The 144,179-nt window shown below is 38.5% G+C and overlaps 2 protein-coding genes and 1 long non-coding RNA gene across 5 annotated transcripts; 2 read left to right on the forward strand and 1 right to left on the reverse strand.

Moving 5' to 3' along the window:
- The first annotated feature begins 14,632 nt into the window (after positions 1 to 14,632).
- Positions 14,633 to 32,197, forward strand: GLDN (gliomedin). 3 transcript variants are annotated; one of them, XM_040077017.2, is made up of 10 exons: positions 14,633 to 14,722; positions 18,483 to 18,534; positions 20,650 to 20,667; positions 21,299 to 21,406; positions 21,585 to 21,731; positions 22,372 to 22,497; positions 25,187 to 25,267; positions 25,353 to 25,478; positions 26,194 to 26,344; positions 29,630 to 32,197. In XM_040077017.2, the coding sequence occupies exons 1-10, from the start codon at positions 14,690 to 14,692 to the stop codon at positions 30,087 to 30,089; spliced, it is 1,302 nt and encodes a 433-aa protein (XP_039932951.1). In that variant the 5' UTR covers positions 14,633 to 14,689; the 3' UTR covers positions 30,090 to 32,197. The 3 variants fall into 3 exon arrangements, with proteins under 3 accessions (XP_039932951.1, XP_039932952.1, XP_058278316.1); XM_058422333.1 differs by lacking the exon at positions 14,633 to 14,722 and adding an exon at positions 18,842 to 18,999 and having other exon boundaries at positions 18,501 to 18,534; XM_040077018.2 differs by lacking the exon at positions 20,650 to 20,667.
- Positions 32,198 to 32,222: 25 nt separating this feature from the next.
- DMXL2 (Dmx like 2) lies at positions 32,223 to 78,907 on the reverse strand. Its single transcript, XM_040077016.2, is given in 45 exon segments — positions 32,223 to 33,580; positions 34,658 to 34,875; positions 35,384 to 35,436; positions 36,005 to 36,096; positions 36,691 to 36,768; positions 38,365 to 38,492; positions 38,569 to 38,629; positions 39,018 to 39,156; positions 39,811 to 39,932; positions 40,012 to 40,098; positions 40,493 to 40,555; positions 41,337 to 41,454; positions 42,571 to 42,772; positions 43,014 to 43,099; positions 43,565 to 43,695; positions 43,989 to 44,170; positions 45,758 to 45,812; positions 45,814 to 46,007; positions 46,652 to 46,782; positions 47,062 to 47,138; positions 47,867 to 48,058; positions 49,122 to 50,209; positions 50,838 to 51,102; positions 52,062 to 52,227; positions 52,389 to 52,486; positions 53,038 to 53,207; positions 53,965 to 54,075; positions 54,365 to 56,044; positions 56,770 to 56,997; positions 57,458 to 57,577; positions 58,330 to 58,447; positions 59,802 to 59,891; positions 60,957 to 61,078; positions 62,624 to 63,320; positions 63,494 to 63,771; positions 63,889 to 64,122; positions 64,305 to 64,479; positions 65,375 to 65,558; positions 65,878 to 66,056; positions 66,790 to 66,856; positions 67,234 to 67,387; positions 68,015 to 68,093; positions 68,779 to 68,850; positions 70,598 to 70,723; positions 78,771 to 78,907. Coding segments are annotated over 45 exon segments (9,207 nt in total). The 5' UTR covers positions 78,858 to 78,907; the 3' UTR covers positions 32,223 to 33,370.
- Positions 65,407 to 68,697, forward strand: LOC120758593 (uncharacterized). Its single transcript, XR_005702946.1, has 4 exons — positions 65,407 to 65,531; positions 66,798 to 66,885; positions 67,326 to 67,431; positions 68,498 to 68,697. It is a non-coding gene; the product is annotated as an uncharacterized LOC120758593 (long non-coding RNA).
- Positions 78,908 to 144,179: the final 65,272 nt, after the last annotated feature.

The following is a 144,179-nucleotide window of genomic DNA, read 5'->3' on the forward strand; positions in this document are numbered from 1 at the left end:
GCTAACATCAGTGATCAGTTCTGAAGCAGAGGGATAATTGTTTCAGAGACACCAAATGAAGAAAGCTTTGTATAGAACGCTGTAGTAGGAAGTTTCCAGCTCTTTCCCATCACTTGGAACTGGTTTATGGCATTTAGTGCTGTTGTGGTTTCAGCTGCTGAGAAGAACAACAGCTTGTGTTGAAGTTTCTGTGCTGGTTTTCTGCTTGTGTTTTTCCTTTGTGTTCCCCAGGTGGTTTTTTCAGAAGCCAAACCTGGTCCCTGTTGCCCCTGCAAACACATCATTGCTTTTGTGTCGTGTTGAGGAAGGAGGCAGAGGGAAGTTCTGACACCACCAGTGGCTGTGTGGTTGCAGCCACCCCTCACTGATGGAGTCTTGTTTATTGGTGATGGGTCAGCTTCAGCGTGAGAGAACCTTGGCTGTTGGTGAAAGAACTCTTGGAGGCATTGCTTTCATTAGTGATAAACTGAAATTAAAACAAATATTAGATTTCTTGGAAGAACCTAAATCCTTAGATGTTCTTTATTATATATGCACGAAATGAACAACTTAGGTACTCATTTTTGAAAGCTCATCAGAAGGATGAGTTTAGTGAACTAAGAAGTCAATATAAGGAATGTGAAACAAATTCAGTGTTTTTCTTTGTCAGCAAGCGTTGCTAGAAGTTTAGGGAAGAACAAGAATGGCCAGTTTCTCACACAAGAACATTTTTATTCCTTGCTTCATGATAATTTATTTAACCAAAAGTACATGTCTAAAATGGAAAAAAAAGTTAAAGTTTTTGTTGGAGCCCCTTCTGCTGACAGTGCTAGGTATCTATTACTGATACAAGGAATTTGTGTATGAATTCAAGGGTATTCAAGAGCTGATTAAGATGGTCATGAATTAGTCCCAAAATAGGTAAAATAGCATGAAAATGATTGTTTATATTTCAACTAGGTTTTGTCAAGACAGACTTCTGTGGGATACAACTTTAAATCAAATAATATTTCCATATACCAGAGAAAATGTATCTTTCTCTCATGCCAAAGAATTCCTGGAACTTTGCATAATGCAACCAGAATGATTGGACTTCTTGTTCACTACAAAGGTCTATGTTGAATACTGCAAATTCTTCAGAGCCTGAGTAGGCATTCACTGAATTAACAAAGTCGGGTTTTATACCATTAACCAAAACTAAAGCAGGATTTTTGTTGTTCTAAATATTTCACAATAGGCTGTTGAGGGAAAAGGATGCTAAACGCTCCTCATAGTAGGGCAGAAGGGTATGTAACCTTCCAGGGACCCTGTGGCTCATATGATAACGCTGACTGGAGTTGGGTTTTAGTAAGAAGGGCTTGAGTCTCCCCTAGTAACTATGTAGGAAGAAAATTGCTCACCTTTGTTGAAATCACTGGTATAAGAATTAGTATTATGAAACTGGTAAGGTGGCATCAGGCTCAGGTCTTAGTTCTTTTTATGTCCTGGTGGCTTCAGTGCAGTCCCGAGGGCAAATGCTGGCTTTACCTCGGGGTGGATAGCCACTGGTGAATCTGCCCCTGCTGTACTCCATCCTGTGTGAGCAAACAAAGGGAAGCAGAGACACCTGTGTGAACACAGGCTGTCAGCACAAGGTCCTGCTGGAGATCCATGGAGATTGTTGCTCCATCCTGGATGTTGGACAAAATCAGATGCCAGGTGGGGATTCTAAACATGGAACAAATATGTTTACTCTCCTCTCTGTGCCTTTTCTTCCCTATTTAAAAGTGAAGGAATCTGAAGTGTCACTCTTGGGCATCCCTGCTTGCAATAATGGCTGCCTGTCTTTCCTAGAAACTTGAAGAAAGATGTTATAACTTAACCTGCCGTTTTATTCCTTCCTTTTCTTTTACCTTCCCATATGTACTATTTTTCTGTTACCCTCAACAAGTCACTTATCAAGTTCTGGGGGAGCTGAGACTGCTGCAGGTGCCTGTCTTCAAATGCTTCCAGCACTACTATAAAATGTAGGCGTGTATCAGCCAGGGGAACAGGTGATGTTCAGCCTGGCAGGTTCTCTCACTGGTGAACAAAGTTGTCCGACAAAACCTACGCTGTGTGCATAAAAACTTACCAATTCCTTAAAACTGTGTCAGTGAACTGCTTGCAGATTTTGAGTCTGTTTCCATCCACTGTTATTAAAGACCTAGTAAAGCAAAAAATGCTGCAGGATGTTTGCAGGCAATCAGCTTTTGGCCATTGCCTTCGTTTCCAGCCCCACTTCCAGTGCTGCCTCGGGGGTGCCTGGTTGCTGCTTCTAAACAGCTCCTTCATTTGGCAGCACCCTCTGCACCCTGAAACCCGTTCATATCCCCTCCAAGGCTGTTTCTATTTGTTGTTGTAAATGCACCCTTTCAAGGAGCAGTGTGTACATAGGCAGGGGCATTTTGAGGGAGTTAGTGACACACAATATTGGAAATCACTCATTTCACATTTTGTATGTGAATTTTTCTTGCACAGTGTCTTGTAATGAGCTGTCTTGTTTGGCCTTTCTAACATCGTATTCAGTGCAGAGATGAACTTTTTTGGCCTCCCCAGCAGAATTTTCTTCATGCAGACTGGAGTTTGGCTTCCCTAGCTAAAGCCATTTTAAAAAGATCACCTAAGTACTCTCATATCAATGTAGTTGGTTGAACCCATTTATACTGCCTACATTTTTCCTTTCATGCCCAGACTCAGAGGATCTGTGCTGCTTGCAGTTCAAACACCAGGCAGATTTGGCAATTCTATTTCACAAATATTCACAATTCTCTTTCTGGCTTACTGCCCAAACCCCCAAACTTTAGAGTGTGTTGGGGACTGTGGGTGCTCAACATCTAGAGTGTCAGGGTCATCAAAGTTACGATAAAGAATGTTAGCTCTTACTCTGGAAGGGAAGAAAAGCTTTAGGAGAAGCTAATTATATTGTCAGGTACAAAACAATCCCTAGGGGCATGTTGAAATCTTTCTGCCTATACTGCCTGGAGACAGACAGGTACACGTCTTCAGACACCACCTTTGGGTACTTGGGGCTTGGTGTTTATGTTTTTGGTGACTTTCTTTTTTGGTTGTAAATGTTGATGTAAGGAGCTTTATAAAAGGTGTTCCATGTGGGCTTGAACACTTGAAAAGATCTCTTCAGTGATTTCTTTTATCTGGAACAAATGCAGGCAAAACTGTCAGTTTTTGGTGTGACTGCATGCAGCTCCCTAATTTGTGTATGTGTTTTAATTTTCTTAGAAACAGGTCTGATGTGATGTTTGTGTGCTCTGGGCTGTATTACGACCATCCTTCCCCTGCACAATCCATGTGTGAGGGGGTGCACAGGAGCCAGGGGCTGGCTCAGCTGGATTTTGAGGGTCATCTTCACAACAGATCTGTAAGGAAGGATCTCCTAGTCTTAGGTCAGGAACCTCAAAGCTTGAGAGGTGTCCCTGCTCAAGGGGGGAGTCACCTGGAGTGCGGTCCAGAGGCGATTGACAGGAAGATTGAGTTGGACTCACCCAAAGATCTGTCGTTAGCAGAAGGTTTCTCTGTCCTGAGGAGCCACCTTGGGAAGCTCAAGGGGAGATCTGTGCCCTGCAGCCCAGCAGGAAGGGCTCAAAGGCAGCTCACTCGGGCTCCCATATCTATGGAATGAAGTTTGGCTCACAAATTACAATCATTCAAAAGGAATGCGGGGGACTCCCATGCATTGCTGCTCACTGGGTCACCCTCCTCCTCTGGGGGTGTCCTGAAGGAGTTTCTGGCCCAGCTGTGGGTCAGGCCTTTGCCTCCTTTGGGGCCAAACACCTCAATTTTCCAAAGCAGTCAAGCACATCTCTTGCATTTCCCCTCAAAAAATTGCTTTTCTCATTTTGTCCATATCAGATTGATAGAGCAGCAGTAAAAACTCCTAATGAAAGCCAAAGTGCAAAGAGTTAACAGTATAGATATTCTTCTCCTATTAGTCTGCCTACAGAAGTTGAAATCTTCAGGCTATTGCAGACCATGCTTGTTAATTCAAGAAGTGCTACCTATTTTGAAGAAGGGGACAGCGTGTTCTTGTCACAGGCAGAAGAGCTGTAATGGTGTGTTATGGGAACAGGTCATGGAGCCACCGCCGAAAACTAACTCTCTATTTATTAAGTGCCTGAGCATCTACACTTTCAGCTTGTTAGCTGGTCAACTTGTTTTCATTTTATTCCTTCTCCTGAACTGGCATTTCAGCTGGTGAGAAAAAGAAAGAGGTGTGTGATTTTTTTCCTTGATGTGCGAGAACAAGTGAGGACTATCTTAGATTTTCTGTCTTTGTCCGTGGGCATAAGACTTATTTGACAGCAACGCTTTGGGAGTGGAGAAAGGTGCTTTGATAGACAATCTGTTCTCTTGTCACGGAAAAACGTGCAAGATGTTCAGAGCAGTTTAGGATGAGTCTCCATCCTAACTAACTTCATCCTTCATAGTTTCAGGATTTTTTCAGTTAAATACTCTTTTTTTCCGCTTGTTTTTTTTTTAAAGCTCTGCTGTCACAGGGATGTCTTTGCAAGTCTCATGCACGTTCTTTTATGTGATGTCTGCAATAAAGGTGACAGAAATTTGTAAACTTTCAAACTACTTCCCCTGTTTTTCCTCCACTTGCTGTCTACTGTTGCCACATTTAGAAAAATTTTCCCGTATCTGCTTGCTTTTTCTGAGCAAATTCCTGTTATTTGGCAGTTATAGTGGGGACATGAATCCACTGCTCTTTCGTTGTCTCACATAGAATTCTTTTTTGTGGGATGATTCAGGCAACATTTCTTTAACAAGTGGGGATACTTTTTATGGAAAACTCAAAACAAAGGTGCCAAACTTTTGCTGAAATGGAAGTACAGCCAAACCTCACAGCCAGTCAAAGCAGCCCTGCTAAGGGTGTTTGGAGAGTGAGAGCATTTGCAGAGCTGAAGGTGCTGAAGACATTTTCTCAGTAGAATTAAAGCATTGAACGCAATACTAAAATTTAGCTTGGAGAGAAGGTACGTGGCTATCAGGTGAAAATTCTGCTAACCACTTCTAGTTGTTCTGAATCCTCCAATCTGCTTCTTCAAGTGCTGTTAGCGATATCAATTTCTCTGGTAAGACAGCTTTGGCTGCACAATCTCTGAAGTGCTCTGCACCTGCTTTGAACCACGCAGAGAGTATTGCTTGTAGCACAGCAGGTCTGCAAGAGCGTTTTCTGTGCACTGGGCTTGTGGTTTGTACAAAACAGGCTTTCAGTGGTTTAGGACTATGTCATTTTGCCTGTATATCAGCAGGTTATGAAGTATTTTAGGGCTCATCAGATTCTCATAAAGTGCTGTGTTTTTAAAATCTATGCTATTTTGGCAAATGCAAGTAACAAAAGTTTTGAAATGGTCTACGTAGGAAAAATATACTGTAACCATTAATGAATCCAACTTCAAGCTGTGTAGAATTTCAGGTTGAAAATGCTCCTTTAAGATAATTCCCGCTGTGTTGAAAAATATTCTTTTACCCTCCCGCATTATTATGGCTCCACTTTATAAAAGCTGCGAGTCAGCGTTGTAGAAACATGTGTTTTATGTTTAGGCCCTTTCGTGTAAGAGTTTGATGGAATATTATATTTGATGCTACACAACTCGTGGTGATAATTGTAACCATCTGCAGAGGAAGCTGTGGGCAAAACCACGATAGTTACCTGTGGCTGTGTAGCAAACAACCAAAATTGCTCTTTGGTTGTGAGCTCAGAATTCATGACCTAGAATGCATGGCAAATGCTGTGATCTGTAAAAACCAGATCTTTAAAGCTGTATGTAAGTATGCTTAGTCCAGGTCATTTCTGATAAGCTCTGAAATGCAAACAAAGCTGAATGTATCATTACCTGCACAGCTAAGAATTATCTGTAATTATGTTTCTCAGTCATACTGTGAAACGTTTACTTGCCCGTTGCAAAATTGCTCACAGTTACTGGTGTGTGTACACAAGTAAAATGCAGTGTATTTTCTCAAAACCTACTTCTAACAAGATAAACTCAATTTGAAGAGACAGACTGAAATTTATTCACCTGAAGACACCTGTTTGCTGAAGATTATATCTAAGACAGCAGCATAATGGAAATGGTACAAAATCTTCTCTTCCGTCTTCAGTGGAATCCAGTCAATTTCAATACCTGAAATGTTCAGAATTACTAGCAATTCTGAATTAAGCTTTTGTCAGTAGTCTCAAAGCAGCACTGCACAGGGCAGTACCCCAGAGTAAGGGCCAGGCTAACTGTGCCAGAAATACCTTGGCAGCAGAATTGTTGTGTTTCTTCTGTCCCTGCCTGTGACAGTTCCCTCTGCTTCTTAGTAAATGTTCTCAGCTGGAAGTTTCTCTGCTGTGCTTGGGTGACTGAAAGCACTGGCTGGTGAGTGTAATCGAGAGGAAATCTCCTGGTCTGTATTTGCCTGAAGACTTAGATTGTATCTCTAGGCTCAGGAGAGGCCAGGTCAGTAGATCTTCCATAAAACTAAATAAATAATTGATCCAAGGCTTGAGTGATAAGCAGTAAAAATTAGGTTAGAGTGTTCTAGATTATGACTATTCTTTTTTAATGAGTAACCAAAACTTGTGGCTTTGCTTCACACAAATATTTATGCATTAAATAATCCTTACCTCTACTTGCCAGACCCCGTACATACCTGTAATAAATCCCAATTTAATTCAGTAACACATAAATGGCAATCCCCCGTGCATATGAGCATGAATTTTAAAGTTAGTATCTAAAGACACAAATTAGGTGGCTTTGTGTCATCACTTAGCTCTGCAAGGACACTTATCAGCATCCAAATTTCATCAACATTAGAATATTAAAATAAACAATTCTAGGATTAGCCCACATTCAGGCTGCATCTCATCTCTACTGAAGAGTAATATATTGTGGTGAATCACTCTAGAATGGTCAGTCTTTCTGTCTGGTGTTTTCTTTTTCCTTAGTAGCTGATCTGGCTGGGGAGATGCTGCAGTTCTCCCTCACTGCTGTACTTCCCCCACCTAGTAGTTTAAGCACTAATTTCCAGCTTTCCCACCTGAAGCATCTGTAATTATCATGTTTCATTGCATTGATATTAAACCTATCCTAACATTAGTTACAAACTCTACATACAGAGCACAAATACATTGCATACACTAAATGTTGTGCTCATCTATGTTGTTATTACATCCAACCTACTCCTTACTGGAGGACCTCTGCACCCACAGAAAGTGGGTTGAGAATGCAGTGCTCTCGCATCCAGTCACTCATGTTCAAAAACCTCACAAAATGACTCTTTTCTCAAAAGTCTTTCTGACTGGATCTACTTGTTTAGAAAATGTCTATTTTTTTTTTTTTTTTGAGTTATGAATTGAATTTCTAGTCCTTTCGTGGTACCTTCAGATCTTTCAGTGTGGAGACAAGAAACACAGATTCAGGCAGCACAATCTGAGAGGCTTCTTCCCAGACGTGGAATGTGCCAGAGTGCTGGTTGACGTGGGCTGCAGCTACAATGCCTGCAAAGGAACTGAGTATTCTGCCAGAGTGCCCCCTCCATCCTGTACTCCCAGAACAATCTGAATGTTGTGTCTCAGCCATGTGCCATTTCGAGATCTGCACAGACTCGCACATTTTCTGCTCTGCGAATCAAGGCATACACAGCTCTGGAACAAGGGTGCTTGGGGGAAGGGAATGTACCCCTTCCTTCACCTGGAAAAAACCCAAGTGCCTTCCACGCTTTCTCCCTGAATAGGGGCAAAACCCCTCAAAATACAATTTTACGTCTGTACATTCTATTATTGTATGTGCAGCTTTTCTGAAAATTGTGCTTCCAGATAATTTATATTTAGAAAACCACATTTAAAATCCAATCTAATAATAAAAATGTATATTTTATCTCCTGTGTCTTGCCTTGTTTCCCTTTTCTGTTTTGTTGTGACTTGAGATTATGGAATCACTGGAATAGAGTCTTTTAGGAAATGTGTGTGAATAAGGTTTGTTTTAGTGTCAGATTTTCCCTGAGTGGTAATACTTCTGTGAATATGATTCATTTTCCTGAACTCTTGACATGTTGGTCTAAACCTTTCTCCTGGCCCTGCTTTGTTAGTGGTGGAGAAAAAGCAGTCATTTCTAGGGGTGACTCCTCTTGTTCTCAGGTCTGTGTCTGCTCCCCAAGTTCCCAGGTCTGTCTGCAAGAGGCACAGAGGTGTCAGGGATAAGCTCCTTAAAGGTTCCTCTTCAGTTAATCCAGTGTATGTGATTTTTATCCTGATTCTGGGTGGATAGATAGTTGGCAATTATTTGGTTACTGATGGAAACTTTAACTCTTCTAACTGACGAAGATGCAATTCTATATTTTAGATAGATTCTAAAGATGAAAATGGCAGATTGATTCAAATTGCTTTAATATAGCTGGTTTTCATGTCATTCTTTTATGACATAAAAAAATGAAGACAAATAAACAGTAATACCATAGCACATGGTTTTACAGTTTGTCTTTGTTACCTCTCGGTGTCTTTAAAATTGCAATGGGTTTCCTATCAGGACCTCAAAGAATATGTCCCGTGGTTTTAATATGAATTGGTATATAGTGCCTATAATATTCTCCCTAATACAGCCAGCAGTTTTCTTGTGAGTTCTCCATTTATAAATTATCCCAGTGCAGTTGTTTTTTGTTTGTTTGTTTTTTGGCTGTGTTTGTAGCTATGACTGTTCCGTTTTCTGAAAGTGAAAGATTGAAAGATACCGGTTGTAATTTCATTATCTGACATTTCTTCTGTATGACCTATTAAACATGCAATTGTATAGTGCTATTCCTTTCTCTCAGCTTTATAGTCCTACAGTGTGTATTTATGGTGTGTATAGTTATATATCAAAGTCATGTGTTCAAAGTGCTCAAATAGGCAAAATTATATTTAATCCTCTGTGAATAACAATGGTAAGTATGTATGACAAAAAGCTGAGGGGGAAAAAGTTGGAATATTGCTTGTATTCAATGCTTTCTGATTGAAAATCACCAAGAGCTACAGAGAGTGGATTCTGGATGCCATGTGCGGTGATAGGATGTGGAGAGAGAGGCAATCTTAATTCTGCTGTGTTTTATATCCAGCTGTTCTGTTTCTCTCAGTCTGTTATACCTGAGCCACAGGGACATCCACTCTTGCTCCTTGGACAGACTTCTTAATGGAGTAAAAGAATTTCCATAGTATGCGAACTCCAGTTTTTTTCTGTGTTGTTGGAATACATTTACCAAAAAATGTCATTTGTTGTTTTGTATTTCAGCATGGAGATAACATAAGTTTGATTTTTTGATACTGAATATTTAATATTTAATTCCTGACTGTGTTTCAGGGTAGTTGAGGAGTGTCCTTGTCCTTTGGTTCCCTACTGAACTGCAGGATCCTCTGCAGAAAGCAGGGACTGTTTTCAAGGATAGCTATCTGTATTTCTACAGTTCTTCTCATCGTTTTCAGATTTTAATGGTGGAACAAAGATGTGATAGATCTTTTAAGTCACTTACTATTTGTCATGTCATTTGATCAGTTGCTTTTACTCCCATAATTTGGGTTATGAATGAGTGGTTTTAGCCACGGTGTCTGAATTGTTCTTTCTTTGCTCCTTAAGTCATCTTTGTCTATGGTGCAGCTTTGATTTTTTTCTAAGATGTGTTGGAGGAATTCTGAGCAGTTTTCTGGGAAAACAGTCTTTAGCTGCCAGTGCCCTGATGATGCATTTCTAAGGCATCTTCCTCCAATTTATTGAATGTTCATTGAAAGACAATGAGGCATTCTGCTGATGCCATTGAATAGTACTCCTTGTGCTGCAGCACTTGCAGATATTTATGGGTTTTATTTTGAACCTCTAACATCAAGTTGGCCTACCTAGTAAGAAACACATTTTCACTGGGTCCTAATTTATGATTTATAGTAAGGCTGGATATTACAAAGTAACAGCTGGCATATCCTTTCCTCTGCATAAATTTGCTTTCTCTTGCAGCTCTGTAGTAAGTAGGAATTTCCTGAAATCAGTAATAATTTTTAAAGTATTTGTGTCTGATTCCTTGAGGAGCATTATATATTTGTGCTACCGAAAAGCACAATACAAGCTTTAAGGGGTTGGGTATTACTCCATCTTTTCCACACCTCTTCTTATACAAAATCCTGAGAATTATAGTATTTTTTTCTTATTTTTATCTTCTTCCAATATATATATTTTTTTTTATTTCCTTGAAAAGCAAGCCTGTATCCAATATGCCATAATCTGTGTGGAATGTATGTGCAGAAATGGTGTAGGAGGCATTCTGGTGTGTGTCACTGATAGAAGCCTGAATTAATTCTGTGGGGTGAGGTTGATCACACAACTTAGTGTGGTCTGAATCACTAAATCTGCTATTGTGGCTGACCTACAACTGCTGCAAAGACATTTCAAACCTACATGTTCCAGTTTTTCTGAACATGAATATACCAGGACCTAATATGAATTTCAAAATCAAGCCTCTTTTTGTATGGACCCTTTTAATATTTTAAAGCTAATTCTTTGCTGTAGAAACAAAGTTGATTTCGGTGCCAATATTAAAGTGCAACTGTGATTTGGGTGGAGCAACTCTGCAGGTGCTCAGCTGCAGGTGCATCACAGGGTTCGAGCAGGGGTTTGAGGAGGAAGGGCATTTACAGCTCTGACTGGGGCTCCCTTCCTGAGTATCCATGCTGAACATACGGCTGCAGCAGTTACCAGCGTCAGCCGTGGCAATGGAAAACACAAGACATTTACTGAAAAGCCTTAACTGTTCATCAGTTTGACAGTCCAAAGAATGTTCTTCTACTTTTGCAGGTTTGAAATGTGTAGTAGCTGTGGAATTGTAAAATGAATATATCAAACCTCTGGTATATTTCTCAAGAAGAAGGGAGATCCAATAAAATCTGTCACTTATCGTGGCAGGTTATGAAAGCTTTAAAAGATCTTTTTTTCACTTTAACTAGTTCAGGAGAAGAGATTATCTTCTTCTTGATAGCATTTATTCACAGTCTAATCTTTTCATGGCATGATCAGAGGCAGTTTGGTTAGCTGTCTCATAAGAGCATCATCTCAGCAACTTGGTCCTTCTTCCAGAATTATCTACCCAAGTGAAAATAATGTTCCAATCTCCAATGTGCTTTATCACCGGGACAGCTGCCAAAGTAGATGAGATTTTTAGTAATAACAACTTCTACAAAGTAAAACATTGGTGGGAACATTAGTTAAGTGTGACACCATCTGAATACATTGTCAGCTTGAGAATAATCAAGGAATATTTTTATTATACACATAGTGAGTAAGTCGGATACAAAAATACCTCCTGTGGTAAAACTGTGTTTTATTTACTGAAAATTTATTTCAGCTCTGCAAAGATGGAATTCTAAGAAGCACAAAGATGGTGTTGCCTCTGCAGTTTGCATAGCTTCTTTCTGGTTCCAGTGTTACTCGGACAGGTGTACGTGACCTTGGCATGCCCTGTCAGTTATGATGCACAGTCGTGTTAGGATGTGTTTTAGAGACACAGGCTTTGAAATTCCAGGAAATAATTGAACTGCTGCTTGCTGGAATTCTACCTGACTGAGAAAATGATGGATCTAGGGGATAACACTTTTCTCACATGAGTTTAAATTGCTTCTGAGCAAGTCTTTCTGGTTTTTTGGGAAGAAAATAGCAGTAAGGTTTCTAGAACTTACCAACAGCACTCCCAAGCCTCCATTCTTCTTTGCTGATCATCACTGGGACCACTGGATTATATCATGGAGAAGGAACAGAGGCATTTAGCATGAAGTCATTGCAGCTGGTAACAAGTGCTGTGTGGATGAACCAAAATCTCAGCTGTGTTGCACAGGGACAGGAAATCCAGAAGGAGACACAGGCAGTAGCAGAGGGTGACACAGAGACATTTGACCAAACTGCTGTTCATATGGGATGGGGGAACACTCGGTAGAAAGCAGGGACAGGAATGTCCACAGCCCCGTCAGTCAGCTGCTCCTGCCACTAGAGTAGCTAAAAGGACTTTCCGTGCAGTCTTGGGAACCTCTTTGCCACAAAAGCGTGCTTTCAACTGATTCCTGACTTTCAAAAATTGGACAGTTTCTCACCAGAGGTGTAACTGTGTGTCCTAGCAAGCCAAGAGCAGGTCTGCACACACTGCCATAAACCTCTGGTATAGGTGAGGGAAAGAACTCTGCCACTCTGCCATCCAAGCAGGTTCTAGACTGCAGCCTTGGACAGATGTCTGTAGTGATCCAATGGCCCATTTTTTAAAAGAACAATGTTCAATTGCTTTTTGATTGTAATACAGAGAAAACCTTGCAAGATTAGGCAGATGGGAAAACAAGAGTGCTAAGAGTGCTGTATTGCTTTTGTTATTCTCCAAATTGTGGCTCATAATTATTATATTCTCTTTTTACCCAATCATTACACTTTGAAATGGACAATAAAAATGAAGAATTGCTGTTTGCTGTGCTGTGTGGTCTCTGGGACGCAGGTCTATTTGTTCCTGCCCAGAAAGTTTTAGTTTGCTGGTGTGATAGATTCTTACTCATTTTGTTATGTCTGTGAATTATAAACTAAGCCTGCTTAAGATATTCTGTCTCCTGGGAATTTCTGTGGAAGGTCTAATTTCTTACTCTTCTTTCTCCTTTGCAAGAGTAATACTATAAGCAAAACTCAAATATGCACTTCTGTGCTAAGCTGGGACATCAACTGCAGAGTCTCCTGGTTTTGGCTGGGATAAAGTTATTTGTTTTCCTAGCAGCTGGTGCAGTGCTGCATTTTGGAGTTATGAGAATAACGTTGACAGCACAGTGACACCTTGGCTGGTGCTGAGCAGTGCTCACCTGCAGGCAGGGACCCAGCAGATTCTCCTGCTCTGGCAGTGAGCAGGTGCACAGGGAGCTGAGGGAGCACAGCCAGGACAGCTGACCCCAGCTGGCCAGGGGATTTTCCACACCAGGCAATGTCCTGCTTGGTGTAGATATATTGGGGGAGCAATTATTCTTGAAACCCTCACTGACATCAGAATATGTCATTCACATATATGGAGGACTTTGTGATAACTTCAGAATAGTTTGCCAAGGCCAAAAGGCTCAAATGATTTTTAAGCAAGTTTTTGCATGTTTGGTTTTGTAATTATTCCTTAGAGTAGCAACTAGAGATAAGGAAGAAATATTTTACAGAAAGTGTGGTGAAACACTGACACTGTCCAGGGAGCTGATAGGTGCTCCATCCCTGGAGACATTCAAGGCCACCTTGGACAGGGCTCTCAGCAAGCTGGTCTGTTTGAAAGCATGCCTGCTCACTGCAGAGGGCATGCGTTAGGTGACTTTTAAAGGTGCCTTTCAGACCAAGATATTCTTTGTTTCTGTGCTGATAAACCTTATGCCCTTGGGTGTACGGTGATTTTCTTCTGTCTCATCTGCCATCGTGGGATGAGATGGAATGACTGTTCCCTCGTCTTTCATCTTGTTCTGCCTATACCTGTCATGGCAGTTTCATAAGGAAAGAGTCTCCAATGCAATTCCTGAGGACACCAGCACTTTTTGAAGTAATTTTTTATTTCAGAGAGATGAGAGATTTAATATGATGGAGTTGTTTTCCTGTCTCTGCTTCTCTACTGTGCTTAGGTAGCCGCAGCAGTATTAAGTTCTGATTTGGTTTGACCTAATAGATGATCTGTCGATGTACTGTGGGATTAGCATGAATTACAGGTCAATGGCATAATTAGAATGGAGACAAAATGTATGTGATCAGTTACGGCAGAGAATTGTCACTTTGACAAAGGATCAGAGCCCTCTCTTGTAGGAAACTTGGCGTTCAAAAGCTGGGAATTTCTTGAGGTCGATTTGAAGTGGTATCAGAGTAAGAAAGTGCATGGCTTTGATTTGAAATGTCAGCTTTAAAAAGAACTTTTTTGAGAAGTGTTTTGAGTTCAAGAGCTTCTGTATTCTTCAAGAAGTCTTGGTATTTAGTCAGGTTCTGCTATATGCTGAAATTAATTTTCTTGTCTTGTCTATGAATTAACTGATAACAAAATTTGTTATATAAAAGATATCCCACATCACAGAAGGTTTGACAGTAGTAATTTGGGAAAGTTTTGTGCTTGAACATCTAAAGCAACAGATCAATGTTTATAAGTGAATGATACGATATTCATAAGAGAGCGAAGCGATGATATGAGCTTCAGGCCCTGTGTCACGGATCTGTGCGCTGACAGGATCTGTCTTTATTACGCACTCTCGCGGCTTGACACCTGGAAGAAGCCAAGTACAGCGCCAGTGGTTTGAGCGCACGCCTGGTCACAGGCCGTCCCCCTCTGGAAGTGACCGAGAGCAGCTCCCCGGCGCTGCCCGGCCGTGCGGGAGGGGTGTGCGCTGCCCCGCTGCCCTGCCCTGCCCTGCAGTGCCCCGCCGATAAAAGCGCGGCGCTGCGGGCGCGGCGGGGCGATGGAGGCGGGGGCCGGGCGGGCGCTGCTGGCCGCCGCGGGGCTGCTGTCGGCGCTCAGCGCCGCGGGCACGCTGTTCCTGCTGGCGCAGTGGCGGGAGCTCGGCGCGGCGCTGCGGGAGCTGGAGGCGGCCGGGAACGGCTCCGTGCGGGGGCCGCCGCCCGTGCCCGCGCCCGCCGCCCGCACCAAGCGCAGCCGCTGCGGGGAGCGCGCCCGCGGCCACGCGAGAGCCGACGGCGACGAGATGCTGCTGATGCTCACCTACTCCATGGTGCCGGTACGGGGGGTCGGGACGGCCGCGGCTCGTCCCGCCGGCAGCGCCGGGAGCGCAGCCAACGCGCCGGGCGGACGCTCCCGTTTGCTCCCGCTCCCGCCGCGGCCGCTTCCCCTGGAGCGAACGCACGCCCCCGATGCTCTGTGAACGCCGGAGCTGCCGGGCCACGGAGCTTGCAGGGTGCCATCCGCATTCATAAACGAGGGTTCCACAAAGGGAGGGAAGTTGGGGTTTAGTGAAATTCCCAGCGTTCGCGGTTTTTTAAAACTAACGCCACTAACAGAACCCCCGCGTGTTCTGCGCTGTTCGGCATCTCAACACGAGGCGCTGGACATCACCTGACATCGCCTTGAAACTGATAATGCCCTTCCAGCAAGTGTTACATGTGAGGTGGTGTTTGATGGATCAGGAGAACTCTATGTCCTTTCTCTGGCAGAACAGCACTTTTTTTTGCACATCAGTTAAAAAATGATCTTGCTCAGTAGGAACTAATGTCATGTATTTGAAAAATTACACAGGTTGTATAGCTGAAAAATCTTGAATAGATTGAAAAGCTTTTGAGTTTTGAGCTAGAAGAAATGCAAGAAAAATATTACTGTTGAGGGAACCTTAGTGGAAACTGTCACAGTGAGGATTGTAGGTCTAGGCGCACAGAAGTGTAACTCAGGCTCTTACTCATGTATTAATATTTCTGGTTTAAAAATTATATACAGCAAATACATCTTCAGTCATGTTGTAATGGCATTTTTGTTAATACTTTTGCAATCCCCATTTTACACTGATAACTCCATTAATACTAGGGATAGTGACAGTGTCAAGCACAGGTGTTCAGAGCATGGAGTCTTGATAATGACATTGTTTAGGGTTTAGAATAATTTTTTTTTAAAGCCCTTTAAGTCATTGTGCTTTGAATTTGGAATTTGCAGTACGAGACTTCTGCAAAAACTAAAAATCTGTAAAATTACATGGTTTTGTACTCAAAACTGTCTTTTAAATAACTTCTCTTAGGAACTCATCCCTGACTTTGGCAGCTGCAGCTTGTTTTGCTGTGATATAAATTGCTTCTTTGAGTCCAAAAGATCCACAAATAAAGTTTTTGGGGAAAGGCTTCTGATTCTGACAGGGCTTGAAGACAGTTAGTGCCATTTACTGCTAGGTGCTCAGACGGGATCGTTAGTTGCAGGTGAGTGTCTGGATAATTTGGACAGTGGCCATTAAATGTGCTACTCTGCTGTCAATAGGTACCATGTATGGATTGCATGAATTTTATTGCTCTCTCCAAATAGCACTGAGCACAGTTTGTGTATTTGAACAGCACATGGCCAGACTGAGCACCTGTGCCTCTAAATGTCCACTGTGACCACTGCTGTGTGTGATGTGCTTCATTTAAATCTGAGTATCCTGCAGGGAGCTGCTTGGGAGGGTTTGATGCCTTTTTATTCTAACTCCCATCAAACATTTTTTCATTCTGGCCACTGCTCAGGAGAGTGTGTAACTGTGTGCAGAATCACTTGCTCAAGGGGATAAAAGTCCTTAGAAAAATATTCAAGCACCCCTCCTCCCACTCCTGCTTTTCTGCACTTTGAATCTAACTCCTACTACTGTAATTTGAAGACTCAGCTACTTTTGTAGTGTGAGACAAAGTTCCTCAGAGTTGGTGGGATGGCCCCTGCTACACTGGTGCCCCTGTTGAATTGTGGCCTGGGCAGGTTCTCTCTGGCAGGGGAGGCATTTCTGCAGGGCCACTGCAGGTTTCAGTGTCCCACTGCCCTGCACAACCCCTGCTTTCTGTTGTGCCCACTGTTCATGAATCTTGGAAGTAACGACAGGCATCAAAAATCATGTTAGCTTTAATAATATTTTTAAATGCTTGAAAACGTTTAAACATTAACAGCTTTGAAAAATGTATTTTTTGTCCAGGGCCTCTTATTTAAGTATATGTATATTTATTTTGTAAGAGAGTAAAAATAAGAAATTGGCAAATCTGCTGCTGCAGAAAGGCTGATGGGAGGGTAACAGGCCAGTAAGATTCAAAGTGTGATTTAAGACAGTGCAAAAGATGGTGGCTACCAATTTGAATAATATCTAATAGTTTAGGCTTTTTTGTTTTGTTTTTGTATTTATATTTTTATTTTCCCACCATTTCTCCATGAGAAAAGTAAGATTTTAGCGTTTAAATACGATATTTTTATCTGCAGCTGTTCTTTGTGATGACGCTGGCTGTGAATGCTCTGCTCATCTTTCATAGCTGGAGGTTCTGTCACGGGCTATTTGCACTTCTTGAGGGCCATGTTTTTTAACTGCCACCTGAGTTGCACTGACTGGTAAAAGCAATGCTGCTGAGATAATTGGAAGACTCCAAAGCAGGCTGTAATCACTTCAACAACCTCAACAGAACTATTTAAATTACGATGCAGTTAGAATTGGAGTGCACATGGACAATGTGCATTTTACAAAATACAGGGTAGGAGCCAAGTGTTTTTGAGGACTGTGAGGGGAAAGAAAACAAGCATACCCTGATATTCAAAACCAGTTAGCACTTCTCAGCTAATTTAAATTGAGTCTAAAATTTTAAATTTACTTTTCCAGTACAGTCTGGAATCAGCACAATCTCAGTATCAGAACTGGAACTCATTGTCAAATATGGTTTGGTTTTGCAGCAAAAGGATACTTTCCATCAAACTAATTGTACTATATTTGAGTCTGTTAGATTTGGCAGCTGAAACTAATGATGCATTAGTTTTAAAGATAATGATTGACAGTGGCAAAAAACCTTGCTAGGATTAAACTTCATTCTGCCTTTCAGGTTGCCTTGCACTTGTTCCTTCTGTCTGTTGGGACTAGTGCATTCCATTAATTATAAATAGAGTAATTGTACATAGATCAGCAAATTTGCGGCTCTGGGTAAATGGTTCATGCATTATCACACTATGCACAGCCCTGAAATACTGACCCTTTATTTTCTGGCTATAAACATTGTAGACTTTCCCACAGAGAGCTGAGGGACTTCCAGCTTTCATGGTCATATTTTTATTTCTGCTCTTTGTTTTGATGAGTCACAAAATGTTTTAGTGTTGACTCTCATTATGCAGGATATGTAATGTGAATGTTTGCCCAGACAAGGACTGTGTATTTTGTAAAGATGACTCCTCTATCGATAAATTTTAGTCTACTCTAGATTAAAAGCATCTTTATGAATGTGTCTTCCGGCTTGGTTTAATAAAGCCTTGTCCTTTTGTTTGAATTATTTTGAGTGGATGAAGGTCCATTTCAAAATTTCACATCTTGGTTATTCAAAGAAATTGCCAGTTTGGAACACAAGTCATCTTTCTCCTTGGATATGCTACATTAGAAAAGTTTCCATCAGTTAATACAAACATAAAAATAAAATTGAATGTAGTTTTTATTGGCTGATACTAGATTTTAATACCTTCTACTGATAGAGTCCATGCATGGACAAACACACGTGTTCCAGTAATGTGTGAAATTTAATGGCTAAGTGATACATGGAGTTGTCTGCCCAATATTTTATTCACATTTTCAGTAAGGATTCAATGGAGGTCTATTGAAGAGAGTCCTATGAGAGAAACACTGCCCAAAAAGATGGATGGTGTCACAGTGTTAAAGTATTCTGAATAGCTTATTCTAATAAACACAGAGGGCCACTTGTATCTTTGGGTTTGGGATTATGTCTGTAGGTAAAGTGAACCAGATACTTTTATGAAGTACATTGTTTTCAACTTTAATTTCTTTGCAATATTAGGTCCAAGTGATGGTGGATTTGTGTAACAGCACTAAAGGGATATGCTTAACAGGTATGTTTGCTGCCTTAAGCATTACAGCTGTGGTACCTCCAGGAACACAGAAATATCTGTCTTCAAAGAACCTGAGTCAAGAACTGTGCCAAAAACCTGCTATTTATCAGAATTTTAAAGAAGATTAGTATGTACCACTTTGGAACTTCTCTGTACTCTCTTAATACAAATGCTGGAATTTAAGGAGCTCAGTTGATGCTACTTGGAGCCATTTCTCTTTCATGTAATTTTCATAAGCAGATCTTTTAGACTTGGATGTTTAAAATACCGGTTTAGTCATAATATTTTTGTGTATGTCACACTTCAGGCCTAACACAGGAGGAACATGCAGGGGGTAGAAAATTGCTCCCATTGTTACAGCTGCAGTGGAGCAGTGGCACTTAGTGACCTCGTGTTCCTCAGCTGCAGGATGTCTCACATGTCACCAGAGAGACCTGGAGCTGCTGATGGCTCAGTCACGAGAAGGTGTGGAAAGTTTTGTGGGGTTTTGGTGAAGAGTCTCCGGGAGTAGCCAATTTAACAGCTATGGTCCAGCTTTGAGGTCTGTCACAGAATGAGTTGTCTTCCGTTTGGAAATGAGAAGGTTAGAAAGAAGACAGTTTTTATGAGTTAAAGAAAATGCTTCACTTGCTGTCTGGTTTGAATTTTCAAATGGCAATAAGGTCCATTTGACTCAACTGATTAAACATAAATGAGAATTACCACTGTACACACAGATGTTAAATAATATTTCTGAAGTTGTACATCACTTCTGATTTCAACAGCGGCTGAACCACAGCCAGCCTAAGTTTTGGATTTTTTGGGCTTCAGACTTGTGAAGTCATGTTACTTGGTGCCTTTTGCACCTTTTTCTCTCTTAACACCATTAAATGAGTGGCTTTCTCTGCTGTAGGCCTCAATGACATCTGTTGCTTTTCAAGCACCTTTGTTACGTATGTTACACTTGTACAAGGAGCCTCAGCTTTAGGGATGAGGAAGTAATTCAATGCACTAATGGATGTAACAGTGTGGGAGAAATGGCCATTTACTGGAAAACTGGCAGAAAGATGTTACTGCCTGTACTGATTAAAAGGGATGATTCCTATAATGGCACGGTAAAATGGTTTTCACTTTACCTATAATGCTTTGTAATTAATGCTGAAAATTGCTATCTTTAGGGAAATCTAGTAATTACTGTCATTTTCTGTTATTAAAAAAGTTTGGTTGAAAACAGAGGGTACTTTGGCTGGATAAAAATGTTCACAGAGTTAATTTGGTTCTTTAATTGCAACTGTCCCCTTTGTATTCTCCAAGTGGTTTTCCGATTTTAAATTATTTTTTTAATGTGTATTGGGCATCACAGATGATAAATCAAAAACATGTTCTGGTTAATCTTTCTCTACTCTTGCCTGCCATGCTTCCTTCTCTTTAGGGCCCTACATCTGAGCTATGTAAGAGAGTGAGACAGATTACAAGTTGCTGAATGACTGAAGCAAGTCCAATTTCTAAACGTACCAACCAGTTTCTGTGGGAAGCTCAATCCAGACTAGAGAACTAACCCATGTGAAAAGCCTGACTGATGATAGGATGAGAAGACTTTTTTTTTTTTTTTCCTATTTCAATAGTCTGAGTCCTGAACTGCAGTATCTGTAAAACATAGAGAAGTGCGGCATGTGTATTATGTGTATTTCCAACAGGATTTTAAATTGTGACATTCATCAGCATTGTAAAGCCAATATTCTTCCACTGGAACAGGTTTTTGGAGAACACTTACATAAAGGAAATAAGACTGTCTTGCATCCATGGCTTTGTGAAGGCACCAAAGCCCCTGAGAGTGAGGTTACATTGCAGAGGTTGTTGCCAAACCTTTATCAATTGAAATTTGAAAAAGAAAAACATGTATACGTAAATGTATTACTCTTTTGCTAAGTCTGAGTTACTGTTAATGTTCAGATAGTTATTTATAATACAAAACAGTTAGATAGATGTTAATTTTGAAATATAAGGAATTTTCTTACACTTCTACTTTTCTGATCTAGTGCTAATCAGTTCTGTTTGGAAGTGCTTTGTTTTCTTGCTAGGTTTAACTCACCATTTCTTCTTTCTTGTGGCTTTGTTTCCTCCCTCTTTTCATAGGCCCCCCAGGACCCCCAGGTAAGATACTTGGACAATTGCAGTAACATTTGGGGGTAATTGAACCAGTTGCTGGTACAAAATATTGAAATACAGAAATGTATCTTTCACAAAATTGTCTTCCTTTGCTAATTAGATTAAGGGAGGGTTGAATGACTACCTGCCTTTATAGTGCTTGTATTTAAATCAGTTCATGCCTCTTCTGAGAGAGGGGAGGTTTTAGATATTTTAATTTTCTAGCGGAGGATGTGGAACGTTTGATCAAAACCAAATTAAGATGTTTAAGTAGCATCTAGGTGAAGAGATGGATTTATATATTAACCTTCCAAGGAAATGGATATTATAATTTCACACTAAAACCATTTAAATAAAATATTGGATACTGATCACACCCTCCCACCTCCCCCATAACTTCCCCTCCTTTCTTATTTCGCTCAGCAGTTGCAAGGCTGTCTTATGCATGGTTACTTGTTTTCTTTCTGTGCTGCTTAACCTGTGGGTCTGCTTGGAGTAATCCTCTGTATCAGAAAAGTATGAGCTATGTTTTGCTAGGGTTTAAATACATATAAACGTGCTGCATGTAAATATAGTAGATTTCAGGGTAACTTGCATCCAACAGTGAAAATTCAGTTATGCTCCTTGGTTTGACCAGGACCTCCTGGGCTTGATGGACTGCCTGGCTACAATGGATCAGATGGAATCCCAGGAACTCCAGGACAAAAGGGAGAACCGGGAATAAATGGAAAAAGAGGAAAAACAGGTACAGTTTCCCTTCATATTAGGTTATAATGCTGCATTGAAATCCAAAGAAATTACAGCTATCAAGTTAAATATTGGTGAAAAATATAACTGCAGTGAGTATGGTTTGTAGTAAAAATATTAATTGGTGCTTAATACTGGAGCAGTGCACTTGATACCGAAATGGTTTTTATTTCTAGGTTTGCCAGGACCAAAAGGGGATCAAGGACAGAAAGGAGAACCGGGAGAAAGGGGTTTACCTGGCAAGGATGGTATGCCAGGAGGAAAAGGTACAAGAGGAGCCAAGGGAGAAAAGGGGGATGCAAACAATGTTGTGATACTAGAAGGTATGGAAAAGTGCTCTTGGGAGTTCTCTTGTAACAGTGTGCTTGACAGAAAAAGATATGCTCTGCTTCTGAAGCATGAATGTGATCTGCAAGGGCAGGACCAACCTGTGTAAATATGGTTTATATACACAGGGAAGTCTGAGTATTGCTATACCCAGGAGATTGTTCTCTTTGCAAGGCAAGTCTTCACAAAAACCTTTCTGCTTGGCCTTTGGGTTGAGGTGTAAATGAATTTCACCCTTTCCAGAATGCTTTCATACAGTTGACTTCCTGCTGCTCTTTATTTCGGTGTAGCTTTATTTTTCTGTTAGAAAATGAGGGGCAGATTTCCACTCAGGAATATGTGAAGCAGCCAAATACAAGCTGTGTAAAATTAGGAGCGTAGCATCTGAAGCTGTAACTGTCTAATGGGCCTGTAATCCAGACAGATAAAATGCATTGCTGTCCTACTCCTTGTGAAGCTCTCTCTGGCTCACCTTCTAACAAATAGCATTTCAGAGAGTTCATTGCACCATGTTCTGTGGTCGAACCTCTTAAGAAAGAGAGATGTTCTGAGGATGTCCTGTGGACACATACAGTTCTCTGCAGGTTTCCTGCTGCCTGGGGAAGGGCTGTGTCTGACCCTGTGTTTTGTACACAGGTACAAAAGGTGAGCCTGGACCACCTGGGCCCCCTGGACCTCCTGGACCGCCAGGGCCTCCAGGTAAACGTAAAGGTAAAGCCAAAGCAGAGCTCCAGGAGAACATCTACAGCAGCAAATGCACAGGTTAGTGCTTTCCAGTGTTCTCTTCCACGTTATGAACAGGTTCAAAATTAAATCATTGCTTCAAGGTTCACAAAACAGTAAGCATGAGTTTAGTTTTGCTGGCATCACTAGAACTGCAAAAGCTTAAAGCTGAACATGTGCTGAGGTGCTTTGCTGAAGTATGGTTTGAATAAGGCAGCATGTTACCTTCACGTCAGTCTTTTAATTTTGTTTTGCTAATGCTCAGGCAAAGTATTTACAAGTGGTGTTTTCTATTAGATGGGATACATTTGGAAAGTAAAACAAATGCAGTTGAAATTTTTGGCTTTTAAATAATGAATTTTTAATTTTAGATGTAAAAATAAACCCCTGATTTGGGACATTGAAGTGTCAGAACAGAGCCCAGAGAGCCTCCTTACAATGGACAGGAGAGCTGGAGCAGAAATCTCATCCTGTTTGAAATTCAGAAACGCATGAACTGCTGTACGAGATAATTGGGCCATTTGCTCAGGTGGCCTCTTTTCAAGTGTTGAGACAAACTGAAATGCTTTGGAGGATAAGCTCTCTGATGGATTTCTGATGGATTTTAAATCGCAGCGTGAAAATGGGAATTACACTCAAATAACTCTGCAAAGATGACATCTTTCCCAATGAGCTTTTATGTTTTATGACTCAGCGAGCCGTGAGATATTATTAACAAAATTCAATGAATAATCCAGATTTTGTAATTAAATATTCATCTCTCTTTAAAGGAAAGAGAATACATATGCTGAATTACAACTGTAATTAACTTATTGCATAAGAATACAAGCTTGGCTTTTTCAAAATAAATTTTGAATCTGGTAAAACTTAATTTCTTCAAGAGAAGAGAATAATTAGTTGGAAGTGCAGATATATCTTTTCTTTGTGGTACTGTTAGTGAATTCTGAAAGAAACAAAATATCTCTGCTCCATCCTTCCCACCTTCCCCCAACAGACCAAATGAATAGTTTTAATGACTTTTAAACTCCATTAACTCTCAACCAGAATGTTTTATGAGAGGAATCAAAAGGATATTAATCTTGGTTTTTGATGGAAAGAAACTAGTGAAAATTTCCCATAAGAATCTCTGATTGAAAAATGTCTCTTTAATTTTAGTTGATTTCTAACCCATGCAGCTGGAGATATTGCAAATATTCTCAAAGGCAAATAGTGCACTCAGCTCTGGTACAAACACTGACCTGGCCCTTGGCTATCCTATAGTTTTAGATAAACTGCTGTACAGGGAACTGCTCCTTCAGTCAAATGCAACTGAAGCCCAAGAAAAATCAACGTGTGCATTGCAATTTATAATTTCTGCTGAGTGATTTTGTTTTTTGAAATATTCTGGAAGTATTTTGGGATCAGAAGCTGGAAGGGGATCTCGAGGGATTGGTAAATTCTAGCTGTAGGCATTCAGCTTACCATGGCTGGGGGGACTGTTTGTGCCTTAATTGGAGACACACTGTGATCACTTGCAAACTTTCAGTATCATCTCACCAAATGCCCTAGATAATGGATGGGAGAAATACATGTTGTTCTTGCTCCATCTTGGAGTAGTTTTCTTCTGCATGAACAAAAGGAGGATATGACCTAAAGGAGAAAACAACAATGCACTATTATCTGTCCTTTCTTTCCTGAATGTCATGGTACCCTTTCAGCATTACTTTATATTTTTTCCTATTTTTAACTACCTTTGTCACTTAAACTTCATCACAGACATGTAAATCCTAGAAATATACTAGAAGGCAACAATGAAAATGCAAGTCTAAAAAATTTGCAGTGCCAAGCAGTGCGAAATGCTGGAGATAAAAGTTAAGAATGGAATTAGAAAACAAGGCTACAATGAAACCAGCAAAAAGCTGAGAACTGTCTCTGTGGTTTTTCATTCCAAGCAAACTGAAATGTGTCACATTGTTTTAAGGGCAGAGGAGATACCTGGCTTTATAGAAAGGGTCCATAAATAATTTAATTCAGGCATTGTTTTAGCAGTGAATGCTAAGAGAAAATCCAGCCAGTTACACCTTAAATTGTTGCGGGGTGGGGAAAAATATTTCCAGGTGTTTGATTCTAATGCGAACCATTTCTACATGTGTAAATAATGTAATGTGTCATTTCCCTTAGTATCTCATCCTGCTTCTTTAGTGGCATGGATGCCAGCCTTTCGTGGCGTTATGTACTCAGCGCATGTGTTAGTGTTTTACTGCTCTCGGGCATTAACTGCATGAGCACAACTTTCTGTGCTGCCTACAGGATCCACCCTCTCTGCTGCTCTGTGGAGATTTGTGCGTGAAGGTTTTGAGTTTAACAACTCCTTCCCAAGAAAATGCTTTTGGTCTTACTACTAAATCAGCCATTTTCCAGCTATCTCAGCTGTCTGAAGTTATCTCATGAAAAGGACAACTCTCTCTTCCTAAGTGGCTACTAAGAAATTCACAGCTAAGGAACTAAATGTTGATTTAATTAGTTACTCCTCGAAGTTGACTGTCTGCCTGAACACTTTATTTCCCTGGCAGAAGTGAGAGCAAGTCTTTTCTTATCTCATTTTTTGACCACACAAAGCTAAGCATTTTATTCTTCCAGATAAAGCAAAATCCCAGTTGTCATTCATTTAGTGAAGTCACTGATGTGCCCATCTCTCATGTCAAATAAGGTAAAATGTGTCATTTTTCTCTTTTTCCCTCCACCCTAGGTGAGACATGTGCTGTACCAAATGATGATACCATCGCTGGAAAGGCTGAAGACAGAATCCCAGGCCCTTCAAAAAAAGCTGGTAACCTGCTACAAAGTGTGGCTCAAGTGCTACCTTCTCTCTTAGTGTCACAGATCATGGACATGTGGTTTTTTTCCTCCACTAGAATGTGTCATAACGTCTGTAGGAAGTCCTGTTCACTTTGTCAGTGTACAGCAAACGTTTGGAACTTGGATGAGGGAACCTGCAAACATAAGTGATGAAAGGATTTGGCTCACCATGCATTTTTCAGGTATTTTTAGTAGCAGTCACTGACCAAAAATCTGTTATCTTGACATTGCTTCCTTAATCCCTTCAACCTAAACTCATGAGTTTTCACCCACATCTTTTTCAGAATATTTTCCATATTACCTTTTTAATACTTGACTATATCTATGGTTGTAGGCATTTGTAGTATCTTTAGACATTTTCAGAGTCAACATTAGATTTTGAAAATAGTTTGCTGTTTTTTTTTTTTTTTTTTTTTTTTTTTTTCCCCACCAAATCCAAGTTTAAATGTCTACTGTTTGTGGCTTTTTATCCTTTTCTTTCAAGAGTTTCTGCTTCCTATGGCTTTACTTCCCTAAATTATAGCTTGGAGTTTTGCCTTTTCGTTTAGCTAGGCATGAAAATGAGTCAAATGCTGTATAAGCTACATTTAGAGCAGGAAAATGTCCAGGACCTAAGTGGGAAAAGGAAATATTTCTGCACACGCAGCTGTTCAGAATGAGGGCACATTAGGTCTGTGGGAAGCAGGCTCTTGATCATCTTCTCTAGAGATTATTTTATGTCTCTGGATTCTTTTTTTCACATTCCAGTAAGTTGAAAATACAAATAAAATTGTTTGTCAGGTAATTGATTGAGATGCACTTTCAGTAAAGACTGAACTTTAGGGCAGAGATGTCAAAATCAGATGAACCAAATGGTAGTCTTTCTTTCTTTTTTCAATGTTTTTCCCCTTTGTTTAGGAAACTACATAAAAGAATATGAAAATTCCAATGCCTTGCTGAATGACAGCTACAGGATCATTAACATCACAGGATTCTTTCATGGATGTGGTCATGCAGTACAAAACAACTATCTGTACTATCAGAAGGGAGGAACCAATGTCATTCTGAAGTAAGTCAAAGCTGGTTGGCCTGAGACAAATGAAGTTGTGAAAGGAGTGATGGGTTAGAGTGCCAGAGCTGAACCTCAGAAAAGAGGAGAAATCTTCTTGTAGCATTTTGTTTCTTTTTGGTCCTACCTAAACAGGAAGAATGGAGGAATGGTTCAGAGCTCTTTCCAGAACAGAGTAACTCTTTATTTCCAATCTGTAACTAGAATATGGGCCACCAGCCTCCCAATTTGTGTGTGCAGATGTGGGAAGAGGAAAACTGGGGGAGTAGCTCAGCACCACTACTCTGCTGTGACAATTCTTTAGGCATTGTTCAGCCTATGCCTCAGGGGTTCACCTCTGCATTTACCATGTTACAGAGCAATAGGTCCCAGGATGAATAAGATCCTGTGTGCAGAGAGGACAACAGATTCTCCCCTTGGCTATCCTGGGATCTGACAGTTCTATTGAACATTACATTGCTGTGGGTGTTCTTCAACTTGGATTCTTTGCTGTGCTCATAATCACAGGAAAGAAATGAGAACTGACTCAGGAATTTGCTACCAGAAGAAAGGATTAGATTTAGAAGAGTAAGCTGTGCATCTACCTGCAACTGAGTCAGAAGTGGTTCAGCTGCAGTGTGGGAGGTGTAGGTGGGCGGTTTTGTGACCATGGCCCACTCATGAAACTTGGCTTTACAGAGCCCTTGCTGTGCTCTGCTCTGGTTGGCAGCAGCAGGGAATGCTGCTGGCACAGAGGGATGCACTGAGGCACCTGCTGAGGACAGGGCGACCTGGAGAATTGCACATTCCACTGGGGAGGAGTGGCTCCAGTGTTTGATTTCCTCATAATAAGAACTATCTACTACTTTCCTGATATATCTCCCTGAACTGGAACTGGGAATTACATCTCTCGTTTCAGTTTCTAGTGAGGACAGAGACAAACAATACAAATCAACCTCAAAATCTCACCTTGTGGGAACAGCCAAAGACAGTCCAAGGGCAAGTGAAAGATTGCTTGTGCTTTCAAGTTCTTACAAAACTCTGATGTCTGAGCCAAGAACATTTACTATACTTTGATGTCTGTTCCCAAGCAGGTGTGAGTGCCGCCTTCCTATATTCATGTGGATGCCAAGGAATGTGAGCAAGCTGCAAGGATTCTATAATATTTATTCTGCCAAGCACAGGCTCACTTTTTGGCAGCCTCCTTCAAACATCTTTCAGCTTTTTCCCTGGTGGGCTGCAAAAACCATCACTGTTTAAGCAATGCAATGATAGGGCAGAGATTGCTCACCTTTTTGCTTGCATACCATTAATCGGGAAATGCCTTTGTGTACAGATGAAGACAAACTATTTGTAGAATTTTCAAATCCTCTCAAGGATCTGCTGAGAAGTGGCCTTTCTGTTCTGTTCTTCACTCTTCAGCACAGAATGAGGCACTACAGATTCTGTGACAGTGAAGTCCGTGAATCTGGCCTTCATAAAAGCTTCTGGGAGTTGTATTTTTTTTTAATGAAAGTATAGGTGAGGATCTGCTTAGTCCATTTTGCAAACGTTGAAAAAAACATTCGAAAGAAATTTCTCATCATATTTAAAAGGTGGTAAAACTAGGTTTGTCTGACCCTCGGCAGGTTTTCTCATGATGGTCCAACTACCAACATTGTGATAATTTCATTCTTTTTACTTTGTTTCATAACATGCTTTACTATTCCTGTCATTTTTGATTGACTTCCTCGATATTAGTGATCAGAAAAGTGTTTGTAGCTTGAGTTCTGGTGGTTGATGAAACTATTAGATTATATCTTGTTATTTACCCCAAGATGTGAGAAGATTAAAGAATTTCAGAACCATTTGGAATTCCAGGCTGGATTGTCCTGTCTGGGGGAGCCCAAGAGAACCTAGGAATGAAACCTCACTTTTTTGCTCCCTTCAGGATTTTCACATACAACAGGAAAAGATGGGGTGTGGTGTGCTGCAGAATTTGTGTATTTCTAATGAATCTTGAGATGCTTTCTATCTTGTTGGCTTTTTATAGAAAAGAATCCTGAAAAGGATCTGCATTTCTGAGCAACTAATCCTGTTAAGGGCTGTCCTTCTAGCCCTTGCAAGAGGTTGTTTATTTACAGATGTGAAGCAATTAACAAGATTAAAAGCGTTGACACGTATTTCCCAAATCTCCTCCGGCCTTTAACTGTTTTTAATATTGCACATGCATGCTGCTGGAATATGGAGTTGCTGCAGATGTGAGTTTTACAAAACCTGAGGGGAATGATCTAAGTTGGTTATTCCTGACTTTCTTAGGATGATTCTTCCTACATATGCTATCAATGCTGTTTAAACACAAAAAATTACTCTTCCAGTATTGTATGTTCCTGGATCTGAAGTGTTCCTGTGATTAAGCCTCTCTTTTCAGAAAAAATACTTGCAAGTGTAGCAGATTCCTTTATTGAGTAGTATTTTTCCGTCCTCTATTTGAAGCATGGAGCTATACAGTGAGAGTGAAGTCAGACACTGAAACGTGCTTCTTCGCAGAGGGCGTTATTTAAAAAGATAAAGCCGCACTCTCCCTGCCCTTGCTGAATCCCAGTGTTATTGGGTGATTAAATGCTGACAGCAGATGTGTCTTAGGAGATGATTACCCTCCTAGACCAGCAGAGGAACATGATTTAGCTGCTCAATGCTCCTGCCCTCAGATTATCCACCTATTAAGGAATTTCAAGGAATAAAAACAATTTTATACATCAGAGACGGAAGTATTCAGGCTGTCTCATTGAGGTGAGCATAAGGTCGCAATCCTGGCTCTGCAAAAGTAGATTTTTTTATTCCTTTGATGTCTACTTGAGTAAATCACCACATTATCTGAGCTGTTTTCATCAGAGGAACTCTAAGACTAGGTGAAGCTGCCCAGAATTCCTGCTGCTTTGGTCAATCACATTTTCTCCCTTTAGCTCCCACCTAGTCCAAAGCAGATTTTGAATAGATTCCATTTCCCAATTTTGGGCCTTCACCCGGTATCCAGTTCTTTTTCATATGATTCCTTTATTATCATCCTAGAGATAATAAAGCTCATAGACTAAATTAAAGTGAAACCTACCAAAGCAAATCCAGGCTCTTGTGCACCTTTCAGATTGGTTATTACTCTGTAATTTTCTCCTGGTGTTTTGGACTGTTCTTTGAGAACTTAATCTTAAAAGACATCAGAATGGTCCTTGAAGAAGTATTTTCAACACCTCTATCAGTGACTCACCAGCCCGTGTGTGTGATGAGCTCTGATTACCTGTACTCAACCCTTGCTGTATCTCGTTTCAGATTCGGGCTCGATAATGCCTCGCTGGGCGCCCTGCTCATCAAAAATGCCTTACACCACGGCCGGAACTACCTCTTCTCTAACTCCAAGACCTATTTCAACATAGCAGTGGATGAGAAGGGACTTTGGATTATATACGCCTCCAGCACTGACGAAAATATAATGGTAGCACACGTTGATGAAGAAAAGTTCTCAGTCATTCGACACATCAATACCACCTATCCTAAGTCCAAGGCTGGTAATGCATTCATAGCATGTGGCATTCTGTACGTTACTGACACTAAGGACATGACAGTAAGTTTTGCTTTTGATTTACTGAAAGGGACGCAGATTGATGCAAGGTTTGAGTTACGGTCTTCACAGTCTGTTCTTGCAATGCTTTCGTACAGCCTGCGAGACAAGAATTTGTACACGTGGGAGAACGGGAGCTTAATGGTGTACCCAGTCCATTTTGGCAGGTGAATGTATTTCTACATGCCACCTTTGGCTAGAAGATCTATTTAAAACTCTATGACATACATAGGGGTCTCTTTACTTGAGATAATTTTCTGTTTGCTGATGGTGGTTTGAGTATAAAGGGAGAATTTGGTATGAAAGGGAGGTCAGGTGCCTTTGTATAAACACACATCAATTACATAGGCCATCCTTTTTTAAAGAAAAAAAAAAATCTTGTTCACTATTACAGCTGGCACACAGCATAGACATACTTTTGTTTTCCCCATTATTCAGCTGATAATTGTGTCTAATGTACATTGATTATTCCACGGTCATGCGCTCAGCAGAGACTATTTGTAACTTTTATTTACAATCACCTTCTCTGCAATCATTTTCTAGTCAGTCATAATGGTCTAATATAAACATCTAAATAATGAACTTTTGTGTACAAATACCTTTGTCACTTTCCTTTAATTTCCAGGGATTCTCTGTCACCATTTTTTTCTGGAAAAATGTTTAAAGCTGTTAAAAATAATGGGAATGGAAATACTTGTTTAAATAAGAAAAAAAAGCAGAAAGCTTAAAATTTGACAAGTCAAATCAAGTGTTAATAATCAAAAGCACAATCCAGCTAAAGTAAAGGAAAATGGGAGTAGTGACATTAAATACTGAATACACATGAATTGTATTTCTTAAGTGGAGAGCTGAATGAAAAGTATCAAGGTTTTAATTTTAAAGACGTAACCTTTATGATTAAAATTTCATTTTTAACAGTATTTGAGCTTCCTGTGTTGCTGCAGACTCTTCCTTGGCTCTCATCGCCACATATGCTACACCAGTATAACTTGCCCGTAACTTTTTAATTACAGTAAGGTATATTTCTAAAATAAAATGTCCCCCCATTCATCCATACAAATGAAGTCATAAATGAAGGGTATACTTTTTTGTCGCTATTTTTAGAACATTATACTACTTAGTGACTTAATCTGTTGTTAACCATAAGTCAGAGACTGCCAATTCACATTCAAATTTTTGAGAGTTAGAGGTGAGAAATAATAGGAACTTTTTGATTTTAATTTTGTTCTGGTATTCCAGATTTATAAAATTAACATTGGAACAAAAATCTCTACTGTTGTTTTATGTATCTAGACTCAAAATCACCTTCTTGGAAAACCCCTGCATGAACTTCTAAGCTGCCTCTGCATATTGCTAAAGTTCATGGAATGCACCCAAATACTTAGAAGCAAAGCATTATTTAAATCCTGAACTGCACTGAGCTGTTTAATACCTGTGTGATCCAGGCCCTGCCAAAGGGATTAATGAATTTAGGAAAGTCTGTGCCTGCAGAACCTTGTCTAGCATATGTGCTGGAAGGATTCCTCTGCTGCAGCTAAGCTCCAGTGTGTGACACAGGGATGGCTGGGCTCTTCTCAGGATACTTGCTAAGGCCCTGCATGCTAAGGAGAGAGATGCAGAAGGGAACAAAAAATCCTAATTAATACTTTGAACTAGTATATACATCAAAACTCACAGACTAACAGTTCTATCTATACCTGTATAAAGAGTGTGACACTCTTGTGGGCTGCTTGTGACTTTTGTGGGTGGTGTGGGGGTTTTGGTTGGTAGGTTTTTTTCATGTTTGTTTGATTGTGGTGTTTCAAAAATTGAACTGTGGTACTAATAAAGTAAACATTTTCAGCTAAAATACCCCCAAAGTTAGCAATATATTCAGGCAAACACAGTTCAAGTCAGATGTGATATTTTTTAGGTAATGTACTTATCTCAAAGCATCTGTGTAACACGGTTGAGACACTTGGATCAACCTCTTGGAGAAGGAAGGCCAGGAAATTCTACCTCTTTTCCTCTTCTTGCAGCTGTGGAACTTAATTCTGTTAACCTTGTACCTCTCAAGAATAGCTGAAAATAAAATGTAAACAGCTAATTTTTTTATTTCGGTACGGTGAGGTCTGAGGTCAAGTTAAAGCTAACTCAGGAAGTATCCAGTCAATGAATTGGAGATTTAGATAAATCTGTTTAAATATAAGGAAGAGTTCTAGAATTATCTGTTCCATGAAATAAAAGTAATTTATTTAACTTACAAAGGGAAAACTAAGCAGTGACATTTACCCTTCCTTCTCTTCATACTTCTACTTCAGAGGCTCCAATTTAAAATCACCTTTGGAGAAAGGTGCTTTTTATTCTAGTATATCTTACAATACAGCACAGACATCAAAATTTCATTGGAGGAATAAAGACGATTTGTTAACATTTAAATACACAGACATCCATTCCAGTCCTTGAAGAACATATTTTTTGTTTACAACAGAAAAATACATCTGACAACAGTAGCTAGTTATATTACAAGCAAACAATATTGAACTCTGCATAGTTTATACAATATACTCTGGTAATAATTTAATTACCAGTTTTATCCACTATTTACTAGCTGGCCACATAAAGCCTGACATTCATCTGAAATGTGGCATTATATGTTCCATTGGTATTTTCTTAACAGCTTCATTTAATGAAGTATTTTCTGGACAAATGATTTTCAAAACTAAAAGCTGACTAGAATGCTGGATGTCTTCACTACAAACATTTAGTGCTTACAATACATTCCTAAAGTAAAGGCAGGTGTCCAATAGAAAACATAGCTCAGAAAGAAAGGAAAATACTGTGCAAATTAAACCCCATCGCAGTTAAAAATGTGTTGATGTGCAAGTTACAGTATCAACTGTGCAATAATACTAACTCAGCATAAAGTGATACATCTCTCACAGTACGTCCTTGATTGCACATGTTCCACAGCGTTTGCATCCATTACACTTTCTGCAGAAATCAAATACACTGAGTACCCTTAATTAAAACTAAACTATTTTACAATGAGAAGTTGTATACATGCTTCATTTAGTGGGAAAAACTGGAATAAAAGTAATCAGAATCACGTCAGAAACGCTTACTGACTTGTAAAGCCACAGTGCTTGTGAAGTGACTGACAGCTGTCAGGATCTTTACTACACTCACACAATGCAGCTTGTGGGTTACTGAGCAATAACCCTCCCACGACCAACAATACTGGGTTGAATTCCTTGCTTTTACAATCCAGTACATGCATTTCCACCCCAGTGATCCTTATGGGCATATTCAAAATATGCCTGTTGTGAAAGTGTTCCTTTTCTCCTCATAATACTTAATGCTGCAGTAACTGCTTTGAAAGGAAACACAATGTTTTCTTTCCACAGTGCACATCACTGTGTTTTTAGCTACTTATAGGGACATTATAGAAACCAGGATTAGCTCACAGAATGCTACAGAATGTCAAAAATGCCTGAAGGTACATTGAAAGCATTGGGAAGAACCCTCATTTTCAGCGTGCCATCTGCTCCACAGGAGAAGATACGATTGCCCTGCACAGTTTCAATCTGGGTGACACCAGCACCAATATTTCTGAAAAGGGATTGCTTAGCATGTTCATTTTTAAATGAATGAATTAAATTGTAGCCAGTCAGTCTCCACACCTGTATCAAAAGAATGACAAAAGGAGATGAATGTTAAAGGATGTTTGCATTTTCCCCCCTAATGTTTTAGATTCCTGGCTGTTCTAAACTCTGTTCAGCAAAGATAAAAGATTTTTTTTTTGCTGCCTCATTGCAACAATTACTACAAGTCTAAGAGTCTTGAGAGGCTCCTGATGCAGTGTAAGGCTGCCTTACTGTGGACCAGCTGGGTATTGGACAGGGTGAAGCCTCCCTGTGTTACCTGAACAGAGTCCTCCTCCCAGCTTCCCCCCATGAAAGCTGCAGAAATGGACAGGTTACATTTTCAAGATGACTACTGTCAGCTTTCCAGCAGCTGGAAATGCTTTCCTGCTAAGGAATGCTGCAGACAGTAAGCTGCACAATTAATAAGCATGCAGAGGGGTAGGAAGCACAGCTGCCTGTTGTGTCCTAAGTAGCAGGAGCCCCACTGAGGCCACAAAAGCCCCTCTTACACAGTCGTCGGGCTAAAGGAAATTCACCTTCTCTTTACCATGCTGTATTTCCTTCCTTTAGTATTCAGGTAAAATACCCCTTAAAACAGGGACTGTATTTCTGGTTTGTTTTTTGGTTTTTTATTTTGTTTGCTTGTTTTCATGTTGGTGTTTGTTTCTTGCTACTCTGACCTCTCAGTAGCTGTCTGGGGCTACAGCATCAGGTGAAAAAATAGAACTCAGTGATACAGAAACTTTACACAATGGAGCTGAGCGCCTCCTGTGTTACAAAGAAATGTCCAAGGCAAAGCCAGAACATTTTTAAGTGAGAGAAAAGCAAAGGTAAGATTTCAGAACCATGCAGTTTGCCTCATCCACTTAAAAACAGTCGCACTACCTTAAAAAGACTATTCTTTAGTGCAGGACAAAACCTACTTACTTTATAAATCTGCCAGTATATTTCAGTTTACATTGTAAATGTAAAGCAAGCAGGCTGTACATCAAGTGTAGGTTTGGGGGTTTGTTTCTGTTTTGTTACTGCATTTATCTGGCTGTTTAACTATGACAATACACTACTTCAGCCAAACACCCTCCTCCAGAACCCAGCTCCTTCATCTGGCCTTACCTTCATGTTGCCTTCGGCTGAGCCCGTAACAAAATAGTCCTCGGAAGGATCCAGTGCAAGGGCCTTAACAGCTGACTCGTGTGCTTGGAAGGTGAAAAGGATTTGCCTCTGTCTGATGTCAAAGATGCAGATGTATCCCTTCCTACCTCCAGAAATGAGCAGTTGATGCTTGGGTGCATACTGAAGAACTGTGGCACCGTGGTCATGACAAGTGAAGGCTGAAGAAGAAGGATGTCAGAATTGAATACATTTGAAACTGTAAGTAGCTCTCAATCTTAAAATGCATTTCTTCTATAAATTGCTATCTGAATGTTTTATAACTTTGCAGACACATTCCTTCAAACGGGTAATGTCTTACCAGCTGACAGCTTATTGCTCTCATAAGAGATACCTACATCTAATGCACAAGAAAGCATGATGTACAGTCTAAGTTATTTTAGAACACAGGGTCATATCTGGATTTAAAATTTGAGAAAATATATTCTATTCTAAATATTCTATATTCTAAACTATTCTATTATGTTCTTTCTTCATACTTTTCCATATAGAGCAGATTGACATCATGCTAGAGAACATACAGAACCAGTCTGCTGCATTTCTTAGTGTGCAACACAAACTTAGACCTGCTCCCCAGCCTAAGGTTCTCCCCTGGCCCCAAATACACACACAATCTGTATTTCCTTAGTCAGTGGGAAGCAGAGGTTTAATTTTCACCGCAGTACTTACCATGTATAAGACTGTTACCAGATGAAACCAAGGTGTCCCAGAGGCACACATTTCTGAGGGAGAAAAACCCAAAATCATTATGGCCTATTGCCAGGTGATTCATGGGGTAACATGATGCCAGAAGTGTTCACATTTTATGTCAGTCTAGAAGGCAGATTTGAATCCTCTGTAGTCATTGGAGAGCACTTGCAAAGAACTAAGTTTTAATTCTTTTCTTCATTCTTTCATGCTTCTTAGTGAAACTACACCTTCTACTGTTAAAATGTGTACCTATCAAAGGCTGTGTCAAATAATTACAGATGTTTTTCATTTCAGAGAAAAAGAATTATCCTTCTTTCCTGAACAGACTTCTACCCCCAGCAACAGCATCATGGCAAAGTAGCTGTGTTTGTTTACAACTTGAGAAAACTGGTTAACTATTGACCACTCCTCACACAAACTAAACTTGGAAGCAAGCAACTGTAGAAATGATATTCAAAGAAATTATCTGGCCAAGTTCAAGCTGTAACAAAATTTAGAATAATGAGCCTTAAAATGTCACCAACACATTAATGCCCAAGAGCTTAGCAAGTTAAGGGAGATAAGTAGTTTTGAAATTCTTCACTGTCTCTTTAAACACACCTGTTATCATTGGATTGTCCCGATGTAGCAACTAGACTTGAAGAGGTTATAAATGCAAAGTCACTTGTGGTTTTACTGTGGCACTGCCAACTCTATTAAAAACAAGACAAACAGAAAAGTGCAATCTTACCAATTGTTATTTGCATCAGAAGTAACTACAGTCAGTCTGATGTCAGTGATAACAGAACACAAAGAGTCTTTGAAACAAAGCTTAAAAACTGACAGTTTGAAAGTGAGAATGGAATGATGGATAAAATCCAGTATAAAATGAAAAGATTCTACAGTAAGTGACAAAGAACAAATCCACAGGATAGTGTATGACAACAGCCTGAGCTTTAAATTAAGCATGGTCTTCATGTTAAGAACCAGTAAAATGTATTGAAGAACGTATTTTTACTAAGTTTTGGGGTTAAAAAGTCATTAGTTATGGCTCTGATTTTTAATTTAAACAAGGATAAGGTTGAATAAGTATTTGTAATTACACTGTAGCTTAAGGTATTGTGCAATTGGTTTTCCAAAGATGTATCATTGAAACTCTGCAGTTGTTTTGATGAAGCGTACCAATTAAAAAGCAGCAAAATCAAATGTATCACATTAAATTTGTATGCTTTGGGCCCGTCTCAAGTTTCAAAGACTTTGCTTTCCTCTACAATAATAATAACAACAAAAAAAATCTGTTTACTCACCAGGTAGGGCTTAGGATTTGAGGTGGTTTGGTTTACTTGCCAAATACTTAGAAAGCCTTCACCATCAGCAACACCACACTGCAAGGAACAAACTGCATTTATTAGCATGACATGGTGGTTACTGGATGCTTCATGATAGTAAACTCCTGAATTCAGGGAAAAACCCACCTGAACCACCAAACCTTGGCCTGCAAATTGAGTACCAGTAACGACGATCATCCAGTCAAAAAAAACTAGTTTAGAAGCCAAGTGAGTTCAGTGCTAATTGTTAATGATTATTTAATGATGGATGCTCTCCTGCATACTCAGTTCTTTTCTGGAAATGGAGAAAGCGTGGCAGCTTATCTTTCAAATCCTAATGTTAGATGCTAAAGCTAACAAAGGCATCGTTACTCCATGACTCTACTTGAAAATGCTTAAAAAACATAAGATGCATGACAGCATGCCATAAAAGCATGGTAAGAACAATTTTGGAAAGATTGTAGTCGTGAATGGTAAAATGACTCAGCTATATTTATCAACCAAAATGAAAAACATTTAATATTGTATAATCTATGCAGCATGCTTTGTATTTTACAAAATAATTTTAGAAATATTTTTTATATCTTCTCTTTTCAGTTGAGTTTCACAAGTTCTGCCTGAATGATCTTCACGTGAAGCACAGCAACAAGACGTACATCTTAATTTCTGACTTAAGATTGATGCCCACATAATGGTAAGATTGAAATATCTTAAAGCACAATCAAAACACATTTTTAGAATAAGTTTAAATCACATTCTATGCCACCTGAAAATAGATATACTGAGAGATACTTTATATTTCCAGCTCTTTCACCTTTACTATTTTATGGCTATGTACAGTCATGTCCAGACACCTTTAATTCTCTTTTTATAGCTTTTAACTATAATGAAGTTAAATATTTTGTCAGTAAAAATGCAGATGAGGCTTGTTGAAATAATAGAATGGGCAACATGAAAAACTGAAGAGGTAGGTATTCCTTCCAATTTTTTTCTTTCTCCACTCTTCTTTCTGCATCTCATATCCCTCATAGAGTCACTTCTGGCCAAAGCGTGTCTTTTTGTACTCTTTCTACTCTCCACTCCAGTGGAGTACACTCACAGACTTCAACTCATGGGCTGAATTATCCCTGCCTTCCAGGTTCTTCTAGGTAATGCATTCTGTGAAAACTTTATCTTGGCCAGAATGCAAAGTGGGAGGCACTTCTTGAAGATCCGTGCCTACACTGACTAACAGCTGGACTTGATGATCTTGGGGGTCTTTTCTAGCCTTAATGATTCTATTATTGATACAAGTGTGCATCTATAAAATAAGGAATGTCTGTAGGTTTGGGGTTTTTTTTAATATTTAATGTTAAAAGGTCACCTCATGAGAACACAGATTTCTGAAGAGGGAGAACAAATAGTGTGAAAATGTGGCAAATAGGATATGGGACAGCAGTGTGGAGAAGAGAAAGCAGAATAAGGGTTAGGGTTTATTATAAAGCTCCCACATGCAGCCAAAATGCAAGACACATTATCATTGTTCTAGGGCATCTTAACAGTTGTGCATGGCAGCAGATAAAATTGCTTCAGAGGTCACAGCACAACCAAACATTTCCTTTTGAATAAGAACTCCAAGCACCCCCACCCCAATACCCTGCATGTTGCACTTACCTTATTTCCCTGGGCATTGAAATACATCCTGGTCACCCTGGCATTCCCAGCCTGCTGGAAGCACACCAGCTGCTGTGGCCTGGTCCACTCAAACATTCGGACACTTCCATCTTGTGCTCCTGTAAGATCTAAGATTAAAAGATGATCATTAATAGTACAGTATTTTTTAGAAAATTACCAATTCCATATTAGTGGTTCACTTACAATACTGATGGACTGGATGTGAAGCCATTCTCTTGACGTTATTCAGATTTCTTTTAATCAGCTTTATATGAAACAAAGAAAAAAAATAATTTTGAAAAACACATAAACACACTACTCAATTTTGTTTATACTATTACTTGGTGAGTGTCCCTTAGTTAAAAAAAAAATCTATTAAGCTAACATTATTTGAATGGTCCTACATCAAAGTTCCCATAAAGAGGAAAAACACCCAGATTGTCCCATTATTTTCTATATCACAATAATTCTGTGCCACAGTATTTGAGAAAATGCTTAGCTGGCCTATCTTTTTGGCCAGATCTTGGTCACTGTTGGCCTTTTATGTCAATACTGGATTGACAGTATGATGGCTAATGCACACTAGGTGTCTCTACTAAATAACAGATGATAAACAGCCTGCTCTCCTGAGCTGCACACACAGAAGTACTCACCACACCAGCTCCAGTGCTGGTTTGCCCAGTGCCTAGCCAGGGCATGGATGGAGATGGCTGGATCTGGCTCACTCCAAATGATGGTGCAGTTGAAGGAGCCAGTGTTGTGGTAGAACCACGGAAGTCAACATCATCAGAACTGTAAAAGAACAGTGCTGCTTTAAACAAATGCTTCTTTGCTCCTAATGATATTTACTTATTTCTCAAGAGCTTAATGGCAGTGGGTAGAGGAAGTGACAATAATGAGACTATAAATTGGTAATTCCTGCACTTATGCAGTACAAATTCTTTCCAAGTGCCCCAAATCTTTGCATGTTTAATCTCAAGAGATGATCCCAATATAAGAATGTAAGCTCCCTTGAGAAGAATATTGTTGGGCTGTTCCTGTCCTGTGTGTGCAGTGTGCAGGGAGCTGGAGTACAGAGCTGCTAGCTGCAGCTGATGCATTCCCAGTTCTCAGCACAGGAATGGAGGGGACAGGAACAACCAGCATCAGCTACCACAGCTGCCCTCCACACTGCACTGATGCAAGGGAACTGCAGGCTGTCCAAGGTAGCACTTCCTTTATTATCTTATGCACCACATGGGATTTTACTTCGCTGTGCAGTGCAGGCATGCCTAAAGACAGCAATTATTATCTTGCTTTCCCTCACTTGCAAAGCAACCTGTAACCCACTGAAGAAGAGTAATTAACATTTTTGTATGCTCTATTCGTGCTTACACACGTAATATAGACGCAGCCTCACAGAAAATCAATACTCTTATTAATATAACCACAAAGAAACAATCCTACCTTTTAGACTCTCTGTCATATTCTTCCCCAATCCATATAAATGACTGAGCAGCCAGTAGAGCTGAAATATCAAGTTCTTGAACATCATGTGTAGATGCCAAAACAATTTCATTGCTGTTTGCCTATGCAGCACAAATACAAAATTTATACTAACTATAATTAAGATATTTTATTACATTTCTTGTATTATTTGAGACTTACCTGGTTAACTGCAAATGCCATTATCATATCTGATTCTTTGTGAATGATTTTTGCTTTTCCTCCAGGGTAGCCAAGATCTGCTTCAACCTACAAAACATTTAGAAAAAACTTCAATTAGCGCGAAAATCCATTTTTTAGTGGTACATTCAGAGTGCAAAAATCTACACAAAATTCATGCAAGAAAAGTTCAGTGGCCTTAGCATTGCTTCAGTAGCTAAACTTCAGACTTCTCATACTCTTTGGTGTTCTAGAAGCCAAAAGTGATATTTGAGTGTAAGAAACACAAAGTTGTGTGTGCAACACTATTTACAAGGTGTTCACTCATCCCAATTATCAGGACATCTGAAGTTAGTTCATGGATTAAAAGCCTGTCACACAGACTACACAGAACACACAGCTTCTGTTAGTCACATTAGAAAAGAAAAGCCAGTTCCACAGAACTTTTAAGAATGTGCTAGAGGTTTGGGAGAAGGGATACTACCTTGTTTTTGTGATCTTCTGCTACGCAGTTTTGTTTGACCTGCTCCACACGATCTTCTACAGACTACATAACATCACACAGTCACAAACACAAAACACATGCACAAACAAATATAAAAAAAGAATGAAACATTCCAAACTAGATTTTAAAGGCCACTCTGTCAGTAAATGATGACAAATGTATTTTTAACTTTTTATAAAAGGCACAGAAACTAAGACAGGAATCTAAACAAACTCACTTAAAATGCAATGCCTCCTAGATGAACACAAAATGTATGATATAGTAAATAAATGGAGGAGTAATACACACACAAACTCCATACTTACAGGAATTCTAAAGGATATTAGATCATATACTTATTTCCCATGATATTTATGTGTTGGCTTAAATTTTCAGTTAGAATATAACAGTTGTAACCGGTACAACTTGTAAAGCCCCATATTATATATTACTATATAATATTACTTTTATATGTATATATTACTCATGCATATATACATATACACAAACGAATAGCACATTTAAATTTCTTTTTCAGTATGACACACCAAAAAAAAAGAATATTAATATTTCTTTGCTTATTACTGTTATTGCAAATGTTCTGTTTATCAGGATAGTATTCAAATACATAAAGGTGAGATATGTCTTGCTCAAAAATATTTGGTTCAGCTGATATCCCAATCAACAACATGACAGTCATGTTGATTTGAAAAAAATCCAAACATTGTTAAATGAGAGAAACTGAAATGTCAATGAAAAATGGGAAGAAAAATTAAATATTGAGGAGACTGAGGAAGTTATAATTGAGCTTTGTTTATTAAAAAAAGTTACATCCTTTGTTTACCTCACTCTGCTTTCTTTTCTTTGTGAATATATATCTTATGAAAGTCTCCTGAAGAAGTTCTTGCTTCACAAGAAAATGCCAGAGCCTTTTTGCTGGAAGAGCTGAGTAATCCTTCGATCTGGATAAAACAGAAGAAGGAAAGAAACACAGAGTATCTCGAGTTGGAAGGGACCCACAAGGATCACTGAAGTCTAACTCAAGTCTAAGAATTCCACGTGTCTGAGGATGTTGACCTAACACTTCTGGAAGTTTGTTGGTGATGCTGTGCCAACTACCCCAGGGAGCCTATTCCAGTGCTCTACCACCTTGTGAGTGAAGAACCTTTTTCTAATTACACACCTAAACCACCCCCTGACACAGCTTCAGGCCATTCCCCCGTGTCCTGTCACTGTCACCAGAGAGCAGAGATCAGTGCCTGCAGCTCCTCTTCCCCTCACGAGGAACCTGCAGTGAGGTCTCCCCTCAGTCTCCTCCAGGCTGAACAGACCAAGTGCCATCAGCTGCTCATCACACGGCTTCACCTCCAGACCCTTCACCATCTTCACTGCTGTCCTTTAGATGCTCTCTAATAGCTTTATATCCTTATTATATTGTGGCACCCAAAACCGCCCCAGAGCAGAGCAGGACAATCCCCTCCCTTGCCCGGCTGGCCAGGACACACTTGGACCTCCTGGCTGCCAGGGCACTGCTGAGTCATTTTGCACTGTTGACTCAGTTGTAGTTTAATATATTGAGAAAAACAAGCTATTTTTGAGTCGAAAACACAGTTCAGCATCTGCATTTACAGACACCTCCAGGCATGACGCTGTGTAAACACAGGAGGATTAGCCTTAAAAGGACCTTAGTACAACTGTCTTTCTCCTCCCCCAGACATCTCATGTATTACATAACTCTTCTGTTGCTGGGATAGGGTGAGAGACAACTGCTACTGAAGGAATAATAAAACAGGTTGAATAGGGTGTTCCCAGCAGCAGCCACTGCCCTCGATGCCTACAACCTCTGCTCTTGCCTCGTTTTCCTTTCCTGGTGCAGCAGAGTAAGTAAAGGCTGCTGCAGCAGACAGGCAGCTGCATAACAATGAACAAAGGGATGTGGGAAAATCACTTCTGTAGAACACTGGCTATCACACCTAAGAGACAGACAACCTTCGTTTGGCTGTTTAACATGTGGAGAAAACACTCTTTAGAACTTCAGTAATCAAAGAATGTGTTTTTGCTAGGAAAGAAACACTTACTTGAATGGTGTGTTTTCAGGTTCAATCATGGCTTTATTGCGGAGAATAGCTGGTCCTGCCCCTACACCAAGGTCACTGGGGTAAGTATTGATGTAGTTTGGAGGCGGGCCTTCAAACTGGTCCATTCTATCTTGAAGAATCTGTTCCCAGTGTTCTAAATTTTTTATTACAGCAATGCCCAATGGAGATGTTACAGGCAGATCTAAACAGAAATATGAATAAAGTAAGGCTTAGAGAAAAAAAAAAAAACAAGTTACAGTGAGTATAAAACCCCCATAATAACATAATCATCCAAAAAAAATTTTGAAAGGAAATGTGCATATTGATAATTGTAATAAATAAAATATTTAATTATTTGAATTTTAAAGTTAGAATTAAAACACGAAGTCTGACAGAAACCCACATATACAGCAAAATAAAATGTAAAGTCGAATTTAGCGTACCAGTGAATTCCAGACCAGCAATGGGAAAGAAGTTCTTAATGTTGTGCAGAACTAATTTTACCATTGTCAGATGTAGAAGAGCCCAGCTGTATAAAAATAATAGATTTAGTCATGTTAAAAAAAAAAAAAAGAGAGTTATCTACAGAGTATTTTTCTTTTTCAAGCAAACACACAGGTTAGAAAGGTTCTATTTAACCTGCAGCTCATTCAAAAACTACATGCTTGAACAATTATTCTAGAGCTGGTACTTGTGGTACCTTATGTTGAGTCTTAAAAATGAAAATGGGTGTTTCTCAGTTGTTTTCTCCTCCCAAAAGTCTGCAAACCACACAACTTTACTTCCTAATCCCTTTTTCTGGCAAATAAATGCAGATCTGTTATTGTGACGAGAATTTCTAATTTCCGTAATCCTATTGCCATAGTCAAGTCTGCCCACAGTACTAAAATTGCTTGACTTACGTTGGATGGTGCAAAAGACCCTTTTTTTGAATTTGGAAGCAAAAGTAAGCGTATGACACAATTATTCTAAAGCAGTGATAATTTCAGCTGACCTGTAAGAATTGGCATCTGTGTGTTCCTGGATCTGCACGTCGGAGAGGAAAGCGTCGTCCTCCTCCTCATCACTGTGAATGCTTTCATCGGAATCGTATATAACACCACTGTCTGACAAAGGCAGAAAGGGCTGCAATGCAAAGTAAAAGTCTGTATAAAAACAATATTCTTGTCTCTTCTCTGACTTCACTTACGATTCTCATAGAGTTTAAATGACAGCAATTTAACCTATACGTCAATGTCCCTAAAAATATAAGTAATTAGTGAGGGGGAAAAGTGTTTAATCACTATTATTGTGAAGTAATAGACTTGTAGGCTCTTTATCTTTTATTATGAGGATAATATTCTGCACCTTACTGCTAAAAGTGCTCAGAATTTTCACTTTATTTTTGTCCTTTAAAACTTACTGGAATTTTCAATTACCTTTGCCATAAAATAGTCCCACATGCTGAGTTCTGGAGGAATGAACTTTTCTTTGTAAGAGGGTCTTTCTGCAGGTACAGGTGGTGGTACATTGCTGTCTTTTACTGGTCTTCCTGGCACCAGCATTCTCATGTTAAACCGACGGCGGTGTTTATCCATTTCTTCTGATGGAAGAGGAGGTGCTAAATTCAGGTAATTAAAAAAGCTGATATTAGTACTGCATCTTTAAAATGTCTGTATTTTATAACTGAAGCAACTAACACCACTGTTATTGGTACTAAATTCTACTGATTTGGAATCAAAGCCAGCCTAAATAAAGTAAGTGTCATCATAAAAAAGTTTCATTATGATAAATTCAATAACTGTGTCATTTAGACATTGGCTATATTATGAAACATTCATTTTACTTCACATTTACATACTGGATCAAGTTCTTAGGAGATGTTGCTTTTTAAAAGTCTTTTAGCTGAAAAATTTCTCAGGAAAGAAAGAAATAAACTCAGAAACTTTGCTGAGAAACAAAGTAATACGTAAAATATCACTAAACAGTTACTCAAATATAAACCAAGGAATTCTTAGGGTAGCAAAGGCAATTTGAAAGACAGGCTTTTTGACAACGGAAGTCTACTTTAAAGTGTTATGATTTAAAATGCCTTAATAGTAACCTAAATATTAATTTAGAATTTATTTTTCAAAGTGTTATTGGCCAGGCAACACTGAAGATCACACTTACTTTATTACAAGGGAGCCAGATATTTAAAAACAATTCTTTTTTTCCAAAAAAGCCACTACCAACACTCATCTACACTGCAAGTCTTTACAAACCTTCGTTACCATCCTCTGAAACATCAGAAGCTGTAGCAGCTTGAAGGTTAAAGGAAAACAGAATACATCTCAAATGAACACAACTAACAAAATTTATTCATCACGTTATGAAAATAACTGCCCTAAATAAATGCCCCAAATTGCCCATTCAACGAGTTTAACTTACTCCTTGAATGACAAACACCTGTTGTGCGTACTTGTAATGGTGCAATGCCTTATTACTGTTTGGTTTTATATTCTGGAGAGGGAATGTCTAATTTCTGCCTAAGTTTCAAGCCTATTGGTGATTTAAAAGTCTGTGTGATTTCAGTATTGCTGAAGTTTATCACAAATGGTTGTATCTGTCCTTGTCTTCAGAGTCTGAATTCAATCTCCACTTTTGCTTTTCCTTATGCAGCATATTAACACTCACTCATCTGTCTTTGTAAAAATCCTGGATTTAGTTGGAGCTTACAAATGCATGAGCTGTTTTTCTGCCAGATGAAGTTGGTATTTCTCTTCTGTGGTTTGTGCTAGGTGAAATCCTAGCTTGCAATAGAAACTGATTTCAGAAATACTGTTTCCCAATTACTGCAGTCATCAAATAACAACACTCATCTCCCAAACAAAACCCCATAGGTATTAACACTGATTTATATCCCCTGAGTTTTTTTCCCTAAAAAGAATGGCTGAAAGTCCTGAAAAACATAAGTAAGCAGCTAATATTACTATTATTACTGTAATAATATACAGTTTCTATGGCAAATTCAAAACGTGCTGGATGCCATTACAAAGGACAACCGCAAGGCTATTATTTGTTTCAGCTTTTTAGTTAATATAACTGCTTTCTTGCCAGTAGGTTCTTAACTTCTGCTTTGGTCTTTAAAAGGAAGGAAGGCTCTCCTGCTAGGTTAGCAAGAGGTATAACACGCAGGCCATCAGCACGGCCTTTGGCAGCAGTGTACCTGGGATGTTCTCGGACTGCCGGCGGGGTTTCACGAGCAGCTTCACGCCCCCCCCCAAAGACAGCAGCCCACATGCGGCTGTTGAGCGGGTGCGCCGCCAGCCGGAACAGCTCGTTGCACGAGTTGGTGGCCAGCGCGTGGATCAGGAGACTCAGGTACACGGCTACAACGGCTTCGCACAGCAGGATGTTCAGCTTCGGCTGGTCTTCGTCCTGAGCTGAACTTAACAGGTTGATAAGCGAACTCACACCTGCAAAGAGGAAAAGAATTCTGGGATTAAATGAGTAGGCGAACAAATGGAGAAAAAGAAAACATTTTACCTCTACGCTTTATGGTAAACACTAGTAGCCACGTGATGCTTTTATTCAGATGAAACGTACCATTAACAGTTTTCTTAAAATCATAAAGATCAAAATTATAAAAAGCCCTCTTGGGTCTGGGACTTTTGCATTGCATTTCTCAGCAAATACTGTGGGCGGTTCTGTGTGGCTATGAAATTCCTGCACCATTTCCACAGTTGATGCTTGTACATCAGAATTAGCTGCTTTGATGGCTATACCAAGTAGAGCATACACGTACTGTGGAGACAATAATAGGTAGCATTGCTAGGGGGTTAGGCAGACTGGAGGCAAACGTTTTAAGGTGACAAATTGTCATTAAGTTTATCCTAAAGATCACGGTCTCTTCTTCAAGCAAGATGTTTGCCATATACAAAGTTTATTTTTATTCATTTTGATACAAGAAGAAGTGAAAGGCTGTTACTATTTTGAGAACTAAGTTAGAAACATCAGTCACTGATTATCCACTATTTCATCCCTCATGCAGGACAGTGAAATAATTCTGGAACATGGAACAGTTCCAGTGGAGATAAAAGTAACCTTATTTTAATCTCACCGGGCCACTGAGCAGGAGATGAATTTGGAGTTGCATGCTCTTCAATGCTTTCTGTCCTCAGTCTGCGTCGATCGCTCAAAAGCAGTCCTTGATAAACCATCCCAGTAAACTGATTTGCTTCTGTTTGACTGCTACGTACAAAAAAAGCTTTTTCTGATGAGAGAGTGTCCCAAGTGAGACTGCTATCATATTTTCTTACTGTTTATTGAAAAACTTTGAATGGTTGGTATTATTTTATCTGTGTAAAATTGATTTGGCATATCAAAGTTAGCAATGTTTCATGTGGACAAGTATCTTTACCGATACACAAACATTTAATCCCTTTTTATCTGACATGCAGGAAGAATTTCCATTTAGGATGCACAAAGTATACTGCAAAAGTAGGACTGTATGAAAACTTCCCTCTTTACCTGTAGCTGTGGCTGTCACATAGTGCTTGATAAATGGATGCAGAAAGTGAAGCTGCTAAAGAATGAAGTGTGTACACCTACAATAAAGAGAACCAATAAGCTGTATGTTTTATATAAAAGGTGAGTAAAATACATTTCTTTCTAAAGGCTACTGGAAGTGTGTTCTGCAGGATTGTCCTAGTTTTAAAGCAAGTGCAAAAAATAGTAACTGAATGTTACTTGAAGTTTACAGTACAGTGCTTAGAAAATCACAGCTCTTTGTTCAAGATAATTTGATAGCAGTCAACACCTTCTAATATTATGTCAAGATAATTAACTTGATTCTAATACAGAACAGCCACAGTAAATGAGCATATTGAAGCAGTGATTAAGCATGTCCTGTTATGACAATGAATTTTATGGACTGGTTCCTGGAAGCTGTACTATATAACACTGCAATTCAAAGTAGTAATAGCTACTCAATATACATAAAGTACAAAAAGTTTGTGTAGTCATGATATAATAGTTTTATCTAAAATCTCTTTTTTTTACCTCACTTATGTGCTTATAAATTCCATTAGTCTCCAGGAGTAACAAAATAACTGGTTCTGCCTCACAATGAAACAAAAACAGTCCAGTTCTTAAAATAAGGAAATGAAAGGATTTCTTGGAAAGTTCAATGAAATCCGCAGTGTGAAGAAAATGGTAATGTCTAACTGTTAAAAAAACCAAACTTTCCTAAACTCAGCCTATGCTCATTCCTGTCTTTTCCTACTACCTTTCCATTTCACCAAACATTAGGCCTTAGATTAAAGCTATGAATTACCTTGACATCTTCAATATTAGGATGTGGTGGCGATTTCATCTGCACAATAGTGTAAAGTATATCATGGATGTGGTTGTTTAAGTACAGCACAGGATTAGCTATCACAGTTTTTGTGGATGCTATGCTTGCAGAAAGCAGTGGTAGTGTTGTGGGTAGTGGAAGTGGAGACTGAAGTTGCTTTACAGTAGTTTCCTGTTTAAAAGAAAAGATTGCATTTAAAATCATTGCTTTGAAAAAAAATTAAAAATAGAGAAAATTTTACATCTTAAAGATATTTCCCAGGTTTTTTATCCTCTTCCACTGCTGTCTACTCAGTACAGACAAGATTTTACTGTCAAAAGCAAGTTACTATTTACTATAATAACAAGGTTCAGACCTGACAGCCAGGTTTGCTGGAGCACATTTTGATGTATGCAGGAAGAGTATTTTCATGTAGCTCATCAGGAAGTGTGGAGATTGTCTGTTAAGAACCACTAACTAAAAATGTACTTGCAGTAGCACAAGTTGATACAACAGTCGTTGCTCTGAGTTTAGTAATAAAGTCAAACTTGCACTTATCTGAGTTTCTCAAGGGGAAGCAAACAGAACTTTTAAAACTTCTTTAACGCACATTCTAAGCCAACTACCACCAAAACAACTGTCTGTTGCCCCTATTCGAAACAGGAGAAATATAGGACCTAGAGCATGTTAAAAGACTTGCCCAGTATCAAATTATCTGCTGTAGCTCAGTGTAGTTATTACCATTTACTGTAAAACATCTCTTTTGTATGAAATGGAGAAAATGCCATAACAGAGTAATGAGACTAGTACCTTGTCTGACTTTACATTATTTGTTGAGCCTCGAAGCTAAGACCCCATTCCTTTTAGCTCCTTTGCATGATTTGCAAAGGTCTAGGAATGAGATTTTGTTTTCTTTCAGTAACTGAATTTATTAATAGGTACCTAGAAATTGTGACCAAAATTATGTCATGGTAACACATACAATGCTGCAGCCACAATATAAGCCAGCAGCATTTATAATCATAAGTAGCCTCATTCTCAGTGTCACCTAGCAGATTCTACAGAACCAAATAATCCATACTGGGGAAAGCAGCACACTTAAATAGCAAGCCCTTTCTCCAAGAACATTAAAATCATGACCATTAGACTTGCACAACATTAGCAGCATCTGTCTAGGCACAAACTTATGCATATGTCATAACTGACAGTCTAGAACTGTTCATTCATCAGCAGAAATGAGTTGAATTTGCTTTACCTGCTGTGACTCCTGCAGCAAGAACTTCAGCTCCATCCTTACAGATGCTAAACCTCCACCTTGTGCCCCATGAAGACTACAGTAACTGAGAAAAACCCTGAGAAGAGCTTGGTTCTTCTGCAGCCACCACTTCCGTCTCTCAGCATGTTCTCGCTTTGCCTGTAACCTCCGTCTTTCGATCTGGTGCCGTTCGTACGAGCCAATGTCTGGCTTATCCATAATATCCTCGGGATCAAGCAGATCCCCATTTACTTTGGTGTATGTTTTACAGTAGTCTTTGTCCCCTGCATCGTGGTTGCATATTTCATGCATAGCAGCAATCTCTTTCTCCAGCCAGTTGTACAGCTGAAATCTGAGCTTTCCTCCATCCACTTCATAACCTGTGGCCAAAGTCCTCAGTTCAGTCATAAGGATTTTCAAACAGGCTCTGAACTTCAGTTGCTCGGCAATAACATCAACCTCAGTGTCTCCTGCCTCAGAAACCTCCCCATGTGGTGTTTGAGCCATACTGGTGTCTGAGGTCCTCTCATCTTCACTCTTAGAATCAGACTTTTTCATCATTATCCCAACATCCTTGTCTTCTTCATCTGACCCATTTTTGTCTTCACCCCAGTCAAGAGTAAGCGGCTCATCATCAAATTTTACTGCTGGTTGACTCCAGTCAAATTGTGCTGAGGATTCAGCAGTACTCTCCAAAGCAAAGGAAGTTGAAATGGGCTTTGACCAGTCTATATCACTGCTTCCAGCACCATCCTTTAGGGCTTTGGAATCTGAGACATCAGCCTGGATTGAAGGACTGGATGAATCTTTTTCTCCATCTACAGTAGACTTTTTTCTTATTTTTGGAATTTTGGAAAGGACTTCAAGGGCTAGTACAGGGCAGCCAACTTTAAAATGAGCATTTGCAGTAGTGAAGAATAATTTTCTTTCTATAAGATTAATTTTATCAACAAAGCTTTTCTCAGTTTTTAGACCTAAGGTGGCCAGAGTTCCTTCTGGTGAGCTGAAGTATCTTCGGATGAGCAAAGGGTGGGTCCGAAGGTAGTTGTAAAAACTGAACACCACAGGATTGCAGGATTTGACGATAACTGAGGAAGTAAAAATAGATGACATTTATTGAAAATTCCTTTTAGATGGTATTATTCTGTTTTGCAGTTATTTCCTGCATTACAGATTTATCAAAACACATAAAAAAGGAAAATTTTGGGTCTAGTTACCAAAATAAAATTAAATAATTACTTATTCCCCACAAAAAGAATAAGGGTATGAGCTGGATGAGTAGACAGATACAAGTTCTACCATTTGCCTTGTAGTTGCATTGCACTCAGCTAAGCTAAAAGGCAGCTGAGATGACCATCCAGGTAGAGATTTCCCCAAGGAAATTCCTACAGGGAATATGAAACCCATGTAGCCACCTGTCACTTAACATTAATCTTGAGGAGATGGGATAGGAAATCCTGCTATAATGCTGCTAATTCCTAGAAGCAAGAATAAGTACTTAAGCCCAGCGGAAAAAAGCATTAATTACTAGATAAGTATTGTATGAAAGTGCCAAACAATGACAGCTCTCCTGAGCTTAGCTGACAGCAGGAACTAAGTTTGGTGTTCAATTCTTGGAAAGAACTGAAAACAGATATTTACATTTTTTTAAAGTATTTCTCCCACTCTTCTTTTTCTTAATAAGTTTTCCCTATCAGATTAATATTTTTCCCTTACCTGGGTTTTCATCATCATCTTTGGGTGTTTGTTCCAATAATGTATCCAGTGCTCGTGTGTAATCTTTCATTATCCAATATGCAATACTTCTCAGAAATGGATCAGAATGCAACTTAGTACAGCTGAATCCAGTTCCATCCTTCTGGCAACCCAGAATCTTCTCATAGAGAATGGAGGTGTACGTGACAGAGGTTTCAAACTCTGATTCATACAAACGAGCAATGACCATGGCCAACTGGATGTCCTCCATTTTCTCAAGGCACACCTATGATAAGCAGTGGGAAGAAGGTTGTTTTATGAGGGGAAAGGGAGTTCTGTAAAATAAAGTGAACAGCAATACATGTTTACAGAACAGATAATTTTTTTCTCCTCTTATCTGTTCTTTGAAGTATAAATTAATCTCCAGGTCAAAAATGTGGTGACATATATCCAAGTAACATTTTCTTCTGTTTGGAAAGAGGTGTACTTTTCTCTGTTTTAGGGATTTTAATATGCATAGCAGTACATAGCACTAAAAACTAATATGGCAGAAGATAAAAATGTCTATTTTTATTCTGTCTGGTAGAATAGTTGCAAAAAACCAACTTTCATGTTATTACATCACTGGCAATATATTTTTCACATCATCTCATGCAGAATTACATGTCTGAGGAAAATACATTCTCAAGTGAAGACAAACATATACTGCAAATAAATAGGCAGGTATTCTAAAGGTTCTCTATCTCCCATCCTCTCCTGAGAGATAGTGCTTAGCTTATGATCCTTCTCACAACTCCCACCTCCCTTGTGGCAAGCAGCATCATAGCTCCAATAAAAAGGGATCTCAGAACTGCTTCAGAACAGAACTCTTGCAGTCTTTTTTTAACTTAATGTTGTACCAATAGGTCATGCAGAATAGCTGGAGACAGAACAGCTACAACTTAACCATCCGGTTCAAACAAAGTTTGGGCCAGAAGGGTCACAGCTGGTACTCCCAAGAGTGCTTCCACTGAGGAATGGTGTATATGAACAACTATTCTGGCCTTCAAATCAGCTTCCCAGTTTCTTTTCACAGTAGTGTGGAGGTAAATGGTATGTCTACAGGGCACAAGGGGCTCCTGTGTGGACATACCATCCCATTTGTGCTGCCACAATTTGTGAAAACTTCAACAGAGAATGGCTTGTAAGGATGCAGTAACATAGGTCTAATTAGAAACTGAAACTTAATTTCTCAAAAGTGGATACCTCTATAGCATCTTTTAGTGAACCTGCTAGCAAGAAAAATGCAGCTGACTGCTCAAAACGTTGTTTTCCCAACAAAGCAAAAGCATTTTTTAAAGCAGCTTTACGCCATCGGTCTTCATTGAAGTTGTGGCTGAAAAAGGCAGTCATCTTTTCATCATGCTGGGACCTGTATAAAGAAATGCAATGTACAGAGCTATTTATAATGTACCTTAGCATACTATCACTTGAACAACATTACTTGAAATTAAACTCTACTCTTGAATGAGTTCTGCTTTGCATTCCTGGTTCAATTAGAATTTAATCAAACTTCAAGTTAGCAGAACTCACCTAAACAGACCCCACACCACTGCTTTTTTCTTCATAGCAAGGTAAAAAAGTGCAGCATCTAAGGCATCATTGTTCCTCTGGAACGCAGCTTTTGCAACCTGCAGTGAACAAAGCCTACTATTATCGATGAAAATATAAAAGCTGCTTTTAGCTAAATAACCTGTGTTCTTAGTCACAGAGGATGGCCAGGTAGACCGCATTATCTCTACAAAGCAGCAGAGTAATTTCTGTGAGAATGTTTTATTCTTACATAACAGAGCTTTACACTGTAAATTCCTTTAAGAAAAACAGCACTATTGCAGACAGCAACCCCACTCACACACAGTGGGACATTAGGAATGTGCAAATAAAAATATTTTCTTTAAAATTTTTACAGTAACTCATACTATTAGGTGAAATTCCTCTGGCAATCCATTATTTAAAAATACTTAAGCTAATAACAGTTTCTATTGAATGAACGCTGTGTTTAATATAGGACTCTCATGTAATTGGATTTGATTTGGAGTACTAGGATAATTGTTTTGGTCCTAGATTCTTTAATTAAACTGTAACACTTGAAAATGTAGTTTTATATTAGATGACTTGGGAAATGACTGTAGTAGGCACATCTAACAGCATGGAGCTAGAATCTGTAGCCAGTAGAAAGTACCTTCTCAATGCACCTTCGGAGAGTGTTGATATTCCTGACCCACCAACCAATGCCCAGAGCTCTCAGTTCAGACCACTGTGGGTCTCCCTTCTGGATAGCAGGAATCATATTGATCAACTCCTCCTCAGCCTCAGAATGAAAAGCCCATGCAAAATGGCAAGTTGACAGGCCTAAACAATAACATAAACCAATACAATTCAGAAGACTAAGAGTTGCTAATAAGCAAATGGAGTATGTCAGGGATGCAAAGCGGGATCTCTAACCCAATAGCTGAGTACATCTAAAAGACACAGAATTCCTCAAAATGAAGGAGAACTGTTAAAGGAACAGCTGAAATATGGTTTTGCTTGTCAAAGATGCCCTCTCCTCTGTACTTACTTCTTTCATCATTTCCCAGTACCCAATTCATAAATATACAAGAATTATATGTTGAAGGACTGAAATAAAAATATTCTGTTATCACAGCAGACCCATTTAGGGACAGAAACTTTTCTCTCTGCTCTTTAGGTGGTAACTTATTTTCTTTTCAGTATTTCACAACAGCATTTACTCAGATTGAGCAAAAAACCCACAAACTTGCTGTGATGAAAATAATAGAATATTCTTTAAGATAAACCCATGCTCATGTAAGGAAATACCTTAATTCTTCCAGCAGAAACAATGAATTACATATACAAATAGTGTTTTATCTGGCTGGGGAATTTACTCATGCCTGGAACTGGATAAGCCAGAATCTTCTACTCTAGCTACTCTAGAGCTATACTTTTTTCCTATTTACAGTGCACGTAGGGAAGCATACACCAAACTGTTGCAAGATAATGGCCTTAATGAAATACAAAATTAATATGCAGATAATAGAAACATGACAATATAAATCAAAGGTAAGCAGATCCTGTGAGTGAAGCGATCCTTCCCTGTGAGGGTTACCTTGGTGGAGCAGCTGCACGCGGTACAGGGGAGGCAGGGATGTCAGCAGGCAGGTGTGCAAGCGCATGGCCAGCAGGTACCGGAGGCCACATTCATCTAAGGTATCTCTTCCTGTGCCATATAAAACACACTTTTGAATATGCAGCTGACTACAGTAGACATATATACAAGTTATCATAACAGTGTGTGAGGAATGTATGTTTCTAAGGGCTGCTGAGAACCTGAACTACGAGTTATTTATTATGTATGAACTGTAAGCAGATACTTATATTCTTTCTTACTGTATCTAACCTAAATAAGTGACGCTAGCTTTCAGCTTTGTTATCCCCAAATACCCAAGGACTAAGCTTACCTTTGCTGAGAAGAACAAGAATGTCAATTCAATATGTCAGTTACTAACCTGAGTAATTCTTATCTCTGTTCTCATCTAGTTCAGTGCTTGTTGTGGCCACAGTGTCTGCCAAAGCTACAAGGAACATCTGCTCCAGTCGAGTGAGGCCTGGCAGACTTGAATGCATCAGGTGGCTCGAAAGGACACTGGCATGCTCTCGGCCAAAGTAAGTTGGCCCGTACTGTGACAGATTAATAACTTTGGATTTGCTCTCCCTCTTTTCAGGCTCAAAATCTATAAAGTCTTCAGTTGTAACAGGTTGAATCTGGAACAGATCTGAGTACTGATCCTCTGTTTTTCTCTTTGTATGGTCTTCAGAGCCCTGAGGTATTTTAGAAGTGTCTTCAGCAACATAGGTGGCATCCTGATCTGCAGCAAGCAGTGCATACAGTGGCAGTGGGGGAATTGAGTCTATCTCTGTGTAGTCTCGGGTACCGTCTTTCCCAGCAGTGATGGTGTCCTTGGCAGTACTGCCACTCACACTGATGGTGCGAGAAAGATGGCGCTTAGGACCAGTCCCTTCTCCAGCTTCTGTGTCCTTGACTATTGCAACTTCTCCTGCAATGCACTTAACTAAATGCGACAGAATGGCTTTGGCTCGGCGAACTTTACCCAGGTCCATCAGTTCTAACAACTGGGTTGGGTGATACTGGGGCAGAGTAGGTGAAAGAACATGAGCAGCTTCAAAGAGGCCCCCATCCTGAATTACAGTTGGAGTGCCAAAAACATCATCCACAACCCCTGCCCCATCAATTACACTGGTCTTCTTCACTACTGCACTTGTTTTGAATGGATCTTGTGTTGTTGAGTCTTCAGAAGTAAAGACATCACTCTCTCCATTGCCAAACTTGACCGCGTGTTTCCACTGGGCATAAACGTGCATTTCGCAGTCCATTCCCACCACCAATATTCCATCTCTCACCCAGGACAGAGACACAGGCAGGGAAGGAGTGCCATCCACAGATGAAACCAAATCAATGGACCTCAGCAACACCCACTTTGACTTCACACCTTGTTTTATGCTCCCTCCTAGTGGCAGGGTGATGACAGCTACTCCCTCTTTGCTGCTGGTTTGATCTGTTACGATCCCTGAAAGCCTTCCGTACATGAAGATGTTGGCACCCACTCCAACTGTCAGTATATGTGAACCATCTTCTTTTGAAACCCAGTCCAAATGCACCAAATGCTTGATACTGGGCACCAGGTATTTGTCCTTATTCAAAAAAGCATCTGACTTACTGTAAACAAATAAATTACTATCCACGCTGACCCTTGAGTCAAGTACACTTCCAACCTTAACTAAATCATCCAGATGAATTGTCTGTTCCAAAACCCACTCTGATCCTCCAGTAGACTCACATTCAAGTATACAAACATGCATGGAAAATTCTTTGGAAACAAACCCATTATGCTGTATGGGTTGTTTGTATGCTACTGCAAGACGTCCTGTGTAAGAACAGCTAACAGCAACTGGCCTTCCTACTATGCTCACTGTACTGCTGTTGTCTTCCCCCTCATCGTTCATTAAAGGCCATTTTCTCCAGTGGTACGTCTCCTTCTCTTCAGCTTTGCTGTTGAGGTCTGTCTCTACGGTGCATCTCCAGAACCGCACTCTGTTGTCTGAACAGGACGTTACTATCAAATAAGGCGCGAGGCAGACAGGGTATATTGATGAGGAACTCAAGTGACCTGAAGTCAGAACAAACGTATTTATTTTAGTAATAGATAGCAGAATGTCTATATGATTAAGGCAGACATAACACTGTCCACCTACTGCTAGAGAACTTTACAATCTGGTGTTATTTTTTTGATTTGGATAACGGCAAATAATACCAGAGCTCGTAACATTCTTGCAGATTGAACGTTACCTATCACCTGCATTTCTGGTCACTGTTTGAAGAAGATAAACTGGAACTGAACTAATTCAGAGAAGAGCTCTTAGAACAATGAGAGAAATATAAAACACCATGCAGATGAGATTAAGGAAGTTAAGATTAGGCTCATATAGCCCACCAAAAAGAAACCTAAGAGGGAAAGGGAAAAAAATAACAACAGGAGAGACAGAAAAGCAAACAGAAGAAGGTGTAGATGCATCAGGTAAAAAACCCACTATATACCAAACACAGGAATGCTGACAAATGGGCAATGGGTATAAATTATTCATTAACAGATTAAGACTAAGAGTTACATTTCCAACTATTAGAGAAGTAAGTTTCAGGAAAAGCATTCCTGTGGGGACTTGATACATTTACAGCAGAGTAACATGACATGGGCATGATGATTTGAAAGCATCTTTTCGGTCCTGTGTTTCCTGTATCAATAAATTAGAATCTTATAGGCTGGGGAGATACAATTCTATAAACTAGGAGATAAATCAGTGGACTAACTGTATAGAAAAAAATTGTTAAAGTTACCTGCTGAAGGAGTTGCTCTTACTACTTCCACACCAACAGGAAGATCCAGGGGTTGGCTATACACAAGTCTGGAGCTCAGAATGAGTTTACTAGCAGTCTGAAGGTTAGCAATTGATGAAGATCGTGGTATGGGACTTATGCCAGGTGATACATCTGGAGAAGAATCCACAGTCTTCTGCTCAGGTACACTAAGTTTATTATCTGCTGAAGATGCTTCAGTTGGTTTTGCTATTAAAAAAAATGCGAGCAACATTAAAATTTGTTTGCAAGGACAAGGCATGAATAGCTGATAATCAAATTTATTTGTTTTTACAAGAGCTCAAGTTGCACACAAAATTATATGATGTGTGCAGGCTGTATCAGTTTCATTGTGTGCGGTGACTATTCATTTAAGACATCTACATTTGAAATACTGATAGTTTGAAATAAAGAAGCCACTGCTGAAGTACATTACTCACCCTCATCAACACATTTTTATACTGTTATTGGTATAGATTGCAACCAATGTCTGCAAGGAATTTTACTGCTTCTATTACAATGATATATTATTCTGAAGATTCTTATTTTTTAGGCTTCTGCTTGGCAAAGGTAACACAATTTATTTTATAATAAACCAACAAAGTTTGTTTTATCTTAAGTAATATGACAGAAATGTCTCTCTCTAAGAAAATTACAATCACTCACTCACCTAAACAGGCTTGCACAGATTTGAGATGAAGATGCCACATTTGAAGAACAGAACAGCCACTACTGTCTTTTTCAATTACTACCAGGTAGAACTTCTCTGAGAAAGGTGGTGGACGATACCCTGTAATTTACATATTTTACATATAATATATAAACATATATATTCATATAGGGTCATGAAATTTCTATTTAACCCAAATAATTCTTCCATAGCAAAAGATTCTCTAAAAACTATTGACAATAAACTCCCCATTTTCATCTTTGAAATAAATTGTTAGATTATAAAACAAAATATTGAAACAGTACCAGTAGTAGCATGCTTTAATTGACATTTTGATTGCTCATGACAACAGAAGAATTACAAAATAGATGCTGACTTATAGACAATCTGAGTATTAATGGCAAATCTAATTTATTAGATATTTGCCTTCCCATTCAGTTTGAACTATTTTGCTGGATTATAAAGACTCTTCTACCTGCCTGCTTTCTTCCTTTTCCTTTTGAAGTCTAGTACCAAACTCCTCAATGACTTGCCACTGTATTAACTTGAAAGCCAGATATATTGACATCATCACACACAACCATCTATTGATGCAGAAAATGTGCTTCTGTTCTGTTCACATTTTTATATACAGTGCAAGCACTTCTAAAAATGTCCTTTTTCAGGTAAGTTGTTTCACTCTAAGCAATTAGAATGTCTCTGTTTAACACCATTTAGCAAAAATTCATATGAGCAATGCATAACAGCCATTTCACTGAATTTTACAGGTTCTCATTTAAAAGTAAATTACCACATGCCAGCTAGATTTTAGTATCCTTGAAGAACATTTTTTGGAACCAATTTATTCACATTAGTTATAGTTTATGCTATACCTTGTGATGGCTGGAAAAATATCTCAGTTTCCTTCCCTTCCACATCTTCCTTATGTGGTTTGTATCCCAAAATGAAGTCTTCTTGGAAGACATGAAGCAATTGTGTGTTTGAGCCACACTGAAACATTGAGCAATTGTTATGCTTCCAGAATAGTACAGCAAAATTTGGTGTTAATGCAATTATTTCCTCTGTGCAATCTAGCTACCAATGAGGAACACTTTATTTTATAAAGTTCAAAATTATCATCAGAGAACCCAAATATTTTTCTTTCATATTAAGAACAGCATGTTCTGGAACTCATCATTTGTATATTGAAATAATTTCACTGAGGTCTGCCAGGAAAGACAAATTCTGTAATAACACGTTTACTACAGTTATTGACAGATTAATTAGTATCTGATTAATTTTTATTTCTTTGGTCTTGAATAAATAACAGTGGCAAAAAGTCTCAGACTTTTATCCCACTTCAGCAGGAAGACATGTCTGCAGCGAATTGCTTGGGAAATCTTAAAAAGGGAACAAATTGCAGATTTTCCTTCTCAGATATCTTAACATCTGTCTTTTCTGACAGCAACATATTTCTTTGCAGTAACTCTACCTTGCTACAGAGCAGGCTGCTCATGGTGAAATCCTTCCCTGCTGGTAAGGAAAAAATACATCCCCAAAATACAGTGATGGCAAAGTTATGCTGCAAAACACCTTTTTTCTTCCAGAGAAACAAGATGGTATTCCCTATACTCATTTATAAAAATTCTAGGAAAATGTTTTGTAAATATGAACCTAAATTTGACGTTTCTATGCTATTGATACATAAAAGACATCGAAATTTATTGACAATAGAGAACTACTTATTTATCCATGTCAAAACCCCACATTCTAATTTCTAATTAGAATTGGCAAAACTCACTGTTTTTACAGGCTGCTAATAGAAAACAGCACTGAAGCATATATCATCAAAATAACTGAGTAAGAAGATTTAATTATCCTACCTGCTCATTGACTGAGAAGTATAGCTGAGTTAATTAATAAATTCATTTTACAATACAAACACAAAAAGCTTGAAGTCATACCTGGTTATAATTCTTACATTTTGGATAGTTAGATCTAGGTTTTAGGTTTGGGCTTTTGGAAGTTATTTTTGTTTGTTTGGGCTTGGGGGGTTTGTAATTATTTCCTTTAAATTATGCTACCATGGAAACCTTTCTTTATTAAAGTTTTGTTTTCTTCAATAATTACGCTTATAAGATATAACTTTACTCTAAAAATGAACTTCTAGTTCTTGGCAGCTAACAGAAAGTTGGCTTAGTAAAATGCTCAGGGTATCTCAATATTCACAAAAATTCAAGGCAGTCATTGCCACTATAGAGAAATGTCATCTCTTTTACGACTTTTCAACAGATTAAGCTAATTAACAAACAAAGTTATTAAACACCCTTATGTGATACCCTTAAAGAGTCAACCATTTATTTACTTTGTTAGTTATTGCATCGAGCTCAATGATACATCCTGGTCGAGCAGTAGATTGTTGGCTCACAATATTAAACACCTCCCCAATAAGTTTCTGCAACAGAGAAAAATGAGTAGAATTAGAATATTTTTCTTTTGGACAGAATAAAATTGCAGTTGCTTATGATAAACTGATGCTTCAATTTTTCTTGTTGGCACAAACCGTAACAGAGTTCTTGCAGTTGTCACTTTCACACTCATGAATAATGTGTTTATCAAAGCATGTGCACCGTTGTGAGTCAGTAGCTCTTCATGGGGATAAACACCAGTTTTTATGGAAGCTAAATATTGCTAATTTAAAGATTTATCCTTGCATAACACCACATAATGTATCTGTGCAATGAGAAACAATATGCCATTTCATTTCTTTTTCAAGCTGCGGGTTTTGTTACGAGATGTAGAAAACACCATCAGTACAGCTTATATATAAGCTGAAAGCTCTATTGATTTTTGCTGGAATGTTCACAGTCATTGCTCCTAGAACAGATTCTTCAGACTGATCTGAATATTGACAGGCCCTGTCTTGCAGGATGGTATATAAATTAACAGAAATATGGGAAAAAAAAAAAAGATGTGTTCCTTCATACAATAACAGTACAAGGTCAGGCTTTACTTTTCCTAAAGTCACAGAAATGGAAGATAAAAAGAATGAAAAAAATTGGTTGTTGGAAAAAAAGAAAGCTAATATGACCCTTAGCTGATTCCCTTCTATCCCACTATCTCTGCCCTTCCTCATGTAACTTAGGTGGATACACCTCAGTCTTGCTCCTCTGTTTTCACCTTCCCTCTTGCTCTTGACTCCCCTTATCTGACAGACAAACTAAGAAATCCTATTTTTCCTTTTTCCACCCGCCACAGGTTGTGGAAACTTGTATGGGAAATTTTGGTTCAATGCAGACACTTTTAGTAGTAATAATTGCATTTTTTTCTGCTAATGCTTACAGACAGCTGCAAAACATGCAACTATGCAAGATGTAATGGGTAAGATCCTATACGTGGAATGGCAAAAAAAATCACACAGAACTAAAGGAAGACAAACCACTGGAAGGTGGAGAAAAAGTGAGTTATGTTAATTGTATTTTAACAGTTTCAAACCAAACCATTGCTACATAAAACTTACAGATGATTCAGGGTCAGATAATTCATCCAGAAGTTTTCGTGCATCTACAACAGCTTGATAGAGCCTCAGGTTTTTTCCATCTGATGCAACAAAGCAAGCACTAGCAGAGTTGCAATAGGTACCTGATAGAAGGCACAAAAAATTCATGAAGAAAACAATGGCAGTCAAAGGCATCAGGTAGTCTTATTACAATCCTCAGTATATGAACATGCTTCAAGCAGAATTTTCAAAAAGCATTGAAGTAAAAAGCCTAAGCAATTGTGTGCATTAATACACCATCATTTGAACTTTGAAATAATTCCCTTTCTGTTCATGAATGTTAGTGGAACTCCTGAAAAAGGTTCAATAATCTAAGCTGAACCCATGTGTGTTTACAAATGCTATTCACACAAGTCCCAGTCTGTTGCACACCTAAGGGAACGCTGCCACTCCTTTCTCTGGTGATGTTTGATTCACTGTCACCTCCAGGGCATTGCTTGGAAGAGCCATCTCCAGATTCCCAAGGTTGTCACAGATGATTCAGGGTAGGAGTCTAAGGGGAAATTATTCAGCAATTTCTTCCTTGTTTACTGACTTTAGGCTCTTTGCATATAATGAACCTCTATGAATATTCCCTTCTGCCCTGCAGTTGTAAGTGCAGATATAAAAGTGGAGGGAGAAATAGATCTGTCCACGATTCTGAATATGAAAATTCGTAAGAGTGTCTTTTTTTTGCTTCTCAACGGTACATACAACAGGCTAAACACGAGATGCTCTTTTCTGATGTATGCTTTCCTCTAAACTACAAGAATGCAGCTCATTATTTGTATTTAGAACACTTTGTGGGATACAGACAGCTCAGAATGTTACTATGTAAGCAGAGAAAATTATTCTGTTTTATTTTAAATCAAATATATTATGTATTTATAACCTGGCATTAGTATAAAATTTAATGTTACACCCACAGCACAAATGGCTTTTAGTACTGCACACAAAGATGACAACTACTACAATAAAAGCATCTTTGTGATAATTAGAAAATAAGTATCTGTGGCTGGATAGAGTAATATTTGTATAAGTAGCTTTCTTAATTGCAATGGACAGCCCTAAAATTAAAAACAAAATCTGAAAAATTGGCCAAGTGCATCACACATCAGATGTTGTACAGTCTGACCTCTGAAAAAGTGTTGTCTGCAGTTCTGTAAAGTTAATGTCTATTTATTTATAAATATCCTGGGGTCCAACCAGGCTTTTGTAATCTTCTGGTGATCTGAAGAATTTCAGTATTGTTCCAGTACCTCCTAAGTAGTTTTTAGGCAGCATGTTAAAGGAATTTGATAATTTTGATTTTGGCTGGAAATCTTCCCCAATAATTCTGATGTTCAGGTGGTCCAAATACCAGTTCTGTTCAACCCATCTTGTTCTCTGTGGGAGCAAGGAGTGCTTACTCACACAAAGGAGTTCCTGAGTGTCTGATCAACAGGGACTGCAGATACACTCAGACCACAGCAAGTGTTTTGCAGTAGCTAAGCCACAAATGAAGTAAAAATGCTTAATTTGCTTAGTAAAAGGAAATTTTTGAAAAGTTAATGTAAATATGTTCCAAATAAAACAGTAATCCATTTTGACAAATTAATTCTACAACTCACAGTGTTATCTCTGTATGGAAGCACACCAGGTATACTCACCAAGGCAGTAGCTGGGAATTAGTGTTGGAAGCCAGGCTACATTAGAGAAAGCAGAGGTGTGAAGAGAGTTAATTCGAGCCAACTCAGACACTCCTCCAGTGTAGGATAAAGGTCCTATGGGGTCTACTCGCCACAGAATCAGCTCACTATAGATTGCATTTGGGTCATGGAATGTACGGGTTGCTGCATTTTTAAGTTGCTGCTTAGAAGAACCTCTCTTATGTTTGATAGGATCCATCATCCTGTTTATCCTGTCGGAGTCCCAGGAAGCGTCTGACTCGGGAGTTAACAGAGCGTTGTGGTGAGAAGACGTCAGCAGCAATGGTAAAACAGAATGGCAGGCCAGATCATTGAGGTGAAAGCGGTGCCCACAGTACCTAAACTTATGGGATACAGTTAGCACAGTAGTGAAAGCTGATTTATCAGCAAAAGTAACTGCCCACTGGTTTAGAGAGCCATCTATATGCTTGGAAATCATCATTACCACAGGAGAAATTATATTCACATTTGCACTGTCCTGGGCAAACCTTGGTCGTTTATTTGATAGAGTATTATCTGAAAAGTCCATTGTTTTCTGCTGGGCAGCCCTGCTGCTGTCTTTTACAAAGACAGGGCAGGCGTACATCATAATATTTTTGCTAAGGGAGCTAGCATCTCCAGATGGAAATGCAACAGGAATCCTAGAAGAAAATGAAACCTAAAAAAAAAAAAGAAAAAAATTAGAATATATTAACTCAGCTTCAGCCTGAATAAATGCTAGCTGTTTTACAGGAAGTACTTAAAATGAAATTCCTACTGATGCTCAGCTCTAAAGCAAAGAACAAAGTTTATTAACATAAAAATAACAAAACCATTCCAAATATACCATACCTGAACTTGTCGAAAGATGCCTGGAGTGTATTCATCTAAATACTTCACGTGCCACACCAGAAAGGTACCATCAACAGGATGGATAGTAAAAAGCATATCTGGATTCCTGTTCCACTCTGTTAGGAGCAAGTCGATTTTCCGGTCCAACAAAACAGTCGGAAGAGGCAGGCGTGGGCCCGCTAGCAAAGATGTTTTGGGGCTTCCCTCTCTTTCTCCATCTTCATGTTCTGAAGAGCCTGTACCAGTCCCTGTCTCTGATTCTCTGTCTATAGACAAATCTGCAACAGAAATGTGCCATTTTAGGTAAAGATTTCCCTATCAGTTTTCATTCAAAACACAGTATTTTTTTAATCTGCTAGTAGTACTAGCTGATCAGAACTAACCAGATTACTAACCATGATCTAACTTCATACGTAAGCCTTTCTCTTTTTCTTCTGTTTCTTCCTCCTCTTCAGCTTCAATATCAAAATCTTGTTCTAGTTGTTGTTCCGAAATTTGTCTTAGATGCTGCATGAATACTTCAATAGAGGATGTAAAATGAAATTCTTTATTATTCAGCCAGTGGACAACAAAGCCTCCACTTCCTTCATCTATATTAAAAGCGGTTCCAGCCAACACCGAAGGAATATCTGTGGACATTTTTAAACAAATAAAAAACTATGTATTAAAAAACTCTATGCCAAGTAACAGACTTCCTCCAAGTTCCCTCTATTTGATTAGGCAAAGCAAAGAATGTACATCTCAACTCCCTTTATTTTTTTTCATGTCATGCAAATACATTATTGCAGTCTAATAAATGGTTGTATTTCACCTGTATTAGGGTTGATGCTTGCTGCTATGTGGAAGTGACCAAGTGCATTTGCTTGATGGGAAATGTGACGCTGAACTTCATGAGTGCCCTGCTGATCTGGCAGTACATCCGTGTGGGTAACAAGAACTGAAGACCTCCTTTGTCCTTTTCTCATATTTTTCAAATGATGAATTGTCTGTTGCAGTTATAAAAAATAAAGTAATAAATACCAAAAACACTGTAAGGTAAAAAGTTACACTTATATAATGCCTACAGCTTCTTTCTACCAAAGAAATGAAGACTAATTTCAAAACAATTATTTTAAATAGGTTTCAAGATAGACAAGTAGCACTTAGGTACATCAGATCTACCCAAAATTAAGCTCTTCTAATAGCCTTCTAAAAGTTCCTTTACTATCTACTCAACAATACCACAAAAATACACAGCATTTTGCACAACATTAACGAATGAGATTAAAACATTCTAAAAGCAGCAACTTTTGCAATATAATTTTATAACAAATTATTTTTGTATGACTGAAAATTTCTGAGAGCATGTAAGGCGCACAACTGATTTGACAGCCCTAAGTGTAATTGGTCTCAAGCTCCCTATTTATTGATGGCCATGGCATTTAAGAAGTAAAAACTTGGTCTGATTGTAATAGTTTACAAGTGAGTGGTGGGGTGTTTTTGTCTTCGTATCTTTCCTTGGTTTTATATTGATAGTGTAGAGCTTGAGGATAATGCACCACCACTTTGTCATCTAGCAGATTATCTTTATTAATCACTCTTGAGTATTTATATGTTTCTTCTGTGTACAGGAAGGATCAACTATGCAGACAGTAATTAGGAGACTGACCAATCGCACAACTAAACAGCAGAACAGATGTTCCCTGCTCTTTTATCTCTCACGCATCCCACACAGCTGAATTGAAACATTCTCACATAGGTATTTTTGGCTGCAGATGATCTTTGGCATGCACTTTCTCATGGGAAAAAGGTGCTTGTTAAGGTTGACCAGGAGCAGCTGCTTCTACGGATAGGTTTTCTCTTACTGTAAACTTAACAGACTTGCTCAGTATTTACATGTACCTCCAGTGCATGTTGTATAGTGTCCTTTTGCTTTCCAGACTGAGAGATGGTGCTGCTGATGCTGGAAGTGGTGGTTTCACAGATCTGCTCCCCCAGGAGAGTATCTTCAGGTAACAGCGTCTCTGCCCACAGTCGACAGATGCCATCCAGGCAGGACGTGAGTAACACATTACAGACCAACCCCCTGATGACAGAGACAGCAAAATTACTGCCTGGGTAACTTGATCAGCTACAGAGACACAGCAGAAATCAGGAGAGTGCAAAAGAATTTAGTAGTTACTGTTTTATCAAAATTTCTGCTTCTCCCCTCACTGAAGGTTAACATGACTATCGTTATTAAACTTGGTGATACAGAAGTTTATGGGAAGATGTTGGTATGCTGTGTTACTTGAAAGTATAAGAAGAGAAATCTCATGCTCTTGATGGCAAAACATTAAGCAGAATGTTAAAAAAACACATGATCAAAGGCTTGCTTGCTTTTTGAAAAAAGGCAGCTTTCAAACCTGGGCATGTATTTGCTGATGTTCCGCCAGGAAAACCCTGTCACTGCTCGGGGATGTGCCAAATAAACAAAGGAAAACTGCACATCTTCTGAGCATTTTTTCTTTTCTTCATTCTCTTGGGGCAGGAGGGATGACTTCCAACCAGTCATAGGATACCAAACCTTTAAGAGGCAGTCATCCTAGGTAAAACAATAAAAACCCAGGGGGTTAGGTAGCTGTAATTAAAAATTTAACAAAAAAAATGAAGTAATAAGAAAACTGCTGTTCTGGTATTGGTCATGAAAACTTGGCTCAAAACTAAAATTCATCTCACTGTTTAACTAACAGTAAGTGCAAGCCAACAATGCTTACCTATTGAGACTTGTAAACCAAAAAGAATCATTCAAATGAGAGTGTGACATTAAAGAGATTTATTAATTGAAAACTTAGCTTGAATAGTGATTTGACAAAAAGTGTTGCAAACTGAAATAAAATTGATAACTGAACCTGAAATTCACTAAATAAAAACCTCTAATTTATCCAGACATGTACATATTATACCAGTTTAAATGTGTATTTGTTGTATCATAAAGATCTCATTACTTTCAACAGAAGAAGGAAAAATTGTTTATGTATATCTGAAAATTCACCTAAATATACTTCATTCAAAAAACAAATATATATATATATAACACATACAAATATACAAGCCTGTTTTACAGTCATTCATGTATTCAGTAAGAGTATACAGATAAATCCAATTTCTTGTTGCTGAAATCCACGGTATTACACAAAAATACAGCATTACACGAAATAATAATTTACCTTAAAAGACTACAATAGAATGTATGGTCCAGCACTATTCACATTACTTACTTTTGTCAAACAAATGAAAAATATTGCAAAAACTCAATTATTCTTTTTTGCCCTTACCTTCCCAGCTGTTGCAAAATATTCACCATCAGGAGACCATGACATCAAATGTACTGATGTTGCAGTCCTACAGAACACAAAGGCAAGTTAAGTAAGGTCTGTTTATTCTAAAATACTATTCCATCGGTATTCAGTTGATTCAGTGTTAATGTTCATTATTTAAATTTAATATTAATTAAAGTAAAAAATTAGATAAGGTATTTAATAGTTGTTTCTTTAAGCATACTTTTTGAATAGCAGGAGTATAACAGTATTTTCATGCTTTATTGAAAAGACAGCTCAAAAAATTGGTTTAAGTACAGCAAGCCTAGTTAGATCCAACAGGAGTGAAGATTTTTTACTTGAAATAACTTATATTGTTTGAATTTTTGGGTCTTTTAAAACACATATTAAAATATAGGTGAAGTAGCATTGCAATTTGTCTTAAAACAAAAATTATCTCACTTGCACTGCCAGACACATTTCCAGTCATTTAGGACTGGGAGAACTTTATCATCCTTGATCTGATTGTTGGCATCATCTTCATCTTCCTCTAGAATGTCATCAGATGGAGGGGCCCACAATTGCAAAAAGTCTGTTGCTGTCAATAACCTGTTACCTGAAAGGGAGTGATACCAAAGCTGTGGAACCACGATGATGAAGGTATGTTGAAAGATTAAGCCTCCCATCATATTTTGTTGTGAATTACCCAGAACAGGTTGAAAGCTAAACTTTAGTCCATTTTAAATATGATAAGGTATTCCATCATCTCACCCAGCTGGTTTTATCAAAACATTTTGAATTCGTAGTATCTTTTAAGTAAGAACACCAAGGGGTTTTTTGAATAATAGAATTATATTTACTAATAAATGTTGCAGATGCTTAATAGCTATTCAGATCTCAAATAAATACACATCTAGATACCTTATAAAGATCCATGTCTAGGTACATTGTTGACTTTAATTGTGCAAAAATTCTATTAAAATAATTATTAGTGATAATTTAAGTCAGTTAACAACCTAACACTGTGATTCCCAAATTAAGATCTTACATAAGAGACTGAAACACTTGGCACAGCATCTTAGCAAATGTTAACTGTAGCCTCACATTTTATGCAACACTGCCTGAGAAGAGGTAATTTAAAATCTGCATATTCAAGCTCTCATTTTATTACATTAAAAATATTTTGTGTTCAAGTCTTTCTAACTACAAATGTTGGCCAGATACTTCACAAATGATGCATTACCTTGAGGATCCCAGGCCAAGTTGTAAGTCATAGAACTGAGGAAGAATTGCCCAGTTTTTAGCCACTGACACTTCAGCTGCTGTAGTATAAAAATAGTCAAGGATTAATTCTCACATCAACAGCAAAAAATAAAGATACTGATATTTCTTTCTATATGAAATTGCTATTAAGCCTGTTGTAAAATTATTCACTGGTAGATTGCTAAATGTAATTTTTATATGCTTTAAATTGTTTTGTAAAATGGAAATGCATCCAAAGGTGCTCTGCAAACCAGATCTGGACCTGTCCCACATACAAACAGATCTGCAGATTATTTTGAATTACTGTGACCATAGATTTACAGGAACATAAGGGACGACAGTATAGATGCCACAAAGATTTTGTGAAACCTGCTGGAGAACATCCTCAGTGCTCGAGCGCCAGCCATGGCTGTGCTGTTAAAACAAGTCTGGGTGCACTAAACAAGTCTGTGTTGTATTTCAGTACTGCCCCTCTGACAACCTCTTCAAATAAGAAATACCAGCTTGTCACCGTGTCATTCTAGTATGAGACTCAAGAACAAGATGTTGGGAACTCAGGAGAAGAGTAGTCCACAGTTCAATCCATTCAGTGGAAGAGTCTACCCACCCAGTTTCATTATGAATGGTGGAAACTGTCCATTATTCTGTTATGTGCTGACACAATATAATAAAAATAACTGGCAGACAGACTTCTGCCTCTTCTAAGAGCCTAAATAGAATTAAAATGATGAAATACATACTTACGCAATTTCTTTTATGGGAATTTATACCAAGCGGTTCAAAAATGCAAACAGCATTTCCATATGACGCTGCAATCTGGGGAAAGAAAAGAAAAAATAAAAGCTGTAGACTCAAAATGTAAAGTTAAGAGGCAAGTGGAGTAAGTGCCCCTTAGTATTCCAAAATACCTAAAGAATTTCCAGTACCTCTTCTATGTGCCAGGGTACTTGAAAAGTGAAATTAATACAAATGTAATTTACTGTGTTATGGGTATATTTTCTTAAGGCAATTGAGAAAAACACACTCCTGAAGAAGCCCACCTTTCAGACTTTAACTCTAAACAGGGCAGACATCTCGTTCAGTGGCACAAACATAGTCAGATGTGGTATATTATTCCAGGGCGACTACTCTTAATGCATAAGAGAAAGCTGATGCCTTCACTGCTTCTGCTCATGGTCAGTGTACTTCACAGCTAACTAATGCATTAATTATTAGTGTCTGTGTCCCTAGATTCCATTTTGTATCACTCAATCACTAAGAAGCAGAAAGAAATGCAATTCTACTTTTAACATTCAAATACATTTTGAGAGGACATAAATGGTAAATAGAAAAACTGAAGTACATATGCCTCTGAACCCCTCAGTTTCTTTTACCCACTTATTTCACAGAAATCTCTAAATACAAAATAGTATTTCTTAGGTATTTATCTGGGTCTGTTCCTAATACTCATATCCTTTAAGTACTTTTAACCGTCTTTAAAATCCCTTTTTATTCTTTAAAAGATTTTTAAAAGAACAACTGTTTTAGTCCTTCCCATCGAGGATCTGTTTTCCTCAAAACAGAAATGATGCAAAAGTTTCACGACATTTATTATGAAATATTATTTCTTCCTTAGGGGGAGGGGAGAGAAGGTTGCAACAACAGAGTCCAAAGTAAAGAACAGACTGTGAGTTCAGAGTCCAGAATGCAGAACCACCCAGGGGTTTGTGGTGGTCTTGTAGGGACCATCTCTGAAGTTGGAATCTCTCTCCCACTGTTACTGCACTGCTAAAGTTCAAGGGCTCTGCCAGCTAAATCTGCCCAAATCCTAACTAGGGCTTCCTCAATACTGGCACCAATTTTTTACCCAGCTAATTCCAGTTAGCAGTGGCAACTGATAAACAATATTTTCTCAGTGCACTACTGGAACGTCTAGATTTTTTTTTGTTTCCTCTCCTCTTTCTAACCTGTCTCTCAAGCATTGTTTAGGGAATAAAAATGAAACCACATAGCAAATCAAGGGGCCGTGGGGTTATGACAGCTCATAGTGTAGGACTTCTAAACATACTAAACGTGCTGAAACCTTTCTAAAAGGTAAGTATTTCAAATTCATTACTTTGCAGGACACACAGACACATGCATGTATGTGTATACATATCTATAGATAAACGATTTATCCACTTTAGATGGAAGCACACAAAAGGGACACAGTAACCCTTATTTCAGTACCATTCCAGTTCTGACACTGTACTGTAACTAATGCATCTGTTCACATTTTGTGATACCTCTTACTGCAGAACTGGGAAAGGGAAAAAACCCCCTTTGTTACAAGGTGTCACAGTGTCCCAGAGCACAATGCAACACAAGGCGTCTCCGGCTTCCCCTATCCTTTTCCCAAATTACTAATAAATTGAAAGAATAAGACTAACAAAGGGGTTACTCAGAAAGCCCCAGTTCAGTAAACTCTGATCTTTGTTGTGAAATTAATTATTTCACTCCCTTAATGTATTATGTTGCCATTTAATTATTCAATTTAGAGTTCACAAATTTTAAAAATTCCAAACAGATTTGCTTAAGTCCTTACCCTGCCTTGCCGCTGGGAGCACTCCACGCAACTGACCTGGATGTTTCCATGTTTAGCACCGGGAATAATCTGCACACATTCAAAGTCATTTGCCAGAATAACAATGTCACAACCAGAGCCATATGCCTGAAATAATTTTTAAAAGAAATAAAATTAAATGTTTATTTTAAAAGCTAATTGAACACTTGTTACTGGACTGATTTTTTTGGAAGCTGTGAATATCCCAGTTAAACAGGTAATTACAATGTAGCAGATTTGTTTCTCACTAATTCAATGAGCAACATGTAGAAACAAAGTAGCAAAGGAGACAATACGGGAAGAGTTATTGAAACAACGGAAACAGTAAAAAAACAACCAAACCCCCAAACTTAAGCGGAGAACTTGTGCTCTCTGCTTACTTTTTTGTTTGTTTGTTTTCAGGATTAGTCAATTTTTTCCTACCCTCCAATTCCTGTTGCCTCTTAGAGCAAGGCAGTCAAGCCAGGAGCATTTCTTAATGAATCTGCATGTATGTTTCTTCAACAGGTGTGTGTTGTACCCCCCTGTCTGCCTTTTAAATTATTTTTTTATATCAAGATTGTTAAGGGATTCTTTTCTATAAGAATGTAATTTCTGGGCGTTTCTGAGTTATAAGAAGTGCACATTACTATAAGACTGTAAAACAACAAGGATTTCTTTTGGATATACTGTTGTGCAATACACTTTGTATTCTAAAGAATTTGTTTACATAGTAGCTATAGAACAGTGATAGCCCGCAGCACTTTTTATTGGCAGGATAAATATATACCTCTCTGCCAACCTTTCACCTGTTCTAAAAAGTTTAATTACTCCAGATTATCTGTCCCACTGAGCTCCCACATTCAGGCACAGAAATCTCTCCCTAGGGTCAACCTCCACTAAGCCTTTTACAGCAACCATTTAGAGCTCGAAGTCTCTTTCCTTAAAGTCAGTTTTCCACTGATTCCAATACAGTAGGCAGAAATTCTCTAACAGCTGAGTTAGGCAGAGGGTGCAAGTCCTCCACAGTGAATTTCAGATGGTACAAAATTACTCATCTTTAACTTGTCCACCGAATTTTTCACAATAATTTCCAAAATACTGAGTCAGATCTTGCCCTCTCCTTTGAGATCAATCAGTGGAAAGGCTACTTTACTGTAAATATATGAGAGTTTTATTTGTATTGATTTACACAACCAGTGCCTCTTGGTGGTCGCACTAAGATAATGGTGCAAGACAACCACTGGAATCAGAACAGACAGTTTAGGTCTCATGACTTTCTATGTCTACTTCTAATTCTCCTGGGAAGGAGCAACAAGTGAGAAGGGTTGGGGGAAAAAAAGAAAAGAAAAAAAAAATTTAAAAAAGAGCTTAGTTTAGTGAAAGTACGTCACTGCATGGAACAGAAAGGAAGAGCAATGCAAGCAGTAAAGCAGAAACTCAGTCCCCAGAAATTAACACGCCATACAACTGCACACACAAAAATGAAAATTGCAGATAAGACAGATTGTCTAAAAGATTTCCAAGGTCATCTCACAAAAATAGAGTGACACAGTGTTGTCTGAGACATAATAACCCACACTGCTGTTCTGGGAAGCTCTGAGGAACTGATACTGGAGTGATTCACAAGGTAAGCAAGATTGCTGGAAGGTTGTTGGAGGGAGATTATCTGTGTAACAGAATATCCCAGCTCCTTGATGACTAGGCTATGTGATTATTAGACCCAGTCTGGAAGGGAGTAAGTTATTATTAAAATTGAATAGGATTATTTCCAGAATGTAAGAGAATGAAAAATGAGATTCTGAAATAAGTTCTGGCATTGAATAGAAAGTCCTTTTGTTTTGTTGCTTTCCTATTTTTATAGTGGGATTCTTTACAAAACAAGCTTCACCAGTGGTATTGAATGCTGGACAAAACAGTATAGGCTCCTTAGTAGGGAGGAAGAAGAATGTGACCATGATCTGAATGCCCAGAAGTAGACAGGAAAATAAAAGCACATCCTCTTGTTCCAATAATTTATTCAGAATTCTAATATTCACAAGAAAATGATTCTTCAAAGGGTGAGCATTAAAACAGAAAAGACAACGGTCTTCCTATAACTACTAATACAGACCTACTAAAAGATGTGATTTAAATTATCAGAATAAAAAGAGGTGCTGATCCACTTAAAATAAGGACTTAAATCCTTCAACTCCCCTACTCACTATCAGTACTCATAACTGAGTTGCAAATTTCAAACATTATATGTGACTTATCACTAGTTGCAAGTTTATCAGCAAGAGACATGTATATGTGTCTAAGAAATTATAAAAGGAAAAGACTATCACCTTCATCTCCTTATGCTTCTTAAACATGCCCATTTGTATGTGTGTGTACAGCTCATAATGCATGAAACAGAAAGCATTTTATACTTAGCTATGTCTGTTTATTCTGTAAAGCAAAAGGATTTAGTCTCCTTCTCTTTAAACATTTTAGTTTTTCATCTCTTCTGTCCCCTACCCACACTTATTCCACCAACAAAGCATTAAATTTCCAGCTAATTATACTATTTAGCTTATTTTTACAATGTCAAGTAGAAAGGTGGTTCTGATTTAAAAGTGTGGTTTACAGTAGATTTTTTTTTCTTGAAAAATTCATCAAGGTACAGAGATGTCTTCGTGAAATCTTATTACTGTCGCTTGTAGCCATCCTAGTCTTTGCCTGTGTTTACTGCTGCACCAACAAGTGACTCAGCAAGCGAGTGTCCTGTGCCAAGAGAGGGGATCCCTCGGTTAGGGGGGCAGGCAGAACCCATTCCCAGCAGCAGGAATGCCAGCCCTCAGCTCCAGGTCATTAGAGCAAGTCCTGCTGTCTCTTGGTCCTGGGGTCATTTTCTGAGTGTAGGTATTCATTCGGAGAATGTGCCTTATTTCTTGAAAGTACATTAAACCTTACAATTATTTTAGGAAGAAAAGTCATTGGAACACACCTTTGAAAAAGGTCCATATAATTTTATGGACTGAAAGATATTTCATGTTATATGCCTAAATACAATTCTTAATTTGATTGCTTTTATGCAGCTTTTCTGATGTCTTCATGACATTAACATGTTTATACTCAAAGAGAACACTTCTTTGTTAAATCCTTTTCTCTTTTGTCCTTAAGCTGGTAATGCAGCAGAAACACCCCACAGTGACAAAGAACAGGGAAGTGTCATAATATTTAACACCAGTAGTTCCTTCTTAAGGATTCAGCTGACAACATCTTCCTGACGTCATTTGTGCCACCACAGGTCTCTCCTGCCAGAGAAACAGTGGCCATAATATTGGTGGTAGCAGACTGACCATCTGCCTGGCCTGATAAAAGGAATGGAAAATTGGTAAGCCATACAGATGGGAAAGATGAGAAATAAGGCACTGAGATATTGTAATGGATGAGAGCAGCACAGAGCTCTTAAATAAACAGAATTATGAGCAGTGACTGAACAAAACAAGCGCAGTAAGAACCACCCACATGGAGTATCTGCCAACCTCCATTTCTAATGTCACTGATAACTTCAAGGAGAAAATTAAATGGAGTTGTGAAACCGCCAGAATGCAAGGATGACTTGCAGGATCCATAAGCAACTAATAAGCTGTAGTTTGCCAATGTCTGCTCTATCTGTCAAGATCTGGGACCACTGAAATGAACAATTACAAAGCTTTAATTGAATGCAGGAGCAGCACACAGAAGTAGGACACTGTGTCCTAGTGTAAGAGTTTATGCTATATTCTCAGTTTTCAGATAATATGAAAGCAGCACGTTTCTGTCTTTTTCAGCTGCTCATCTTTTCCAGTTTGCTTCTGGAACTAAGAGACAAGGAAACAATTATTCCTTCAGATTCTCATCTTGTTTTTTCTTTATACAAATATTTTTCTCTGTATTAAAAAAAAAAAAACCCAAAACCAAAAAACCCAAAAAAGCCCAAACAACCAAATTCTCTTTCTGTAACCTGCAACTCTTTACAAATTTGGCATAAGTGTAATTAAACACAAGTCCTCAAGCTCCTGTGTGTATTATCAGGGATGCAGAGACATTTCAAGATGGTAAATGATGTGGAAGAAACAGAATCAGCCCAGAATGGTATAAAAAAAAATAAATTCATAAACATCTAAAATTACATAAATTAAAAACATCTATTGAAACCTGAAAGTCTGTATTGGGCTTAAAGGACTCCTCTAGTAAAACAACACCCATCTTTAAGTTTCTCGCTATGGATAGTAAACATAAGATGCAGAAATTCCTCCACCTTCCACTTAGTGACGAAGACACCTGAATTCTGAACCGTTTCCAAACTTTAATCAATGGACACAACAGTTACACTTCCTCCCCCTCCTCCTTCCAAGTACTACTAGAATTACACACACTTAATGCAAACTAGCAAAATAACTGAGAGACAACTCCGAACCTACTGCTAGCCCATGGCCTGTAAAACAGGCTTTCCTAAACTGACATTGCAGAAAAATTCACAACTAAACACTATATGCTTAAATATATAGTGATAAAAGAACTCAGTAAGGATTCAGATAGTAAACATCTCTATTCCAGTTTATATACAAAAGGTGCAGAACTTATGTGTAAATAATAATATAAACTGAGAGGGATTTGCAAATAAGTGTTTTAAGAAGGATGAAGTAGTGAAAAAGTAGGAGAATCCCATGCAGCAGAGAGAAACCTTATTCTCAGTTGCTGTATCTTGTGGACATCTGTGTGAATGAAGATTTTTGCTGGTTTCAATGAGGTAAAAAATTTACAGGAGTGTGAGAGACTCATCTGCAACAGCTTCTGAAATTCACCACACGCAGCTCCAGGCCAAGTGCCAGTACTGGCATGAAACGTTAATAAGCTTGTCCTTTTCAAAAATAAAAATATAATACATTAATTTTTTCTCACTTTTATCATTGAAGCTCTTAGATACTCCTAAAATTTGACCTCCTGATTTTTCATTAAGAATGTTTATAGTTTTGTATTTTGTGCAATTAGTGCAGAAGTAAATATTATTTCCTGTTTGTCTGACACTTGAAATTTTTATACTTACAGAATCCAGCCTCTAGGTAAACGACATAGCTATTTTTATCTATTTATTTTTAAACCCAGACTAACCTTAGAAACAGTTATATTCTGTTGTAGCTGCTTAACCAGAACAAAAGCTGAGCAAAATCAGCTGTGGTTTGAAAAATGCATTTTGTTACCTTTAAAAGCTTATTAGCTGCCAGTTAGACTGTGAGGTTCAGATATCTCTTCTGTCAAGGCAGGGTGTGTGCTGTAAGGTCCCTCTGCTTAAAGCTCAACCCTCAACCTTCTGTAAACTCACTTGTGGAACACAATTAGCAATATTTGCTAAAATGAGAACACGAACTAACAGCAAGCTGAAAAGTGCACAGAATTATTCCCAGAACTTCTGTCATTTAGTACTTCAACCCCCTGTCTTTTCCAGGGCTCAGACGAAGGAGGCTGAGCGGACTGTCTGGTACAAGGCAGCATTATGGAGCTATTTTGCTTCTAATCGCTCTTCCAACAGCTTTTCCTGTGTATCACCCGCTGTACCAGACTGCCCACAGCCACAGCATCCACCAGGCATACCACACATCTCTGTGCCTCACCCCTTCCTTGGGAAAGGCTGGACATATGTCAAGATTGCTGCAGGCAGATGTGGGAACTGAGGGAGCAAAGGACCCTGCACATTTCAGAATAAACGTTGACAAAACCTTTGCAGTCAGCCTACAGACACCTGTCTCTATTTCTTTGGATCTCTATAGTTTTGTGGAGTTGCTAATACTGGTTTTACCAGGCAAAGAAAAAAATAGTGGAAGAATTCTTTTCCTTGTCTTATTCTTAGAATAACTAGATGGCTTTTACCAAAGCTTTAAAAAAGTTGAGACAGATTGTGTTATCATCCTACCTCCAGCTACACTGACTTGGAAATTAAAAGCTTACCTTTATCCCCAGCAAGGAGTCATGTAAACAAGCCAAGGACAAACCACAGAAGAAAGGAAGAATGAAGAACCTGAGAATTGCAATGTCCCTAAACAGATTAGAAGAAAATGTGTTTCTTCTCTTGGAATCCTAAAATTTCTGGACTTAGGCATCTAAAGAACATTCATCTTAAGAGGAAGTTTCTTCTCCTACTCCTCCTCAAAAAAAAAGGGAAATAGTTCCAAACTATTAACTAGTGGGTACATATATATATATATATGTACCCAAGCCATTATTCTGCTGTTAAATGGAGTATTTTTAACAGGAGTGATTCATTTCTGCACACAAAAAAGCTGTATTTTCAAGTGCCTGTGATGAATCAGTTGTAGCAATTTTGAACCATTCTCACGGATTTTCAACGCCCAAACATCAACCAAAACGTGAGTGGGCACATGTGCACACAAACAGCAGCTGCTGTGCCACAGCCCCATGGGCTCCCTCAGACACCCATGGGTTCCCACAGACACCCGTGGAGTCACAGCGTGCTGTGCACAAATCCATTGCTCTCTTGCCCTCTCCCTGCTCTGCTGGTGCTGCATGCCAGGGGCTGCCAGGGGCTGGGGCATCAGAGCAGCTCTGCAGAGTCAGGCTCTGTCACCTGAACTGCAAACCTGCCTCAGGACCTGAGCTGAAGTTAGGGCTCCAAACAGCTCAGCGGTTTGGGGACACAAAGCTACATCCTTACAGGTGATGTTGACAGACAGAATTTGAGGTTAGGCACTTTGTGAACCACCTGCAGTCAGTGGTAGATTACAATTCTACTAAGTCACACGGGTAACTAATTTCCTAAGAATCTGGATATAAGACCTCAAACTGTTTGCAGGCAGTTTTTAACCGTTACAGTTTACTCCAGGATCAAGGGCAAAAAGAGCAGGAAATTAATACCATGAATACAGAGAATGAAGAAAAAGCAAAGAAGAAAGTTACAGCTATGGCAGTCCAGAAGATAAATTTATTTAAACATACTTATCTCTTTAGTTCCTTGTTTACTGTATTATAAAAATTGGATACAGCAGCCCAAGAAGACAGTGTGGTCTGTTATATGTAGTTCCATAAATAACATCCTACCAAGCAATCCTGCATCATTTTGCGAGATGCTACTTCTGCTCTTGGAAAATTCTTGTATAAACCACAATATACATTATGATTCATTACTGATGTTATCAAAACTATGACAAGAATTAGCATAAAGTTGGGTTGCATAATACCATTTGATTGACTTTTCAAACTGTCATAGTAAAAAGAAACACATTAGAATGTGAATATGAGTAAATTACTTCTTATATAAATATCAAAAGTAACAGAGGTCCCTTTAATAGCAGTATGGCTGCATAGCAGCAGAACCAGGAAAATAAAGACAAACATGGCACCTTTTATTTCTTAAGGCTCTCCAGCATTCATTACTGAAATAAGACATCTGTGATAATCCATTGTAAGCCTTAAACGTTTCACGAGTCTGCTGACATTCATCTCACACCAAAAAGGATGCTCTGCATAGTTTTGCTTGGAATTGGTTTGTGCCTGGGATATAATCTTGTTAATATAAAATGCAGTGAGACAATTGATCCCCAAAGAATAAGATACTGATTAGAAGGCAGCAGGAAAACACTGCAAAAGCTGATCACTCACTAAAATCAAAGCATACCAAGCATACATAACCCAAGAGAACGACAGTGAAATTGACATTAGAAATTGACAATAAACAAAAATAGTCTATGAATGAGAAACAGATTGTTTTATAAACTACGGGGCTCTTGAAATTCACTTAGTGTATCTCTTCATAATCTCTTTCTGTTTCTTCTCTAGTTCGAGAGGAGGAATTCACAAATTTGTGTTTTATCAGCCTCAGTAATGGAAGGCAGACGCTCATCAACAGCGGGCAGGCTTCGCCAGAACCCCAGTGCAACTGACTGTGTGCGCTTTGCAGACGGAATATAAACACGCACACGCAAATATATTTAAAAAAATTAAAAATAAAGACAGACAGAAGCACCCAGCGAAATCCGAGGAAACGCACGCGGGGGTTCCCCGGCCGATACAGAGGACGGAGCGCCGGCCAGGGGTGACAGGCGATCCCCGGATGCCCCCAGAGCCGCCGGGTCCCCGCGCCCGGCAGGCTCCCCCTTCCCCCCGGGCCTAGGGCCGCCGCGCCCGGGCCGCCCGCGGCCGCGGCTCCCGTTACCGTGAAGGGGGTGTCCTGCACGCTGCCCACGGAGTACCCGTTGTCGCCGGGGTTCACGGCGCCGGTCAGCACCTGGTGCAGATGCATGGCGGCCCCGGCCCCGCCGCCGCACCGGGACCCGGATGGCTCCGCGGGCGCGCGCCAGGGGCGGGCGGGGGGGCGCGCGCGGCGGCGCACGCGCCGGGCAGCGCCCGGATCAGGTGAGGGGGGCGCGCGCGGGCACCGCCCTCCGCGCGACAGGGGGGCGGGCCCGGCCGTGCGCGCGCCCGCGGGAGGGGCGGGGCGGGGCGGGGGGCTCGAGCGGGGCTGGGGGGGAGCGGGAGCCGGTGCCGTGAGGAGGGAGGGCCGGCCGGGAGCGGGGATGGACGCGGCCGCGCCGGGAGGTGAGCGGGCGGGACCCGCCTCTCGGGCGGCACGGACGGGACCGCGAGGCCGGGTTTGGCCGCCGCGGCGGCGGCGCTCCGGCCGGGGGCGGCGGGGAGGCGTGTCCCGGGAGCGCGGCGGGCGGGGCGCTGAGGGGGAGCCGTGACCTCAGCCCGGCAGCAGCGGGTGCGCTGCCGCCCGGCTCGCGCGTCTGCCTCACGGTAGTTAGACATACGCGCATACATACGTGTCTGTGTGTGCATATATATGTATATAGTGCTTCTGAGGGTGCATGGGTTTGTTTCCGTTAAGGATCCTCTCGTTTGGGCATATCCCAGAGAGCTTGGGATGCTCTCGAGAATGCACCGACGTTGTCCCGGCAGCGCCCGCAGCGCGGGCAGGGATCTGCCCGCAGTATGGGGACTTTGGTTAAGGTGTTCAGTTGAATTTCATGCACAGCAAGTGGCCTCACAGGAAATACTGCCAGGCTTTTGCCGCTTTATTTGTAATAACGGACAAAGATAAAGCCTTTAAGTATGCCCGTCCTTCTCTGTCTCGGAGGTGTGGAGAAGACTGGATCCTGAAAATTGTTTGGAAAGGATTCTAAACTGAGTGGGGGAATAAAAATACTCTGTGTGCCGTGTGTCAGGAGATAAGGAAAATTCTCTGTTTTCCTGTCCTAGGTCAATAGAGTAGTCTCACTGTTGCTAATAATTGAAGTTGTAAAGCTCCCACTCCTTTAAAGTCTATGGCACTATAGCCTGAGTCAAGACTCCAAGATTCATCCTACCTTGTGCTGCTTCTTAAAAATGTACATCCCTTACTGCATAAATGAAATGCTACTCAAAGTGTAGAGGTAAATAAACGCAAAGTCAAGTTACATTGCAATGGAAAAAACATTGTCATGAAAACACTTTAGATTTTTGTCTACTCTCATGCTTGCTAGAGGCAATCCCTTTATAAAGTTAACTCTAGCTGAAGTAAAAGGGAAAAAGGAAAAAAACCATTTAGACCTTCAGTTGACCTGGTTACACATGAAAACACTGTGTAAAGGTCATGTGCTTCAACTCACTATTCCATAACTTTTCTGATTGAAGGCTCTTCAATAAGATGTGTAGTAACTTACAACTTTGAGTATTTTTTTTAAAATGCCTGCAACAGGACTTAAAGGCAAAAAGAACTTGGTGGGGCTTGTTTGTATGTTTTATTGAATAGAAAGAAGCCCAGCTAATGCCTGAAAAGGGCAGCTGGATTTTGGATTGGCAGCTGTAATGAGAATGAACAGCGTGATCGAAAGGAAAGGGTTTTGCTGTGGTGGCACAGACTCTGCAGGGAAAGCTGAGTACCTGCAGGATTGGTTCAGTCTTGCTGGGTACAGACATGGTGAGGGAGAGTTTTGGTTTTCAGCTCAGTGTTCTGTGACCTGGTAAGAGCAAGAGTGGCTGTGGAAACTTCTAGACGTGGCTACCTCTGTGCACAGAACTTTGAGCAAGAGTCATTCTGCAAGTATCTGCAGATAAGACCTCCACATTCTTCCTGAAAGCAAATATTTTCACCTGAGTTTCGCTGACAGATTGTTTTACGCACCTGAAATCATCCTTCCTTATTAGTGACTTAAATGCCTCACATTAAAATAATTTTTAGTCCATGTGACTATGATTTCTATATGTAAATGTAAAGTAGTAGTGAAAATATGTAAGGGGCCTTCAATCTTTTAATTTCCCCTTTAATTCTTGACCGTCTTGTAGCTCTATTCTATTATTTTCTCTATAACTCTGAACAAAAGTTCCTGCAGTCCCTCTGCTGGAGTCTGTTGGCCCAGGAATTCCCTGTTTTGGCTTGACTTTGTGAGAAGGGATCTTCCAGCGCCTCAGGAAAGTGTCAGCTGCATAGAATCAAAGGCTTTGTTTAATTTATGCTAATAATCTGCAGCTGAAGCTGCCTTAGGCGGTGTTTTAAGACGGTGTTAGGATGGCTGAGAGTATTTTGCCCCTGGCTTGCTCTGGCAGGATGGGTTAGTGAGGTCTTGAAGTTGTCTGTATCAGGTACGTGGGTGATTGTACAGCTTTGTCTTCTGCCTCTCCAGCTACAGATCCAGAGGTATTCCAAGGCTGAGACTTCAGTCTTCTTTTCTACTGCTTCTGGAGAGGGAGGGAGACAGAGGAAAAGGATCCAAATTGGGAGGACAAACCCTGCACTAAATGGATGCTATGGAGAAATAATTGGTTCTATTTGCTATAGAAAGTGAAATTTTTACTTAGATAAGAAAAGTGGTATTATACAAAATAATCAGAAGTAAATGTGATTCTATATCAAAATCATTATTATGAAAAAAAAAGTAACTGTTTTTTCTAGTTTTGCTTAGGGGTAAGAGAGAGGAGAAACATTTTGCTTTTGGCAAAAGGTGGAGTGTTTAATGGGAAAGCAGAAAATTCAGAAGTTTTTACAGTGAGATCAGCCTAGAGAAAGAAGCACTCATATGAGGCATTGTGCTGATAAGTATTTGTGCTGGACTGCCCTTTACTTCAGAGTTGAAATTCTGCCTTGGTGTCTTGAAACTTGAAGAGCATCCCCTGTTTCAGCCACTTAGTTGGGTTTGTGTTTCTGGAAGCCTTTAATGTTCCTCAAGAAAGAGAGCTTCTGAGCACCATGTTTTTATGATTCTGTGAATATTTTCCTTGTTAAAGGTTGTCTCTAATCTTCACTGGGTATGCTTGAACAAGGTGTGTTCTTCCCTCTGGAAAAACTACTTGTCTATTTTTCTCTAGAGCTCAAATTCGGGTGTTAACCTGGAGAAAATCATGTTCTTCAATTCATAAGATGCTACATCTGTTCTCTGCTGTAAATTTTTGAACTGTGATGTGTTTTTTTTCCTCTACCTTTATTATTACTCTTTGAACAAGATTGTGTCCAGAATGATCCTCATTTGCAGACTATTGTTAATTTCTTTTGTTCATTCTCTGTGTGTTTCTCTAGAAGGCCTTAAAGGCATTCGTTCACCTGTTTGCTTGTTCTTTTTCTAAAAGTTCATGGTAACTGATTTTCTTGCACCCCCAGGGATATCTAAATGCTTGAACACTTTTGTTAGTGCACAGGTGTCTAAATATTTCCCTGTCTGACCCCTTCTTGTCCACAATTACCCACAAATCCAATTTTAAAGAACAAAATAATAGGATTGAGTTGTTTGGCAATTGTTCAGCTGTAACAACTTAGATGTTAAGAAAACAGAAATGGAGTAAAGACAAATTACTTTTAATTCTGATATGTGGCATGGCATTGGGCTTTAATGACAGGATTAAGTGTTAAGTGGTTTTGTTGGCTGATTTTATTCATGTGTTCTGTTAAATGCTTATGCTGTAGAGATATATAATGGACCTTTTACTGAACAAATGTGCTCAGAATGATTTTCAGAGCATTGGGATCCTAACATGTAGTAGGAGGCACTATTATTTTAATGTAAATATTTTCCTTCAGGTAGAATAGTTAGTGCTCTGTATCCTTTCAGTTCTGATCATTTGTGTATCTTATCTTTCTGTGTCTTCCAAACAATTGGAAAACAGAATTCCTCCAATGAAGTCATAAATAAACGCATGCAATTCATTCAAGTGCATTCATGCACTATCTTCTTTAGCCTCCACTCTAAAATATTATTTAATAGAATGACAAATTTTATTGTCAATTACATGCTAATAAATTTCCTAATATATAAACAAGCATTCAGACTGAGTCTTCTGATGGCACTAGGTGTATATAAAAGATGTTTGGGAATTTTTCCTTGCCCTTTCATTGGAGGGAAAAAAACCAAACAAAACAGATCGTAGATGCATTCTGAATCATATTCTACTCAGGATTTCAGTTCTCCATTTTGGTGGCAGATCTTTCTGCCCTTAAGGAGGCAATGAAAAGTGTTGCATGAATTTACAGAGCAAATTCCTATCCAGGAGTTGGAGGACCTCAGAAGAAGGTTCTAGTTATAAACTTCTTATGACTGTTTTTAAGCACAGCCAGCTCTTCAACAGCAACAGTTTTACAAGTACCACAGGTACAATGCTGCAGTGAAGGCTGAGAAAGGCTTGAATTTAAAACCCCTTCTGAGAAACTTTAGCCAAAATATCTTGGACTGACGTTCAAAAAGCTTTTTAAGAGTTTAGGTTTGTGCTGCTTTCTTGATAGCTCTTGTACTGGGTATTTCTTCAGCCTCAAGGTACCCTGTTGCTAATACATCCTCACTTTATGAGTTATTAAGAATCTATAAGGGAGGAATTTTTCTCTTGTGCTATTTTCTTTTAGCTTTCCATATGGTACCCTTCTTGAATTTTCCTGGCACCTATGTAGACTGTTTTTGAAACAACTTGCAGATCTGCATGTTACATGCTGTGGGCTTTTTTTTGCCTAATATTTTCTACAAGTACCTGACTGCATCTTAGTCCAACATTTTCAATACTCACTTGCTTCGGTAAGATCTTAACTACCTTAAGGCTGTTGTAATGTTATCTATGCTTCCAAAGACTGTAGCATGGGTTTTTAAGCTGGAAATAAAACCAACCAAGCTTGTAACATTATAGCTGTCAGTTTTGCTTCCTTTGAACTGCTGGTGCAAGTAACATGCGCAATCGTGTGTGTTAAGCTGTTGAAAGTCACAGTGAATCTCTTATCGTATTTTTCTGTTTGTGATATTAAAACCCAATAAATGCTGTCTTTTAATCTAAAGGTGTGTTTGCATTTGGTGGGTAAGGAGAGTGGGAAGAGCATTCACACTGTTTATCTCTTTTGTTCTTTAGATGCTCAGCAGAGACTTTGGGAAGACTTTGGAGACCCCTCATGTAGAGTACTTAGCTAGGCCTTCCAAAGTGTCCCCTGGAATATCTCACTGTCTTATTGCCTGTACAGGGAATGCATTATGAAAACAAGTGTGCAAAATAAGAATTTGCCTCCTGTGCAACATGTCATAGGTGTAACCGAAGCACTGAGTGCCAATTGCTGGGGTTTAGTTTGGTTTCTTGAGGCTCTAATCATTAACTCCTAAATACGCCTGTCTCTTGCCTAAACACTAAATCTTAATCATTGCTGATTAACCCAATGGTATTTTGTTGTGCTGAGCTCAACAGTGCAATTTATCTCTATGGGCTGTGGCTTGGGCAGTGTGAATGTGTTTGCTGTGGGTAGTTTGGAGACCACAAGTATTTTATTTGCTTTATGCATTTCCAGGCAGACTGTCAGGACACATATGAATCACTTGAAGTGAAGCAGTTATCAATATTCCATCTCACTATCATAACTCTGAGGCATCTCCTCAACTCTGCTTAGTGTGGGAATTTATTTTGAGATGTTGAGGGAGTTACTTATGTCTAATTGACTTTTAAAAAGCTGAGGATGTAAACCAGACCACATAGTTAATAACTGGGGCTGTATGAAAGTCTGATATTCTCCAACACATCCTCCACCTCCCAATCAGAGTAAAAAGTTGAAAATAAAAAAATCTTCTGGAAAATTAAAATAAAAAACTTTTTAAAATTCCATATACCCCCTCACTTCAATTTGGCTGCCTTACAGCAGATCTTGGTTTGATGCTTGCTCATAATTTGTGTCCATAGAAAAGTCTTTGACAGTTTCTTGCAATAATACATAAAGAACATTCATATTTAGGTATATGCATATTCTAGAAGAGGCATCTGTAGAGGGTATCTTGAGAACAAAGAGCTATCTACATATTCAGTTGCAAAAATAAAGAATGAATCACGTAAGGTTTCTAAGAAGTAGCGGTAAGTTTGGTGGGTGACATTCAAAGTTCTATGGACTTCATGGTTTCAAACTGGTGACTGAATTATTTGGGATTTGTATTACTTGTAATAAATAATGAAAAGTGACTGTTAACGAAAATATTTTCTGAAGAGGCTTAGATGTGCAACAATCAGTTCTTTGTACCTTCTCTCCAGGGAATGCAAGAGGTCTGTAGAGTTTTCTAACTGGAGCTTCTCAATGCAGAGGCAGTTGAGGATTGCTGGTTCCTGTGTCAACCACATTGGTGAGGAACATGTGGATTTTCTCTGGTCTTCAAACTGATCTGCAGGGTGCTGCAGTACATGTAAAAGTGAAATTTGCTTGACTCCTTCTATATAGTAGGGTTATTTTGCATTGTGAACTGTGTGTTCTTATCTGGCAGATAATGCTGAGATTGTAATAAAGATGTATGCTTGCAAAAGACATCCTCTTCATCCTACAGCTGCAGACATATGAGAAATGAATGCAATGCTGGCTATGGTTAATATGTTCTGCAACAAATACATTGAAAGTACACTCTGGCTATCCAGTTGTATACCTTAGGGCAAGAAAAATAGTGAAATCTGGGCCTAAATTTGCAAATAATTTTGCTGGTGAATTGGTTGCTGGGAAGAATGCATATTTTCTTTAGTTTGTGTATATTTTCTTGAGATTTTGCTATGCTTCCCTAGTTCATGTCCTACCCTCCCATCGGTTTCCCTTTTCCACTCTCCATCTCCCTAAACTCCTGAATTCCCTAACTTAGTTTAAACAAATGCAGAAGTCCCTTGTACATATTGTGGAAATTTTGGACAGCATAGAGACTTTAAATAGGCCCCCATGTTGGGAAAATCTGTGGTGGAAGTCTGGCACAGGAGAGAAATGGATGTCAGTACCTTCAGTGGAAGTGATGCTGTTAAAGAGAAGGTTCGTGTCACAAGGGCTGTGGCAGGGCAGTAAGGAGGGGATTGAGGAGGTGGCAGCCATGTACAGGCTTTATTCCCTGTACTCCTCATGTAATACTTCATCTCACAGAAGGGGCTCCTCTTGTTTTACCAGCCTAAAGCACAGACCAGCTGCTTTTTGACTTCAGGGTGGGTTTTTTTTTTTTTTTTTTTTTTTTGTCTAAACTAGAATGGCTGAACTTGGGTTATCTGCTTTTGCCTGAAAAGCAGAGGCTGAAGTTAATTTTGTAGTCATTGAAGGAGTGATGACAAACCTGGCTGTTCATTGAGTATAATACAGGGAGAAGCCAGACCTGAGCACTAATTACTCTCTAGTGGTAGGTGCTGAGCACCTCTGACAGGTAGCAAGGTATCCGTGTGTTGTGAGGGTGTGCACAGGAATAAATGAGTTAAATGGTGGTGATATTTGCCAGCAGCGTGATATGGAAATTCTGCCCACTGCATCACACAGATCTGCTACCATCTGTTCACAAAGGTTTGCTACATTAAGAGAAGTAGAAAATGGTATCATTTTGCTTATATTAAGACTTGTGGGAAAACTTCGGGTTTTTTTTCTCTGGATGTTTATTTCTCTGAATTCAGGTTCAAATGTCTTTATTTATGATACTTCGAAATTCCATGGATATTGCAAATTTAGGTAAAGGAGTCTCAGCTAAGTAAAGAATACTTTTTTCCTACATCTCATCAACATTGAAATGTTTTTTCTCAGTCCCACCAAACATAATTGCAGTAATTAAGGCAGCAGGATAATTAGTTTGTTGTGTGGATTGTAGAGTATTTTTTATATCTTACTGATGAAGTAACCACAAGGGATCATTTCAGAATGACCTTGTAGTCATTGTTACCAGACAGTCTATATTTTGATCTTTAGTGTTAAGCAGATCAAATAGAATAATTACAATTGCTGCCATGTTTGTTACTGATGGGTGTTTGCCATTATTCTTGGTCAAATAACCTATTTAAAACATTTTTGAGTACTGGCTGTGCAACCCTAGTAAGTGTGTGGGGTGGTCTGTTTGTAGAGGGTCTCTGACTACTTTGTGTCAGACGCTATTGCAAAGAGCTATTTGGGTACCACCTGTGCTGGGCTACTGAACTTTGCTAAAAGATCTCATGCACAGCATATGATATCTGTAGGAATTATATTCTGATATTCAAATGCTCTCTTATTTTCAATATTCTGACCCTTCTTTGTGCCTCATTAATTTGTTTTGATGTCATCAGCTTTCACTTAGCTAAGTAATCTGTCAGTATTTTGCTGGTGATGAGAGCAGTTGATATGTCTTACCTTCTGCCTGTTCTTTCTGGGGATCTATGGAGCAGGAGACATCCAGGATGAACTTCTGTCTGTTCCAACAGTTTTTTACTGGTAGCACCATGGTAGAACTCGGCTGTTCCTGAAAGCAGTGGATTATGTAAACCTTGAGTTTGGCCTGCATTGTATCAAAGAGACAAAGTAATGCTCACAAGCTCAAAAGCAGCAAAGTGGCTTCCATTTGGTTCTTGTACTGGGCCCAGTTCCAGCACAAAGATTGATTCTTTCCATTATGTCTTGGTACTAAATAAATGCATACAGTGTTGAAAAGGAAAGATGCTTAGGAGAGTTGGATCAGCACTGCAAATGATTGGATTGTTTGGTCTTGCCATCCCCAAGAAGTGCAGTAGATAGAAATCATCTACTTTGCAGTCTATTTATTATGGTTTGTACAGCTTAATTTGATGCTTGGATGCGTAGACCTCTAGCACCTGTGTAAATTCTCCATCTGTGCAGTTGTACTGATGTAAAAAACCCAGATAAATTTACAGACCAGGCTGTTGAGCAGGATCTCTGTTCTGAAGAAAAATAAAACATTTTATTGAAAAATAAACCAGAACAACTATTGAACAGGAATTCAAAAATTCAAAGGTGTGTGAAATAATTATTATTTTTATTATTTTGAATACTAGACACTGAACTGTTTGAAGTGTAGTTTCTTCCCACCCCCAAAAGGGGAATAACTTAGGAAACCTGGAAGCTGATGCTGGTAAAGCATCAGGAATCCTTCCCAGTTCCAACTGCAGGAACTAAAATGAACTCTAATTTTTTTTTTAATTCATGAAAGGTATTTATGGATTTATATGTTTTGCATTATATAGCCCAAAGGCCTAAGGGAATTATGGTGTTATCTGTGTTTTTGTTTAGTCCTTTTACAGTCTTGTTCACCTGGCAATACAATTTGTAATTTTTTTGGTGGTAAGACATATTTCTGATATATGTATAAATTGTCAATGCATTTAAAAAAACATATGTACAGCATGAGTCCACTTTAAAACTCTAGTCTTTTGAGTTCTCCAACTCCTAAGGATCAGAGTGGCTGAATGTTGCTGGCTTTTTCTCTTGCTTCCAGCTGAGCAAAACTGAACAGATGGGAGTGGGAGAAAGCATGACGAGCCAGTGCAGACAGTGTGAATAATTTGGTGGTGTGTTTTGTTTTTTTTTTAAAATTTGCTAGGACAGTGCATTTACTGCAAAAAGGCAGCAAAAAATATTCAGGTGTGTTTGGAATGTTGTTTATCTGTGCCTCAGAAATTTCTTTAGTTGCTACCTGGATGTAGAGGAAAGGGAAATGGTCTTTGCTACTGTATTTAGCAAGGGTAGTGTCCACAGGGTAGTACAACCACCAGAGTTTCAGAGCTCTGCCAGATGGTGTTAGCTGTGAGTTAGTTCTGTGTTTCATTTGGTAAAATATTTGTCATAGCAACTGAGGAGCCTCTGACTCATTGGTCCAGGCAGTGGTAGAAACCACCAGATGTGAGGCTGGACATAAGAAATGTCTCATAATGCTTTTCAGACAGGTTACTTTGCCCAGTGAGATGGAATTGAAAATTCTTTTTGCTTATATTTCCATCTCAGGGTTCAGCAGACCTTACATTTTCTATTTCAAAACATGATTCCTAAAAAAATCAAAGCATTCACTAAATCAAAATGAAGGGGTATAGGCTGGAAAAATGCTGGATTCTTTTTCTCTACTAACTCTTAGGGGACAAGATGTACAAGGTAGTAATTCTGACAATCTTTGCTAGCCAAAAACCCCACAAACCAGCCTTTTTGTATGCTTAGTTCCCAGTTATTCTGTTCTCAAACACTTGTTCTTCAGTTTCTAGGTTAGTGTCCCAAAATTCTGATCTATCCCTCCTTGCTAGTAATTAGTAAGTAGCAATCTTGCAAAATAGATCAGAATAATTTCCCAAGTAATGCTTTGGTAGCTGCCTTGGAAAAATGACTAAGCATCCTCAGAGGCAGCCTCACCTAATGTGTTATGTTTCAGGAAGGACTTATACTGATAGAATGGATGTCTAGAGGCACAGCAGAAGCCTTTGAGACATTTTATATGCTTTTTTTATGTTAAAGGAAATATCTAGGCACATAGATGGCTGCTAACCCTCTCCCCTCCCTTCCATAAAAGTGAAAGAGCCCAAAACTCATAGATTATGCAAGGGTCTTGCAATTGAAATAGCCTGAATCACTGTTTAAGAATAGGACTTTGTATGTGGAGAACTGATTATTCTCAAGAGAGACAAGACCTTCAGCTTTCTCTATTAGTACCAGTCAGGCTTTTAGCCCTTTCTTTCCAGAAGTATGTGGTTTTGCTCTTTTGGAATGGACTGGTGCTAGAGAACTTCCAGTTATGAAATAGTTTTTCTGATCCCAGAAGCTATTCTTCATACACTAATGAAGAAAAATGTATTTGGAAAGAACCTGTACCAAAGAGATTCTTAGGACTTTAGTCGATGTGCAGCAGTACCACTTTGTTGTATTTGATTGACCTCTTATCTGCTAACAGCGTTTTGGGGTCATTCTTCATCTCATAGAAATGCCATTCAAATCTGTATCTCTATTTTCTTTATACATACGTACGTAACTCTTCCTTTTTGATAAAAGCATAATGAGCATACTTTAATAGCTAATGAAAAACATAAGTATGGGTGAAATTTCAGGATAACTGTTAGCTTATCTGTACTTTTTGGCCAGACTGCTTCTGTTCCTGTCATCTTGCAAGGTTTCTTGGCATGAGAGCCATGTTCTGGGTGTTCCGGTGGCATGGTCCTGTGGCAGGAGAAGCAGTAACATACAGAAATGGTTGACGTATGCATACTTTACATCTGTGTTGCTCTGACCTTATCGTGTTGCATGCCAACCATCTGCTGTTAAAATGAAATCACAGAATAGGAGAGGAAAAGAAAAGAAACATTCTGTCTTCTGTCAGTCAGTGTGTAGCTTTCATGCAGATGGGATTATTCTGGAATGAAGTATGAAACAAATGGAGCTGCTGGTGATGGCATAAAACTACACTGAGTTGTATTGTTGTGAGCATAACTTTTTTATTTCTTATGCCTAATGTGTTCTAGAATGATTGTGAAAAAAGTAAAAAAAAAATCATTTTAAGTAATAATCAATTTTCAAGAATCAAGGGAATGGGCGATGCTCTACTTTTTAGACTGAAAAGATCAGAGAGTAAAAATCAGAATTACTAGTGAGAGAAGAAAGTGCATAAACTGCAATGATAAACTTGATCTCAGTGGTTTTATATTTGGAGTGATGTTTTCACAGCTGATTCTTCCAATCAGAATCAAAGGAGCTTTTTAGAATTGCACTTGGAAAGCTGAACATTAAATACAGTTCTACTCTGGCAGAAACTGTATCCTTTTTTTAATAGTAAAAAACACCTTAAAAAGGTTGATTTTTGTCCTGAGTGTTTAATCATTTGTTAAGTGATTAGAAAGCTGACAACCTGACACTTGAAAAAGCCCTTTCCTAAACCTGATGAAAGGAAATCCTTTTAATGAATTTGCTTTATTCAGGCTAAAATAGAGCTTTGCTAGTAGAAAGTTAATTTACTGGCAGCAATCTAAAGGAGACAGTTTATAGAACCTCACCTCTAAACCTCACTTACAGATCAACCCCACAGACATACAAAGCGCAATGAATAGTTCTTGTCAGTGCTGGATTTTAGTATCAGTTGATTAAAAAATGATAACAAAGAATCTCTCGATTTTTACCCTAGGAGCACATTGGCTTTGTTGTTCTGTTTGACACCAATTAATTAGGTTGTTCTGTTCGCAGAATGACTGCATAGAAACAGTTGCTTTCATGTATTGTTGTTCCGTGGCAGGATTTTGTTGCTCTCTAAATTGAATCCTATTCAGTCGGAGTTGAGGCAGAGTTAGTATTGATTCTCAGGAAAACACAGACGTCCTGAGAGTCTGTGCTCCCATTTAGTCATCTGTTTAAATTTAATGCTGGTCCTAAATATGTGGGTATTTTATGAAGGCTCGGGGATTGCCAAAGCATGTGGCAGTAATTCCACCAGAAAATACGTGGGAAATGCAATAATGTTCTGTGGCTTTTATAGAGCATTAGTGACACCCAGTGGTTATATTTGGTCATGGACTAATAGACATTAAAAAGTTTATTTGTAAGCTTACAAAATCTTATAAAAACTGGAGGTCAGAGAACCCCTGAAAAAACTGTTTGAGACTGTGGGTTTTTGTCTGGTATATATGCTTCCCATACTTCATATATATGCTGCCCGTACTTCAGACTTCAAAGTTTAAGCTGAAATAATGGGAATGAAGGGAGGAAAATGCACTTCAACCTAGTTCTGAAATAGTTCTCATTTTATCATGGACTTGATGGCAATGGAGAAAATAAAAATTTTGTGCTGTGAGGAATACGCTCCTTTTCCTTCTTTCTTCCTCTTTGCTACCTCCCCTGTTTATCTGACATTATTTTAAAGTAGTACACTGTATTAATGAATGATTTATTCTTCTCTCCTGCTATGGCTTAGGTAGCTCTTTACAGAATGCTTGTTTGCTGTTTTAGTCTATTTTCATTCCCCCCTTGATTGGTTTGCTAGGACTTGATTAGTTGTTTTGCAAATACGTTTAGCAACTGATTAATGTTTGGAAGGTGTTTTGAAATCATAGGTCATAAATTATTTGTCTTCTTCTGTCAAGTCTTGCCTTATTCACAAGCAAAACCTGTTCCTGAAGCCAGTCCTACTAAGTTCCTTAGGATTAATTATTTTATTCAGCCTATAGCAGGAAGTCTGAGCATTTGTGCAAAACCTTAAAATTACCCTCCCAAATACACATGGTCACAAGGACAGTTATTTGAGCAGAGGATACAGAAAAGCCAGACAGCAGGACTTTGTACACCAGTGACACAAATATGGCACATACTTACTACTACTCTTCTGGGCTTTGGAAAGTCAAAGGAAGAAAGGAAAGGGTGATTTGGAGTGAGGGTGTGGAAGGTAACCTAATTCAATATTGAAATTTATCTTCTGAGCCTATCTGTATACAGCTAGGGGATGATGTAAACTTTAGGCTTTATGAAGCAAATTTGGGTTCAGATTTTTACTTTTAAATGCAACCTGTATAGTACTAAATATGACTGGTCATGATGTGTGCAGTGGTGATAAGTGTTTCCCAGGCTTTGAGAATAAATATATTAAAGTTTAATGACAGTATGGAGCCAGGCCAGCGCAGTGTGCACATGCTTGATTTGTTGGACCTAAACTGTGCCTTCTCTCTCACTGAGAAAGGAAAATAAATCCTTTACTGATGGAGGATAAGGAGTGGCTTTATGGAAGAGGGAAAATGTTTTCATTGATTTTCATCAGGATAAAGTCCTTCTGTTCTTAGGGAAGACTTACCTAGCAGCATTCTAGTCTCTTTTTACGAGACGCTAAGGACAGTCTCACAGACCATGGTTGCATTTTTCAGCATCTGTTTCACAAGAGATGTTGTTACAAAGGGGCTGATTTTCAGTCTTGGAATGGGCAGCAAAATGTGCTGACCACAAACTAGAAGGCCACTCCAATCTCAAAGTTTGTCTCTCAAGCTCATAGTGTCTATAGCCCTTACTGTCCATTTCTATAGAATAGTGATCAATTTAGAACAAGTAATATTTCCATTCAGACAGGCTACTACTCTGCTTTATGATTGCAGAGGAGAATCCATGAAATTGAAATGAGACTAGTGGGGGATTGATTTTTTTCTTATATCTATCTAGCTTTATCAAGACTTGAGCTGAAATATTCAAATATCATGTTTTTTTCAGATTCATACCTAAGTACAGAATACATTTATCACGTCTCCCAGAGAAATGAATAATGCTGTGAAGAGCTATTTAATCATGAGCATGGAGATTGCTCTGCAGATTGCAGTGCTCTGACAGTGCCAGTCAACATGGAATAAGAAAAATTATGCTGGGAAACAAGGTGTCAGAGTCATAGTTACTTACAAAGCAGTAAACATAGCCCATACTTACCAAACAACGCAGAGATATGAATAGAGAGAAGCAACACCATCTGTTCTTATTAACTAAATTTAGAGATAAAAAATTAAAACTTTAATTTATTTGTAATATCTGATACATCTCACATATTATCAATCCTGGTATCCAGCCTTGTCAGGGAAACTGGAATTAAGAATATTCTGAAGATGACTGAGTTATTGAATCCTTTTTCACTTTGAAAGAGCCTGTCTTCAGTTAGGCTCTGAAATCTGTTAGACAGTCACAGTCAGTCAACTCCAAACCTCTAAAATGTCTCAAGCCTATTCTGTGTTTTAGCAGTTCTTGGTATAGTTGTGCAATGTGTTTTGTTTTGCTCTCATGTAAAATCAAGCTGGTATCAGCTGCACTTGTGAAGGTGTGACTTGTCTGTTGCAGCTTGGCGGCACTCACACAGGTGTGATGGAGTCTTTCTTTCACAGCCTTAGGCTATCAGCATGGTGCTTACAAATGTGAGGACTCCTACACACACCAAGAATTTTAGTGAAAAAAGTGGTGCTGTGTGGGAGATGGCTTAAAGACAAGGGATGAGGGAATAGATGATCAAATTCTACAACAACCTCAGCAGGATGAAGCAACGATGCTTTGCAGTGACAGGACTTAGTTGCTCTGTGTGACATTTCTTGGTGACGAAGACAGTCTGCTCTGGTTGTGTACAAATTTCATCTGATTGCCAGACTTTCAAGGGAGATCTTTCTATGAAATAGAAATTAAATATCTGCCTGCTGGTGATCACTTGGTGTCACCAGAAGAGTGTATGGATGTTGGAGGCCCCCCAGTTTCATGGGGTTAAATGTTTTTGCCTTATCCAATGGCTTAGTGCAGGTTTGTGCTGAGAGAGATCAGGTGCAGGGCAGGGCTTGGACAGGAACACAGGTCTCAGCTCCAGCAGCACAGACTTATTGCCATTAATGAAATGACATGTTTGCTCTGGCTGATTGTGTGTGCACTTTCTGAGTTTAAATTGGTTTTTAATGCCTCTAAATAAGAGTCTTTATCTTCTCAAATCATGACTGATAAGAAATTTAAATAAAATAACAAGGGAATTTCTTCTCCTTTTGCATGAAAAACCTTCAGCTGAGGAGTTATATTTAAAATTCTTGGCTAGTTTCAGCTATTTGGAAGAATGGAATGTGTGTAAGACTTGGTGACTGAATCCACGCTTACAGAAACCAATGATAAGAACAGGAACGTGAGTGTGAGGAGGAGAAGGCATCTTCAACAGCACCTCTGCAGCAACTGCTTTCTATTTAAAATAGAAACACATCTGAGTGGTGTGGTTGGAATAACTTTTTATAAGGAGCTTGTGGGTTATTTCAAGAATTATTTAAGCTCTACCAGTATTTTAAGTTTTAACTAATGAGAACTCAGTATTTTTAAGTGTTGTTACTTTTTTTTTGAGTCCAAATCAGACATAGCCACCAGCAAGCAGAGATGATGAAGTTGGTGCTGAGAGTCCAATTTTCAAGCAGTGGTATCTTTCTGTAGGGAAGTGTTTACATTTCTTGGCACTAGCAGACAGATAAAGAAAATGGCTGAGACAGTGAAGTAGGGTGGGGTTTTTTTGGCCAGATTTCATTTTTGGATATAGAGAATATCTGAAATTTCAGCCTTGTGCTTAAAAACTTATGCATATAAGGATTGTGATATGTAAATCAAATGGGAGGAGTTGTTCTGCTGGGTTGGAACCAATGCACCAGCATCTTTTCAATTAGAATTCTAAACAGCTGCTTAGTCTTGCACAGAACATTTCTATTTCTTATTTCTGCCTTCAGATACACCAGATTCCAGTCCTCACTATATAAAGAAGAAACACGCGTGCGTGGACCGTGAATTGGTTACCTTTCAAACTATTTTTCTTATTATGATTCTGAACTCAGGAGAATAAATCATACTGTCAAGGGGCAAGTTAGGTAACAATTACACCATATTAAAGTGAGAAGAATGAAAAGCACACAATTCTTGATCAATCTTTAGGCTCACCTATATTCATCCAGATCTTTGTTCATTCTTCACAACTAATAGTTGCTCAATAATATTTAATGGGAACAATTTAGGAAAAGATGGTCTAAACTTAGCAAAGTATTTATTTATTACTAATGATAGTATCCATAATTTCTGATGTATAGAAACTGTTTCACAACATAAGTCACTGCCAGAGATTTGAGGTATTTGTTTGCATTTAATGCATATTTCTCAAAGTGAATCAGCATGCTAACTTGCAAAATTACCAGTTTAAATATTTTAAAAATAAATATGAGCATTTATAAAACACAGCAGTCATTTCAAACTAAATACGCAGTGATGAAGTTAAAAATAAAAATCAACCTAGATGTGAAGTAGTCCTTAAAAAAAAGAATTCCAAAGCTGTTCATGCATACACAATCTCCTACTGGGGCTAATAATTATGCAATAAGCCCTTCTGCTTGTTCTGAATTTCTTCTGTGCATGTTATGAAAAGAAAATATGAGATTTAAACAAGTGTGTAGTCACAGATTTACCCAGCCCAGGAGTGGGAGCTGAATGCACAGGTATTTTTATGGAGAAAAATATTTCCAGATATGAAAATGTAACATAGAAACCAAAATGATGGGAGTTAAAAATAAGGCAACTTTCATAGATATTCTGCTATTAAGTAACAGAGTTTCAGCAGATAATTTCTTATTTGTATTCTATTTTAAAATATTTACTGAAACTCTTGAAAAGTACTTATTGTTAGAAGAAAATCCATTAGTGTGACATATTTTTGTGATATATTCTATCACACCTTACAATGATATTAGGAAAAAGCTTAGCAGCTTTTTTTAATATTGAACCTTGATCCAAAGACTATTTAAATAATAAAGATTGATTAGTCATTTGATAGGACTCTTTTATACTTTAATTTTTGGCATCATCCCTGAAATTTTAAAAGGTCCAAAAATTTTCACAAAAGCTGTAACTGAAATACACATTTGAATTATTACTTCTTTGAATTGCTTCCCTTGAGGAGCATCGTACTTGCAATAGAGTGCTTATGTAGGCTTGCTAAATGGATTAAACTTCTAATAACTGATGGCTATTTTATGTCCTCCAGAAAAGAATCCTTGGAAAAAACAGCCCAGGTTGAAGTGACTATCCCTTTTTAATATGGAAGTCACCTGGCTGTGCTTTAGGGTAAAACCCTTTAAAAAAAAGGTTGTCTACAGGAAATGTTCTGATTACTTGGGTGGGCATCTGTTCTATTTAATCAATCTGGAAAAGTTTGGTTTAAAGGAAAATTGATTTTATTTTAAGAATGATAAAACTTGGAAGCAATATAGGGGAATAAGCTGAGGAATGATAAAGAAATTAAAATAATCAGTGTAGTTCATTTGAAGAAGTAGCTTATTGAGTTTTTCTTGCGAAGACTGTTAGGTCAGTGTAGCTGACAGACCTTGCCTGGTGATGTATAGGGAAACATAGGCAATGCCTAGACCAGTCCTGTTTTCCAGGTACTGTTTTAAGTACTTTTTTGTTCTTGGGTTTATTTGGTCAAAGACGTGTGGCAGTTTTGCCAAGGCACTTTCATTGTTTAATGAGTTTTGATTCCTAGTCTAATACCTTACTTGAGCAAATCTGAGGTGATTTGGAAAAAAGGAGACTGCCCTGAACAGCAGCTATGGAAACTTTTGTGATCACATTTTAAAGTGGCAGAAAATACTGTATTTTCTTATATTCTTTAAATTAAATCTGTAAAATTGTAACCCCCAAAACCGCTCCATTTCATAGCTGGGACTTGCTCTGAAATAGCTCTGCAGAAGTATCCTCTGCTCAGAGGTGTCTTTTTAATATTGTGCAGTTGTGCATGAAGCTTGCAGGGTAATTTGTTTCCTATTCCTCTCTGGTTTGGTTTACTTTGCATGTTTCTATTGATGTTATCTCAGTTTTCAGATCTCCTTTGTTAATTTTTAAGTTTCTCTACCTATTGCTTCTGTGTTGAATGCGTCTGTTAATACTTTTTCCTTTGTTTTTGTTTCCTGTTTCCAGTATATCATACCTCCCAAATTCATCAGTTTGAAACTCATACTTAAGAGCCATTGCCTGGACTGAAAAAATACTAATTGCAAAGGTACCTATGTTCTTGTTCTCAGGGACTTCTACAGTACTGTCTGTGTTTGTTCTGGTGCAATTTTTTTGCCAGTCTTCAGAACTGCTCACTTTGTGTGCCTTGTGAGGATCTTCTACTTGCAAGACAAAACTAGTGATTCAGACAGGTTTACAGTGTAATTTTGTAGTGTTTAGCGGTTATTGCTAGAATAGAAGGTGTCACAGAGACACACAAAGCAGTCACATGCAGACGAGATTTCGCAAGGCAGAGGTCCTTCCGATCCCAGCTCACAGCTGAAAACCGAGAGAGGAAGAGCCCCCTTTGTTTATTCTTTTACTTTTTATACATTGGTGGGTCTAGCAGAAGATTGGCTTTTTGGGGTTTCCACCCCTCAGCCTCAGTGGCCAGACGAATTGTCAGTTACAATTGTTTTCAGGTTAGAAATATGCAAACAAAGGACAGGGAATGAAAAACAAAGGATTTGTTTATATTACTTCTGTGGGAAAGGTAAAAATTCTACAGTAACTAAAAGATCTGTCTCCATTTATGAAAAACAAAAGGCTAGTAAAGATACTCAGAAAAACCAGGGTAACAAGAAGGTTTTTCCTTTTAAGGCTTCTGGAGCAGAGATGAGGTGTTTTACCTGGCTTCAGATGAACAGGATTTCCACACTAAATAGTGGCTTTCATTTGCATGGGTCCCTGTAGTCTGCAATAGAAAGCTGTTAGCATGGGCTGGTACACCCAGTTAGTCCATCCTGACCATGCCACATGCCATGGCCCGTGGCAGCTGAACCCACCCCTGCTCAGCGGCAGTCAGGGAGTGCCAGCCCCGGTGGGCAGCAGTCTAAGCCTGGCAGGATGGACACAGCACCTCATCATGCTGGATGCATCATGGACTGAGCAGTGCTTGGGGGCACAAAAAGATTTGGGCCCAAAAAGTATGACAGTTTTGTCTTATAAATGGTTTTCTGGTTTATCCCCAGACCAGAGTCCTGGGAATCTCACAAGGCTTGTGTTGATCCAGATTGAATTTGTGTCTGGCTTTTCTGTTTTTGGTGAACAGCAATATTGAGACTAGAGAAAAATGAAAATACTTGAAAGTGTTTGCCTCTTAGGGCTGGAGTTCTCTCACTTTTTTAACCTCACAGCAGGAGACTTGGCAGAAGGTGGGCTTATCTCAGCTGGCTGCATAGCAGTGACCCATGGCTGCTAACCAAAGGATTTAAAGGACTGAAGAGCTGGAATGATGATTTTTTTCTCTTAGTGCATTTGTTTATTTGTTTGTTTTCTTCCTCCACAAGAGATACAAAACAGGAGGGTGTCTGAATTGGGCCTTGCTAATTGAAAGCAATTCTCAGAATTTCATGGGGGACTACTTTTGCTTTTAATAAGATCTTATCTTTTTGACTTGCAAAGAGGCTACTCTTTTGTGAAGCTCATTGCAGTTTGTTCTTTTCAGAAAATGGGTTCAATCATGATGCAATTTAGATAACAAAGTTGAAGACTGTCATCCTTAAGTGTGTTATGTAGCTATTAAACAAAATAAGTGCACATTTAAGGAATTGCTTTTTGATGTGTTGCTTTTTCCTTCTCTGATTGCTCTCCTCAGGAGTTGAGTGAAATATTGTTTTTTGGAAGCACTGGAATGGTTGGAAATCTGGACACACATCCAACTCAAATTCATCAATAACTGGATTTTGGAGGCAGATGCTTCCAGCAGCATAGATGCATCTTAAAAATCTGATGTATGCCAATGCATTTCCTCCAGTAAGAGGTTTGCTTAAACATGCTTACCTAGAACCTCCATACTTTAATAAGTTAGGGAAGCCTCTTTACATTGTTAAATAGTGGCATGGGTTATGCTAGTTGTGAAATATTTTCACAGAGCAACTAATTCCACCTGTCCTTCAGTTTTCTCCAAATTAGTTTCATTACTTGCTGCACTTGTTACTTCCTCCAAACATCAGCTGGCACCTAAGCATTAGTTTCAGCATCTGTAGAAATTAAAATTATGAGTTTTTCTAGTATGTGTGGAAGTTTTTAGAAAGTAATTGCATATCAACTCATTTTTTTCACCACTAAGAGTAAAAATATGGGCTTATAGACTTTTGCTGAAATACAGCATTTCTTATTTCTGAAAAAAATCTATCTGGAAGGAGACAATTTAACCATAAAAATTCAAGCATGATAATTTTTAAAGTTGTCATCGAGTAAGAGTTTGAGTAGTAAGAGCTACAATCCCTAGCAAGTCATTCACAAAAATGAAGCACTTACCCAAATAAATAAATTATTGAGGCAATGCAGCATTCATTATAAAAACACTGAGCTGTGTTTATATTAAAGTCTTTACTTCTCCCAGCAGGAGGAGTCAGAGAAGTATGTTATGATAATACTTCATTTTATATGGTTTTGGATTGTGTAGTAGTTTGGATTTTCCAGCAGAGGGAGAAGTGTACTGTATTATCAGGAACTGTGATATAATTTTGCAGCCTCCAGCTAAAAGAAAATTTCTAATACTTTGCTTAGAATATATACTTATTTGTTTGACTGCTGTTATTTTGAAATGTCAATGTATTTTTCTGCCAGTTTTTTTATCAGTAATTTTTTTATAATCATAGTTTTGGTATTTTTTTTAAAACATAATTGAATAGCTCCATGCCTGTTTCATAAAGTTTTTTCCACATCCATAATAGTCTGGTCTAATGAGTTGTACTTCTCACTGATTGCAGTGATAGCTGTTTCTTAATTAAACATATGTTAAAATATGCATTAAGGGACATAGGTGTGATAGCATTGTTTGTGTAGTCATTATGAGAGTAATATATGGATAACTGTAAAAAACCCAAACCACCAAAACCCAGAGCTGTGTCAGAAGAGTGTGTTATTGGAAGAGAAATGTGGATGAAGAGTACAGCATGTTCCAGACGAAGACCAAGGCCCTGGATGTGCCAGACTTGGTGTATATGTTTTCTTATCAGTGATTCCTTTAGTGGCCTCAGAGCTGTTCTTTTCTGTGCTCCTTGCTCAGTGAAGCACTTTAACCATGTGCTGTTAATGATGGTTGGTGATTCGTTGGCATTGTGTAGCTTAAAGGATGTGTTTTAGTCTGTGGGGCAGCTGTGTGAAGCATTTTAGGTGCTATTTTATGAGAAAGAGTAGTGTCATCCCCAAAGACTTTTCAGCAATAGACCATTCTGTTGCAGAACATGATAAGTTTAGATCACTGCTGTCTCAGCGGTTTCAGTTTTGTTTTAAGAGGCTGTCACAGAGAGAGAGGGGCTGATGGAGGCTATTTAAGCTTCAGTGAGGCCACTTTTACTCTCTGTAACAAAATTAACCAATATGGAAATAATTATTCTGCAATAACTACATGCTCTGTCCTTCTTGTGAAAATGGCCATGTTCAGCAGTGAAACTAATGGCACTGGGAATATTACTGGATAACTTCTCCTCAGAGAGCAATTCATGTAGCACTGTCAAATTACACAATGTCAGTGCAAGGTATTGAAGAACACATTACAATGACAAATTAGAAGTGCAAGGTCCTTTGAATAATGTAGTTCCTGTGAAGGTGGAAACTCATTTCAGAGTAGCTCTTGGGATTCATGGGCTATCTGGGATTTATGAATATGGCAGATATTTTGCTTTTTGAGTCCAAGGGGGACTGTAGCTCTGTAGTAAGGCTCTTGTTTATGTAAGATGAACCTGCCTGTTCATACAGAATGGCAATATATCCCACTGCCTCCTTCCTACAGGGAATTTGCATGTTACAACTATTGAGGTAATTCCCAGCCTTTGCGGGGATATAGCCTGCTTAGGCAGATACTGAGTACAGTAGCACTGAGCAGGTATTGTATCTGTTAGAGGACACTGAAAACTTTCTTGAAATCATACTGGGGGTTGGGATTGGGCAAAATAAGATAAAAATCTGGATACGTGAAAGGATTTAGGACTCCAGTCCTAAATTCTAATCCCTAAAAAAAAAAAAAAAAAAAAAATCACTTGCTTCCCAAGCTCATAACAGTCTGCTTGAAACCCAGACAAAAACCATTTTTGTCAGTAATGTTTCTCAAGCATCCTTGGTCATGTTTTAGTTTAGTGTTCTTGATAAAGCAAAACAGTCTGGTGCCTACTTCTAGTGACATGCTATCATTTGGGTCCTTTGAGGCTTATTTCAAGATATATTCTCAGATTAGACCTAACACATCATGCTTCTCAGTGTTTCAGAAATATTTTCCTGGATAGTAATTTCCCTGGTGAGTAAGCATTTGCTATGCACACACACCAAACTGGGAAGAAACTATAGTGTAACACTTCAACCATAATCTTGATCTTCAGAAGGTTCCACTGAGCGCAACTTGCTATGCTCAGGGCCTCTTTATATTGTCTTGTCATCCACAGATTACTGTTGTAACTACTTGTGCAGGAAATCTGCTGTGACACCCTTTGGCAAATGGGAGAAATGCTCAGAGTTAAGTGTAGGTATAAGTAGCAGCTTTTAATTCTTTGGGCTGCATTTATTTTCACTTGAAGTAGTTAGGTACTAGCTTGAAGATTATCTTAGCTACATAATGATCTTCAAAAATTAAAGGAGAATGTCCATATAGATGTTATTGAGGTGTAATTGTAGGAAATATTGGTTATTAATCTCAAAGAAACTCTAGGTAGAAGTTATAGGAAGATCAAACTTGTAATAAGATGAGGAAAAGGTAGTGAAACATAAGAGTTTATTTTACTTTAGCACCAGACCAGCAATATCTAAAGTTCAAGTGGAGGATGTGTACAGTGCCAAAAACCCTTTCTCTTTGAATTCTTGCTGGTATTTGCTGATTTTTTTCAGAAAAAAAAATGTATTGTTTTATCCAATGAAATGGCTGACTGAATTCAAATTACATTATCCTCAGTGTGTGGGCAGCTCATATGATTGATAAAAGAAAGCTTTTTGTGTTCTGTGTTCTATATTCCAACAGTAACCTGAAATGTTGACTTGTGGGAAGTGGAGGTTTTTGTTACTGGACAAGTATAAAAACTGAAAGATTTAAAATTGCTTTAGTCAAGAACAATGTTTTGTTTTATTTAATTAAACTTTGTTTAAAATACCAGATCAATTTAAATATTTGATATAGTATTTTCATTCTTAATCCACGCAGAATATTTTTCTTCCTTTGCCCAAAAACATTTACTCTATTCATGAGTAGTTTTGATTGACTTGAAACCGGCTTGACAGTGATTCTCTTTCTTTATGCAGTGAGTGGTTTTTTTGGTTCTACTCAGCCCTCTTATCAAGAGGATAGACTCACGCCGAGTCAAGCTTGGCCTTAAATGCTTTTTGGCAAGGCAGTTCCCTTTAGAACCACTCTGCTATAGTGTAAATTTAAAGGGAAAGCAAAACAAAATGTGGAAATAGTGAAATAGCAATCATTCAAGTGGAGGAAGTAAAGAGGAAATGTATTTTTTTGCATGCTTAGTGCTTCCTTAAATATTTGGTTGGCTTTGCCAGGAAGCAGAAGTGGCCTGAATGCCTTGGTAATACTTGAAGAAGATGGATAGTCCTGCCCCTCTGAGCCCCTTCTCTTTTCTTCTCTGACCGCTGAGCTTTTATTTAAGTCGAGGAACTCATGCCAGGGCTTGTTGAGCTCATAATTTGATCTCACAATCTCTCTTTCCTTAAAAGCAGTGCCACTAAACCTAGAATAAAATCCTGGCTGCACTGCAAAGTTTGGCATGCGTGGCAGGAAGTTGTCTGTAAAGGTGTGACTGCATTGTCACTATCTTACCCTAGTGTGCCATGTGAGGGAAAAATACTGAGGTCAGGGTAAAGTTTTGTTGTCCTTTGTAAGGCATTACCTGCTTTCCTCTAAATTTTCAGTACATTGTCATTATCAGTATTAAAATTCTTAAAATTCAGTTAATTTCTTTAGTTTTACTAATAAATTACTCTATCCAGATTTACTATTGCGGCTGGGAATGTTGCTGTGCTTTCATTTTGTAAATCTGCTTTTACATATTTGGTTTTGCTGCTTTCATTTCTTGCACAATGTAAAACAATCTGCATCTATATCCACCTAGAGTCACACTGACTGCCAACCTATTAAACTCTGGCAGTTTTGTTCTAGTTAGCATCTGCATGTGTTTTGCTGCTTTGTGTGCTTCATCTGTACATAAAAATCTGCACTGTAGCCTGATCTAGAAATTTTTTTTGTATTTTGGCTTTTTAATACATGGTTTTTAATACATGGAGAGATACAATTTCCAGCTTGATCTGCTGTGAGATACAGTGCCTGGCATTTGCATTTTGAAGTCTTGGCTAAAAAGGCATAATGAACATTTAGCCAAATGTCCACCAGTCACATCAAATACTGCTCCAGAGAGGTTACATGTAGCCCTTGCTGTCTCTGTTATCAGGAGACACGAAGACCTTTGACGTTGCCAGACTGTCTGACTGCCAGCTGGCAGTGCAAACCCATCACCTCAATTCAAGTGAACTGCAGTGTGCTTTATTAATGCTTTGTGCCTTCCTGCTCCATGAGTTTCTGTTATGTAACTGATTTCTCATCCTGCACAAAGGAAATGCACCTTCTTTTAAAAACGCATGTTACTAAGTAACTCTGTAAATAATCCCAGGAACAGTTTTCCCCTCTATTAGTCTCCATTTTCTCCCAGAGGGGAGGTGAAAAGTAGGGCTGCAGAATGGGGAAACGTGAATGGTTCCTGTGACCAACGTGGCTGGACAGAAGGAGCTGTCACACCACCACCCAAGGCAGTTGGGAGTGAGAAAAAGCATTTTGTGGACTGTCCTTGGCTAGAAATAGTGCTCCCCTGTTCCATCTGGGAAAGATGATGGATAAAGGCAGTAAGGTCATGGGGTTGGAAGACCTTGTGATGACCATGTTATTTTATTTAGACCTCGTCCTCTGCTCTTGTGTGCTGAGTGATTCTTGACAGGACTGCGTATGAACTGGAAAGGGCTCATGCCATGTGCTAGTCTAGATTGACTTCTGAACAATTAAACAGCTCCTGATTTGATGCATTTGTGTGTACTTGGGATCGAAAGGATCCAATTTGTATGTGTGGCTGTGGTGAGTGCAATGTGTAATAATTCATCTGAATTCTCAGTTACAGGTCTGTGGCAGCACAGAGCTCCAGGCAGGCTATGCACTCTGTAACCAGTTTGCAGCACAGAGCTCCAGGCAGGCTATGCACTCTGTAACCAGTATACAGCCCATTTTCTTGCACTAATTCTGCCCTTGCACAGATGTTCTTGGCAGCTGCAGAAGCTGCGCTGCAGGTATCTCCCAAGCTACCACACGTGCTGGCTGTAGAAGGAGCTCTATGCCAGCCAGGGTTTTCCTCTGTGCTACAGGAATGCTCAGGGTTGAGAAGGTTGAGCACATTTCTAGCTGCTTTTTGCTGTTTTGTGCGGGGTAAAACTCTTGGAACCAATTGAGTCTTGTTCCCATGGGCTATCATTGTTACATTGTTGTGAGCAGAACAATTTCTCTCAGCTTTAATTCAAACTAGATGAGATTTTTACGGTGAGGGTGGCATAAGTTTTTCCATAGAATTGCTTGATCATCTTTTTAATGGGATATTTCACTTTTGCATATGGCTGAATAGTTATTAAAAGCTGGGTGGTACTAAAGTATGAATGAAGTAATTTTGACTGCAAGAGCTATGTTGGGACAGGCTAACAAATCATATTCCTCAAGAAAAAGATTAACTTTGTGAGAAAATCTAGGTATGCTCTCAGTGATAAAAATGTGGTTGCTGGTGCAAAGCTTTTTTTTTATCAGGTGCTCTTGCAAGTTTTCTCTACTTAGTATGCTGGATTACCTCTGCAACAGCCTCTTTCTGCAGTTTCTTTGTACAAGCTGTGACTGACTATATTATATACATAGAGTAGAAGGAAAAATATTTCAGATAAGTTTAAAGACATGAGAAACTTTTTTTTTTGGTATTTCCCTCACTGACCCAACACTTTTGGTTAGCGACCAAATTAGTACTAATCAGTTTTCTAGCTCACTAGTTACCATGTAAATTTCTCCACACCTTGCATATGATAAAATAATCTGTGTTTGAAATAGCAGCTATTAGAATTCAGCTTGAACTGTCTCTGGAGTAATAACTAACTCCTTGGTAGTTGTTGCAAAATGAACTCATATAGCTTCCTATTTTTGTGAGTGCCCACTCCTTGTTTATCTGAGGGGGAATACCTCTGAATCAAACTGAATTGCTCTTTCTCATATTCCTAAGTGAGCACCTAAAGAGAAGAGAAACAAGTGATGAGTGAAGGAAACAGGTGATAGAGGTGAATAAAGATGAAAAACAAAGTTTGCTTACGACAAATGGACTGCTTCAGTTCATTTCTCACTGGCGTCTCAGAAAGAACAGCTCTCCTGATCTTCATTTTTCTCTTGGGCTTGTATAAAGTTCACAGACTGGATGTTTAACTGGTGTAAATCAGCATAGTGCTGCTGAAGATGAGAGGTGTGACGGAGGAACTGCTCAGGGAGGAATTACTCTGGTGCATATGTGGTGTAAGTTACATGAAAATGATGTGTGCCTTTATTTAGATCAGGTCCTTGAACAAAGGGATGGACAACAGATGAATAATGTTCTTAGTTGTGCCTTCAGCACGATGCAAGTGCTCAAAAGAGCAGAAACATGGAACTAGAAGCAGGCAATGAATTGGGTAGAATCACTAAGCAAGAAATGTTTTAGTGAAGCAATCAATACCTTAAGGTAAATTACATTTAATGTAAAGGAGCTGGAACTGCAGGAAATACCTGGCAGTGTTCTTAGTCTGATGGTATTATGTCTGAAGCAGCTGGTCTTTTGCTCATCCCAGAGCCTGTAATGTGACCTGCCTCTGTTGAAAAAAGGTTCCCTGTACAATTATGTATCACAAACCAATTTTCATAAAACAAGATCTGCATTTCAAGTGCATCTGAAGGGCTGTGCTGTTTGAATTTGTATTTAAATGATCCTTCATCTATAATTTATGTACATTGCTTGTGTCAGGTATGTATCGATTACCATTCTATTGGGTGTCAGTTCACTCTCTCCAGAGATGCATGGAGCAAAGCAGGGAGCTGGTCCTTCTGTTAGAGTTCTGTTAAGCTGTAATGATTTGCAGCCATCCATACCACAGCAGCTGTGTAAGGTCACAGAACTTAGGACTGGAGCGGGCTGACCTGTGCGGTCTGGCGTTCACCTTCTCTGTGGAAATGCTTTGCTGTTTCTTTACACATATCGCAGACACTCGGACATGGAGGGGGGAGAGGGGGGGCATTTTGCTCCAGAAGTTCAGTTGTTTTACATACCTGTGTTACATGAAGATTTTAAATGTGGGCAGCTGCTCCTTGGAGTTATGGAGTGCAGTATATTCCCATATCTGGCTAGGCAGGTTTATGACCTGGATCATGTTTTTTAAAGAATCATAGCATGCACATCCTTTCCGCTCCCTTTCCCTGGTTAGTCACAAGATATGAAATCAGCAGTCTTATGTTGGGGGGTTTTCCTTCATTTTTCTTCATAAGCAGAAAAGATTAAATGTCTTCAAGATTGTTTTTAAAAACCCCTTTTTTTCAAAGTTGCTGTCTTCATTTGTTATTACTGGTTCTTTTATGCAATAGCACTGAGAGTTTAAATGAAGTCAGGGATGAATGTGCAAAATTATGTATAAATTCAAAGCAAACTGCAGCTAATTAACATTAAAGAGTCTATTATCTGGGTAGAGTGAAGGGTTCACATTATAGGGGCTCTCTCTGAAGTAGCATCAACTAGTCTGTTGCCAACTGCACGTAATCAATGCTATATAGTCCATAGCTGCTGTGGGCAGCTGCAGATACAGTTCCCTGCATTGTTCTGTTCATTGAGTATCCATCACCTAAGGAACCAAAGCTGATCTTTCTGTGGTCATGTGTGCCAAAATTGAAAGGGCATTATGACTGAAATTCTGGAGGATGCTGTAGTTTACCATATCCCATGAGACCCAGGGCACAACACTTTTGGACTTTTTTTAATACATTTTAGCCAAGCTAGATAAATATCTCTCGACTGTGTGAGGCAGGTTTCTCTTGTGGGGCGAGCTGTGCAGGTGATGCATCTTGCAGAGCCTAGCAGGACCTGTTACCCTGTGTGCAGCACTGCACTGATGTTCTCATGCAGGCTGGGACCGTGCTATTCTGTGCAGAAGCGCCGCTTGGATCAGCTCCCATACTAATGTATCCTTAACTCCCTGTCTGCACTGCTACGAATCCATTAGGAGTTTTTTCAGACTCAGCTTGTCAAGTAGGAAAAGCAGGTCTTGTCAGGCGTTTGGGAGCGCTTTGTGCTTTTCCAGAGATGAATTTTTAGTATTTGAGGTGCTGAGTCATGCAACTTGGTAGATCAAGTACAATTAGAGTTAATTTTGTTTTGTCTCCAGTCTTGACTGAAGTTCTGCAAAGAAAGCTTGAATTAAAAGAATTTTTCAAAACCGTATCCAGAGGGAACAAATACCGCTGATTAACTTAATAGGCGAATAAGCATCATTGCACTACAGAAATATACATCTAAAGTGCATTCTCAGTGCTAGAAATCAAAGGGAAGGAGCTTGACATGGACAGAGAATTTTCTCTGTGTAATTTATTTGTAGACATTGAAGCAGTTGTAGATTTTTGGTCTTTTTTTTTTTTTTTTGATGGGGTTGTTGGTTGGTTTGGTGGTTCTTTTTGTTGGGCTTTTAAAATTTTTATTAAGCATTTTCTAAAAATAAGGAAAGACTGGCTTTTTATTAATTTCTTCTACAGTTATTTATGCTTTATATATTAAAAGTCAGGAAGAGTATTATTTAAAATGAAACAGAATCAGTGTAAGAAGGTGGTGTAGGAAAAGTGGGGAAAATGCCAATTTTTTGTTTGGTGCTGTTTTTGATGTTTCTGAGACTCATATCATCCCCTACAGCGTGCCAGCAAGGGTTGGTTAAAGTGTTAAAGTTCCTCTTCTGGCTGGTGTCTCTTTTTTCCAGCAGGCAGCAGAGCTCAGCTTGGACTTCCCTGGGTGTGTTTGGGAACCCAGCCAGGGATGCCACACTGGGGTTTGCCAGTGTCAGCCTGTGCTGTGCATGGGGAGCATGAGCAACAAGGTCACACTTCTGGGGATGTCATGAAGCCTTCACAGAAAAAGAGCTCTAACTTCTTCTCTTTGCTCACTTGGTGCCTTCCTAAGACAAAGGGATGCCTAATTTCTGTGTTTCAGATGGCTTCCAGGCAGGCAGCAGGTGCATGTCCCACGTGCCCTGATACTGGGGCTGAATACATGAAGTAAAACAGATTATTTCAGGTTTATGCACAAAGTTAAAATCTGGCTTCTGAGCTGAAGTTCTTTACTGCATCTAGCCCTTTGTGCAAACAGTCTATTATATGCACTGGACATGTTACAATTTCTTAATTTTCAGTACCTTTTACGTTTAGAGACAACTGAATTATTCCAGAGATAGGTTGTTTCTCTCTCATATATATATATATATTTTTTTTTTTCCCTCAGATATGACTGTAAATATCTGAATGATATAGAAATTTTTGTTTCTGCTACCCTACTAATGAAGTATCACTACTTGTTACTGTGCTCAACAAACCGTTTATTTCATGCCTGAACAATGCCTGGGACAACTCACATGAGAAATGCTAACACAGTTCTAACTTGTTTGAGATTTGCCCTTGACTTTTTGTTGTACAGGCATTTTTCTCTGCTTCAGGGAACTCAAGCAAGAGGCTTTTAGAAAAAAAAGTTGTTGTTTTTTTTTTCCCTTTCACACTTAAGTTTTGGGATAATATACCTTGTATTTGTGGAAATCCAGTTAAGAATTTCCTTTTTTGCCGCATAAGTTTTATCTGCAGGCTACCTGAATAAAGATGTATGTTGATAATTTCTGGTATTCTGCACCAGTAAACACCCTAGTTAATGTTGCAAACAGTCTTTTATTAAAGCCCTCTTTTTGTCCCATAAACCGCATTTTTAAAAAATTCTGCTGTCTCAAAACTGCCATCATTAGTCTCAGCTCAAAAGTTTTAAAGAAGATTTCAATTAAATGCAGTCAGCTATTATACAAGTGGGAGGAGAATAGAAAAATTCTATTACTTTTGTTTTGTTCACAATCACTTGGAAATTGTTACTTAAGTACTTAAACTATGGTGAAGTAGGATTTACACATGCAGAGCCGTTCATCCTGTCAAAGCTTATAGCTGGATCTTCTTTCAACCTATCACAATATCTAAAAACTGAACTAACCCAAAATCCTATCAAGTTACTTCCCTCCATTTTAGAAACATTATTATGGAATGAGAAATGTGTTCTTTCTATTGTATGTGTGGAGTCGAAAGGCATTCTGGTGTATATCAATTTATTTTTTCAAGGTATCCTACCAAGTTAGTATAATTAGGGCAGGAGATCAGATACCTTGTTATGTTTTCCATGATTTCCTGCTATGTCAGTAGTATTGATAGAGGAGAAGATGCACCTGGGATATTGCACTGGGATACATTATGTCCTTTTGCTGACATTTCCTGACAAAGGAAAAAAAAAAGCCATTGTATTTTTAAACTTTATTGAATTTTGTTTTCTGATATCCACATCTTAGTACTTGCCAAAGCATCCTGTTATTAAAATCAAAATCTCACATTTGTATTTGTAATGGAAAAATCTGATCTGTTGACATTTGATGAAAAAATAGAAACTGAACTAGAGGCAAAGCTGTCTTCAAAACATTTGTGTTAGCTCGTAATATTCTAATTTTTTTGAAAACTCTTGGGTTTCTTAATTTTCCTGAAAAGACTATTACTCTTTTTTTCCCCCAGACTTTAGTTTGAAAAGTTAAGTTCTGTCTTCTTTTGGTGGGAAAGCAAGATGGACCAAGTTTTGATGAACTCTTTTTGTAGCACTAATCAGTAGATAATAGGTATTCTGTAGGTTGTTTTAATTACTTTACCCATAATACAACTACAGAATTCTTGAACTTTACAAAGGTCACACTAGTATTTAAGCTCTTTCAGTGGTACATTAGGAAGACAACAAGTGAAAGGTTGATTAACTTTTTGATTTTTTTAAACATGCTTTGCCTTCATTTTTAATGAGTTCAGTGTTGATGATGAGGATAGGGGGTATTCCATTTATCTGCTTTAAAATTAATGCTATTTATCTTATTGTAGGTGTTGGGGGTTTTTAAGAAAGTGAGCTTGCTGTGAACTTTAAAAATATTTAGGTCACCTTGAACAGTTTTTTTATGCTTTTAATATACAATATATACCTGTATACAAAATGCACATGTTTTTAAATCTGGCAATGTTTTCTATGGTGCCCAGAAGTTTTCCTGCAGAAATGGCCTGGTACTCAAGAGAGTAAAGGAACCTATGTGAATCTTTGCACACATGACATGTTCCTTGTTCTGGATAGTGATAAACTGAGATGCCTCCTTCAGATGCTGAATGTTGGACCTGTTTGCAAAGCAGATCTTTCCCCTTCTCAGCATCTGTGTGCCTCTTTCTTTGTTTTATGTCATGGTCAGTCAGTGTCTTCTGTGATGGAACTTTTCTTACTAATCTGAGCATGGTCCTGCATTTGACTTTCAGTGCCCTAAACTCTCAAAACTTTTAATTAGTTGCTGTCCTTGGGCTGGTAAGTGACAACAAATATTCCCTCTGTGTCCTTTCCTGAGTGCCAGCAGTGTGTTTCCCCCAGGCTGGCTGGGGGAATCTGCCAAGTGGCCGGAGCAGTTGGTGCTGGCCGTGCAGAGCCTCAGCTGGGACTCCTGAGGGAGCAGGACTTTTCCTTCTTCGGTGCTGCTGCAGCCCTGAATGACACAAAGGCCAGACACAAGGTGCTTGACTGACAAGGTGCATCTTAGTGCCTCCATCCACCTGCCCAATGTTACAAGTACTGGGCCCTGCCCACATGAAATGAGCGTGGTGTTGGTCCCCTTCTTGTTTAAAAGAGCCAGTTCTTTGTCACTGCAGGCTTTGAGCTCATATAAATAACAACTCTCTTGGTTCAGTTTGCACGTATTTCTTCTTTTGCTTCAGAACTATGAGAAGCAATGCTATTGGCAGTTTCATGTGTGATTCCTGCTCTTCTGATCTTTTAGGGTTTCCTGATAAAATTTGTAAAAAGTAAAATTGTACTTTTTTTAATCTATGACCTTCCAAAATATCCCCGTTTGAAGTAAACCTAAACAGAAAGTGTTTTCCAGATACAGTGTATTTCTGCAGATCAGAGTCCACAGCTCTACACCTGAAATAGCTGCCCCTTGCTTGCTTTGGGCAGCAGATGTTTCATCACTCAAAGCCACTTGACATGTGATTTCCAGATGCTTTTGAATGGTACCTTGTGACAGGCTAATTTGTGCAGGCCTCCTTATGTTCTTGTCTTTTATTTATTATTTTCAGGACATATATTAGTTTCCTCTTACAAAAAATAAAGCTTTTTAGGATGTCTTAGTGTGTATATGATGATAGTTGCATCAGGCTGCAACTTCTGAAATTTATTTCTGTGGTTACGAATTATTATACTCGTGGGGTGGGCATCTCAGCAGTGCTTATCTGCAAGCCTTTAATTTCATCTGTCTAATTAGCACAGTTTATTTTTTCACCTGGCACCCTTTTACTTTTCAAGCTTTCACTTGTGTTTGTCCTCTTAGATGTCCCTAATTTCTCTCAATTTTCTTGACATTTACAGCAGGTGTCTTTGGCCTGAATGCTCCTCAACACCTGCTACCTTCTTGCTGATTCCCTTTTAATACGTATCTCAACTGCTGCATATGGGTGGGGGGGAGAGTAAGGTAATCGTTTTTGTTATGTGAAAATTTGTTGTGATATTTTTTTAATAGACAAGCTAATCTTCCAGTGGAAAGAGAATGGATTCCTTCCCTACCTCATTTTTGCTGGGTGTTTTTTTTCTTTTTCCTTTCCTGTCTGCATGTGAAAAAAACCCAACAGTTTTCAATTTTATCCTAGTAAATAAATGGGAAATGACCAATGAGAAATAAGATAAGATGCTGAGAAAGACTTTTACTTTCTCTTGCAGGAATGAAATGTCAGTATTACTTTGTTTTGCCTTTTCTTGTTTAAGAGATAAGATGTAAAGTATACAGGCTTTTGAAATGCCTTTTTCCTTGCATTGCAGCAGGTGAAGAAACAAAACCTTGAGGCTTTTGTTTTCTATCTGCTTCATCAAAAATAAACGATGCAGTTGTGTAACATTGGGAGGGTTATACTACCCTGAGATTCTGAATATATAGTTGTTCCTCTGTGAAACAAGAAGATATCAAGTGAAAGTTACTGCAGGTTCTAGACATGGTGGTAATGTGTCAGTGATGGTCTAGGATTTTAGAATTGTGATGTTCATAGGGATAGATAAAGTCTTTTATGACATCAGCTAGAATATTTTCCTTTCCAGCCTTTCATGACTGATCTAATAAAAGATGGCTTGTTATTACAGGTCTCTAGACTTAGGCCTTTTTCTTTTTTCTTTTTTTTTTTTTTTTTGCATCAGCCTCCATTACTCAACATGCATCATGAACCCTTTCTCTCAGAGGAGTGATGACTCCCATGGATTTCAGTGAAAACTGTTCATGTCCAACATCTCTGAAAAGCAATTCTGTCCTTTCTGTCCCAGGCTCATCACATGGAAGCCCGGAGCTCGCTCTCCTCCATTTGAGAAGAATTATGACATTCCTCTCTATTGGAAAGCTTCTGTCTCAGTGGAGTTTCACACACCACTCCACTTCCCCCACCCCTCTGATAACCTCAAGCTGTGAATCTGCTTTTCTCAGATAGAGAATGGGGACAGGTATTTCCCAGGTAAACTAGATGTGAGGTTAATTCTAATGATAGATGTATACGAATAGTTGCATCTAGTTTCAGTTTATTTACTTTCAGAATTCTGATTTGTGGGTCCTTTGGCTTTGGGGCCTCTGTGGCTTGTTTGAAGCTGAAGTATGCAAAAATACCTGCAATCACAAAAATACTCCTTTTTACTAAAAAAGGATGCTTTTACATTCCAGTAATTTGGCTGCTTTTCTTTTTTTTTTTTTTTCTTCACTGAAGCCTGCAAAAATCCTTTGAATAGTGAATCTATAATTTGTGCCCATTCTCTTGTCTTTCAAAGTTAGCAGAGATAATAGTTTCAACAGTCAATAATGAGGGAGATTCATTGAAGGTCTGTTCCTAAAGAATAATTTCATGGTACGTAAACTTTTTATTAAAACAAAACTGAAATCAAAAAAAGTGAAAAAGAGAAAAAAACCCAATAGTTTTAGAACAAGCCAACCAAAGTTGTCAAGGGCAAGATGGGCACCTTTTATTTTTGTCTGGCACAACCAGCTCTGTGCAAACCTTGCTACAGAATTTTCTGAACCCCTTTATTTTCTCATAGGGAATATTGTGATTCACAACCATAAATGTTCTACTAGTTTGGTAGTAGAGACAAAGGGGAAAAGTATGGGAAATATCTGCTTCATGACAGTGTTGTAGTTTGAGCAACATGTCTGACTGGAATCCATGTATCAAACAATTTGACTCCTGAATATTTACTGAGAAATAACGTGGCTGATTTATTTTGTGAAGCCACTGTGGTTACTCTATCTTGTCATCAGAATCCTCATGGACATGCAGTGCTAGGTCAGAAATGAAGAGTGTTTTCTGATGGGTCTGGAAGGAAAGCATAACAAACAAAAAACCCAAGTATGAGATTTGCACTCTTGGAAGTACTAAACTGAGAGATGTCATTTAAAAATATTTCCTGTTTTCTCTTGCTTAGACTCAATACGTCAGGCTCAGCTAAACGAAGAACTAAATTAAAACTGTCATTTCAGCTCATAAATAACAGATGTCTCACCCATTTAATTATTTATAGTCTTGAATATTTTAAAAATGAAAATGGCTATACACATTTTTAATGTAGTTCTTGGTAATTTGCTGCATGAATGATAAGATTCCAGATAATCCCAGCACACAAACATGAAAAATAAAACTTTGACTGACTCGCTTATCTTATGTGACTGCTTCTTCAATCCCCTGTGGCTTTTTTTAAATTAAAATTTAAGTGAAATCTAATCACAACAAAATGATGTTCATACACTTGCATTAATAATTTATCTGCTAGACATCACAGTGAAAGTAGTATGGACATTAGAGATTCATTTGCTGCCTGAAAATCAATGCTTTCTCTTTTTGCTAAGATTTATCTTTTCATCTCTGTGAACTGTGTTTGGATGGGTCACAAGTCTGAAATAACAATGGTGAAAGAAATTAAGACTGTGCCAACATTAAAAAACCAATACCCTACCCCCAGGAAAACCACCGAACCCCACTCTCCTGCATTCCTTGGCTGATGATAAAATTGTGTCACTGGCCTTAATGACTTCTCTTTTTATGAACACGGCTAATCTAGTGAAAGATGAACTCAGTGGGTTAACAAGGATCCCCTGGTGGTGCAGCGTGTGCTGTGTGTGAGCTGAAAGAGGAAACAAATGGGTGTGGAGTGATTACAGAAAATGCAACCTGAGTGCTCTGGGGAAGGTGGGATTGCCAAGGATGGGAGAAAGATGTCAACAAGCTGAGGAGAGCTGCTGGGCCTGGATTGTGCATGTAAAAGGCAGTTTAGGTTTTGAATGTGGGTGACTGGAGTATCCACATAAACTGATTAAGACTTCCTTGGTGCTTAATCAGCTGAACAAATATTGATGAATATATATAAAAGCATTTTTATGCATGCCAGGTGACAGAGCCAGGAAAATCAATCTTTTGCAAACACCACCCATCCAAACTTGGCTTCCAGCTCAGTGGGTTTTGTAAATATTATGCCAACATGATACTGCATAACAAAAGAAAAGTAATATACTGGCATCCATTTTCTCAGCTGTAGGGAAATCTAGCTGGCTATTGTAATTGAAGAAGAATGACAAATCAGGATTGCAAACAGATTTCTGTTCTCAGAAATGTTTATGTAAGAATTGACAAAGGTAAGTAAAATAATGATTTAAAAAATCTGATTCAATTTGTGGCAGTGTCCCTTTAATGATGTTTTGCACTAGTGCAGAATTACATATTGCAGCTTCTTACTAGACACTGCCCTTTGCAACTTTCTAGAAAATATTTTCCATCATTTTGACATTTCATTTAAAATGAAATATAGAAGATATTAGAAATTCATGTTCATGACAGGTATTATTTGTTTGACTTTGAAATATACAGAGAACACACATTAATGCACAGTGACTGAAGTGTTACAAGGGTGTGCGTCTGCATATTCATAGGACTCTTCTTTACTCCACAAGAAAGTGTTGTGGAATCAGAAGACTGACCTTTTATAGAACTAAAAATATGTGTGTGCGACAATGAATAATTTAAAAAGGGGCCAGCTGAGATGCCCTCCTTCCCTATATGTGTGTGTATAACCAAGAAAGAATGTTGTTTTTTCTTGCAAAAGTGCACAATTTCACTGTTTTCTAAGTTGCTTCTGTTTACACATTCAGCACAGAAATTCTATTGCAGACTGTTTTGCCATTTTGCCATACAGTTATATCTGTTCTTTTTGCAGTTCCACTTGGGGAATATGAAGGTATTATACATCTGGGCTGGAAAACAGGTCATTTTAAGTTTTTACTTTAAGTGTAAGCTGAGGGTTGCTCAAGTGGAAGTTTCTGTTCACTTTTGTGCTTTTTAGTTCTTTGAAAAAAATTATTTGGTTAGGTGTCCTTTAACATGGTGCAAATTCTATTTCTTTTATACTAGAGAGGAAATAGGGACACTGCTCTTATTAAAATGCACATATATACATATATGATCAGAGCAGTGAGTAAGTTGGTTGAAACTGTTACAAGTGTGAAGGAGTTTTGATTGACAACCCATTTGTTGACCAGAGGAAGAAAAAGCTGATTTGAATTTGAACTGATTTTCTTTTTGGATTAACTGCTCTGTGAACAGCTAATCTCCACAGTTTTTGATGACCGGATCAACTCTTTTACAAATCCAACACGTTGCAAGGTGGTGAACAAGATATTTTCATCTTTCCCTTTCTTCATATCAAAATATTTTATAAAGAATATATTGTAACTGAGGAAGGTTATTTTTATTTATACAGCTTTTTCTCAATTTGTCAACAATTTGTATTGAACCTTGAGCTCAGCTGAGTTCCACACTTAACATAGTCCCAAAACTTAGTATCCAAATGTAAAGCTTTCATAATTCTGATCCTGAACTCATTCTTGTGAGTGTTGAACTGTGGGGCATAGCATATGTAGACTTTGTAAAACTTAGATTGGAAAGTTTGTTTATACAGCTGGAAGAATCACAGACTTTCTTCCTTACCTGAGATGTTACTACTTTTTCTTCCTGAAACTCTTGTCTGTTAAAGGGGAAATTTTAATTGTAACTGATCAGCACTAGAAACAACATATATGTATAATTTAAAAATCTGTTTTTTCTTAACTATTAACACTGCAGCTTTGTTAGTTGCCATAAAAAGTGAAAGACTTACTTGTTTGTGTTGGGAATAGTCTCAGTCTGGTAACACTTCTTGTTATTCTGCCCTAAAAATGTCTTTTTAACCATAGTGATTGCCGTATTATTAATTAGGGCCAGGCTTCATTCTACTGTGTATCCCTTTGCCTATGCAGTTTTTGCAAGTACGCTTGAGTATTTAAAAATTTCCTGAGTCAGTTATTAACTGCTTATGAGCAACCCCGGAATTTACATGTGCAATTGCGCAGTTTGGCAATACCCTGCTTTTGGTAATGTAGATAACATTTGTTGTTGATGGGCATCATAGGAGGGACTGCATGAACTAGTGCAGAATAACTGACTAAATAATTACGAGGATGTAAAATCAAACAGAATTAATAAGTAGATATGTTTATAACTGGGATATATTTTTTAAAGTGTTTGATGAGAAGGAACAGGGTTGTTCCTAAGCCTGACTATTACAGTCTGCAACTGATGTCTGTCTTTAGCTCTGAGATATTTTTAGGGTCCCCAAGAACTGCTGGATAAAACAGAGTCGGTAGGGAGGGAGCTGCATCTGTCTGATGTGTTGGTAGAAATCAAAGGTGATAAACCTGTTCCACAAATTTGCAACAACCACCCATAGACCGAACCACTGTATTAAGTCAACAATCTCTTCTCAGTCTGAAGTTTATAAATCTTGTGTGATTGTATTATTTTGTTCAAATTCAAATAGTATAATTTCCCAGCTTTGCTGTTTTCCCTGTAACTTTAGTTGCAGTTGTCACATACTTTTCACTCTTGAAAGCCAGTGCTGGATTTTTTCTCAGGCAAAATGGTCTGTGATCAAGAGCAACTGATTATGTACTCTCCTGGCATGCATCAGCATGTTGATTATGTGAAACCTCATGAAGAATTACAGTCAATGCCAATCACTGTCTAGCTGAAGGTCAAATTTTACATTCCTCTACTGATGTCATTATTTTTTTTATTCTATAGTAACCTCTAAACCCTGTAAGGAAACCCTGGAATAGATGTTCTTAACAAAATGTATTTATGCTTTCAACTACTGTTTTGGCATGCAAAACCAGAGTTCTGTTCTTGTTCAGCATGCTATTTCTCTAATGTTTATTGATACCTGAGAAATGAAGCACTAAGAAGAGCCCCAGGGCCAGCAGTGTTTAAAGCTGAAGAGTGATGCTCAGCTATTAGGCCTATTTTGAGCAAGGCCTGCATTGGGTACCGCAGAGGGATATCCCTGCCCAGTGCAATTCTCATGGTATTATTCACATTCCCGTTGAATCTTCTTCTGTTTGAGCATCTGTATCAGTGTCACCACTGCAGATGATGCTTTGAGGGATTAGTGCCATGTTTGTGCCCTTAAAGTCCCAGAAGGTCAGCTTCCTGGCTCAAAAGAGATTGGCCAAGGAAAATATATTGTTCAAATATCCTTACTCCGTGCTGTGCATTTTCTGATTTATTTTATTTATATTTACCATGTCTAATTAATTACTACCTAGCAATTGCTTTGTATTGGGCTCCCACATGAAGCAGTCATGTATCTGGCAGATTGAGGCAGTCAACAAACACTTTAATTTGATCAATAGAAGGGTATCTTTGTGGAAATAGCCATGTGGTATAGTAAGGCACAGTTAGCTCATTAAATGTTTGTCTAACTAAGCTTGTAGGAGATTTGGAAAGTCAAAATAATGCAGAATCCCCCCTACACTCCCAAAAGGAAAAGATCCTAAGGTATTCATTTTGTGTCAGTCCCCTGCACATGAAATGTCAAGGCTAGAGATTTTGAGAAGGCAGCTAAGCTGATCATATATGTGATGTCTATGTTAATTGCAGATGGGTTATCTTACGTTAATGTTGTTTAATGTGGGGACTATAAATGTAGCATAGGAAGATTTCCTTCTGATACCAGACAAGGTAGTTATCAGCTGCTTAAGGATTAAACTTTCCCTTCCAGTCTCTATTCGAGTATCTACCAGGGTTCAGAATACAAAGTAAGTAGTAAATCAATTTTGTGCTCTTTTTCATAACATTATAGTAACCCCACTGTGGCTACATGGTAGAAGTGCATCATTTTCCCTGGCAAAATAGATGTGCTTTTATTTTGCTTCCTGTCCTCAAGTACAGCCATGTACAATGGGGAGCTCACTTAAAGGGCTGGCTGGAAATGTTGTCCTGATGGGATTACGTCAGGCTTTGTACTCTGAATCATGTCTTTGCATGTACTGGGACGTAGACGTTGAAAGAACTGCAGTCAAAGCTAATGATCAATTTTTGCAGTGGGATATGGCTAATTCAGGAACTCGGAGAGTAGAGGTGAATAAAGATTGCTATGCAACACAGCTCAGTCAGAAATGGAATTTTATTTCAGCTTTTGTCTTCTCTTAAATGAGATATGGATAAAGGAGACTTTAATGACTTGACCAGTATTTCTCTAGCAGATCATAGACATATATTTTTGTGTTAGATGCCTTAATGTTGCTAATAAGGAAGAAGCTTGGAGTATTTGAAATATCTGTTTTGATATCACTCTCAAAGGAAGAAAGGAGTTGTATTATTTTTTACTTTTAGATAGTTTTCAGCATGTGCTGGAAATAATCTTTCAAAAAAACCCCAAACCCACGAAACCTGAAATCACTTTGAATTCCAGCTGCTGCTCTGATACATTGAAATTGTAAATTGGATAGTTTTTCCATCCATGGCAGGTTTCATTCCTCAGGTTTCAGTGTGAGCTCAGTAGATTAGAGAATGGTGCTAATAACATTGAGAGGATGGATTCAATCCCTGTAAGGGCCATTCCCTTAAGAGTTGGACTCAATGATCCTTGTGGCACCCCTCCCACTCAGAATATTCTGTGATTCTGGATTCAGATTTGCAGTCCCTTTATTAGAAGGGAAAGTTGTGTATCGTGGGAGGTAAAATCCATCGGGCGGTACCATTTCACATTTGCTTACACATCCTCACAGTACCTGTAGTACACCAGCAGTCATGCTCCAATAAATATTTTTCCCATGCTCAGTAGTGGAGAGGAATGGATATTTTACTGAATGGTCAGGATTTCATGAAGAGACATTTTCTTACAAATTCTACAAAAGACAGATCTTATGGTGTTACTTAAGGAAGAATGTGTTGAGAGAAACACCTATATATTTCTTTTGAGAACTAAGTCCACAGAAATACAGGTTCTGTTATGTGTCAGCAGCTGTGGCCAGATTAAACCCTATACTGTTTTCTTGCAATTTTATAAGCAAAACAGGATTTTACCTACACAAAACATTTATGCACTAATAGAGGTTTCTCCTGATGTGATTTATGCCAATCTGATTCTTAGCATTGAACTGATTTTCAGTACAGAATCTCTTTTCATGTTAATATTTAATGCTGGCATGAAAGGAAGGCAGACAGTATTTCTCATTTATTAAGTTGTATGTTCAAATTGATGCCATTCTAAGAGAGATGGCATTTCTCATTTAATTTCTTGATTTGCATAATTAAGATATAAAAAAGTCAGTGTGGTAAAGAGTGTGGTAACTTAGTCTCTTTTGGGACTGCTCTGTCCAGTGTCAGTCAGCAGGATGATGGGTACGTCCAGGATTACATTGTACCTAGCCCCACTATCCTGACTTCATGATCTGAAAAATTAGATTTGAATTCTTAATCTTTGTATGGAAATAGTGTTGTTGAAATAATTATTTTCTTAACTTGGGGGTATATCCTGGCTCACAACTGAAGGAACTCATATCTTTAAGAAAAGCATAACAAAAAAAAAATAGACAGAAAGTTTAAAATATTACTGGATATGTGAAAATGTTCACTGTGTGTTTCAGTTTTGCATATAATATTTGTGTAGTGAATTAGAATATGATAAAATCTAGTGCCCTATCATTTTCATTTTTCAATGCATTTACTGATGTTTATAGGAAGCTCTCATATTTTTTGAGATTTGAAAACATTCTTTAACTTTTGTAACTGGCCTGTGTGGCTCATGAAGTTGGTCTGAGCCAGTCAGACTCAAGTTACCTCTGCACCCAGGCCTGGGAAAGCTCCGCAGCAGGAATCTGTAGCCTCACCCTGAATTAATCTATTCTGATTCCCCACACTTAGAAAACTTACATATTTTCAAGCAGCTCTACATTATCCACTTAGATCCATGTCTAGCACGTTCAGACTCTTGTGTCCTGGCACAGGTAATTTTGTTGTTAAGTGATAACCTGCACAAACCTTCTTCACAATGGGCCAGAACTTGACTTTGTAGAATCCATTTTGCTTGTGGAAGTTTTCTTTGGTCCTTTAAGATGTTTAGGTTCATATTAAGGAGCCTTTGATTTCTTGTGGTGTTTTTTTTCCCCCCTTTTATTGAAGGGAATTGTCTCATCAGGGCATATCAATAAAACATTTTGTATAAGCTTCTGGAAAAATCAAATAGTGAATATGCAATGAGTAGACTTTTTCAGGATTAAGCAAGTAGCAATAAAAATACTGACTGTTTAGGAAAAAAAGATCAAAATATAGAAGTAGGAAGAGTACTCCTTTAAGCAACCCAATAAGAGTTGAATTGTTTAGTAAGTTGTTTCATCAAAAACTATTTATTTGCTAGAGTTTAAAATTACTGCTTCTGTACTGTAATTGGGCATGCATATGCCTTGTGGCTTTATAAGAATTCTCATCATTCAACTTAAAAGAAAGTGATTATGACAGATGGCAAATCAAAGGCTCTCAATGATTTTCCATGGGAGGGGGAAGATAAGAAAAATATCACTAGGTCACAACAAAATTCTACCTAATCCATCAGCAGATTCTCACGGAAAAGTATTAGAAGACCCTTTTGAGAAAAAGATCATTTTATATTCTTACAGTTTATGGCAATCAATAGTTTAAGGACTTCTAAGTCAAAAGTTATATCCTAACTGTCATTGAATATCCAGTGATAGACTTATCCATCAGGAGTTTGTCTAAACCTTTTTCAAGACCTTTATGTTCAGCCCTTGCAACACCTGTGGCACAGATGCAATTTTTCGCAGTTCAATTGCATGTTGTATGAAGAAATGTTTCTCTTGGTATGTTCTGTGCTTGATATCTGATAATGCAGCTCCATAGTCCTGTTCATCTGTGCCCATTTCCTTGCCCTGCTCCAGCATGCGCCAGCCCGGCACTTGAACAGGGCCCGTGCGCTTTTAGCTGTTCAACCAACAGTGGTGAATGTTTGAGCTTGGCTTTCATCCTTTTCTCTGTCCTCAGAGATATACCTGTTGTGGCTAGGTTGCGATGCTCATTTTCAATGGGACTATTAAGGATGAAGGTCTGAACAGTCTGAGACTGTGAAAACAGTGGCTGTGATTTGCATATTGTTCTATATGCAGATTCTACTGCATTAAAGACACTAAGCTGCATAGTTGCACCATAAACACTCTGTGAGATTGTCCCCTGGGTCACTTCATCCGCACAGCCCAGCAGATCATTTTGACTGGACAGGCTTTCCCCTTAAGCATTTATTTTTGCAGATATTCCAGTTTTGCCTCCTAAGGTATTATTTCCCTTGAAGTTGCTTTCTGTTACAGAGGAAATTATTTATGACTACAGTAGCTTTGATGAGTACTAATGGCATATACTGCTTTTATAAAATGCTTTTTTCCCCCATCCAAAACATTTCAGGATAAATTGTTCATAGTTCCAAAACTCTCTATCATTCTCCCTGTGCCAGGAAGACTCAGAAGAGTCAGTGTTTCTCAATAGCAGCTTTGTGTCAAGCTGAGGATGAAAGAGAGGATAACGTGCCTCTTTCTAGTTCAGCCCTTCTGGGCCACCATACAGATTTAAGCAGCTGCATAAAATCCTCAATCAATCCACTTTGGGTTTGGCACAAATCCTTCTAGAGAATCATTTTGCATTACGGATGATTTCCTCGCTTTTCCTTATTTCATTATGCATTTGGTTAGGTTCAGTTTTTCTACCTCCAGACAGGTTCATTCCAGGAAAATGCTGCCTCCCAAATGAAAGCACCCAGTGCAGTCCAAGAATATTGATATTACGATGAGGTGCTATCTCGCTATTTAGCCAGAGGAGGATTACCTGTTGAAGTGTGGGTTGGTTTTTACTGCTGGCTGCAACAGGAATGCTTCTGCTCTGCAGAGTTTTATTCCTTTCTGGAGTATTAAAAGGGAACTGCAAGTATCAGTCTGTCAAAATAATGCCACACAAGGAATATGTAGTAAATACCCGAGTGAACAAAACTGTGTTCATATTAATAATTCAAAACTTTCATCGTGTTTTTTCTATTTTATTGATTCATATAATATACCCCTACTTAAATTAAAAATGTTTCATTTCTAGTACTTGGGGATAGTATCTGGGATGTAAACAGCCACTGACTTTTGGTACATATTGTTTAGAATTTCAGTTTCATTGGACTTATCTTCGTGTGAAGTCTGGGATCTTTTTTTGTTGTTTTCTTGTTGATCATTGCATAAATATTTTCATTCCATAAATTCATAGTCCTGTCAATTTGAGAGACAAAGTTAACATAATCTTTAGAATTTGGAAAATTGCAGATAAGAACTGTATAATACTATGGCTGCAGCATGAAATAAGGAGTGAATCAGGAAATCTGAGTTTAAAATAAGCAAATTACTCAGTATCTGTGCTTTGCTAGTGGGTAATTTGAAACATTATTTATTTATTACCACAATAATTTATTAATAAAAATGTTATTTATTTATGACATATCCAAGCATTTTCCAGACAACTCGTAAAATACGACTGATATGTACCAAGAAGTGCTTACGTGCTTAGATTGCATAACATTTTGTACTGATAAATGTCAAAATATCATCTGTAAATCCAGGATTTTGGTGATGGAAGACTGTTGTAAAGTGTAAGAAAAATGTAAATTTTTTTCTTCGGAGTGGAATTCTATTAATGTAATTTTGAACTGCTGCTTCATAACTCTCATTTTCTAGTTCTGATTTGATCTCTTTGGATGTTTTTCCTAATTCAATACTTGATTCTCATCTTTACATTGTATGTTGTGGGGGGGCATATAAAAGAAAGAGAGTAATTTTTGTATTTGAAGATAGAAATGCCTTAAAAATTGCTACATATTTTATTGAAAAGTGAGTTCAAATGATCTTATATCCAATACTTCTTAATCTTAGCACTTTGAGCATGAATTTGAGACAAAACGAAGTTGAAAAGCTGTCAGGTAAGGGATTTTTTGCATGGCTGGTTTTGTTTGGTGTGGGTTTTTTGTTGTTTCTCTTTGCTTTGATATTTTTTGGGGTGTTCTCTAATGTTTATTTTGGGGCAAGGACTAGAAAGGTGGAAGTAAATGCATATGTTGATGATCAATTTGTATTTCAGTAATTACATGGGTTTTTTATTAAGGCAGCTTTGGTCCAGTAAAATGAATGCTGTGAGAATTTACTTAACTTTACATGTCCACTTTTTAACTGATAAGAACACTGGGACTGCTAAAATGAGACTTCCCTTCTTTTTGGCTCAAAAAAATCATGTAACAACAGATCTCTGCCTTGATATTTAGGTGATTAATTTTTGTTTCCAAACTCACTGTAAAAATGCGGTTTGTTTTAAAGTAAGGTTTATACTAAGAATATAAAGGTTTTTTTTCAGAAAAGTGTCTTATAGACACATTGGTGAGAAACAGAAGGGAATGATAGATTGCTGGACAGAGTACCCTGTAGTTTTCAGTTAGGATGATCATTTAGAGGCTCTGGAACGAAACCATATTATTTTTGCCTTGTTCAAAAATCTTTAAAACAAATCTTTGCATTTCAGATAAATTCTTCAAATCTGATCAGTTTCTGTGTTTATAGATACACTGAAGATACTCAGTTCCATCTGAGCTACTCTCAAATGTTTACTTTAGGAATTTCTAAACTCCATTGACTTTTAGCTAGATTTCTATTTATTTTGAAGGGTGTCCAGGGTGAGAAAAACCTGTTTACAGAATGTTAAAACTATACATAAGTGACCTTAATGGTGATCTGTAAGTCTCAAACTTTCAGTTTTATTGTGTTATCATGTATTTTAAATTGTATAAATCTCCAACTTCCTTCAGATTGATAAGTGTAATAATCTAAGATCTAACATTTTAAATTCATGTGTGGCCACCTGATGATCTACTCTCTGAATCAAACCTTCATGTTTCCTGACATGGACTGCCCTTCATGTTGGTGAGACAGCTGGGAGGCCTGGGGACCTTCAGCTGTGGGTGGCCCAGTGCTTGCCCATCTCATATCCCACAGCTTGAGCTGCTCCATTTGGTCACGTAATAACCTGGTCAGCTGGTGGGGACCTTCAGTCAATGCAGTTAGTAGAAAGTGTTGTGTCTGGTCCTGATAGGGGAACAGGAGACATTATTCTGATTTTTGGAAAAGACTGGAGGATGGAAGTTGCTGAATCAGTATTGGACTGCGCTTTAGTAGCTTTGTATTCGCGATAGGCAATTGTTCGCACTATTTTTTTATCTGCTGTGATGGCCTATAGCTTTTAATTTTTTATTTTATTGAAATTATATGATAAAACTAATTTAAATCCACAGAATCTGCCCCTTTTATCTTTCTTTCCTAAAGTTAAATTGATCAAGAACCAAAGAGATACACAGTTAAATGTAATCTTATTCTGAATGCTTTTGCAAATAGGTATGTTTCCATGACCAAAGTGGTTGCCTGAAGCCCAAGATAATCATAATCTGAAATGAAAGAGTAGTTAGCTCCTTTCTTGCTGAGATGGAATTCATTAACCCTGTTAACAGACTTGGTTGCCTACTAACATTGCTCTAAAATTATAGTCTTTTAAATGCCTTCCTTAATCCCGGAATGCATGACACAATCTGAATTTGTAATTCACTGAATTCCAGTAAAGGAATTCTAGGGATAGAAAATTCTTCTTCTTTAGGTTGTATCTTGTGAGCAAGTGACTATAATAAATCAATGTGTTCCATATTGCATGGCTTTAGATATTGCAGCAGTATGAAATAAGTTGGAACTTGAATGAAGGAGAAGGAAGACAGGAAAGAAAAATAATAGAATCACCTATGTCAGAGAGAGAAGAAATGTGTGTTCTGTGTAGCTTTCTTAATATTTGACATAGATTTTGATTGTGTCCTGACATTTTTGCAGCTTTTAGCCACCTCATATTATTTACAATGTAGCACTTGATAGAGAATTTATTTAATAAATGAAATTCATTTAATCATTGACTGTGCTAATGCCAAAACAAATCCACCTTACAACTGTGAATCGCAAACCTACTGGGATGTATCAGTCTATCTCTGCCACAGAAGCTCACAGGAAAGATGGCCTTTGCAGAGTGCCTTGAATATTAATGAATCAGGCCCTAAATTTTACAAAGGCAGTGCAGTTGGAAATGAACATCATCCTTGACTGACACACCTGTTCAGGGTGGGAAGTCAGTTCTCACGAAATGAGAATTTGACTAACTGAACATTAGGTTTGTGATCTAACATTTCATCTGTTGCATTAAAAATGTTTACACTCTTGCCCTTCTGATGCTAGGATCTACCTGTGAATCTTTTCCTGATATAATTCTACTCTACAAATATTTATACGCAGACTCAATAATGTCCTTTTTTCTAAAGACGTTGTGGTATTCTCCCTGGCAATTTCTGAAAACAGTACTTGTTCTGGTCTTAAACAGCACTGGGGAAGTTGAATAGAAGGAATGGGGTTCCCATGTCTGAATGTGCTGGGCTTGGTGTGCTGTTCCAGTGTGTGCCTGGGAAGAGTTTGATGGAGAAGAGTGGAAGAAATGCAGCAGGTCTTTCGAGATAGAAAAGAATGTAAGAGACTTCTACTCCATCCTCATAAGATGTAAAAGTCATTAAATGGCAGTATGATTCAGTGTTCTATGTTTTCAAAGTATGTTTCACTTAGATGTTTCTTCTGTGAAGAGAAATGTTCCTTACTGCCAAAATCACACTGGTTCTTCAGCCGTGGCAGCGCTGCCTGATGAGCTTGACCACAGCATGCCCAGAGTGAGGGAACCTGCACCCCTCATTATAAACCGAATTTCACAATGCAGAATTGTTTCCTGATGGTTTTCAATCTTCCTTCCTATAATCAGCATAGGGTCAGGAAGTTGTTTTCAGAAGTGGTAGTTTGTGAGGGTGTTTCATCAAACTTTACAAGAATTTTTTTGTAGTTAAAAACAGCTCTCTTAATAATAGTGTTATCCTTTATTCATGTTCTTGCAGATATTCTTTTTTTTTCCTTGATTGTTCATTTTTGCGTTAAAATGACAGCCCTGAGATGTAAATTAAATGCAAAGGGAGCAAAGCATGATTTCTGAATTCCTGACTGGCAAGCAGAGTGATAATGCAAAGAGTAGAGAAGTTTCAAGGGCCATGACATTGAGAGTCTTCTGGGGCATCTGCCAGTACTTCATTGTCAGCTGACAAGACTGCAAATCTCAATGTCTTAGCTTTTTGGTGCTGGATCTGGACAGAATTGGGTGGTACAGGGGAATAAAATCAGCCAGCTTTTCTATGGTTATGTCATGGTAGGCTTAAAAAATCTTTGGTCTTCCTGCTGTATGTAAGGTTTTCAGTTGCATACATCCCTGTTCGGTCTGAGTACAGAGTAGACACGTGCTCACGGAGATCATGCACTCTGCTCACAGGTGCCTGATGAGAATGTGTGTTACTAAAATGCAAGATGTAATTAAAACAAATCTACCCTCACTGAAATAATACAAAATGCAAAATAAAAACTGCTAATGAAAACATCTTATCTTTATAATTGTTCATTCATAACCACAGACTAATGTAGCAGAGCAAGGGACAAAGCGGCAGGATACAGGATGATAACAGAAGTATTGCAAAGCCTTTTCTTCCCCCCTTCATTTCTGCACAGTAACACCATAAGGCTGGGCCGTGTTTATAGGGAGGAAGTAAGAGATTTTGCCGTTGGAGCGGAAACGTGTTCAATTCCCCAGTTATCATAAACTTGCCAACTGTTCTTTCTGGAAATTCTCTGCTTGTTTTTATCTGCAAGACACGCATTTTGAATGTTTCTGTCGGTGGTCATGCTGTGGTAACAAGATGCTTCCACCTCAGGGCACTCAGTTACCCACAGTAACAAATACCAGTATAATTACCCTGAAGATGCTTCGAGCTTCCTCCTTTTTAGATCGTATACAAGGACGAAAAGGCGAACTAAGCGCCGCTTATCTCTGCTTTCTCACACAAATGAATGACATATCTAATGTGAGCAACAAAGGCAATGCTAAAATTGTTACAATTAATCAGTCGTTCAATCTGTGCTGAAGGAGAGAAGGCAGTTCAGAGGAAAAGGGGGAAAGCAGAATGTGTGGGTGTCAAGAACTGAGGACACAGATTTATTGAATGAACTCAGCTAAGAATCACATGTGTAGTGGAAATATACCCCACTGCATGAGAGGCAGTATCTAAAATTTTCCTGATCAGCAGTTACTACATAAGGAAGCTGCAACTGTTACTGGTTTTGTCTTATCCTTGCAGCTTTGTTGTTGATCATTAATCTTCTGTCCTGAAGAGTCCTGAATCAGGACACAATTTCAGTGGACACTTATACAAGCATGCACCACCTCTCTGCTTTTTTTGTGGGAAGACTTTACTGTTACAGTGAAATACAAAAGGGCTGGAGGGAATGGCCTGTAAGGAGCAGTTTGGGTCTTGGGAATTATTTAGTTTAGAGAAATGAGGACTGAGGGGTGATCTTATTGTTCTCTACAGCTTCCTGGGGAGGGAAGGTGGAAGGAAGTTGCTGAGCATTTCTTGATATCCAGGGGGGTAGGATATTTGGGAATTGTTCAAGTATGTGCTGGGGGAGGTTTAGACTGGACATTGGGAAGAATTTCTTTACCATGAAGATGGTCAAACACTGTAACACATTTAAGCTGGTCAGTGTTTGAGAGATACTTGAACAATGGCCTCAACCACATGGCCAGGGAGCAGCACTCGATGGTGGCTGCAGGTCCCTTCAAGTGAAACACTCTGGTCTCTGTGAGCCAGCAGAGTGGAGGCCTCAAACACAAAGGATAAGGGCAGCCACTCTGTGAGGCTGGTCCTCTGTTCACCCTCATCATCACCTCCATCATCCTGCAGCCCACTGAGCAGGTGAGGTGTTTAGGAAGGGACTGGAGGGAAAGCAGTGATATTGCTGTTTTCTGTGGTATTCATGAAGACCCTCTTCCACCAGAGAAGGGCAAAGCCAAAGATGCTTTACTTCAGATTTGATGAGCAGGTGTAGAAGAAGACTGACTTTCCTCACTGAAGGTGGAAGGACCCTCTCAAGGCAGAGCACAAGATGGTGAAGGCAGCACCACATTAGTCAGTGTGACTGAGAATGCAGCAGCATCTTCTGTGCACCATTTTTTATTATGGTATTGTGGTACAGGAGATGCTGGGTAGAGACTGCCTGGAAAAAGAATTTTGAAGGATAAGAAGGAAAATAGATCATGGTTGTATTATGTAGAAATAATCTGTGAGACTGTGAAGAGTCCTAACACAGTTGCTGCCATAGTATTTTATTTCTGCAGTGCCCAGTGAAATGCATATTCAGTTTGCTCTGTCAGCATTATTTACAAGGCATCTTCATAATGGTATTCATATCCCTGTACTTGCCCAGGCTTTAAGTCAGTCAGCAGAAAAGCATTATGGCTACCTTCAATTTTTTAAAAAATTTCTTTGACGTACTTTTCCCCAGCTCATCCGATATTACTGTTAGATCTGCCGTGCTGCTCTTACAGGGCAGCTTGGAGCCCACCACAAACAAAATTCTTTTGTGGAAATTACAAGTTACAGTTCCAAAGAGCTACAATGTCTTTTGGTCTGAGTGGAGGGTTTGTGAATGTTGTTGTTTTGTTTAAATTTAAAAAAATTGGCTTGATTTAAAATAATTTTTATTTATATTGCTTTAGCACTTTGTTTATGTGCAGTTTTCTAGAATGTTACTGTTTGTGTTTGAATTCCTTTGTACTTAGCATATCCTGAGGGTGCTCTCTCTCTCTCTCTGGAGGAAAGGAACATACTACTGCATCACAAACAATATTGTCATTTGTCACCAATTCTTGGATGACTTCCAATATCACTTACTTATCTGAATAGAATTATTCTAGCCTCTAAACCCCCAAACTGAAGTTTCCAGGTAATACTTTCTTTTGGGATGCTGAAATAATAGCTCGATTAGGATTTTAAAATTGGAATCAAGGAGAAATATTGTGTATGTATAGATAAATATTAATACGTTACATTTTTCAGCAGGAGCCAAAATTCTGTTGAGGTCAGCAGTCCTAGTGGGACTTTCACTTCCTAGAGGTGCCCAGCCCATCAATGTGCCTGCCCATGTCATGTCCTTTACATCTGAAACTTTGCTCATTTTTAACTCTTAAGGACATTGATAAGACAAGTAGAGGTGGCTGTGTTTCAGAAGGCCACAGTGTTTGAATATCCAGGACATTATGGGTGTGGTAGAATTGGTTGGTCAAATTTCAGGGGTCACCAGAGTCAGTGGACTGGATGTTCAGTGTCAGCTGGAGATTTGACTGAATGAAATGTTTCACAACTTTTCTTCTCTCCTGCAGAAATATAAGTGCAGTGAATGGGTGTAGCTGAGCAGAAACTCTCTCCTCAGAAAAACTGAATTACATCTCAGATTTTTCCAGATTTTTCCAGTAGGTCAATGTCACCTTCAGTCACTGATTGCAGGGAAAATGCCAGATACCCAGCCAGTAAATAATTCAGCTCAGGCTGTGACTGTTAATTACAATCACTACTAAAGAATTTGGAAAAAAATGATGATGACTTCAACCCATGAGAAAAAAATAAAGGTATTAGACAAAGAATGTTCAGAAAAGGAGAATAAAAGAAAAAAAAATTCCAAACCCTTTCATCTGTAAAGAAATATTGCAATGAACTTTTTATTATAAAGTACTGAGGGACAAGTGTTAGACAGTAATTTCCTGAAGAACTGTTCCAAAACTCTAAATTCTTTATGCTAAAGAAAGGGCTAAAAGGTGGTAATTAATCATTCCCATTCAAATCTTCCAGGCATTGCATGAAAATATTTAGCTGCATAAGACCCATGGCTAAATTCCATGGCATGTTGAAAAGGTATATAGTATTATCTCAATAATAAAAATGAGTGCCATAGCAGAAATATTGGATTCCTTCCCTGTGGGAAAATGGTAGTGATCCTTAGATCACTGTCTGTCAACTGCTTTAAGATATCATTCTCATTTTTGTGTCTTCATATTACTCTCAGGTTTTGGATACAGCACAACGTGGTTCATGTTTTCTGTGCAGTATTTGGTCACTCAGGAAAAGGAAGGGACCAGTAAATATATGATGGACCGTTTCATGTGTAGACCGTTGGCTATAGGGTAATCACATTAAGAATTATTTCATCATGTGACTGCCTGAAAGGTCAATGTCACATGACCTCAGAGATTACTACAATTGCACTACAACTCCGTAACATTGAAGTGTTTGTGCCTTTTTTTTTGTGCATTCTAAGGCGAATTTGCAATATAATATCGTGATTACAGTACCTGTAAGTTGTGTTCCTGACATGTTATTGTCATGTTACTGCAGAACTACTGTAGTAGACTTATGTAATGCTGCTTTTGTTTGTCAAAATGTCTTATCTTATTAACAAAAGAAAAACCTATTCTTTTGTGCTGCTGAAACCTCCCTATGCTCATGGACCCATGTGGAATGTGATAGTGTTTCCTGAGAGAAAAGTTAGAGGTTTCTGTCCTGTCTCATTCTCTCTCACTTGCTCTCACAAAAATGTTTTTGGATACTTTATAGTTTGAATTAACATGGAGAAGGAATAATTGTACATTGCTACCATTCATGCAAGCATGGTGGGAATGCATATTTGGCTACCACCGTCAAGTCACTGTGTAATCTCGTTTAATTAGAAAGAGTCCTTTGAAAAGTGTTCTAGTGAATCTGACATGTGGAGTTCCTGTCAGGAGATGGGGACAATCCTCTGCAGATTATATATTTAGTCTTTTAAAATTGTGGTTTTACATCACCAAACTAGGCAGGAAAGATTGTGCTATTTAAAAAATAATGCCAAAGTTAATGGATATCTAGGCTGAACTTTGGGCCCAGAGGATCTGAAAATCTCTATGAAATGTCAGCTTGATATTAGTGTTTGACTGCTAATTGCTTATTTAGTATTGAAATGTAACATTGATTATAGCTTTCAGTATTTAAATGACATAAATATAAGATAATTAATAATGAGGCTACTAATGGTGAACAGGCCAGATAGCTAACCAAGGGTAGACACTTTATCTTGGTGAGGTATTTAAAATGAGAACAAATTTCCTCATCATACTTAAACCGTTCCTTTCTCTTTAAAGAAATTGTTAGCTTTCTTTCCAGTTGTTAGTATGTTTCTATATATTGTACTGCTGTCTCTTACTTGACCTAATATAACTATTTTTAAGGAAATACATAATACATGTTATTTCTGCATGGTCTCCAACTATGCTGATCTGTTTGACCTTAGTGCATTCCTCTCCCTAGGCAGGACTAAGTTCACTTGTAGTGTGTTGGAGCTTGAGTGATAGAGGGCCCTTGCTTGAGCTGAATGTGGTTGTAGAGCAATGACTTCATTCTGTGTGGCTGTCCTTACTGTGTGTAGACAGGTGAGAGTGAACTTATCAAAAAATTACTGGATCAGTGGTGATGTATGCTTCTTGAACTGCCTTCAGGCAAAGCTTCCATCCCATGAAGACTGATGGGCTTTGTGTCTGTGTGTCCTCTTCTGCTTGGGACTCTGATAGCAACACCCCCTCTTTTGCTGCTCAGGAACTGGTCCCTTTGTCATTGTGCCCTTGGAGGTGGCATCAGCTTACAGCGCTTCATAAATAGTACTCTGTATTTAACAGCCACCCCGGTGTCTGCAGAGGTTCTGGGAGGTTTTGAAATGAAGGATTGAAGGGCTTTTCTAGAGGCTTTTACAAAAGAGGTGAATGAATATTGAACAGTACTGTTGGGGCTGGGATTCTTGTACAAAGAAGCAAAGCTGGATCTGTAGCATTCAAAAACTCAGATAATTGGTGACAGTGCATCCTGTCCCTCATCTGCTTCTGCCAGAGTGCAGCTTGTGCTGTCATTGACTTGAAGCGGTGTCCTTAAAGTTTGACCAAGCTTCAAAGCTTTGACTGTCACAGTGGAGAGCGTTGCCCTCAGCAGAAATCCATTTGCTTCTAATGTGGAATACACAGTCTGCAAAGTTAGTTTGTTCTTTTTTAGAGTTCTGGTCTGCAGACATTCTCTAAAGAAGTGCCATGAAGTATGATGATAGCTGCTGGCAGAGCAAAAGAGAGAGTTCAGACTAAACTCATCAAACAAAACAATTTAATAGAAAACCTTTAAATGGTGCTTTTAATTCACTGAAAGGAAAACACTAGGTCAACCCTTTTAAAATTTTATTTTGAAAAGGGTGGCAGAAAACGCTATGGTATTTTTTCTGCAGGTTCTTTCAGAGTTGACTCCTTTGAGTAGATAAAAGCCATAGAACCTCCATTGTTTAAAAGTTGTTAAAAGACGGGGCTGAAGTTCTGCAATCAATTTCTTATACAGTGCTTTGAATGGGTGAGAAAGCATCCAATGTGATAGGTTATGGCTTCAAACCTTGAAGACCTGAGAGACTGGCTAAATACTCCTCTGGAGTTCTGTGTACTGTCTGTCCTTTTGGTACATCCTGTCTTCTTTTGGAGAATACCAGCTTAATGTATGATAGTCTGTATTCCTGAATTATTAAAAAAAAAAAAAAAAAAAATGTAGGCAAGGAGAATAATTCAGTCTGAATGCTGATTTCAAGAAAGTTCTGTTAGGTTGCCTTTTTGATGCTTTTTCATACTCCCTTTCAAAAGAGAGAGTATGTATGAGAATGGATCCACCTCAGATCCTACTCTGGTGAGATGCTGCTCCTGAAAGGAGTGTCTTGGTTTTAAAGACCTTATGCCTCCAGGAGTTCTGTGGGCTTCAGCTTCTCTTGCTATGTTTGAGGTCCAAATCCATATTTGCAGCCAGGAAAATGCTGTAAAGCCATGTGAATTGCTGTTAAGCTCTGTCACAACTGAAAGCCAGAACTTACTGCTTGCCTCAGCCACACCACATCTGTTTCTTCTTGCCACCTTCACCAGCTTTATCAACCTAGATAAAATAAGAAAAATCTTGCCTTATTGCTCATCGGTGGTAAGCTGAGTATTTCTGAAAATTCAGACTTGTGGTTTTCTATTGCTAGATGCCTCTGTAAACTTAAAAAGACCATAGAGTATTTAATTAGACTTTCCAACATGTTACTTCTGTTTAAAGGAGAAGATTTGGGTAATGAAGGCTGTAAACCTGTGCAGAGATGTGTAATGGTAAATTTCAATACACTCACTGGTCCTTTGAGATTGCTTTTATCTTTATCTGTGTTCTAAGCTTTTTTTTTTTTTGATGAGACCTGCAGATTCTCAATTTCCAATAACATAAATATTCAGTTTATATAAACAAAAAAACAAACCAAACCCCACAAACAATAATTTCGTTGGTAATCACTTAGCTGAAGATTTAGTTGTTGATCATTTTGGGCCTAAGTTTGTCATATCTCAAAGACTAATATTATGAAATTTAGACTTGTAAATCACAGGTTCTTTTGGAAAGTCAAACTAAAATTTAGACTATGGATTTGCAAAGAACCTGAGTTATTCAGAGAATCCTGTCATTGCTAATATTAGGAGTGCAAAAGTACTGAGGACCTTATTGATTAAAGTTCATATCCAATAGAGTGGGACTTCCTGATGTGACTGAGTGATTATTAATACACGGGGTTTTTTTTAAGTACAACTTTTCTGTAGACAAGTACCTCAATAAAATGCATGATATCAGCAGGGCAAATGTCAGAAAGTTTCTGTACTTTTCAGAGTAGTGATTTCAGTCTAAATGGCCAAAAGCATTTCCATTGCATTATGTATGTTTATTTGTGGATCTCATTGTCCTACATTGAGACTGCCTGGAATTACAGAGATAATAGCATTGAAGTAAGTGTTGTTAAAGCACTTTAAGAGGTTCTGGTAAACTGATTTACATGCAGTAGCTGTGGGGTAAACTGAAACAGTAATTGACCTCATTGCCCTTTTCTAGTTGTTCAAGGTGGAGTAATCTCAGGGGGACCTGTTCATCTCTGCCCCACGGTGCAAGATGACTGCAGTCATTGCAAGGAATTCAAGGTTGGCTTACAAAGATTTCTCACTGGCCACTGGATATCATTGGGCTCAATAAAATCAACAAGCTTATAATTAGTCTGAACTATCTAACAGTAACCTAATTTAAAAATGCAAATAATAAAAACATCTACCATAGCATTAAAAATGTCTTAAAGTATTACAGATTCAAGTCACAGGAAAGAGTGCTGATTTTGAAAAGCTTGATGCCAATTATGTGCTTCACTGAATTAAAATGAACTCATATTATTAATAAAGACTCAAATGATCTAGTCTGCTAGTCCAACCTTTCATCACCTCATACTTTCATTAGAAATGAACTTTTCAATTATGAACTGTCTTCCAAAACTTAGTAGTGAGTTCCAAAATTAAGTTTTCTGGACTTGTGATTCAGTCACATGAATTTAAGTAATACAGAACGATCTTGCAGAATCTGACACTGTTACACGTCCTTCTCTCTTGCTGCTTCATGGGTCTTTTCACATTAAGTGATCATCTTCTTCAGGCCACTGACAGTGAAAACTAAATCCAACTGTGCAGGGACTTTTTGAAGAATAAGGCTCAGAAATTATCTAGATATATACAGAGAATAACATCTATCAAAGGCAATATTGAAATCTGAAAACTGAAATGCAAAATGCAGCTGTCAGCTCTTCTGATGACTACCAGAAGCAATGGATGGAAGGAAAAATATTTGAAAGAGATCTTTGTGCCTTTTTTTTTTTTTTTTTTTTGGGGGTTTGAAAACTACATTTCCTTATTGGAATATTTTATTCTAATATCCTAAAGCAAATCCTGTTGATTAAGTTGAGAACATTTGACATGTGAGCCATTCCTGGACATAGAAGTATTCTTGTGCTGGGAATTGGTAGATCGGGGTTCTGCAGCTAATTTTGTACTTGAATTTTTTGTTCAATGTTGAACAAAATCTATCCAAGCTACCTGCAACATTCTTCATTACTCTTAATGTCTGGTTTTTTTATCAGAATACTTTAGTATTGCACACCAGAGTTAGTGGGATTTGTCTTAGGTGGGTCAGGTACTGTTAATCTGGGAGTTGGTTTAGTTATAACCAAACTATAGAAAATAAAAATTCAGAAATGTTGTCAACTACTTGTTAGGATGCATAAGGAATCATAAAAAAAAGAAAGGAAATGTTTTGAGTGTTTTGGAGAGAACTTCTCTAAAACTCATGGCTCTGCAGAAGCAGTTGAATTTTCTCTCCCAAAGCAGTTCAAACGCTGCATTTGAGCTAAATAGATTTACTGTAAAATTAATGGTGATCTATAAAAGAGAAAACAAAATAGGTTAATTTGGTGTGTTCCTGGAAGTTTCTTTGAACTGAGTGCATATACACTCATGGAAGTCAAAATTTTTATTGAAAGCTTATTTTTTAATTTGAATGCTGTATTTTTATTTTTAAAAATAGTAAAAAAAAAAAAAAAGTCAGGAAACAGTAAAAGTATTTGGAAAATATTCAAATATTTATATCCTTAAAAGGTAAGCCAAAAATACAAAAATGGTATTTGGCTCAGAGGAAAGTAGTAAGATCACATAAATAATGAATATAAGGAAGTTAGAGAAAGGAAGAAAAAAAAGCCCTTAGAACAAAATCTTTAGCATTCTGTAATGATGCTAAGTTGCAGAATGTTTTGGTGGGGGCTGGAGGGGTACTGTAAGAGACAGCTTCTGCATCTCTTACTCATCCAGCCTCATTCCCAGATATCTCTTCTAGCCGGCAGTTGTTCCTGAAGAGAATTTTGTCTTCCTTCTGGATTTTACTCTAGTCTCTTTGCCCAGCAGTCTCCTTGCTCACCGTTTGTTCTCCTTCTTTCTTCTGGCCCAAGTTTTCTGGGTCTCAATCTGTCCTTTTCCTACACTTACCCAGTTTCTTTTTCATTCCTCAAGCTCCTCCTCTGAGTCTGTTCCCTGAACAGACTTGTGCTCTCCCTGGATATTTGAGTTTGAGAGCTGTCTCTTGCATGTTGCTTGGAATTAGGAAGGGAAGTATTGAAATAGCAGCAAAGACCTCTTGCCTTCGTTCAGATTGTTTGACTCAGAGTTGGCCCTGAGCTGTAACTGCAGAGAAAGACCTTCTCAGGCCCCTGGAGCCTGTCCAGTACAGACAGAAAGGTTGGGAAATACAAGTCCAGGAAGTACTGGCTGTGCACAGACCACAGGGCTTGAAGTTGGACATTTTTGAGTGGCTTTTCATTGAGAGAGCAAAAGGCACAAGATCTCTGCCAGCTTGCAAGTCCTTATTCTAAAGCATTGGACTTTTCGAAGAAAGGTCTTCAGAATCTTTTAATGTTCAAAGCAAATGCTATTTCCTGTTGCCTTTTTCTCAGGAATGGCTGCTGTATTTTAACTGAAATTTTCCAGGGAATTCAGGCTAAGGGAGACACGTCACCCAGATGATTACAGCTTTCTCAATGGTACATGAGATTAAGAACAGGGTCTTTACTAGGGGCACTGTGCCAACCTTAATTGAATTGTATTCTGTCAGGGAAAGGTTTTTCTGTTTCTCTCTGCAGGTGTTTATTTCTTAATTCTTCTACTTTTAGTACCTGTTCCTTAAAGATTGTTATTCTCTTCATCTTTTAGTAAGCAAGCAGTGACATGAAAACAATTGACAGTCAAGTCTGACTCTCACAGTTCCATTTGAAACCCAGCAGAGAAAACTTTGTTATCAGTGTCTTTTCAGGTAAAAATGATTATTATGTGGAAGGAGCTCAACTTCATTATTAGACTGGCAAGCTTTGTTCAAAACTGTTTACATTTGCAAGCCAGTAAAACTGATGTGGAACACTGTGATATATAACCAAGAACTGCATTTTCCCCGGTCTCTTTCAAGATAGAATTTTTCCTGTTGTCTATATTTCATTAAAAGACAAACGACTGCCATTATTTATCAGTTATTTTAGAAATTGTTAAAGGTTATATTGAAGCAGATTTTTTAATCTCAGTTTTAGATTTGTTTCTAGAACCTTTGTTTGGAATAGCTTTTTTCATGCTGGGAACACTTAAATCACTCCTAGATACAGTTGCATTGAAAATATGTATATATACATGTTTAAATTAGCATGTTTGTTTCTACTGTAATGAACACAACTGAGTACAGCAAGCTGGTGTGGCATGTGCTGCTCCATGTGTGGCTGTGCAGAACAGTCAGTGCTTCGCTACCTGTGTGAAGTATCTGAAACACTTTTATGGAAAGATATTAAATACAATAAGTTTCTTATTCCCAGTTATAAAGTTCTGATATTTTTCCTATATAACCTTATTTTTCTTTCCCTGGACTCGAAACAGCAGGAAAGCCAGAGTAAGCACAAAGAATTTGGAGGCACAAGAAGGACTGAAAAATCCTTCATGTAAAATGTACAGATTGAGGATTTGGCAATGGGGTATACGGGCATCTGTTCCTAGTTGTGCTTGGGCATGGCTGACAGTGATTGAGTTTGGTAGTACTTCTGGTCTGCAGTTTGTGTAGAGCCACCTAAAGAAGACAAAATCACCTGGCACTGGTTGACACAATGTTTAACTGACACATGGAGGAAAGAGAGGATGTGGAGGCTGGCTGACCCTCCCCACAGGGCTTATATCCTTGAGCCTTTTGATTAGTTTTTATATTGAAGACGATAAACAAACTTTGTCTATTCTATATTCCCTTTGTACCTAAATGAAGTGTTATGTCCTCCAGAATTATTGCTAAAAGCTTTTTCCTCTGCTTTATTTGTTGTTACCTCATGAAAGGATCTGCTTTGTCCTGTCTGCGTACTGGGTTTTCCTATTATCAAAATGTACCCTAACACCATTATAAGTGGGAGATAGAGACTGAAAATGTACCTTTGTCTATTATAATTTTTTTTCAGCTTTATAGTGTGGTTTTCTAAAAGGGTATTTGGTGACATTTACTGTATGTAAGAAGAAATTGGAACTGGTAAAAGACTTTAACAGAGGATGGAAAGTTTATGCATCATAAACTTTTTCATAATTTAAAATTTATAATTTTGAGGCAGTGCATCATATATTTTAATGTCATGATGACACCATCAGTGAAAATCTTCAGCTTTCATTATTAAACTGTTTGAGCTTTAATAACAAATGGCTGTGATGACAATTTCCAGATCTCCTGGGAAAGAGTGGTATGATTCAGGAACCTCTGTCACCCAGGGCTGTCTTACTTAAGTGGGTATTTTTTTCTGAGTAGTAATGCTTGTCTGGGATGGCTATGTGAGTTACCCCTTAAGAAAATACATAAAATATTTCTATCATTTATTTGCAATTACTTGTACTAAAAACATTTATTGCGGCATTCACTGTTTCAAAGGCACTAAATGGAAATATCTAGGAAAAAGTTCATTATTTGCAACAACTATTTTTGGAGGTATTTATGGGCAATCAATATTTTTTTCTATACCACTTACATTAGAATCAAGTACATGCCTGGAAGATAAAATGCCATGTAAATTGACTATTTCCCACAGCTGGCAGTGGAAAACCAAGCACATAAAGTTTGTAGCATCCTCGCTGCTTCCTTTGGGAACTACTTCTGCATACTGAGTTTTTCGTTCTGAACTCATAACTCTGAACTTCCAGACTGGTTCTTTGGATTGGAACTGCCAGCTGATGGGCAGGGGGAAGGGAGTTTATCCATCCGTGTGAAATATCAAATAACAACCTGAGATGTCACCTCATAACATTTTGCTTAAATGCCATGGTATTCTAAACAATGGCCTGAAAAGCATGCTGAAATGGAGCCATTTGCAAGTTTGCAGACATCTATTAATGGTTTCTGCTGATAAATGACAGTGAATAAATTGCTTGATGAATTGCAAGTTTTTCTTAGTGCATACATTCTAAGACCTGCAACTTCTCTGATAAAGATTTTTTTTCTGTAGGCATTTGAGTACTTTGCACTGAGGACAGGCACTCTCTTACTGCTCTGAAGTAGGAGTTTACAAATTGCCACAGAAGTCTGAGCTGCTGGTTTGTGCAGGACAGGAAGGTGTTTTATCGTGGGCTATGAGCTCGTGGGCAAGGCCCTCTGAGAAAATTGTCTGTGACATGGGAAGCATTCCTGTGCGTGTTCATACCCTGATATACCAAACAAGATAAATTGCATTTTTCTACTGAGAGATAAGCACCCTCAACTGTTTGTGAGCTGAAAACGTGCACAGTTACCATGGAATAAGTGATGCAAATTAGTTTTCTATTTAGCAAAGTCTGTATGTGTCTATTGTCTCTCTGACAAAATTGCTTCAGAATGTAGTACCATCAGGTAATTATGGAACTAACATGGGAAAGAAAACCATCACATGCTATTTATAGAGCAAAGGGATATCAGTTCTAGATTTATTTTTGTAATGCTTTGAAGCATGAGGATGCATGCTTTTTATTCAGTTCTTACTAATAAACTTATGTTTCTCCTCATTATCCATAGGTGTCTAACCCGTCTAGTGGTTGCTATGAATACCTGAAAGAAGGAAGTTAAGAATTCAATTTCTGTGTTCTTTCATGCTGATGAAATTCAATATAACAAATACTCACTTAAGGAATATACAAAATAAGTAAATTCTTACAAGTAAAAATGTATTTAAAATTTTAAATCCTTCCTTTTACTTTTTTTTCTTTTTGCAGTATTTGCAGTCTCTCTTAGAAACCCAATGAGAACAGGTGGATTATCAGGAAATGGATGAATCAGTACTCTCCAGAGGCAGAGTTCAGTTGGGGAAAAATTCTGAGATGTGGAGAATGAATATCAATGAACATAAACAATACTGCTGTGAGCAGAGAGAGCTGGGACTACTCAGGGCTGACATGAACTCCTACAGTAAGTACAGCTTGAAGGTTAAAGGGGCTCCTTTGGGCAGAAAAATCTTTGAATAGTGTATTTTTAACCAAAGTCATTTTCATGAATGTTGAATCTGAATCTCCAAGCCAACTTGATCTGTTTAAAAGTCAACCAGAGGATATCCTAGTAAGTTCAAAATTAGGCTTAATGGAATTGCATCTTGATGCAGAAACCTTTGGCATTTTTGTGGCTATCAGTATTTTAGGAGCAATATGGCATTTAAATAAAATCATTAGGAAGGATATGAACAGTGTGAAATGTGAAATTCTTTGTTATTTGGCAATACTGAAAAGCAGATGTGAAACACATGGCTGAGACAAACATTATGCAGGGGTTTTGGGGGGATTTTTTATTTAAATAAAAAGAAATTCAACTTTATATGAAGGTCAAAGCTGTAAAAAATACAAATGTGAGAAGCTTTCTTTGGAACAAATAATACATTTAAAAATAAAATTTCTGTTTAAAAATGTTAGTAATCAGTTTGGCATTGTTTTGATGTTTCCTTCTTTTTATTTTGGCTGGGCGACACTTTTTCAGTCAAATTGCTGTCCAGTGAGTGGGGCTTTTTTCCAAACTGGTTAAAGTCTGAATGAAGCTTAATTTTACACCTAGACCAATGAATCTTTGCGATATGAGCTCAAGTTCCAGCAGCCAGATATGATTTTGTGTTTTGTTGATTGGGATATGAGAGGCAGGTATAATGCTTATAATAAAAGTTCTAAAACCATTTTTCCTGCTTTTCTAGAACTGTTATCTGTGCTGATAGTACAGATCCCTGCATTTCAGTTTGAAAAGCAGTGGCCTGTGACCCTGTACTCAGTAGGTGATATAAACCAACTTTGTGGTGTATGTTCTTTTAAACACCTATTTATTTTAAAACTCCAGAGGGAGAAAACATCTGTTTCAGCCTCCTGGACACAGTGAACTCTCTATGTTCTCTTTAATCATTTTTCATCAGGGCTGCTGTGATATCAGATCAGTGAGAGCTCAATAAGGTGTGATAATATGTGAGAAAGTCACTGAGAGTAGAAAGTGCCAGATTAGTTGATTTCTTGCAGTATTTTGTATCGCAACTGTGATCTGAAGGTCTAAGGGAATATTTGTTTTCCATTAGGTACTCATGTTTTATTTGTTTCCTATGGGATGTATGTTTGGTTTTTATAATCTCTTTGCATCTGTTATAAAATGATTATGTATTTAGGACCTTGGGATAAACCAGTAATTATCCTAAAGGTGTCATTGACACTCTGCACTGTTACATGTACCAAAAAAGTTGTTCTGATAGGCACAGTAGATAACTGCTGCTCTTTTTACTAAAGAACCTTGGCTTTTGTATCGGCTTTTTGACAGGCATATATGTTTGGAAAACCCTTTTTGCTTCATAGTTAGCTATTACAATTAAAATATAGAGATAACAACGCAGAACATATCTCCTGTGTATGCTCTCCCTTGCAACTGCAGCACTGTTCCTGCTTTAGATCCCCCTAATGTACAAACATAGGAAGATGCTTTTGGAAGGCAGTTATACCTTAGGATGTCCATTAGCATTTCCCAAAGCAATTTGTGTCCTTTCTTGTGTGACAGAGATATCGATCAAACGCCTGGTGAGTTAAATGGTTGCAGCTTAATCATGTAAACTTGTGGATTGAGGATTCTACTGCTGGGATTCAGTGCTGCAATATTTCTCTACCCCTGACAGAGAAATCGGCGTCCTGATTTCTGCCTATCTTCCAGATGATTTTTCCAAGCTCTGTGCTGTTGAACAGTATATAATTATGGAATTCTTAAGAGATTTTGTTGCTGTATTTTTTCTGGCTGCTGTAGCCTGTACAGACTTGCCTTTCCCCTCTTTTCTGTTAGCTGTTCTGAGAAGGGAGAAAACCTTCCTGCTGCTAAGCATGTTATCTGCAGAGATGATCTGTCTGTAGAGTTCTGAGGAAAAGTCAAATGACAATATGTCAGCTTTTCAGTTCTGGAGAAATTATCCCACATTACCTTGGCAGTGGTAATAGTTTACAACGTTCATGGTCTGTAATGGGCTGTTTGCCTTAAAGGGCTTTGACAGTTTTGCTGAACTTAACATGTACTCAGCTAAGGGATGATCTTTCTTCACTGCATCACTTGCAGTTTGAATAGGTCACATTTTGATAAGATGTGTTTGATTTACTGTGAAACTGCTGTATAAAACCCCCTTTTGCTTACATATTTCTCAAAAGATTCATTGTATTATTCTGAGAGCAAATACCTAATAATTTGCTGCTGAAAGCCATGTAAGAACACCTCTCTATTTCTGCAATCCTTTGGTGATACCTGCCACAGTAAGTTTACATCCAGAATGAAAAATGCAGTGGAAGGTGGTTTCATTTTGTGGGTTTGTTGAGCTGGAGTCTAGCTTTGTCATAAGACTAAAAAAGTAAAAATGGAGTCAGAGGCTGGTGGGGCAGATGGGTTGGGGAGCTGTTAGTGTCTTGTTTGACCTCATTATATCTTGGTCTGGAACTGAGCATTTGCTGATGCCATTGATATCAGGTCACGCTCTACAGGTATTTCTAAACCTTTCAAACACAGGCCTCCTGAGAGAGGTCCTCTGAAATAGTTTCTTCTTACAGTGATATTTCTTCCAGTTACATATAGCAGAAGATAATATTTAGAAGAAAAAACACTGCTCTCATGGTGGATGTAGCTTGCCTGCGCTCTTCTGACCAGTATCACCAGGGCTGCCAGGAAGAAGTGTTTTTGGTAAGGGTTGCGCTGCAGAACCGTCTGGGCTTTTCTGCAGGATTTGGATGTCTCTTAGAGTTGTGTTCAGGGAGGAAGTTTTGGTTATGACAGGACAGGCCAGCACAGTGAGGGGATGGATCATCAGCACCATAACGTCTGTGACTTTAACACCTCTACCAGGATCCTTGCAGAGATTTTAAGGCTTATAAAAAAGCAAAATGAAGAAAATATGTTTAAGAACATCTACTGTCATGTAAAATTTCTCTGATGGTGGATACAAGGTTAATATAAGGCCGACTCTTCATGCATAAGCATCTGAAGCAAAGTTGTTTGGAGCTGTCATGACAACATTAAGCTCCAGAATGGCTCACTTTGTTTGTCATTTTGAAGCTTATCTTAGCTGGGTGCCACCATACTGGGAACGTGAATGATGAAAAATAGTGCGTGAACATACTGCACAAGAGAAGGTAATAAGTATTGTAATGCTTAAGGAAAGGTTAATGAACAAGGTAATGAAAAAGCTTTACAACAGAGAGTAAGCTGCTTCCCTGAACTGGTATCTGAAGTCCATGCATAGCTCTTTGGTGTGTCC

The sequence above is a fragment of the Hirundo rustica genome, chromosome 13, assembly GCF_015227805.2.
Source record: "Hirundo rustica isolate bHirRus1 chromosome 13, bHirRus1.pri.v3, whole genome shotgun sequence".
Taxonomy (NCBI): Eukaryota; Metazoa; Chordata; class Aves; order Passeriformes; family Hirundinidae; genus Hirundo; species Hirundo rustica.

What these genes read in the sequence shown, in the direction of transcription:
- GLDN (XM_040077017.2), top strand. Translation starts at nt 14,690, where the DNA reads ATGCTGCTGATGCTCACCTACTCCATGGTGCCG. An exon ending in TCACCTACTCCATGGTGCCG is followed by an intron (nt 14,723 to 18,482) that starts GTACGGGGGGTC and finishes TTGCAATATTAG; the next exon opens with GTCCAAGTGATGGTGGATTT. An exon ending in GGAACCAATGTCATTCTGAA is followed by an intron (nt 26,345 to 29,629) that starts GTAAGTCAAAGC and finishes ATCTCGTTTCAG; the next exon opens with ATTCGGGCTCGATAATGCCT.